Source organism: Neoarius graeffei, chromosome 18, assembly GCF_027579695.1.
Source record: "Neoarius graeffei isolate fNeoGra1 chromosome 18, fNeoGra1.pri, whole genome shotgun sequence".
Classification (NCBI taxonomy): domain Eukaryota; kingdom Metazoa; phylum Chordata; class Actinopteri; order Siluriformes; family Ariidae; genus Neoarius; species Neoarius graeffei.
In genome coordinates, this window is record NC_083586.1 from 60,876,321 (window position 1) to 61,020,499 (window position 144,179).

A 144,179-nucleotide genomic window follows, 5' to 3' on the forward strand; every position below is an offset into this window, starting at 1 on the left:
TGGCAGAGTGAAGTTGCTCTAGGGCAGACGGAACAAGAGGAAGAGGATAGGGATACCTGACAGTGACCTGGTTAAGTCCTCTATAATCTATGCAAGGTCGAAGACTGCCACTTCATTTTTCCACAAAGAAGAAGCCCACTGAGGCTGGTGATTTGGAGGGACAAATGTATCCTTGGTTGAGGGTTGAGATGTTATTACACAGGCACTTAGCAGCATTGACCTGAAAATATTACAGAGATTACAGCCCAGCCAACCTTAAATGCTGGAGATTTACAGTGTTGATAGTTTTGACAGTTCTGTAGCAAAACCATTTTGTGTTCTTCTTGTTCAGCCTAAAGATCAATGAGATTACTGCAATTAGAAAGCATGAAAATGGCTTACAACAGCAATTACGATGAACAGTTTTGCACTCAAGTCTCCATCATTGAACAGTTGATAATGTCAACAAAATAGACTTCACATTAAAACTGTAATGAGTTCAGAAATAACTCTGATGCTCATATTTATAAGTTGTTCATAAGGTCATACAGTCGTGTGGAAAAATAAGTGCATTCCATAGAAATTGTAAACTTTTCTCAACATATTTAAACAAGCAAATATTCTACTTTCTTGATACATCACTGACAGATAAAGATAATATACTTGAACAAAACAACACCAACCATTTATTCAACAAAAATATCAACAAGGGCGGCATAGTGGTATAGTGACTAGCACTGTCGCTTCACAGCCAAAAGGTTCTAGGTCCTGTGGCCAGCGGGGGCCTTTCTGTGTGGAGTTTGCATGTTCTCTCCATGTCTGCATGGGTTTCCTCCAGGTGCTCCAGTTTCCTCCACAGTCCAAAGACATGAAGGTTGGGTTAATTGGTGGCTCTAAATTGACTGTAGGTGTGAATGTGAGTGTGAATGGTTGTTTGTCTCTATGTCTCATCCCCGTGATGACCTGGCAACTTGTCCAGGGTGTACCTTTGTCTGGTTCCTCTTGAGGTTTCTTCCTCGTGTCATCTGAGGGAGTTTTTCCTTGCCACCGTCACCACAGGCATGCTCAGTGGGGATAGATTAGGGATAAAATTAGCTCATATTTTAAGTCGTTCAAATTCTGTAAAGCTGCTTTGCGACAATGTTTATTGTTAAAAGAGCTATACAAATAAACTTGACTTTACTTGACTTGACCCCGCCTTTCGCCCATAGTCAGCTGAGATAGGCTCCAGCTTGCCTGCGACCCTGCACAGGATTAGTGGTTACGGATAATGGCTGGATGAAAAATATCAATAGATGTAATATTTTTCTGTGGAGAAAGTAAGTACACCCTTGGGTTAAGAAACTAGTGCTGTATTGCCCCCTTCATCACAGTCAGAAATAACTTCTGAACAAGAAATAACTTCTTGTTCATGTTTTGCGTAATTGTCCATCAGTCTCTGATATCAACTTGCTGAAATGTTTGACCACTCTTCCATGCAAAATTCCTTCAGTTGCAAGATGTTTGAGGGTTTTCTTGCATGTTCTGCCCTTTTCAGATCTCCCCACAACATTTCAGTGGGGTTCACTTTTTTTCTGGGCTTTGACTCGGCCATTCCATAACCCTCCATTTCTTTTTCTCAGCTGTTCATTGGTGGATTTGCTCATGTGCTTCGGATCAATATCTTGTTGAAAGGTCCACCTCTGGTTCAACTTCAACTTTTGAATAGATGGCCTGACATTATCTTCAAGCACTCTTTGATATGATTCAGAATTCATAGTTGAATCAATGAATGCAAACGTCCCAGTCCCTGAGGCAGTGATGCAACCATAAACCATAACATTCCCACCACCATGCTTCACAGGAGGTATGAGGTCCTTCTTCTGCAAAGCCATCTTTGGTCTGCGCCACACACATGTTCTCTTACTGTGGCCAAACAACTCTACCTTTGATTTGTTTGTCCAGAGCACATTTTTTCAAAAGGCCTGGTCTTTGCCTATATGTTCAATGGCAAACTGTCGTTTTGCTTTTACGTTCCTTTTGGACAGCAAAGGCTTTTTCCTGACATGCCTCCCATGCAGGTCAAATTTGTCCAATCTCTTTCTGATCATAGATGTTTGCACTTTCACAACAACAGTGCAAGAGTTACCTGCAGATCCACTGATTAATCTTTGGGGTTCTGGGAGACTTCTTTTTTCTTCATACAGTCTGCTCTTGGGCTGAATTTGCTGCCAGTCCTGGACAAATTGGCAGCTCTTTGAAATCTACACCCTTTATGTCATCTGAGGGAGATTTTCCTTGCTACCATCACCACAGTCTTGCTCATTGGGGATAAATTAGGGATAAAATAAGCTCATGTTTAAAGTTTTTAATTTTCTATAAAGCTGCTTAGTGACATTGTCTATTGTAAAAAGTGCTATAAAAATGAATTTGACTTGATTTGGCCGCACTACCTCATCTTAACAGCTGCTAGTTTGTTTACACTGCTTATTTCATGTTTCACGTTTACCTGCTATACCTCAAGTGCCCTTGACTGTTTGGTTATTTGAACCAATGTGTGTGTGTGTGTGTGTGTGTGTATGAGTGTTTAGTCTATGTCTAGTTCATATCTAGAGTGTTTATACTGTTTATATTGTCTGTTTGAGTGTTTAGTCTGTGTGTAGTTCTTATCTAGTGTTTACACTGTTTATATTGTCTGAGTGTTTAGTCTATGTCTTGTTCTTATCTAGTGTTTATACTGTTTATTTATACTGTTTATATTGTCTGTTTGAGTGTTTAGTCTGTGTGTAGTTCTTATCTAGTGTTTACACTGTTTATATTGTCTGAGTGTTTGGTCTATGTCTTGTTCTTATCTAGTGTTTATACTGTTTATTTATACTGTTTATATTGTTTGTGTTTAGTCTGTGTGTAGTTCTTATCTAGTGTTTACACTGGTTATATTGTCTGAGTGTTTAGTCTATGTTGTAGGTATCATGCCGCCATCTTGTGTCAGAACTACAATTCCCAGTCCACTTCCGTGTGACTTACGTCACGCGTGGGCGGGATCATCTACGTCATCATACAAGGAAACATAAAACAATGGGACAACGCTTCCATCTCATTTGAGTGGTTGTGATGTGTCCCTTTTGTGGGTTCCAGCCCACATAGGAATTAGTGGGAATGAGGTGGCTGATAAGCTGGCAAGGGAATATTTAAGTATTAACGATATTACGTTGGCAGTTGGTCCAGGAAGGACCGAACTGAGGAGCCAGCTTATGGGAAATATTTTCCAGACATGGCAAGCTGAATGGGACAAAGATTTAAAGGGGAGACACCTGTACTCTATTCAGCCTTCAGTAAACACACTCTGTACACTATCAGGGGGTAGGTCTCAGCAAGTGGTCCTGACTCGTCTCAGACTAGGGCATTGTGCCTTAAACTCTATGTTACATCTGATCCATAAACACAGTGACGGTCTATGTGAAGTATGCAGAGTCCCTGAGACAGTTCCCCATGTTTTATTAGAGTGTGTGCTATACTGTGAATTTAGGCGTATATTGGTCATTGAATTATCTCAGCTTGGTGTTACTACTGTATCCCTTAACTCTCTGCTTCAGCTAAAGGATTCGAAAGTCACTTCAAGTCTAGTTAGATTTCTAAAAGCATCTGGAGTATACACTAGAATCTAAGAGACTGAATGAACTTGCAACGACGTGTAATATCCTGTAGGCGGCGGTAATACACCGGATGGTGTCTAACCCGCCAGTATTTCCTGAAGAAGAAGAAGAAGAAGAACGCTTCCATCTTTGTCTCTCACGTCTGGCTTCCGATGAATCTGGACGTATAAAGAGGCGCTCTCCACCCCAAAAAGACGTCTTCTTTCTTGCAAGATCCATCACTCAGCGCGATTTTCTTTCTTACCCTTGGCAAAGGTAAACTCTAGAGTCGCGCGACCTTTAAACTCAACCTGAGTTACAACCGGTTTACTTGCATTAGAAGTGACGTCACGCCTGCAGCCCAGGCAGTTAAAAGTTAAGAAGCGATTGAATCCTTTTTAACTCAAAAGTGCTGTGCATCTCATTCTGATCAGAGACTTTTCCTCATGAACGCTGAGGTTCGGACCAAGAATCCTCTGCTTTCCACGGGAACCACCCAAGTGCTCCACTGGACCCGAAAGTTTCTACGCCTCCATCACGAGCAGCTCACGTGCTCCCACGGCGAGGCCCGAGACTACACCGGCGAATAGTTCTTCATATCTTGCTAAAGGCAGGATTAAGTAAGATTTTGGCATTTGGGCATAATTAGGATAGTCTTAGGAATTTGCTTTTATTGAAATAGTGTGAATTTAAACCCAGGTTTATTGTTACACTGTTGAACATGCAGCGTGTTGATTTATTTTGGATCTATGTTCTCTCAATTGTTTAATAGATAGGCTGGCATGCTTCTCTCTCTCTCTCTCTCTCTCTCTCTTATTCTGACTAACACTAATTTCTTTATCATACATTTTGACCTTATCAAGGTTTCAGTGAGTTTGGTAATGCTATGAGTGTGGAATCTTTTTGTTACTGAGAACACGTGCTCAACAGGCCTGATACACTTTAGATAGCTTCCCTTTTGTCTTTAGCCACACGTGCTCAGTAGGCCTCACCAGGCCTAACAAACACACTTTAGCTAGGCCATAGGGCCTTTAGCAAACTCACACTAGCAACACAAGGCTAAACACAGAGCTAATCCTTTGTTCTATTTAGATAACATTCTTTTGTTTTAGCTACCAACAAGCTAGGCCTCCACCACGTGTAGTTAGCTACACGAGGCTAAACACATGGTCAAGTCCTTCACACACACACCTCACTGCTTGTATATATTGATTTCTTTTATCTTTTTATCTTTGTATAATAAAGTCATTTATTAAACAAACTGTTTATTTGTGAACAACAATATCTGAAGTCCCCAATCTTCTCAAAGAATTCAAAAAGGGTGCATATGTTATGTAATATGGTAAGTGATTGTAATAATTTGGAAATATACCATAATTTAGCTGTTTGGTAATTTATTATTAAGCACCAGGATTAATGGTATGATTCACTAAATGATTCATTGAACGATTCACCAAATGATTCACTAAATGATTCATTGAACGATTCACTAAATGATTCACTAAACGATTCACTGAATGACTCACTTCAAATGAGACTGATTCTATGGTATGATTCAATTCAAACGAGTCAAATTAAACGATTCAATGGGATTGATTCATTTTAATTATTGACCTTCAAAATTTAATGAGACTGATTTAATGAGTGATCACTTAATATCAATAATTAACTGATTGCACCCACAGTTAAATTGGTGCCCCGTGTGAGGCAGATTGGTTTGTTGACTTCTTGAAATATTGTTCAACAACAAATAAACTCAGTTGATTCAGCAATTACTAAGGTATATCCCCAGGTGTGTTAAAACGGTTAACGGTAGCGTGATAACCATATCACAATACTCATAACCTATTCGACTTAGGATAAGAGAGCCTTTCCAAACAAACCTTATTAATTACATAGTTAATTAATAATGATGAAATTAATAATTAACTTGATTAATTATCTAGTATCCAGCCTAAGTAAACTGGCATCCCCTCGTGTCTCAAAAATGGAAGACAACGCTCAAGACGTGTCTCTCCTTGAGGTCATCGCAGACCTCCTTCACTGCTCTGCCTCCGGAAAGGCAAACATTAAGCGCACGAGTGAGAGTGAATGCCGAAACAACATAGACAATTCAAACAAACATATGAGAGATCCAAAAAGAACAACTATTAGTGTCCAAGCGGCACTAGGTAAGCTATTCCTATCATACTTCCAAAATGCTGATTCAGAAATCAAATGCCTTCACGGAGAGGTTGAAAGGCTGACCACCAGCAACGCCAAGCTGACAGCCGATAATAATGATTTACATAGGGAGTGTGAGCTCTTGAAGACCTCCCTTGATGATTGCACCAAACGGCTAGAGAAAGCCGAAATGGTTGCTAAGAGGGCTGCCCAGGAGCAGACCCCCCAAGAGCAGCGCGAGGGGCGTGAAAGACCCCCAACAATGCGCCAAAGCTCAGAGCGGGAAGAGGCGTCCGAACCGGACACCGTAAATGATCTGGTCGAGAACCAGATATCCCACCAAACTCCATCAACTCGCTACTCGACTCCGTCGTCTAGCCAGGATGGAGCCGCCCTGCGCTCATCCCGAGCCCAGGCCTGTAGCACACCTAGGTCAGTGCGGTTCAGTTTCCCTGATCCATCTCCAGATGAATCAGACCACGCATCTCGTGCGAAGCGGGAGCGATTCCAGAGTAGCTCAGACAGTGAGTACTCAGGAGAGCAAAAGGAGTCGCGTAAGGACGCGCACCAAGCCCTCCGCCTACGGCAAATTGACCTACTTGCCCAAGATATCGAACAATTCGATCCCGACAATCAAAGAACTAACATAAATGATTATTTACGAGGAATTGACCGATGCCTGATGGACCTGCCGAACGCCACAACACGTGAAAAACTTAGACTAATCTGGAAGACCTCCAGTAGTAGCGTTCGTGCCTTTTTAGAGACACTACCCCCAAACATTCGCGATAGTTATTCGAAACTTCGCAATTACATGAGGGAAGAATATGCACCATACACGGACGAAACCTCCGCGATATTGTGTGCATTACAAATCAAACAAAAACGGTCTGAGGCGCCTCGTGAATATTACAGATGGCTACGTACTGCCTATTTCCAAGGTAGTAGCGCACCAGGGTTGGAAGAAGATAGAGGTTTCATATCTCTCTTCTTACATAACCTCCACCCAAGCGTGCGGACCCATGTCACACTGACGTGTCGACAAGGTCGCTATTCGATGAGCGAAATTAGGCGACTAGCCCAAATGACCTGGGAGACCATCGTCAAAACCGCAAACGGAAATGATGATGACCCCAGAGTCCTTAGGCTCCAGGATGCAAATGGGCCCCCGCTAACCTTAGAAGGAGGTGAAGCTCCAAAAGGGGGACCCACCTGGAAAAATTCCGGTCCAGCCCGATCCTTGCTGAGCCATCACAAGGGTGAGTGGAAAAATCGACAAGGTAAGGCCAGGAGGGACCGAGGGCGAGTCCACAGTGACTATGGCAATTGCCCATCACATGAAAAGGGTCGTAGGGAACAAAACGGTTGGCAGCAAAACCGTCATCCCCGCTCTGACCAGAAACGGCAGAAGCGTTCCGACCGTAGCTCTAAACGCAAGGGTAGAGACGACCAACACAGTGACTCAGACCAACCTGGTGAGTTCCACTCAGAGCTGGACTCTTTAAAAGCCCAGTTGGCTGAGATTAAAGAACTGTTACACACTGAAAAAAATGGCTCTTTGGATTTAATTAATTTCCTTATGTCAACAGGTCGCACAAACTCCAATCATCTAAATCCAGAAATATTTTTCCAGTAAAGTATGATTATATTTATTAAATTGAATTTACTTATATTTTTTATGTAATTGCAGGCAATTTTTTTCAACAACATTTACCCAAGTTTTTAAATAAAATTTACTTATATTGATTTGCATGGCTTTAATTAAATTTCTTATTTATTCTATACAAATCAAAAGCATTTGTGTATATTTAATTTTTTTTAATAGAATTTACTTATATGGCTTTAATTACATTTATTTATTGTATACCACATGCAATTGTGTATATTCCAAACAATACAATGGTTTAACGCCCAATTCAGTTTGGAAAGGAAGACCGCAACACTGCGTCTTTACCATTTAACCACTTTATTCTGACTTGCTGAGTCCGTAAGCCAAAATAAAGTGATGAAATGGTAAAGAAGCAGTGTAACACTTATTCTGCAAAATGAAAGCGATGGATTGAAAAGCTCCCCCTGCCAATTAATTATGTTTAAGGTGTGCGAGCCCTGCCAATATCCATATGCAGTTGGAAGCAATACAATAATGAAAAGTAAAAGCCACGATAATATTGCAAAGGGATGTTTGAATTGTTAGGAACTACCTTTAAAACATTCCTGCGATTAACCTTCAATAAATGTAATCTGCGATTAACCTTTAATAAATGTAACCAACAAAACAAACCAAGTACTGGCAATGTTAACTTTATTTTCTCTTGGGGGGGAAAAACACATCAAGAACATCCAATCTTTCTCTAAAACAATCACTTTGTTTCCAAGATATTTCACTTTTGTGACAAAAACCTCCATATTAAAAAACAAAACACTGGAGCATGATTGACATCTTGATCTATGACAACTTGACATCAACTTTAAGTGCTGAACTGTGCTCCTCTTTTTTCCTTTGACTCGTTTGCCCCGTCTTCCATTCTGAACATCCCCTCACAGCTCTCCTGACTCTCTCTCCCTACTTACTTTCTCCCACTTCCCATCGCTCTCACTCCCTACTTACTTACACTTTCTCCCTCACACTCTGCCACTCACTCACTCACTCACTCCATCTCTCCCTACTTACTTTATCCCTCTCTTCCTCTCTCTCTACCGTCTCTCTCTCTCTTCCCTGTATGTCTACACTCTCCTACACAGCTGTGCAGCAATCTGGGGGAAATGGGACTGTACTGTATTTTTACCCCGTTTTCTTCAGTGCGGGTCAGGCCTGTGTTGGGATGAACCAGGCAGGGTCAGCAAGGCTTGTGTGTACATTGTAGTCCCAGTGGAGAGGGCACTCTGAACTGAAATGTTCCCCATAGTAATAATAATAAAAAATAAATAAATAAAAAAGTCCCTCAAAGTATCTCTAAACTTGAACTGAAACTCTGCAATTGAAATCCCCCCCCCCCCAAAAAAAAAAAAAAAAACCTTACAGTGCAGCATCCAATTTGTTTTTTAGTCCATAAACTCTTGGGGAGACTCGCTCCCGATCCATCTCCATGAGCACTTTCTGGACAAACTCATAAAAGTACCTGAGCTCACGTGGATATGCCATGTTCATGACATATATTATTGCAAACATGAAAACACAGGCCTGTGCTTCACTGGCAATGTTGTCGAGGACAATAGTGCCCTCCACATGGATCCCAATATCTTCGTGGTCTCCAGCATCTCCCCCGTCTTTGCAGATAAGGTAGATGCCCATGGGTTGCTTGCGGAATTCCCTCTCGATATCAAGTCCTTGGATGTCCTGGGGGGGGGATAAAGTCGAGACACTGCAGGTGAATAGGCTAAACTTGCAGATATCGCCATGAAACTTTACCAGTTGATTACACACACACACACACACACAAAAATGTATTGCAATGTATTGTTAGACATTGAACCCAGGACAACGATTTTAATCGTATTTAGCCCTAAAATAGTGGTATACCCCTTTAAGACGGCATGTGATGGCAATGAATAAAGTGGCTTACCATATACTCCCGGATGAGATCTTCATCTTTCTCGCCCAAGTAGATGCATAACGACTTCAAGGCAGCTGACCTCTTCTGACTAATGGGACTGGTAGTCTGTGTAGAAGGATGAAAATTAGTAAACCAAATCAAATTTTACAGAACAAATACATAAATGAAAAAAAAAAAAAACACACACCTTGCAATGTAATATTTACAACCTGTGATAACCTTGAAGGGGCTAGTATACACACAACATGGTACTCCGAAAACACATACATATATTCAGTAATACAATGCTCAAAAAAGGAAACAGACTGGACATGGTTTATATCCCACAAAGAACCCTAGAAAGCAGCACATCTCCCTCAAATTAGGTTATCAGATCATGAAACAGTCCTGCTACTGCCCGCGTGAATCCACCCACAACGAAAAACATTAAGGAGAAGACACAGACACCACAACTTAGCATGAAGTGCATTCATGAGGTAAGGCACACAAAATTACTCGGGACAACTAGAAGCTATGACTATCAGGGGATGTCCACAGGCTGCTGACGTGCACGACGATTATGGTAGGGCATCTAACCTATTACTGAATACAAGCCTGTGCCATGATGAAGCTGCAAACCCCCTCTGCTGAGCGATCTGAAGGTTTTTTTTGCATATTACAAGGAAAACTTCTTAAGACGCGCATTCCAGATGAAGCACAAACGTAGAGTGAAATAAAACAAGATGTCCATTTATTGTTCAGTCCGGTTGACTTTCCATTTTTTCCAACAAAAGAAACAAAACTAAACAGAGCACAAAACTATGCTGTCAAAAAAACTCTTACCCACACTTTGTCTGCCATGCACCTGCGAGTGTACCCATTAATTGCAATCTGTGAGTCGTACTACCAATGTGCATGGAGGGAGGAGTTCACAGTACCATTCAAATCGCTTGACAAGTAGGATGGCAAGACAGGGAGACTTAGGTCTAGATATATAAGGTAAGTATATAAACAAGGTAAGTATATAAAACAGAAGAGGGGAGTATTTCAACAAGGTAAGTGTATAAACAAAAGAGGTAAGTATATAAAGATGATAAACAAAACATGACAGGTAACCGAATCCATCGGGTAAGTATCTATATCCAACATAAAAGCTTTTCTTTACAGGTTCCAGCAACTAAATCAAAATTTTTACAAAACACAAAAATGGCTCCTACACATTCACTGACAGCTTTAACGCAGCACACTGGATCAAGCCATCGTCCCCTCCAGTTTCAACGATTACCTTCCTGTTCACGAACAGGGCCTGACACTTCACATAGGATGCTCTGTTCTGCTGTTCACCCTGCACTCACTCAGCTGGAGGAAAACCACTCAATGCTGTTCATCGCCTAAAGTTCAGCATTGACCACCATAATACCAACAGTGTCTGCAGTGGACAAGCATGGCCTCAACACCTTCCTCTGCCACTGGCTACTAGACTTCCTCAGCAAGAGACCATAAGCAGTATTTGCCAGCAACAACCCCCAGAGCACCGTCACGCTAAGTACAGGAGCACCACTAGCCCTCTGCTCTTCACCCTGCTGACACACCAAAGCAACACAAAGCAACCTACAGTACCAACCACCTGGTAAAATTCATCACATTGATGGTGATGCTGTGGAGACAGCAGCACAATGAGTACAGTGAGCAGATTCTCTCCTGGACCACAAACACATTACTGGGCATGAAAGCCCAGCAGTGCCTCCCATTCCTACGCACCCTGTAGCACGCCAGTGCCCCACCACCCATAACCCCCGACAGGGGGACCTTTGAGAGCATCTTGTCCAGCTGAATCACTGAACGGAGCGGGAGCTGCACTGACAACAGCAGAGCCTTGCAGCATATTGCGAACACAGCTTGGAAGATCATAAATGCTCCCCTCCCCTCCTTGCAAGACATACATCACCCACAAACTTGCCACAATTGTGAGATGCAACTTTCCCAAGAGACAACCTTTACAATCTGCTGCTTTGTAGAAAGATGTACAGGATCGAGAGACGTGGTAAAGAGAAATATACAGAAGGGGGTAGGCACCACGTAATGCTACTAGATTAATGATAAATATAGAACAGTACACATAAATTTACTTCCGTCAAGACTGTCACATGTTTGGCTAGTTTCTGGCCAGGAATGCCTCCCTTTTTGTGGAGTACAGAAGTCAGCTGAGGTAGACAGCTGTCCAGCTTTGCCATGAAAGTAGACATGAGTGGCAATGTTGTGATGCGTTGGAACTCTGCCTGCAACTGTTGTACACAAAAAAGATCAAGAAGACAAGGACCATGCTAAGTCATTGATACAATAAGATTAATAAAATGGCGAAAAAGGTGAAAGCCAAGATTATATACCAACAAATACAATGGCGATAAAAAATAAAATTTAAAAAAGCATGTGCCTACCTCACCAGCACAGAAAAGTGCAGGCCACCTGGCTTTGAACTCAGCAGCAGATGGAGTTCCGTGTACCACCTCCTTTCTTCTGAAAGCGAAGGTTCTGGACATCTTCTCTTTCACCAGCTGTGTACGGTCCCTTTGCTCAACATCATTGAGCAGTTCAACTCGGAGCTTTTCTAGGCTTTCATCAGTTTCACCAGCAGGGTTTGAGGGACAGTAGTTTACTTCAGCCTTCCTGGCCTTCTTCACGTTTTTGGCTGGGAGACAGTCATCCTTAGACTTGTTTTTGAGAGAATTTATTGTCACTTCTGGACAGCCAATCGCTCTCATTTTTGTTCTGTGATTTGCCATCTTATATTTGAGGCTAATCATCCAGGCGTAGTATCCACAAGCAGAATGATCTTTCAAACAGGGGAATTTTTTTACGAGTGCTGCTGCTACATCGTCAAATTGGTTATTTCTTGGGTATGCAGTGTAACTAAAAATCTCCTCAGCTAGCTTCTCCATGATGTCAGTCTTGAGGCCTGGAGTAATATTCAGCAGAGATCCAGTTTCTCTGAAGCACTCATTTCCGCGTTGAAGCTGTAACTCCACATTGTAAGGAAACCGCGGAATAGGGAATTCACGTGGCCATGGACATTCTCTCAGTTCTGAGTCTGAATGAGATAGGATTACCGTGTCATCTGTGTCTGATGACTGTGAGGACACACTAGCAGCGCTTTGGCTACTGCTTCGTTCTACTGGAGACCATGACGTAGAGGGCACATTGTGTGTTGAGGGACCTGGAGACCATGAGGCAGTGGACACATCACCAATATAGACCAACTTAATTGTACTTCTGTCCTGTAGGTCCATTATTGAAGTAATGTTCATATATTCATCATTGAACACTGGGTCCTTGAATTGAATACGAAAATCTCTAGATATCCCAAATGCTTGTCGAATTGTGTCATACAGCTTGGTCAGATTTGTTGGCACTGGGTCTAGTTCAAGCCTACGGTAGTCTCCCTCATCAACAACAACCCTCAACATCATTGGCATCTGCATATTTTAATCTGAAAAAAGGACAAAAAAAAGGTAATTAATATCATGCAAGAATCTTACTTAAAGTTGCAGTGTATAAGAGTGTGGCCATTGTAGGTATTGCAACTACTGTTAATTTAAAATGTGATGCCCATGGGGAAGTCACACCCTTCTACTTCCGGTCTATGGGGCCTTAACTCAAAAATGTTTTGAATCGAAGTGAATGGAGCGAGTCAAGCTAAATTCTGATTCCGTTTCACATCTGGGCCGGATTTCACATATGATGGCAGCGAAATAAACATATGTGGATTGGCATAGGAAGACCACATTTTTAGCTGGCAAGAAACGTTATTTTAGTTTTTGTGCGAGAAATGTAATGACAACATGCGCCTCAGGTCATTGACATGAACCGAGGCTAAAGACGTGCAGCCAGAACAAGTCCATCATTTTTGACATGAAGCCCTGTTTTTAGGTAGTCTGGGATGAAATAAGGTGGTTCTAATCAAAATTTGAACGATGGCTGCTGAGCTGAGCATTTTAGGTTTCTGTGGTACTGTTCTGGGGTGGGGGAGTACCACAGATACCTAAAATGCTCGGTTCAGCAGCAAATGCCCAAATTTTGATCAGAACCACCTTATTTCATCCCAGACTACCTAAAAACAGGGCCTTATGTCAAAAATAGTGAACTTACATGGCTGCATGTAAGTGGCTGCACATCAGACATACACCTTCTCTTGTGTAGTACAAATAATTATGTAGCTTTGCGCACACACAGCTCAAAAAAAAAAACTTGACAGGTAAAGTGGACAATCACACCATTGGTCATCATTAATTCTGAGGTACAGCATGTGTGATCAAGGTGGGAAAGCAGTGTGGATTGGAAAATAAGTTTGGTCAGCCCGGTCAAATTTTAACTTCCTCGGCCCCATGAGCCGTCCAGAACGGGTGGAGACTTAGGCTCCCCACTGCCACATTTGGTCTTTTTGCGAATATTTAGTAAATAAACTAATTTTTAGTAGAATGACCAAAATACAGTATGTTTTCCAGCTAAAATGCCAATTTCTAAAAATTCGTAATGGTGGACAATGGAGAACATCCCCATTCATCATGTATGAAAAGTGCAATTTTTACAGCTATAATGACTACATAGAATTTGGTGGTGGTGGTAAACATTTGTTAAAGGGCAGCATGAATTCTGGAAATGAACTAGTAAAAACGCACACTGCACCTTTAAAGAATATGCAATACTTTTGGCAGTTTACTTCAGAATGTATACTGCTTAATCACATGTTTTCATTAGTATTTTCCACCCAGATCAATTTGTAAGTGTCTATGGCTATTGTGACTGAGAAAATTGCAGATCTTCTCCATGTCATCATTTTGAAGACATTTTATGCTGCAAAATTACTGTGTTTTGGCCAGAGCAGTAAATATTAGTTTAATTACTTCACAAATATTCATGAAGAGAGCAGCAGAGTTGCAATGCCAACTGTAGACACAATCCTACATACTCTAAGGATGTCTGTTTCTATGAACTGTGAAACAGGAACAATTTATTTGTTAATGGTTTTCCATTGCCCTTTCATGCAGATGGCTTTGCTGGCAATTCAACCAATTTGCTGGAAAAAGTTCAATTTCATAATTATATTGCCATGACATCAAAGCGTCAGAAAGGTGAAGACTTTGTCATCATCACTTTGGTAATAAATTTATAATGGAGGCTCTGAATGAAGGGGCTGTGAAACATATTACAAATGGTAGCACGAGGTTTTCTGCTGTATATTTGAAAGCAAAATAATAAGTAAAAACATTAAAAAGCCTCTTGTTACCATTTGAAGTGTATGAGTATTATTTCATGGAACACGAACAGAACAATTTACAGAACAATCTGACCTTGTATAGATATGAATCTTTTCAATGTCACCATTCGCCTGCCTGCAACCCTGTAATCTGCCAAGGGGTACTGGTCTAACATGTCACAAAGTGGAATGAGGAAGATTTCAGATGTAGGACACAACTCAAACGCCCTAAAATGCTCCCAATACCAAGCACCAAACTCCTTAACAATAAAGCTTAAGCTTTTCTCCAAAACAACCATCTGCACCACCTCTGCAAACTTTGGCAACCCATCAACAGAGCCATGAACCATAATCATACCTTGCCTGTAATTCACCCCATTAACAGACGCATTCTTTGTGAGCTGAATGTGAGTGATATCAGGATATTTTAGCTGCAATGCTTTCTGTACATCCTGATGCAAAATCTCAATAGGGACAGTGGACACACTTGAAACAGTTAAATTAGACCTTTCAATTGAATCCAAGTGATACGAAATCATAAACTGATGCTTCACTGCCAGGGAAAGGAGAATGTTTTTGAAGCAACGTGTGTGACGAACCACCTGCTTAAAAAAGCTATGCTTCGCTTCAAACCTCAACGTCCACATCCCAACGAGTGGACCAAAACATTTTATCATCTGTGGATAATGCTCCACAAAATGATGCTTTGGCAGCAGCCTTACATCCGGAAACACCTCTCGTAATCTATTTCTATGTTCACAAATCTTGGCCTCAAGGAAAGCAATGGATTGTGTTGTGTGCACTGATGCAACAATTAGTTCGACAATGTCTTTAAGATCCAAAATGACCTGCCAGGCTGGCTCATCTGATGGCACCAAATGTCCAACCACAAATGGGAGAAACCTCAAAAGACTCCAATTTTCATGGGCATTTCCACCAATGCTTTTCTTCAGTGTGAAGGTCCTTGGGATACCATGGGGACGGCTACTCTTGTCTGTCCACTTGTAGGGAAAATTCAGAATCAACTCATTAAGCTTGTCAAGAGTGAAATATTTCTTTGAAATGAACAGGCTGAGACAGTGTGCCAACTCAACTGGTACTATGCCTTCAAAGACATCATGAGCAAGATCTGGAGGGTACCCAGTACAGACATCAAAATGAGAAAGATGTGCAGAGAAAACACAGCCCCTTTTAACACCGTAACATGGATTTCCACTGTCCTGTGCGGACTTCACATGCGTCTCATGTGTTACTTTGCTTCGAAGAGTAAATGCACCTGAACTCACTTCTTTCTCCTGAATTTCTGACTTGTGTGCCACACAAAACCGGCAAATGTATTCACCTGCAAAACTCTCAATAAATCCAGCAATACTGTGTGCTCCCAAATTGTCGGCTATGACACACTGAATTGTACCCTTCACAAACTCTCCAAGATTTGCAATAAAAATACCCTGGCTTTCCAAAATCACAAGATCCCTTAACAAGGGCTGTAGGACCCTTTCATAGCCATATTCCTTCACATCATCTGATCTGCAGAGTAGGGCCAAATAAATTGAAGTCAACGAGGAATGGCTACCTGGAGGTAAATTACTGAGATTCCAATAAACAGCACAGATCTTGTGCTTTTTGCGCGACGTGCCAAGCGGATTACAGATTTCATAATCATCTACATATAAATTCAATAACACTCGCAACTCACCTCCTGACAAAAAATGATTATGCTTATAAAAAGCACCATCACGAAAAGACTTGAATACCCCTTCTCCGCTACCTGATAAGAGATGGCTATCTAATGCTTGGTTAAGAATGTGACAGTCAGTGAACAGCTGCTGTAAAAAGTTCAATATTGGAACATACTGCAGTGTTCTTTTACCCTTAGCGTCCAAGGTATATTCAATTGGTTCCACAACTTTAAAATTGTCTTTGTAGTATTGTTTGCGCTTGAAGGATGTTGACAAAGGACAACCTTCACCAATTGACTTGTATACAGGATTAGATGAACAAAGAGCAGATGCAAGTTCATAAATGATTGACTGGTCAACTTGCAGCTTGTAACGGTTCAGTGTTTCATGCAACACATTTCTTGTATTATGTAAAGATGCTTTGTTCAACAAATATTGAAATTCTTCCAGTAATTCATCAACTGCAGCACTTGGTACTTGAAAAATATTTTCAAGCTTTAATAACACTCTTGCAACTCTTTGTTCTATTATCTCCGAATTATCCTTTGATGAGTCTGAATGAACATCAGTCTGACCGTCAAAACACAACTCTTCCCTGTTTGAAACACCTGGCTCTCTAGTTTCAGCTTCAACGATTCCTTTTACAATGCCATCTTTATAATCTACAAAAGAATGTGGATTGTGCTTGCGAAATCTGTGAGACTTAAATGTGCAGTATACATTGGTTTTGTATTCACACCCTTTAAACATACAAGTAACCGTTTCATTGTTTCTCAGATGTTGGCCAATATGCAAAAAATAATCACGTTCTGTTCCAAGTTCACCAGAGCCACATAAATTACAGGAAAATGTAATAGGCCTAACTACGTTTGATTCCCCTACTGTGGTGTGAATTCTCGACAAGTGTGTACGAAGTGCATTCCAGGTCTTTAAAAGTGCACGGGCAATCAGAATAAACACACTTAAAACAATGACCTCGCCCCAAATGGCCGTGTGAGATTCTGTAATGTTTAAGAATTTCTGATTTCCGAGACACTTCAATGCCACAGTCTTTACACTGCCACATGAACTAGACAAACAGAGAGGAAAGGGGGGAAAAAGAAAACATTACTTAGACTTTCAAACTTTTAAGGGATAAGTACATCCATTTCAACTTCACTTTCATAAAGCCCTACAGTGAACAACTCGAATAAGCACTGCCATAATGGTCCTATAAAGAGATTAACCCCCAAATGACGAACAACCTTGGTTACTCCTAAATAATGACAGATGACACTGTACAGCTGACACGTGCATAGCATAACGTAAAAAGTTTGTCTGTTGAATAGACATACCGAAGCAAGTCTCTCCCGATGATGATAATTTACGTTCACCAGTCAGATGAGGATGTCCTGAAGGAAAAAGACAAACAAAAAAATTAAATTATTATATGCTGCAAGTGTGACGTCCCTGATAAGTGATTACAAGTCACTCCAGACTTTGATCTGCAGGCAAAATTGTTCATATTAAAAGTTAGTGTGCCATTTTCTTAGTAGTAATATATGGTGCCCACTCACAAATGCTAACCTTTGTATGAGTAATTCCCACGATTGTTCCTAAGTATTCATGATGACTTTCATACACTATATTGCCAAAGTATTTGCTAACCTGCCTTGACTCACACATGAACTTAAGTGCCATCCCATTCCAAACCCCATAGGGTTCAATATGATGCCATAGCTTTTGCAGCTATTACAATTTCAACTCCTCTGTGAAGGCTGTCCACAAGTTTGGGAAGTGTCTATAGAAATTTTGACCAGGCAGGTAAGCTAATATTTTTTGGTAATATGGTGTACATAAAAAGGTGAAGCACTCATGTTAAGTGCAGGTGCCCTGTTGACAAAGCTTAGGTAGAAACCATACTTACAGCCAGACAGGAATATGGACAGACTATGACAGGCCAGACTGCCAAACCAAACTGTATGGGATACACAAGCAAATAAATCAGTCAGGAATAGTGAAGTTCTACCCCATACCCGAAAAGTAATAAAACCGTAAATTCACTTTAAAACATTTCACAAAAGAGACAGGTAGTCTGTCATGTACATGCTGTCCTCAAACATCTAATGTATGTATTAATTGTGTGACTGGAGTAGGCGTCTCCACATAGTCCTTCAAATTAATTACACCAAAGCTACATACATGATGGGAACATATAGTGGGTGACATCTGACTCCAAGGCATTTTTGTGATCCTCAACAAGTGAAAGCGAGCATGACAAGTCTTGTAGGTGCACCATGTAGGATTGTGGTCAGAGTAGGTATTGCAGCTGTGCTGCTCATTGCAACTGTGCTGCCCATTCCCAAATTAGATCTTCTCATGAACATGAAGTAATAAACTAATTTACTAGTATGACCAAAATACAAGATGTTTTGCAGCTAAAAATGTATATTACTGGAAAAGCAAAATGGCAGACATGAAGAGCCAGCTTTTCATGTATGAAAAGTGTCATTTTCCCAGTCATAATACTTAGAATTTGATGGTGGTGGTAAGTACTCATTTGTGAATGAGCAGCACGAATTCTGAAAATAAACCAGTAAATATGTTACATAGTCTACCTTTAAAACACATGGGCAACAAGAATATGCACTTAAGATGGCCTTGCCCAAACTTACCATGTTTGCCTGTAATGCTAAAGAATTTCAGAATTTCTTAAATGTCTCAGTTTAACCCTGGCAAATAAACTAGATAGAGAAAAAAAAAAGAGAGTTTGAAGAGACGTTAGGCTGGCGATGCCTTTGTTAATAATGACCAAATGAATAATAATTCTTAAATGTAGAGCATCCAAATAAAAGCCAATCCTCTCAATGCATGCATAAGTCCTTACTCGCGCCTGCTCTTGCACTGTTTTTTTGCATGCATCGTGCCTCCTTACTCGCGCCAGATCTTGCATTGTGTCTTTGCAATTTGCATGCATGCATCCTTACTCGCGCGTGCTCTTGCATTTCACACAAGTAAAACGAGTAACACGTTTACGAGTAACACGAGTAAAACGCATTTTAAAAGAAATGCAAGAGCAGACACGAGTAAAATGCAACAGCAGGCCGCATGCATGCAAAGAAAAGCTTGATTTGCACATTATACACTTCAGGATTCTTCAGTTAATTGCCAGAGTGGCCGATTAGACGGTGATCCGCCTTGTTGAATATTGTTATTAACAAAGCTATCGCTACTGGAACTCGGCCTCGTAGGCCTACGAAACGTTTTCATCGATTTATAAAACCTAATTTACTTTCGAAACAGGAGAGTTACGAACATTGACGCACAAGAAACTTTTCGTTAGCAGGCTAGCTCTTTCATGTTACTGGCTTAGCCAACAGGTTAAGAAGTTTTTCGCCTCGCTGTTCTCACATCTCCTTTAGCCAAAGGATGTTAAACACACATCTTATCTAATTCAAGCAAAATGTAAAACACATGAATTGTTTCCTTACCAAAAACGTGAAGAAATCCAACCGACGAATTCGAAGTTAAGTCAGAAGGCACAGCTACATTTAGAAGGATCTATCAAACTCTTCTCACGCGGTCCGCAGGTGGATGAGAAAATGCACATGCGCACTGCATTTCTACTGGAGTTGAGCACGCGCCTTTGACGTTAACACGCATGCACGAATCTGTTACCCAATAAACACAAGTGGGATTCAATAGATAAAAACATGTGACATTTACAAGGGGTCAGAATCAGTTGAGTCTTAATAGCTGTTACCTAAAAAATATATGTGGATTCAATTATACATCAAAATAAATTAAATTAAACCTGACAAAAACATGTGATATTTACAAGGGGTCAGAATCATTTTTTTCAGTGCAGGAGACGTCAGACCCCTCAACAGAGAAAACAAAAGAGCCCAAGAAAAATGGCAAAAAGCTATTTGCTGGCATGACTAGGCCAGGAACCACGGGTATATCTCGTGAAAGGGGGAGGAGATCCCTCTGAAACAGCAGGCGAGGGTCAGGATGTAGGGCCCCCCTGGTGGCGAAGGCAAACACACAAGACGCACCTCCCATGTGCGCTAAAGTCTTCACCACCATCTCTCAGACACACGGCTCTCACAAGGCGACCCAATCCCAACCAAGCCCTTTGACATAAACTTGGTCAACTTCACACAAAACAAAACCCCACAGTCGTTGGATCCCACAAAACATGCACAAACTAGTTGCGATGGGATTAGTGCGAACACTGATCAACCAAGCGCCACGCGAGATCAAATTTCGTATGAACCTCAGTTCATGTCTTTGCACACCGAGTTCGATGTCGAAACACCCGACATTGCGACTCCCCCTAGTGGCAAAAATCTCCCTCTATCCATCGACTCAGACACAGACACCCATTTCACTGCTGGTGTAATGGCTGCGCTGTGGAACATGTTAGGCGTCGAGGTGAAATTCAATATCGCGTACCACCCTCAATTCTCTGGTCAGGCTGAACGAGCCATTCAAGCCATTGTGAGCATGCTGCGAGAGTATATCACAAACCATGGTAAAATTTGGGACGTGAAACTTCCCTTGGTGCTAAGGGCCATTCGGTCCACCCCTCATTGCGCCATTGAAGTCACACCCTTTGGGATGATGACTGGGCGAGAGTCGGTTCTTCCCCCGCATCTCCTATACAAACCAGAGGCCATGAGCGTCGCGATTGCATACACCGCACATTAACATGTCGCTGACCTACGACGCCACCTACAGTCAACCTTTACAGGTGCCCAAAAGAATCCCGATTCGAGAGTAGGACACAAAGCCTACTACGCCCGAATCTCAGAGAAGTTCCTACCACCCTGGTCGAGACCTTTCGATTGTGGGAAAACCGTTCCCCGTCGCGTATCACATTAGGACATCTAGGCCTAATCAAACGCTTTCATATCGATATAATCGAACCCAACCTTTTGAACAGTCCTCACTCCAAAAGGGGGTGGACGACAGCTAGGCCCATCATGTCCACCTAGCTTGTACACATCACTCAACCATAAGCGTACACTAACATTCCCGGTCAGACTTCACCAACCCAATGAAGTAACCCTTCAGTATAACATGGTAGATAAAATACTAAAATCCGCTATTATTACTAGTGTGTATTCATCGCAAATACACCTGGCATATAGTCTTGGCAGTGCTATCCTCACTTTTGTGAATCCACAAAACTTAGAGATGTGCACCTTCACGAAAGACATCCACTGGGTCTGCCCAGGCAACCCATACATAACACTACACACCTAGCTAGATAAGATGGCCTGTGTCCCCGACAGCTAGCCGCAGTAGCGCACGCTTTCTAGCCAGACCCCCCACTGCTATCACCTTCCCAGAAGATTAGGTTTGCCAACCCAAACACTAATACTTCTTTCCTTCCTTCATTTCTTCTCTTTTTTTTATGCATAAGAAATTGAACACTACATGTTTCATGTTCCATGTTTAATTTTTTTGATGTGGTTTTGATCTAGTTAGTTAGATAATGATTATATGCCCAAAATGCCCATAGTGATATGCCCAAAATGCCTCTGTCTCCAACTGTCTTACTGGAACTCAAGTTTACACAGTCTTCGCAGGACACCATGAACTGCACAGGACAAGTCTACCTCAAGGACTATGGACACGGCGATGATACGATACGGTGCTCTCAGTGCTACGACTCCGTCATACCCCTGAGACCAAAAGGGGGACTGTAGGTATCATGCCGCCATCTTGTGTCAGAACTACAATTCCCAGTCCACTTCCGTGTGACTTACGTCACGCGTGGGCGGGATCATCTACGTCATCATACAAGGAAACATAAAACAATGGGACAACGCTTCCATCTTTGTCTCTCACGTCTGGCTTCCGATGAATCTGGACGTATAAAGAGGCGCTCTCCACCCCAAAAAGACGTCTTCTTTCTTGCAAGATCCATCACTCAGCGCGATTTTCTTTCTTACCCTTGGCAAAGGTAAACTCTAGAGTCGCGCGATCTTTAAACTCAACCCGAGTTACAACCGGTTTACTTGCATTAGAAGTGACGTCACGACTGCAGCCCAGGCAGTTAAAAGTTAAGAAGCGATTGAATCCTTTTTAACTCAAAAGCGCTGTGCATCTCATTCTGATCAGAGACTTTTCCTCACGAACGCTGAGGTTCGGACCAAGAATCCTCTGCTTTCCACGGGAACCACCCAAGTGCTCCACTGGACCCGAAAGTTTCTACGCCATTTTGGCATTTGGGCATAATTAGGATAGTCTTAGGAATTTGCTTTTATTGAAATAGTGTGAATTTAAACCCAGGTTTATTGTTACACTGTTGAACACGCAGCGTGTTGATTTATTTTGGATCTATGTTCTCTCAATTGTTTAATAGATAGGCTGGCATGCTTCTCTCTCTCTCTCTCTTATTCTGACTAACACTAATTTCTTTATCATACATTTTGACCTTATCAAGGTTTCAGTGAGTTTGGTAATGCTATGAGTGTGGAATCTTTTTGTTACTGAGAACACGTGCTCAACAGGCCTGACCAGGCCTGATACACTTTAGATAGCTTCCCTTTTGTCTTTAGCCACACGTGCTCAGTAGGCCTCACCAGGCCTAACAAACACACTTTAGCTAGGCCATAGGGCCTTTAGCAAACTCACACTAGCAACACAAGGCTAAACACAGAGCTAATCCTTTGTTCTATTTAGATAACATTCTTTTGTTTTAGCTACCAACAAGCTAGGCCTCCACCACGTGTAGTTAGCTACACGAGGCTAAACACATGGTCAAGTCCTTCACACACACACACCTCACTGCTTGTATATATTGATTTCTTTTATCTTTTTATCTTCATATAATAAAGTCATTTATTAAACAAACTGTTTATTTGTGAACAACAATATCTGAAGTCCCCAATCTTCTCAAAGAATTCAAAAAGGGTGCATATGTTATGTAATATGGTAAGTGATTGTAATAATTTGGAAATATACCATAATTTAGCTGTTTGGTAATTTATTATTAAGCACCAGGATTAATGGTATGATTCACTAAATGATTCATTGAACGATTCACCAAATGATTCACTAAATGATTCATTGAACGATTCACTAAATGATTCACTAAACGATTCACTGAATGACTCACTTCAAATGAGACTGATTCTATGGTATGATTCAATTCAAACGAGTCAAATTAAACGATTCAATGGGATTGATTCATTTTAATTATTGACCTTCAAAATTTAATGAGACTGATTTAATGAGTGATCACTTAATATCAATAATTAACTGATTGCACCCACAATGTCTTGTTCTTATCTAGTGTTTATACTGTTTATTTATACTGTTTATATTGTTTGAGTGTTTAGTCTATGTCTAGTTCCTATCTAGAGTGCTTATACTGTTTATATTGTTTGGTTTTTTTCAATTATTCTATTTTTATTTATTGCATTGCCTGTTTGCACCATGGGTCAGAGAGGACTGATAATTCATCTGTGCTGTATGTCGAGCATGTATAGCATATTTGACAATAAACTTGACTTGACTTGACTTGTAGATGATTTTCCTTCCAATGGGATGATTTATTTCTAATAACTTCGAGATCTTTTTAAATCCCTTGCCAGATTCATAGGCATCAACAACATTTTTTCTGAGGTCCTTAGAGAGCTCTTTAGATCTTGACATGATGACACCACACACTTCAGTAGCAAAGAGAACACCAGACCCTAGATGTCATGTTTAAATAAGACAGGTTCCACCTGCAGAGGACTTCTCTGATTGGATGGCTGAGAGGGTCACCATCCCATGTGACCTCAGCGACTCTCCTTAGGGTTGCTTTTGGTCCACTAGAGGATAAACACCTGGAACTCCCCACTAGTCAGACAGAATTGAAAAAGCCTTTTGGATGAGACATGAAACATCTTCAAGGATTTTGAGCAAGCACAGATAGTTTTCAATCTTGACACAGGTTTACTTTCATTTGGCCTCGACCCCCATAAGACTTCGTCTTGAATTGATCTCAGCTCGACCTGGTCTTGGACTTGACAACAGTGGACTTGATTACATTACATTAATAGCATTTAGCAGACATCTTATCCAGAACAACATACAACATACCCAGAGCAGCCTTGGGAGCAGTTGGAGGTTAGGTGCCTTGCTCAAAGGCACTTCAGCCATTCCTGCTGGTGCAGGGAATCAAACTGGTGGCCTTTTGGTCCCAAAGCTACATCATATAATGCAACAACCGCTGGTCTTAATAAATGCCAAAGGGTATTTTAAGTTATAAATGCAACATTCTTTATATATAAGCATTTGGTCAACCTTTTCCTGAAGATCTTTGCAGATATTACAATATTTGACTCATTTCTTCTGATTAATCATCTGATTATTGCAAAGTTTACAAAGAAATTTGCTTTAAAATATGAACACTTTTCACAAATGAGAACACGTAAAGTGCAATGATTTCAGTGCAAAAATGTCTTTGAATACTATTTTTAATGATACAGCTAATTACATTACATATTCTTAATTACATAGTGTATTCAGGAAAAAGCCAGATTATTAATTCTTTTACAGCCTTCATTTGTGTTTATGATGTTCTCCAGGTGAAACGTCTTACATCCGTTTGTAGATATGGATGATGTTTCTACAGTTAGGGCAGATGTGTCTGACATCTTTCCAGGACTTCACGCAGAAAGGAATCAAGCAGAATGGCCATATGCTGCAGAGAGACGGCTGAGGAAGTGTAAAACGGTGTGTGTTTGTGTGTCAGCTGTGTGTGAGAGAGAGTTTAATGCAAGATCTCTTACCAGAAGATGAAGAGCAAACCGAAAATCAACCAAATAAGGGTTCCGTTGATGGGTTCAGTTATTGTGACAACTTGTGTCTGGCAGAAACCACACTTCGTTGCTGCTGGTAAAGACTTCATAGGAGCCTGAATTACTGGAATCATTCACACACACACACACACACACACATTTATTTTTCAACAATATTACAGCAAGTGATTTTCAACACAGACCCGCCCTTTCTATTTCCATTTTGAGTTAATGTTAATATGTTCTGAATTTGTGGTCTTACTGTCCTGTTTTTGTTTTGCTGTCATCTTTTTGATTTTCCTATCTTCACTGTTTCTTTGCATTGTGTTTTGTGATTGTTAGATTTAAAGCCATGATTTAAGTTAGTTTTATAGCTACACGTGATTTAGGATTGTTAGACTTTATGATTTTAATATTTTAGAGCTTTTAAGATTCTTTATTATTTTAGACTAACCTGACCTTCCTCTTTGCTAGACATAAACATGGTGTCTTGTTTAAAATTGTTGTGAAAATATCTCGCACGCTTTGACATGCATAAATGCTGAAATTGCTGAATCGCTGATATGAATATTATTTTGCTTATGATTGAAGGTTTCATTCACACACACATATTGTAAGGTTTTATTCCTTTGTAAGGATAATTGTAAATATTTATTCTTGACCAAGAAGGCAGTAATTCTTAATACTTATTCTTAATATTGTGTTCTGTTCTATTTTATTATTTCAGTTAGAAGGTATTGAATTCTGTGTAACTTGTAAGTTACTGTGTGACCTTCTGTCTAAGCTAGACACATTGCTCGAGACGTGTTTTGGAACATTCTATCAGAACATAAGGTAAATGTTGATATCTGTTAGAACATCTGAAATGTATACAGGATATATTTTCACTTACACACATACATATTGATGGAATTAAGATGTGATTTGCTGACCTAGCCATATTCACACACATGCATTCACAGACACACCCACACACACCCACAGATCCACACAGACACACACACACACAGACAGATATCAAACAGTGATGTCATTTCATCCACACAGATAACACCCACATATAATAACCCTCTGTATTCTTGTCTAATTGGGGGGACTTGCAAATAAAGATGTGAACTACTTTGGGGTTCCTGTCTTTCTTTCACGACTCACCCCCCCAGACGTCTGGGTGACACGGGGGGGACTGATCTCGAGATGGTGAGGGCCCGAGAGGTAAAAGAAAAAATCTTACAGTAATGTTTTCGAATTTTCAGTTTGCCAGTGTGTTTACAGTGGTGCTTGAAAGTTTGTGAACCCTTTAGAATTTTCTATATTTCTGCATAAATATGATCAAAAACATCATCAGATTTTCACACAAGTCCTAAAAGTAGATAAAGAGAACCCAGTTAAACAAATGAGACAAAAATATTATACTTGGTCATTTATTTATTAAGAAAAATGATCCAATATTACATATCTGTGAGTGGCAAAAGTATGTGAACCTTTGCTTTCAGTGTCTGATGTGACCCTCTTGTGCAGCAATAACTGCAACTCAACATTTGCAGTAACTGTCGATCAGTCCTGTACACCGGCTTGGAGGAATTTTAGCCCATTCCTCCGTACAGAACAGCTTCAACTCTGGGATGTTGGTGGGTTTCCTCACATGAACTGCTCGCTTCAGGTCCTTCCACAACATTTCAATTGGATTAAGGTCAGGACTTTGACTTGGCCATTCCAAAACATTAACTTTATTCTTCTTTAATCATTCTTTGGTAGAATGACTTGTGTGCTTAGGGTCATTGTCTTGCTGCATGACTCATCTTCTCTTGAGATTCAGTTCATGGACAGATGTCCTGACATTTTCCTTTAGAATTCGCTGGTATAATTCAGAATTTATTGTTCCATCAATGATGGCAAGCCGTCCTGGCCCAGATGCAGCAAAACAGGCCCAAACCATGATACTACCACCACCATGTTTCACAGATGGGATAAGGTTCTTATGCTGGAATGCAGTGTTTTCCTTTCTCCAAATATAATGCTTCTCATTTAAACCAAAAATTTCTATTTTGATCTCATCCATCCACAAAACATTTTTCTAATAGCCTTCTGGCTTGTCCACATGATCTTTAGCAAACTGCAGATGAGCAGCAATGTTCTTTTGGAGAGCAGTGGCTTTCTCCTTGCAACCCTGCCATGCACACCATTGTTGTTCAGTGTTCTCCTGATGATGGACTCATGAACATTAACCTTAGTCAATGTGGGAGAGGCCTTCAGTTGCTTAGAAGTTACCCTGGGGTCCTTTGTGACCTCGCCGACTATTACACACCTTGTTCTTGGAGTGATCTTTGTTGGTTGACCACTCCTGGGGAGGGTAACAGTGGTCTTTAATCTCCTCCATTTGTACACAATCTGTCTGACTGTGGATTGGTGGAGTCCAAACTCTTTAGAGATGGTTTTGTAACCTTTTCCAGCCTGATGAGCATCAACAACGCTTTTTCTGAGGTCCTCAGAAATCTCCTTTGTTCATGCCATGATACACTTCCACAAACATGTGTTGTGAAGATCAGACTTTGATAGATCCCTGTTCTTTAAATAAAACAGGGTGCCCACTCACACCTGATTGTCATCCCATTGATTGAAAACACCGGACTCTAATTTCACCTTCAAATTAACTGCTAATCCTAGAGGTTCACATACTTTTGCCACTCACAGATATGTAATATTGGATCCTTTTCCTCAATAAATAAATGACCAAGTATAATATTTTTGTCTCATTTGTTTAACTGGGTTCTCTTTATCTACTTTTAGGACTTGTGTGAAAATCTGATGATGTTTTGGGTCATATTTATGCAGAAATATAGAAAATTCTAAAGGGTTCACAAACTTTCAAGCACCACTGTATGTGTTGCTCTTACAGGCCACAGTAAATTACAACAGTCTGGAGGAGAAATCTTACCCACAGGAACGTTCGTCATGACTGTTGGTTGAAGTGCAGGCTGGTATACTGCAGTAGGTGGTTCAAGCACTACAGTTGGTTGAGGTGCAGGCTGGTATACTGCAGTAGGTGGTTCAAGCACTACAGTTGGTTGAGGTGCAGGCTGGTATACTGTAGTAGGTGCTTCAAGCACTACAGTTGGTTAAGGTTCAGGCTGGTATACTGTAGTAGGTGCTTCAAGCACTACAGTTGGTTGAGGTTCAGGCTGGTATACTGTAGTAGGTGCTTCAAGCACTACAGTTGGTTGAGGTTCAGGCTGGTATACTGTAGTAGGTGCTTCAAGCACTACAATTGGTTGAGGTTCAGGCTGGTATACTGTAGTAGGTGCTTCAAGCACTACAGTTGGTTGAGGTTCAGGCTGGTATACTGTAGTAGGTGCTTCAAGCACTACAGTTGGTTGAGGTTCAGGCTCATATACTGCAGAAGGTGCTTCAAATATTACAGTTGGTTGAGGTTCAGGCTGGATTATTACAGGAGGTGGAGGTGGTTGAATGAATCCCACTGCAGGTGCAGGTTGGTATGCTACAGAAGGTGCAAATGGATCGATAATCATCAGTGGAGGTCCAGGCTGATTGATTTCATAGGCCATGATGTATGGAAGTGGAGGCTGTCAGTAACGTGGACTTATTCTGATGCGCCTGTGGAAAAACCTGGGGAAAAAAGAAACACTGGAATGTAAACTCAGGTGTGACCTGGTCCTGAATGGTTACATACTCAGATAAGTTCTTCACTAAATTTATAGAACAATTACACTTCCGTCAATGTGTGAGAGAGTCAGTTCTAGGGCAGGAATGTAAACCTGCAGGTTGTGAACCCAAAGCGGAGTCAGTGTGTATCACCTGCTTACATTACAAAGAAATCATCTGCTCAGATAACAAATGTGACCTGTGTGACTACAGCGCACACACTTGTCACAATTAATCTGATATCCTGTGCATTTTTCTGTTCCTGTTTTGTCCTTTGGTTTCTTCTAATGGTGCTTCTAAAGAGAAATTATTTAACTATTATAACAATGTTTTGTATAATTCTTACATCTACACCTACTTGCACTCAAGGCTTTACTTCCCACAATTCACAGCAGCCTCCAAATATGGCTGCCACAGATGACAGCACCCATCCTGTACCTGACCACTCATGGTCTCCAAAGTTCTAACCAGTTCACTGCAAAGTAAACACATAGTTCCTTGTGTCTAACATTACCAAGCCTTTTGGTTTTACTCTGTTGATTCTAATTTTGACTTTGGACTTTTCCTTTTTAATATTTCCTGAAATTCTGTTTGTATCTTGCCTGCATGCACTCAAGACTCCACTTCCCAGAATTCACAGTGGCCTCCATATATCGCTACCATGGATGACAACACCCATCCTGCACCTCACCACTCACAGTCTCCAGAGTTCTAATCATCTGCATTTGTTCACAGTCACCAGAGCGCTCACAGTTCACTGTGAAATAAATGCTCAGTTCCTTGTTTCTAAAATTACCAAGCCTTTTGGTATTGCTCTGCTGATTCTGGTTTTGACCTTCTTTGGACTTTGGACTTTTCCTTTTTGTGGCTACTGCCTCATAGAGGCAAAGCTACTATAGGTGAAACCACTATGTCATCGTGTTGTAAGAATGTAAGAATGAGTGTAACAATAGCGCACTGCGCATACGCATACACAGAAGCATTACAAATCACCAGAACGGCGACTCGTGATCTCACAATACAAACAGTTTATCTTGTGTTATCAAAGGTACACAAGAACGAGTATAAGAATGTAAGAATGAGTGTAACAATAGTGAAACTTCATAACCAATCAGCACTTATCCTGATCGAGTTCGATTACCCATTCTACTTCTTGATAAAATTTGGAACCAACCAGAACCAGAAATGAAATGAGAGAAACTTCGTTATAACTTCATAGTATCGGAAGATAATCAGAAGATAAAAAGAAAAATGAAATTCACCTTGTGGTTCGCCAAGGCTACTGATTTGATATCAAGTAAGTGGTGTTTATTTTAAGAAAATGTACCTTTTGATTATCACAGCTTTTGTTTGGTCCTTCTGAAAGGTCAAATGAACGGTTTTGTAAGTTTTTTGAGCTTTTTGGCAGATATTTACGGCAAGAATTCCAGCCATTCAAGAAAAACTCGAGAAGACAGCGAAGACAACGTTGGAATCTTTTGAGCGATCCACTCGGTTTGCAATCACAAAAGTCCCATGTGGGAATAAATCAGCTCCATCAGGGGATAATTGAGCCCTTTCAAGGGATCATTTAGTTTAAAGTCTTTACACTACATTTGTGAAACAAAATGTGCTCATTAGTACTAAATAATGCTTCTAAGACCAGAGGTGGACAGTACCGAAGTACACTTACTTGAATACTGTACTTAAGTACTCTTTTTGAGTATCTGTACTTTACTTGAGTATTCATTTTTTTTGGCAACTTATGACTTTAACTTCGCTACATTTGAAAGACAAATATCGTACTTTTTACTCCACTACATTTCTATCAAGGTCCTCGTTACTCGTTACTATGATGTGGCTTTGAAAGTGGATGTGTTTTTCTTTTCTAAAATGTGATTGGTTTTTCACAGGTGACACTGAGACAGCTGATCAGTAATCACTAGGGTCATGTCACATCCACAGACTGGATAAAATCAAGTTCAGTGATTTCTATGCAGCATTATTTAAAACGATCAGTTTATGGCAGAATGGAAATAGGCGGTTCTGGGGAATGCACACACTCGTGTCTATAGCTAGAACCCATGTTTCTGTTTTCTGAAAGGAATAAAGAGTCATTTCATTTGAAATGTTTGCTTTGTTTGCCTAAAGCGGAGCACATTACAGCCTTCAGAAACTTGCCACCTGACCTGTGGAAGCATATTGAGGTATATAAAAGTTTTATTCCAAGAGAAAGCTTGCAATGAAGTTGTCTGTGCTTTTAGAGCTAGCGATAACATTGCAATACCTATGCAGTCTGGTTAGTCAAATTACTTTCTATGGATTTTCCCACCAAGTTGCCATCGCCTTGTCCACGGCTAACATTAACACATAGCTAGTTAACTTGGACACTGTTAGTTAGCATGTAAACATGGAGTTACGCTAACATGAATAATAGGGTGCATCAGTTGCCCCCTAAAAATGAAAAGTTCCTCCGATCATGATGCATTTTTGCTTTTATGTTCCTTTTGGTAAGAAAACACACTGGGTGAAATATTTTGACAAAATTAAAGTTTAATGGTGGCACCAGGAGCTCAACATTATGGAAAAAGCTGCTATTTTATGACTTTTATGACAAAATTTCGATCACTTTTCATGAAACATTATGGCACCTTATAGAGTATACCAAATATCTTAGATACACATATTTAGTACATATTCTAAATATATTATCAAGCACAGTTTGAGTTTTAGCTGTTCATTGAATCATTGTTCAACTACTTTTAAACAATACAAATGTATTATGAACAGGGCTTTGAACCAGAATTTTTTTCCTATTGGTTCGTTCCGAACAGAAACGGAATTTTAACGTTTCCGGTTTTGGGTTCCACCATTAAATAGACGTTCCCGAACCGGTTAGAACAAAAAAATTTCGTTCCCGGAACGGTTAATTACGTTCCCTGTCAGCGGTTTAACAAATGGCTATAAAGTTATGTCTCTGTCTCATCCAGCTTAAGCCAAATGTAGGTTAATTCTATTACAGCCTTCATTAAATAAGACAAGAAATAATTCAAAACAATTATTATTTCAAATGTTGGCGATTTGGATTCTCAGTATGTCTTCCCATCTACACAAACAGAAAAAGTGCCAAAAATGAAAGATAATTCGTTTAGTGTGTTACCAAAGGCTATTCAGGCCCTATAGAGGGCTACCGCATGACGTCACCGCGCCGCGAGATTTTGTTAGGCGCCATATTGGAAGACCAAGTACACATCTATGCAAGTACATACATACATAAAACAAACTACACCTGAAATGTAGCCAGGGCCGGTTCTGCCCTAATCTGGACCCGGGTGCAACATCGTGCAACATCGCGCAACCCCCCCCCCCCCCCCCCCCCCCCCAAAAAAAAAAAAACACCAGTCTAAATCAGGACAACCATCACATAACTATAACTATAAACATTTTATATCAACTATTTTAACTAAATGGGCTATAATAAATAAGCCTGCAGGCAGCCACGGCGGGCTGCCTCAGAAAAGTAACCATTCAATGACGCAACTGAAAGCCTGCAGCCACGGCGGGCTGCCTTAAAAAGTAACCATTTGTCCTACCTTAAAACTCGTTTTGCATTTTCTGCCTCCTTTTTTGTATTTTCAACCCTCCGTTTATTTTCTTTCCTTTTCTGAAAACCCAATTTGTGTCCAGACATTTTGTTCTGCTACCAATGAACTAACTCATCAGGTCTCGTCTCTCGAGCCCGCGATGATTCCCGTGGGAAGGGCAACAACTGATACATTTTTACAAACAGCCAATAGGGAGCTTGCAACGTTCAGGCTCTTCTTTGCTCAGACACTCAGTAATGGAGACGTGATAGTAGTCCACCCTCCCGTGCTCTCCATTCAGTCAGCGAACGTCACACAGGAAGTGAACCCCAGCGGGTCATAGAAACTTGCGCAGGAGAAGAATGGCTTTTTTATTTGTAGGCTACGGAAACTTTGAGGAACGAAATAAAAACCGGTATTAACCGGTTACCATTATTTTTAATAAGCATTTCTGTTCCGGAACATAAAAAATAATAAAGTTTCTGGTTTCGTTTCTGTTCCATGTGAAATAGAAAAAGTTCCCGGTTTTCGTTTTCGTTCCTTGAACCGGTTCAAAGCCCTGATTATGAATCACATTAATGCTTCTCAATCCCTTGCAAAAGTTCTTAATATGATCTCTGGGTCACAAGAAATCAATAAATGGAGTCCAACATTGTGATTCAAACCTTACGCGAAAACATAAAATAAGCGGTTTTTTGGCAAAAAATGAACCTCATGGTGCCACCATTAGACTTTTGAATATGGTCAAAAAATTTTTACAGGATGTCTTTATTGGTGAAAAGGAACACCCAAACAAAAATGCATCATATTTTATGAAAGTGAGGGCAACTGATGCACCCTAATGAATAACCTTAACTTATCTAAAGTACTTTCAGACAGAGGTGGAAAGTAACGAATTACATTACTCGCGTTACTGTACTTGAGTAGCTTTTTTGTGTACTTATACTTTTTCAAGTAATTTTTAAAGAGTGTACTTTTACTTTTACTTAAGTATGTTTTCTTTTAAGTAGTGTACTTCGGTACATTTTACATCACAATCGTTACTGAGTAAAAAAAATAAAATAAATAAAAAATTAAAAAAGGCTAAAACGGAGAAGGGGAAATGCGTTCTGGAAATGAATCACGGGAAGGACAGTTGTCGCGCGCGCGAGTCTCACACAGACGATGGCGGACATGCACCGGCGCTTTAAGAGGGGGGCTTCGGGGGGCTCAAGCCCCTGGGCCACAGCCAATCAGGGGCCTTGTAATATTAATAAAATAATAAACTGTCGGAATCGTGGGCCTACATTAATGTACGGATAGAAATAAGGTTAGAAATAAATGAGCGCACAGTAGCCTGCTGTAAGAGACATGGTGGATGTGGTTCGCAAAACGAACACCCACAACTGTACCAGAATAAAATGTAACAAAATGTAACGTCACGCACGAAAGCGCGCCAAAGACTGCAGACTACTGAGACACAAATTTAGAGGCTTTGAAAGATGAAGCGTTCACATGTTAGCGGGGCGCATAAAAGGAAAAAAAAAAGAGATGCAGGTAATGATAGAATCGTTGCCTAAAGTCACAGACTTTTTTAAGGTAAGGATCACCAATCTGTTCAGAATATCAGCTACTTATCAGTTATCAGCCTACCAGCAGCTAGGCTATGTGCAGCTAGGCTAGATATGCTATGATCTGTCCAACAGTAAAATAAATCAGTTGTGATTTGAATACGTGTCGTGTGATTTGAGTTATAATCCTGTTAGTATAATAGCATATTTCGATGGGGATAATAAAATGTCTAAAACGGCATCTACTGAAGAAATTGATGAAAAGATTGTCGGCTGTAATGTTCACAGTTCGGGCAGCAGACAGAGTAAGCATACTGAGGGGAATAGCAATACAAAGCTAGCGCAGATCCACATTTCTCGCTAGCTGTGTTGGGTGTGTTGTTAACCCGTGTGGATTTAAGTGAAATACTTGAGAAGTTCTGTGGTCAAGACAGCGTTTTAAGGTAAGGACGCTTGATTATTAATGTTTGCCCGCCGTGGCTTGTTGTTGACGAAAGGCCCACGTGATTTTGCCTTATGCAGCTACTGCTAGCGTCATGCTTTGAACTAGGTTAAGCTCATTTGCGCTAAAGGATGGGTTTATTGAAGGACTTTGATGTAGCTAGTTTCTTTTTTAAAAAATCGTATTCTCAAAACAGTATGCCCGTGTTCATCATGTTTAACTTTTTTCTTGATGGAGTGCGTGAAATAGGGCTGTGCGATGTCCCCCTTAATTGGCATCGACGATGTTTACAGTGCAAACATCGTGATGGACGATCATATCGTGGGGGGGATTTTAATACCACATTATTAAATATATTATTATTATTATTATTATTATTATTAAAAGTATTAGATACTCATCCGAGGCTTTGGCACATTAAGAAAAAAAAGCGCTAGGTGATGTGGAATATTTGGCCTTGATAACGGATATGTGGTCCAGCTGCAACATGATGCCCTATATGTCAGCTACCGTACATTATGTGGACCGAGAGTGGGCAACGCAGTCCAAATGCCTGCAGACGAGTTTCATGCCAGAGACACATCTCATCTCATTATCTCAAGCTGCTTTATCCTGTTCTACAGGGTCGCAGGCAAGCTGGAGCCTATCCCAGCTGACTACGGGCGAAAGGCGGGGTACACTCTGGACAAGTCGCCAGGTCATCACAGGGCTGACACATAGACACAGACAACCATTCACACTCACATTCACACCTACGGTCAATTTAGAGTCACCAGTTAACCTAACCTGCATGTCTTTGGACTGTGGGGGAAACCGGAGCACCCGGAGGAAACCCACGCGGACACGGGGAGAACATGCAAACTCCACACAGAAAGGCCCTCGCCGGCCCCAGGGCTCGAACCCAGGACCTTCTTGCTGTGAGGCGACAGCGCTAACCACTACACCACCGTGCTGCCCCGCCAGAGACACATTCAGCGGACAATTTAGAAGACGCATTGCGAGAGACACTTGCCGAATGGAAAATAGAGGAGAAAAAGATCGCCTGTATAACAACGGACAACAGGGTGAATATTGTCGCAGCCATCAGGCAATTGAAATGGCCGTGGTTAAGTTGTTTTGGGCACAATTTGGACCTGGCCATAACCAACTCGCTTGCTCAGCAGAGGGCCAGTACAGACCGAGCGTTTGGAGTTTGCCGAGCAGTCAACACTACGTTTGCGCACAGCTGGCTTCGGAGAAATGAGCTGTGCAAAGCGCAGGTGGAAATGAACCTCCCCGAGCACTCACTGATCACGGCAAGATATTAATCAGCTCTAACAATGAAAGACTAGTATTCAAACTATGAGAAGAAACTACACTTAAGCTATTACTCATTGTTTATTTACACCATATCAATTGAAGATGCGTTTCGGCCTTTAGTGCGCACTTGAACGCGCTATTTTTTCCAATTTATTAGTGTTTGAATTATTGCACCAGCTTTTAAAATCATGATTTAATATTGGGGTTTTTTTAACTGTCTTTACATTTGTCAGAATCACCTTCATTCTTCCATTTGGTTTGACATTATGGCTTAGAGTGGACCATTCTGTGTCTGAAAGTAGGCCTATTTACCAGATTAAAGTTATTTGACTTCTGCCGAAGTCTGCGCTTCACTGCCATTTGATAAGGTGAAATATTTCCCGACTGTTAATAGTGGCTATTTGTTTGAACAACATGACAAATTTTACATTAAAAGTATAGTGTAGGCTAAAAAATGAAGTCAAAATTTATTATTAGTAGCATACTGTATTTGTGTAACCACATGTTATGTTCACTAGCACGTCCCTGCATCATAGCCTACATGAACAAGCGGTAACAGGATATTACTTTATAATGATTTATATAATTATGTATTTATAATATGTTATATATTTATATATTAAACAAAACTAACTAACTAACTAAACTAACAAAAAACTAACTTTTTAGGTTAAATAGGCCCAGATGATACCGTATATGCATGATTATGACAGGAGGGGGCGTGGTATTACGATGGTGGCCCTCCATCGTGATGGATGACCACCATCGTCGATGGACGATGGCATCATCTATTGGCACAGCCCTAGCGTGAAATATTGCTGCAAGTGGTATTTTGATGCAGTCATGTCAAAAAGGCAGTTGAATGCACGGTCTCATTCAAGGAGAAGGAAGACTTGCATGATGCTTGAACATAGATCGGTAAAATAGACCCTAGTAGGACTTGGTTTCATGTATTTCGGTCTGTAGAGTTATGAGTTTGGCCGCTGTCCATGGTGTTTACGTTTCATGTGGCCGCCGAGCCAAGTACCTTGACTTGCAGTGAATGTTTGTTTTCATGCCGCCGAGCTATTTTTATGTATTTTATTTTTTAAAAGGACTTGTCTGTAGGTGTGTGTGTTTTATGTTTACAACACATAGGTCTACATTATAGCACACGCAGGCTTGTGTGGTTATCTCTGGCCATGCCCCTGCGTGAAAGTTACGCAGTATCACTGTCCTGTCCGTGGTAATAATTAGAACCGGCTCTGTAATGATAATGCGTGCGTTCTTCTCTCCCTCTGTGGTCGGATGTGTTGAGCGATGTGAGCGTGGGCCTTGCGCAGCTACGCTGAGCCAAACGTAACCTATCGTAGGCTTCTAGGCTAATTACGCACTTACACTGTAAATGCTTGACACGTATTGCAAATAAAATAAGAGTGTTTTCCTGGCCAACGGTAAGGGTAGGGTTGACAGGTAGCCTATGAGGGGCCTAGCCCCTGGGCCACGGGTGTTGATAAAGCGCCCCTGCGGACATGGAGGAGACCAAGGAACCTGTGGTGGACGACCCTGCAGAAAACGCAGTTTCTTCCAGTAATGAAGTGCACCCCTGGCCCTACATACGTGATCACTTCAGCTTCGTAGAGAAAAGGGGTGACAGTTTCATTATGCAATGCAGATTATGTGTGCCCAAGAAGACAACCATTGCGGCATACAAAAATTCGACGTCTAATCTGCGCAAGCATGTTGAGGTAAGTATTGTCATTGGCATCATAATCACGGGCGCAGATAGAGGGTGGGACGGGTGGGATTCGTCCCACCCAGATTTAAATTCACCTCGTTCGGTCCCCCCACTTATAGGGAGGAAAAAAACGTCTATGCTGTCTTTCTTTGCATAAGGCAAACCTCACGGAAAAATCAAAAGATTAATTACCATTCGAGGCGGCACGGTGGTGTAGTGGTTAGCGCTGTCGCCTCACAGCAAGAAGGTCCTGGGTTCGAGCCCCGGGGCCGGCGAGGGCCTTTCTGTGTGGAGTTTGCATGTTCTCCCCGTGTCCGCGTGGGTTTCCTCCGGGTGCTCCGGTTTCCCCCACAGTCCAAAGACATGCAGGTTAGGTTAACTGGTGACTCTAAATTGACCGTAGGTGTGAATGTGAGTGTGAATGGTTGTCTGTGTCTATGTGTCAGCCCTGTGATGACCTGGCGACTTGTCCAGGGTGTACCCCGCCTTTCGCCCGTAGTCAGCTGGGATAGGCTCCAGCTTGCCTGCGACCCTGTAGAAGGATAAAGCGGCTAGAGATAATGTGATGTGTGTGTGTGATGTAATTACCATTCGGTTTATTGAGGTGCACAGCAGTGTATACATAGTTGCAACAACTCACATAAAACAAAACAAAGACTGATATTCGGTTGGTTGAGCTGTGCAGACTGCACAGGTTGTGAGCTCGAGCTTGGTTGCTATGGTTACCCACAACAAGTTTGACAGGCATATCGGGGTTGGGGTTGGTTTGCTGGCAGCTTTGTCCCCCCCAGTTTTTTGTCCCCCCCAGTTTTTTGTCCCCCCAGTTCAAAAAACGTATCTGCGCCCCTGATCATAATGTTTCCTTTCCATAGTAAAACCGACAATAGGCTGGTTATATTCCAAAAATAGTGGATGGCATTGCTAATGTTGAAGTAGCAACCTGTTGGTACTGTAACATAACGGTAACTAGTCTGTTATTTGGTTGGCTAATCATGCAAGCAAGTTAGCTCGCCAACCTGACGTGATCAGTCCTCCTAACATTCTACATCCAACAGGCCAGAAAGGAATACTAAGCAAAACAAATAATGTTTGAATTGAATTGTTCAATAACACACAGTGCACACAGGCAAGCTACGAGATTTCGGTGCAACATTTCACTTTCATATTTCGTGTACAATGCTTTGTGTGTGGTCAGGGCGATGTAAACGACATGACTGTGTGTATTGACCTTTTTTGTTTGTCTCAGTTTTAATGCAGCATTATCCTAAGCATTCAATTTGATACACTTGCTTTAAATAAAACATCTGGGTTGAGATGTACATATATCCTTGTTTCCTCTTCTTTTTCATTTTTGCACAACACAATGGAGGCAGAAAACACCCATTGTTAAAAGTAACGTTTTACTTTTACTCAAAGTACATTTTAAATGATCTACTTTTTACTTTTACTTGAGTAGATTTTTTTGTCTGGTAACTTTACTTGTACTTAAGTAAAATTTCATCAGAGTAACAGTACTTGAACTTGAGTATAATATTTTAGTACTCTTTCCACCTCTGCTTTCAGAAATGTTTTAGCATAATCTTGCCAAATAAACAAAATGTAGAAATCTTTCTTTTCTAGTAACGTTAGCTACCCAATATGATTTTGAGTTTGAAAAGATTTTGCTAGCATGTCAGGTGGAGCATCACTGACTAGCTAGCTTAACGTTAAACCACCATGATTCCACAGGCGCCCTGTGATGACCTGGCGACTTGTCCAGGGTGTACCCCGCCTTTCGCCCGTAGTCAGCTGGGATAGGCTCCAGCTTGCCTGCGACCCTGTAGAACAGGATAAAGCGGTTAGAGATAATGAGATGAGATGAGATGAGATGAGATTCCACAGGCAGATTCATATGTGCATGAATACATACACTTGCATGCACACGAGACCTGTGAGATGGACAGTATTGTACTAGTCAGTCACAACAAATTGTTGGAATTTTTTGTTTTGATGTCAGATGATGGTCTTGCATTTTTTTGTCTTGCTTAAAGTAGTGTTGCTGTTGGGCAGTTATTAAGCTAGAGGCATGGACCTGGGTTTTAAGCAGGTTGGATTGTCATTTTTATTTTCTGAGCAAGCTGCATTTACAGCTATTCCACTGTCTTCCTGATTAACATACACATACATGTGTGCACACACTGCCAGAGCTGGGTCAGAACATGACCATGCTGCTTTGTGGGGTGGGGAGGAGTGTTACATCTCATCTCATCTCATTATCTGTAGCCGCTTTATCCTGTTCTACAGGGTCGCAGGCAAGCTGGAGCCTATCCCAGCTGACTATGGGCGAAAAGCATGGTACACCCTGGACAAGTCGCCAGGTCATCACAGGGCTGGAACATAGACACAGACAACTATTCACACTCACATTCACACCTACGGTCAATTTAGAGTCACCAGTTAACCTAACCTGCATGTCTTTGGACTGTGGGGGAAACCGGAGCACCCGGAGGAAACCCATGCGGACACGGGGAGAACATGCAAACTCCGCACAGAAAGGCCCTCGCCGGCCACGGGGCTCAAACCCGGACCTTCTTGCTCTGAGGTGACAGTGCTAACCACTACACCACCGTGCCGCCCCCGGAGTGTTACAATTAAAAAAAGAAAAGAAAGAAAGAAAATGACAGTGGTTCTTTTTCAGTTCAGTTATGTTTCATTTTGTAACATTCTACCAGGTGTTTATTCTACAGGTTTCACAAGTTGGTCAGTAAATCCAGTCGGTTGCTTCAGAGGCATTAGGTTTTGTAAGTGTTGTGGCAATAATACAACAATGCATTAACAGCAAATGTACTTTTAATACTTAAGTATTTTTAAAAGCAAGTACTTCAATACTTTAACTTAAGTAAAAATTTGACTGGACAACTTTCACTTGTATCGGAGTAACATTTGACCAGTGGGATCTGTACTTTGACTTAAGTAATGAAGTTGGGTACTTTGTCCACCTCTGTCTAAGACAATTCATGAACAAGTGCTTTCTTTCTTACTATTTTGAAAATAGATATAGTTCACAGCACTGTATTTTGAACAAAACACAGTAAACAAAATTGGTAACCAAAATACTACAAGCCCTGATGTAGCCTTTTAATTCCATCTCTCGCCTGCATCTCTGACGATAATCAGATTGCTAATGGTTTAATAATTGATAAAGTCTTAATATTTGTTTATTTATTTATTTTTATTTGAATAAATAAAGTAATTTCTACTCACTACAATACTATACTCTAGGTGCCACTTGCCTGCAGATCTGCAAATGATATTTTCTTGGATTCGTTCAGAAAATACAGTATTTCAAATAAAAATGGCGCACATCATCTCTTTGTACAATGTCATGAATTACTTTTACCTCCAGCAGAATTAACTAACGTCAGTACTTTCTTTATAGTTTTTACTGTATGTTTTAAACATAAAAAATAATAATTTGTTTGCATTTTTGCATGTAATATGTTGCCTTCTTCAAAACTACACACACACACACACACACACACACACACACACTTACCTTTGTGCTCTGTGTCGATTCTTTCTGAGTGATACGGTCTGACTAAATCAGATTACAGACAACAGAATCTTATTACAAAGCAGAAAGAGAAAGAAGAACTAAATGGAGACATGGTGAAAGTAATGCCACTCCCTTTGCAGTGACCAGAGCCTCTCGGAGCAACTCTGTTTACTGAAATATGATTTTTTTTTTAGATGAGACAGTCACAACGTATTTAATGAGCTGCATAAGTAATTACAGAGCTTTACCCAGTTCCCAGCTCGTACTGTACTCAGATTTCCATGTTAATCATTATTTTCAAAATTAATCCTTTTCTTCTTATTCTTCTCCAGTAAAACTGATCATGCAGACCGAACTGTAGGTGGTACAAAGATTAAGCTTGGTGAGTTAGCACTACTCCCTCCTGCTACTAATGGAACCTGATACCATTAGTTTAATTGAGTTTAAGTTAAAAAAGTTAAAGTCCTTCCTGCGCCTACAGTACCTGATATTCCTAGGCAGTCTCCCACTCAAGTACTAAACAGGCCCAACTCTGATGGTGGCGCATCGGGCAGCGCCGATCTCCGTTTCCGTAGCCCTCGGCCTCTCGCCTATTACATAGCTAGGGTTACAGTGGGGGGCTAGTCCTCTGGTAACCACGAGAGTTTAACTCCCCATGCACATCTGTATTGCAGCGTGCCTTGCCAGATGATAGTAGGTACCATTTTTATAATGGTCTTTGGTATGACCCGACCGTGAATAGAACTCACGATCTCCCGGCGGACACACTACCACTAGGCCACTAGTCGATTCCTTAATTGAGTTTGGACAAACCTAATTACCTTTTGATGAGGCACACCTGTTAAAAGCTTTTCAGGTACTGTACTGTACTGTCACACAAACTGCTGAAAAAGTTAATGCTGGTTAAAACCAAGGTGTCCGCATTAACTTTTTCAGCAGTTTGTGCTACAGTAGCTCTTCTGTTCTTTTGGATTGGACCAGATGGGCTAGCCTTCATGCTCCATGCGAATCAATGAGCCTTTGACACCCATGACCCTGTCACCGGTTCGCCGGTTGTCCTTTGGATCCTTGGACCACTTTTGTTCGGTACTAACCACTGCATACCGGGAACACCCCACAAGATGTGTGATTTTGGAGATGCTCAGACCCAGTCATCTCACCATCACAATTTGTCAAAGTAACTCAGATCCTTACATTTGCCCATTTTTCCTGCTTCCATCACATCAACTTTGAGAACCGACTGTTCTCTTGCTGCCTAATATATCCCACCCCTTGACAGGTGCCACTGTAACGAGATAATCGATGTTATTCACTTGTTCACTTGTCAGTGGTGTACATTTCAGATGTTATTTCATAGTTTTGATATCTTCAGTGTAGAAAATAGTCAAAATACAGTATAGAAAAACCTTTAAATGAGTAGAGTAGGGGTGTACAAACTTTTGACTGGTACTGCATTTTGTTGAGAAGCTGCTTTGTGACAATGTCCACTGTTAAAAGCAGTATACAAATAAAATTGACTTGAATTGAATTGAATTCTGCTGTAAACTGTTCAGGCCGCCATCAGGGAATTCTTAGCATTTTTTTTCCTGGTATGTTCTTACAAAACCTGAAAGGCTCATTCAAGAATTCAGGGTGTACCCCGCCTTTCGCCCATAGTCAGCTGGGATAGGCTCCAGCTTGCCTGCGACCCTGTAGAACAGGATAAAGCGGCTAGAGATAATGGATGGATGGAAATCCCACCTGCAGGGTGGCATGGTGGTGTAGTGGTTAGCACTGTCATCTCACAGTAAGAAGGTTCTGGGTTTGAGCCCGGTGACCAACGAGGGCCTTTCTGTGTAGAGTTTGCATGTTCTCCCCATGTCTGTGTGGATTTCCTCCAGGTGTTCCGGTTTCCCCCACAGTCCAAAGACATGCAGGTTAGGCTAATTGGAGTGCTCTAAGTTGACCATAGGTGTGAATGTGAGTGTGAATGGTTGTGTGTCTCTGTGTCAGCCCTGTGATAACCTGGTGACTTGTCCAGGGTGTACCCCGCCTCTCACCCATAATCAGCTAGGATAGGCTCCAGCTTGCCCGCATCCCTGCACAGGATAATAGGTTACGGGTAATGGATGGATGGACAATTTCAGCCCAATCCCACCCTCACCAAATGCCTGAGCAAATATATTTTTTAAGATCTCTGCCTCTTTGTCATTTTCCTACAACAATATCACTGAGGTCACCCTGTTACAGACCTCGTCTGATTAGATTTAAAACTATCAGCTCAAGACTAATTTTATTTTCTACCTAGCAGATTTGAAATTGTAGCCAGACATGGAAGTATTCCTCAGTTCAATGTTCCTATTCAGCAAGTCTTATCATTTATAAAACCATGTCTGGATTCCAGAGTGAAATTGTCATTTGGCTGGGGGTGCATAAATTTTGCATACAACTGTATATAGTTCATCAGTCCTTCATCAGCTGTGAAGGAGGTCAAATGGATTTCGGATATCAATTGGTTTCAGTCTCAGAAGCACTTTGTCTGCATAACTGAGGAAGAACATTTGTCTTTACATAAGTATTCACCCCCCATCCCACCTGAACTTTCCAGAATTTTGTAGTGTACAGAAAACTTAATGAAATAAATGATTGAAATTATGAAATTAGTTCTTTTGGAAAGAGATATGCAGATACGCAGTGTTATTATTATTTTTGTTTTTTAGCTTACTAGTAAAGAATTAGGGTGGCACGGTGGTGTAGTGGTTAGCGCTGTCGCCTCACAGCAAGAAGGTCCTGGGTTTGAGCCCAGTGGCTGGCGAGGGCCTTTCTGTGTGGAGTTTGCATGTTCTCCCCGTGTCCGCGTGGATTTCCTCCGGGTGCTCCGGTTTCCCCCAGTCCAAAGACATGCAGGTTAGGTTAACTGGTGACTCTAAATTGACCGTAGGTGTGAATGTGAGTGTGAATGGTTGTCTGTGTCTATGTGTCAGCCCTGTGATGACCTGGCGACTTGTCCAGGGTGTACCCCGCCTTTCGCCCGTAGTCAGCTGGGATAGGTTCCAGCTTGCCTGCGACCCTGTAGGACAGGATAAGCGGCTACAGATAATGGATGGATGGATGAAAAAGACTTGAGTGAATGAGCCTTCTCATCTCATCTCATTATCTCTAGCCACTTTATCCTTCTACAGGGTCGCAGGCAAGCTGGAGCCTATCCCAGCTGACTACGGGCGAAAGGCGGGGTACACCCTGGACAAGTCGCCAGGTCATCACAGGGCTGACACATAGACACAGACAACCATTCACACTCACACCTACGGTCAATTTAGAGTCACCAGTTAACCTAACCTGCATGTCTTTGGACTGTGGGGGAAACCGGAGCACCCGGAGGAAACCCACGCGGACACGGGGAGAACATGCAAACTCCACACAGAAAGGCCCTCGCCGGCCCCGGGGCTCGAACCCAGGACCTTCTTGCTGTGAGGCGACAGCGCTAACCACTACACCACCGTGCCGCCCTGAATGAGCCTTTGTAAATGAATATGCATGAGGAAAATGCTGGCAGTAAGAAGGGGGTGGGGTGAGCAGTAGCTCATTATCATTTAAAGGAACAGCCTATAGATAGTTTTCACTGACGTCACGGCATTCCGGGGAATGGCCTCCAGCTGCCATCCTGTGGGGCAAACAAAACGGACCATCGCCATTACCAGCTACGTTATCTCGGACGAATTTATAAAGTTATATAGTCAGTTTTCTAAAATAAAGATCAATGTCGGCAAAATCAAGCAAACGGAAGTATATGGATACATTGGATGACATCTCACGACCACGGTATGCAGCCAAACTGGCCTTGATTGGGGGAATTGACCCCTACGAAGTGGACAAAGATGCATTTTCAAGAGACTATGCAGGGCTGCCATCCATATCGTACCCTGATATTGTGAACTATTTCGTGAATAGTAAAAGTGCCTACACACTTGACGACCTCAAAGCATACAAGTCGCTGGAGTCATACAATTATTTTGTCTGTGGCTGGGTCCGTGAAGTCCACCATATAAAGACAAGTGACAGTCGTGTCCTAATTAAAGCCAAGGTATGTAAACATTGGAATTTTAGAGCTCTCAACACTGCATATAAATATATGTGTGTGTATAATATCGAGTTGATATAAATCGGAATTGATTTAAATTGGAAAGCTGCGCACATTTGCGCGAAGCTGCGCAAATGTGCGCAGCCCTCTGATTCACTGTTTTTTTTCTCATCCTTATACTTCCTATTTAAACAACTTACCACTTATAAAATGATCGGAGCAGACTTTGCTGTGTTTGGAAGGCTGATAATCCTTGCGGTTGATTCTCGCAAGCCATAGATTTCTCCTTTGTATGCTGAGTTTCTTTGTTTGCTCACCTTCGTGCTCCCGTACAGTGGGAATTCCATAAAAGCTCCGCTTGACATCATCATCTGACCTATTACGACAGCCGTGAATACAACAGGTGTGCACCATTGCTAGCTTTAAATAGCCTGCTTGGGTTCTTTTGAAGACTTTGTAGGACTTTCTTTGCTTAGACAGGGTGAGAGGGGAGCTGTGGGTCTTTATCCTTGTAGTATTTTGACCAAAGCATGTCACAGATATTTCATTAAGACCTCAGGGAACTGTGTTAACTTATAGGAAAGGAGTATAATATGTCAACTTTAAAGTCCAAATGATGACTGTGGGGCGGCACGGTGGTGTAGTAGTTAGCGCTGTCGCCTCACAGCAAGAAGGTCCTGGGTTCGAGCCCCGGGGCCGGCGAGGGCCTTTCTGTGCGGAGTTTGCATGTTCTCCCCGTGTCCGCGTGGGTTTCCTCCGGGTGCTCCGGTTTCCCCCACAGTCCAAAGACATGCAGGTTAGGTTAACTGGTGACTCTAAATTGAGCGTAGGTGTGAATGTGAGTGTGAATGGTTGTCTGTGTCTATGTGTCAGCCCTGTGATGACCTGGCGACTTGTCCAGGGTGTACCCCGCCTTTCGCCCGTAGTCAGCTGGGATAGGCTCCAGCTTGCCTGCGACCCTGTAGAAGGATAAAGCGGCTAGAGATAATGAGATGAGATGAGATGATGACTGTGACATTATTAGAACACAGATTAGTACGTGATGTTTGACATCACTGGTGTAATGTGTATTATTAAATAAACAATGAGGTTAAAGTCACTACCTGAAACTATTACACATGAATTTAAAGGTACATATGAATTTCATAGGCATTTAAGAACACACTGATGAAAGCATGTGTCACAATGGTAAGTCAAATACTACTAAAGTTCTAGGCCGGGAAGGGTCAGGGAAGGGTAATACCCAGGTATGGCCACGAGATGGCAGCGTTGTCAAAACTTTGAGCTGCTTGTTGCACAAACTTAGAAACCAGTTGTGGGCCAAACATGTACCCAGCCTTCGCCTCCATTTTACCAGGGTTTAGTGCAAAATCCCAGTTTTGTCCCAAGTCCAGACCTGTGCTACACATTCCAGCACACACATCCAACACTTTCTTACAAAACCTCATCTGGTCTCTGACTAGCTGTAAAATTTCTTTTCTAACTCGAGGCTTTGAAATTATAGCCACACCACATCCTAATTAAATTATCATTCTTCAGTATTGTGTTCCATTTCTGACCCACAGCTACAGCTACGTATCCTCTTCCTCCAGGTTATGGCATCTCCTGCCTCTGTTTAGGTCTAGTATTACAGACACAGCTCGAAATTCAATTGTAGGTTTAAATGTAATAAATGCTCAATGCGAACTGAACAACAAAAGGAAAAGTCTGATGGAGGAACTGATCCAGAGGATGTGGCTTTATCAGTATTCCAGATTCCAAGCAATACTGGCCGGTTGCATCGTTTCCCCCATCACGCCATCTCCGGTCCAGATGTGCGCCACATCCTCTGGATTTAAAACTACAATTTAGGTTTATTTACAAATCATTCTGAATGTGATGAATGTTATAGATCGTAGCTACAGGAGCGGCGCTAAACCAGCAGCGACACATGATGACATGAGAAATTAAATCCAGGACAGATTTTAATACCTAACCCAGTCAAGAGCTAGGTCTGGAACATATGGGTTTCCTTCAGGTTCTCGGGTTTCCTCCAACCTTCCAAAAGCATCCCAGTAGGTGGATTGGCTCATCAGTGGACTGGACTCACACAGGGACGGATCCAGACTGATGCAACCGATGCATGTGCATCAGTCAGAAATATATGTGCATCAGTCATGGGGCGTTTGTTTACTTTACCACTAGCCGACTACATGGGCTATAGCCACGCTCAACCAACAGACCGATGTTTCAGGATCCGACCACCTGTGATAAGCGGTAATGCTTACCTAACCTAATTACCTGTAGTCTCACAATGATTTGTATAGCAAAGAATCTAGGTCAAACCAATAAAATGCTCCACGAAGAGATCAAAATTCGCTGCGAATAACGGGCCTAGCCGCGGTCATAGCAGGCCGAGCCTGGCTGTTTCGTAAGGTCTTGTGGAGAGGGAGGTGCCTGTAAAGTTTGGCGGGGCTGGAACTTTTGGTGGCCGAGTTATGAAGTTTTAAATCCCAGCATGCGTACGCGGCTCATATTAAAGTTTTCGGCGAGCCACACTCATGCTGGGCTTCAGGGGCGAATAGCGGGCTGAGCCACGGTCATAGCGGGCCGTGGTTGCCCTCTTCAGAAAGGGCTCGGTGTGCTCTACGCCCCTGTGAAAATCCATAACGATCTGGTAAAATTAGTGAAAATATTTCTGCAAATGTGCATCCGTCAGATTCTTGTGCTGGATCTGTCCCTGACTCACATGCAGTCTGTATTCCCACCTCACACCCAGTGCTCCCAGACTGAGCTCTGGATCCAGCGCTGCTAGAACTGGGATACATTTCATTTGCGTTCTCATAACGCTGAAGAATCGATCCATAGCAAAACACTGGAACTAAAAATGAGAGATGTTTCCAGTGTGACTGCAGCTTTAAGTTCTTCGGTGAACATGAACTTTACTCAGCAACTGGAAATAATCTGATTAAGACCAGGCTGCTTAATCTGATCAGGCTAATCGCTGTTTGTTTGTTTGTTTGTTGTTGTTGTTATTGTTTTTTAACAGCTGACCATCACAGCTGGCCCGACCTCAGATAACCTGCTACTTTAAACATGCACATGGACTGTACATACTATAAAGAGGAAATATGTGTTAGAAATATTCACAATCTGTTATGTTTAATGTTCGGTCTCATTCCATTCTGCAGTCAGGGGACAAGCAGGTGTCCAGTCTGGAGTAAATATAAATACACAACACTACACAAATGTACACAAGCTAAAGTAATGCAATGAAAGATGAGTGCAATGTGAGGCCTTGTTTTATTTAGAAAGAAAGAAAGAAAGAAAGAAAGAAAGAAAGAAAGAAAGAAAGAAAGAAAGAAAGAAAGAAAGAAAGAAAGAAAGAAAGAAAGAAAGTGAGATACGAGGATTATTTCTGACTACTTAACAGGACAAAAACACACACACACACATACACACACAAGTAGCCAACTCTATTACATAATCCACTTTAGGGCGTCTCACGTGGGATACACACTTGGGTGTGTGTGTGTGTGTGTGTGAGAGAGAGAGAGAGAGAGAGAGAGAGAGAGAGAGAGAGAGAGAGAATTTTGGCCCGAAGGATCCCTTGCACGAGGGAGAGAGAGGAAGAGAGAGCTTACATTAAGCTCAAGTGCATCGGCTACACACAGGGAAACGGACAACACACACACACTCTCTCTCTCTCTTTCTCTCACACACACACACCTCACTGACGGTTGAGAGAGAGGTGACATCGCGGTTTAACCCTTTTCTGAGCGGAATATCGAGTGTCGATGGGAAAAGGAAGGACGTCGAGCTCACCACATTGGAAACACACCAATTTTTCCCCCAGGATTTTATGATTGATTTTATTTTTATGATTTATTTTCTCTCTCAGTGTATAAACAGGCTCTATACAGGATCATGCCATCACTCCGACACATTTAGCCACTGTGAGGAGATTCAGCAGCAGTCCACAGCCCTGAGCTCCGGGTGCGCCTCACTGTCTTGTGACTGTCCTGTGATTGTCCTGTGATTGTCCTGCCTGAGATCTGATGGAGACGCGGCGCTCGGTGAGAGGCGCAGATGAATAATGCCTGGATAAAACCAGTGCGCAAACACAGCGCGCTTCAAACCGCATAAGAGGAACATTTCAGTGTCTTCACGGATCATTTCGTCCTCACAGAGGTGAGAGTTTCTCTAACATCCACCGGATCACATTAATGCTGAATGTGTATGCAGATATTTTAGAAAAATGTGCAAGAGAGAGGAGAGAGAGGGGAGGGATGGGGGGAGAAGAGGGGGAGAAAAGGGGGGAGAGAGAGAGGGAGAGAGGAGGGAATAAAGAGAGAGAGGAGAGAAGAGAAAAGGGGGAGGGAGAGGGGGATAAAGCGAGAGAGAGGGGAGAAGAGAGGGGGGAGAGAATAGAGGGAGAGAGGAGAGAGAGAGGGAGAGGAAGAAGACATAGAGGGGGAGGAGAAAGAGAGAGAAGTGGGGAGAGGGAAAGAGAGAGAGGAAGAGAGAGAGAAGAGGAAGGAGAGAGAGAGGGGAAGAGGGGTGAGAGAGGAAGTGGGAGAAGAGATCGAGAGGGAGAGGGAAAGAGAGAGCGAGAGAGAGAGAGAAGAGGGGGAGAAGACTGGGAAGAGGGAAAGAGAGAAAGAGAAGCGATAGAGGGGAGAAGGGGGAGAGGGAAAGAGAGAGAGCAAGAGAGAAGAGGGGAGAGGGAAAGGGGAGAGAGGGGGAGAAGAGAGGGGGAGAGAGGACAGAGAGAGGGAGAAGACATAGAGGGGGAGGAGAAAGAGAGAGAGAAGTGGGAAGAGGGAAAGAGAGAGAGCAAGAGAGAGAGAAGAGGAAGGAGAGAAAGAGAGAGAAGAGGGGGAAGATGGGAGAGAGGAAGTGGGAGAAGAGATAGAGGGGGAGAAGAGGGGGAGAGGGAAAGAGAGAGCAAGAGAGAGAGAAGAGGGGGAGAAGACGGGGAAGAGGGAAAGAGAGAAAGAGAAGAGAGGGGAGAAGGGGGAGAGGGAAAGGGGGGAGAGAGAGAGGGGAAGAAAGGGGGAGAGGGAAAGAGAGAGAGAGAGAGGTCTTAAACCATCAGCTTATTACAAAAGCATTTGTACTGCAAGGCCTCCTCTGGGTGTGTGTGTGTGTGTGTGTGTGTGTGTGTCACGGTCATCACTAATCCTTATATAAACTCGACTCACTTCCGTGTCGGGCATCCCACGCATGTCTCCAGTTGTCATAGAAACCCATTTGGCCTAGCGTGACCGGGAGGCCTCTTAGAGCGCGAGACAAAACAAAAGAGTGACATCATCTGTCCTGGTCCCAGAGAACAGGAGAAGAGGAGAGGAAGAGAAGAAGAGAGGAAGAGAGGAGGAGAATATAAACAAGGCAAAATGTTAATTCACAGTCAAGTAAACCGTGTACAGGGCTTTTGTTAGTTTCATTCGAGAAGTGGAGCACTGGACATCTCTCAGACCTGAGGATACAAAGAGGAAGAAAAACATTGCTTTTATTTCAGTGAGGGACGCATCGATACATTAGTGGTATCAGGTATCGGGTGCTAATGCCAATATAATCCACCGATACCAACATCTGATACCATGTGATATTATGTGAACTCTGAAGTGATATTATGTGAACTCTTCCTTTCCCCACTGTCGCTCTACTGTAGCCAAGATTACTGATGTAGCTAATGCACTTCATCTCAAATCATCTCACTAACGTTATAGCGAATAAGCCGAGGAGCATAAGAGCATGAATACACACAAGAGACTTATTGAGAGGAACCACCTACTGGGGATCTCCTCCGAGAACCGAGAACTACAAACCTTCAAGGGATTTTTCCTGTTTGCATTCGCACCACCAGTAGGAACGCTGAAGTTACATAAACCAGCTTGCTATCATGGCATTAGCAGAAAATGCTAATGCTAATATAAAGATTTTTATATTTTGCTTCAATGCGTCAAAATCACATTGTATTTCCTCTGTTGGATATACGCTCAATATATCCTGGACTTCACGGTCGGTCCATTTGTCCATTTTTTTTCTATTTTTAAATGTTAAGAGCTGTTGTTTACACAGCTAACATTTCACACTGGTTTTTAAAAATGGTGGTTGCCAGTGCTACATTGGCTCGTGTTCGACTAATCAATGTAGACTTACATCACTCATGGTTCCTCTTGTGCTGGGACCCTCCGAACCCTGAAGTAGGAGCTAAAAAAATTTCCCTGAAAATGGCGATCTTAGAGCTACAATCATTTTCAGTTCCGGCAGTGCAGATACATAAAAAGGAGGAACTTCCACCAACAGTTCTAAGAACTATGAAGAAGTTCCTCTGGTCCACAAGCACCTACTGTATGTCTGAAAAAAAAAACTTGGCATTGATGCATCACTAAATTTCTCCAGTTTGGTCACTTGCCAGTTCACTCTCCCCTGTGACAGGCAGCTCGAACACTCAGAGGAAAGTGCTATCTACCCTCTTCCAGATACACAAACTCACACAGTAACAGAGTATTGCAGAAATGCCATACCTCACACCACCAACTTTATTCTCAAGGACTCATCATTGAGATTCAAACTTGCAATGTGAGATACTCTCATAGGACACTTGTCTGTTGTGCCACAGAATCTGCTAGAACAGAACTCTCGTGCAAGTCAAGGAGACTCCAATGTCAGATTGGATCGCTTCCTCAAACCAACATTTCCACCAATGCCAATGGTTGATAGGCTTGAGTTTCAGAGACTCTGCTTGCCACAAATGACATGGGAGATCTGGAACCTTCTACATGTCTTGTGACCTGGTGTATTATTATGTTGGAAGTGTCTTGCGGTTCAGCAGGGGCATGAGTACTTATTTTAGGCCCCTTGACAAGTCATAGCCATCCATCCTCCACCCCTGAGACTTTATTCCGAGGAGATGACATTGGGCACTCTATCCCAGTGTCAAATGTGTGCCAGGAAAACATTTTCCACACAGTCACACAGTCACCAGCTTGTATTCTTGGCACCAGTCAGGACAGCTCCATGGACACTGGTTGCTTGCGCCAACTTGAACTAGAAAGATTCTGATACATCTAATCAAGCTTTTTCCTTTTTACTTTTCAGAGGTCCGGTTTTGAATTCACTTGAAGCTTTTTGTTGCTTGTTGGTGTGTGTCAGGGTCATGTGACATGGTCTTGTAGCATTGCAGCCTTTTCTAAGTGGCATGTTCTGGCATGGCATTCTGCCCAACAAGGATAAACTTGGATGGAATTTGACAGATTGTGGCCCTTCTGTTTGCTTGAACAAATCTCATAGTCCTCAAGTTGTTTATGCTTTGATAAATTGCAGTGCTGTCTTACAAACTGTAATGTAACCAAACATTTCAGTTACATACAGTATCTTGAAAAGAATCTGTATACTAACGGTTCTCTTTTTCTCTCCCCTGCAGCCATGGCGATAATTCCTACCCTCACCGTCCTCCTCTCTGTACTTGTCTGGGGTGCAGGTGCATCTCCTGTAGAATCTCCACCCCCTCCCAAAGGGTGTGGTTCAGGTATCCATCCATCTTACCGGCTCCTGTGTGACCTCGAGTCTGTATGGGGGGTTGTTTTAGAGGCCGTGGCATGTGGTGGCGCCATTTCGGCTCTCGTTCTTTTTGCGGTTCTTCTCTCAAAGCTGAAAATGGTGACTGAGCCAGAGCGACGTAGCGGTGTAGGACCTCTCCTGCTACTGCTGCTGAGTACAGTGGGTCTGTTCTGCCTGTCTCTGGCATTCATGGTGGGACGTGGCGAGACAGTGTGTGTGTTGCGTCGTGGGCTGTGGAGCTCACTCTTTGCTCTGTGTTTCTCATGCCTGTTGGTGCAGGCACTACGGCTAAGGAAGCTTGCGACGGGGAAACGCAGTCCATCAGGTGGCTCACTCTCGGTGCTCGCATTCGGCATTGCGCTCGTGCAGGGGGTCATCAGTGGAGAGTGGCTGTTGCTCACGGTGGCACGCGAGGGCCACAGCGCCTGTGATTACCCACCACTGGACTTTGCACTAGTCTGCGGCTACACATTAGCACTGCTGCTCACGTCAACAACAATCTCACTTGGAGTCCTTCTGTGTGGTGCGAGGCACGGAGATGATGCAGCCAGGAAGAAGAGACGTCAATGGAGTTGTAATGGTGTCTGGCTTTTCCTCTCCTGTCTGGCTTCCCTCCTTGTTTGGGCTGCATGGCTCGGGTTTTACCTCTACGGTAACGCTGCAGGAAAGAGCACCATGACCAGTGAGACTGATGGCGAAGAACCTGCTCTGGCCATAGCCTTAGTAATGGAGGGATGGGCACTGCTGCTCTTCCACGCCATCCCAGAAGCCCACCTGTGTCTGCGAACGACCAATCAGAGGGGCAATGAAGGGGGTCAGGATTACTACGATGCACGGCAACCACAGTCCTCGCACAGTTACCGCGATGACGATGAGCTGCCAGCCAATCACAGAGCAGCCTACACAGAAAGACAAACGTTTTCCATAGAGGAGCACAGCGCAGGTAAAGTTGTGTGTTTGTGCACTTGACATTATTTAACCATGAGCATATAAATGTATTAGCAATAAATGTATTCACCATCATGTTATTCCTTGTGATTACAAAAAAAGCCAGTTTACTTGGATACCTGGTGCTCCTTCACTACAGTTGTTAGTTTGTTTATTAATCTGTAAGTCATGAAAGTGATAACCTTTAATGCAAAGATGAGCTTTAATCAGAAGTCAAAGGTTAGCCCACAGCAGTCAGGGTTTAATAATCACAGCATTAATGTTAATGAAAGGAAAGGAGTTTTCAGAGTTTTTCCATCATCACATGTCAGGAATACACAGGCCTGGACAGGCCATAAGTGGCAGGGATGTTGTACATAGGTTCCATACTGACTGATATTGTGTGTCATAACAGAAAAAAAATACATATGTCATAAGATGAACATGTAAAGATGTAAAAGAATAGGACCGAGGACTAAACTCTGAGAGACACCTCAAGTTGTAGTAATGGTGGCAGGTTTTTGTTTGTCCATGACAGCAAAATATGTTTGTAAGATAGAATCTGAGCTAGGCTAGAGCTAAGTCTGTAATGTAGAAAGTTCTTAAATCTGATTGGCTGCTTACTTTTGAAGCCATTTTATACAACACAGGTATTTCCACTAATCTGATTGGATAAGCAACGTTCCAAGAGTGCTGATATTTCCGATAACCATATAAAACTCCAATTCCAGCAGTCCAGCTCTTACTGCAGTTGATTTAGCGACATTGTCAGCAAGATACATTTTTCTGACTTAAAATATGAAAGCTCATTAGATGAAAATGAAATGGAAGAAGGGAAGTCGGTTTCACCTGAAGCACCCTTAACATAAATGTACAAATCTATGTGATCTAGCTGACAGGCTATAACAGAGATATCCACAAGCGCTGGCGACCAGCAGTTTTCTCCGCTTACACAGACGGTCTGTGCCGGCTACTCGATCACAGAACATAAAAACTTGCCTTTCGATGTCCAAGTGATTTATATAGTCTCCGCTGCTCATAATTCGCTGCAAATCCAATTATTTCGCCACGAAATTGTTTTCAATTTGTGTCATGACTGGAAGCGACGCCATATTTGTTGATTGATTCTCACACTCTGATTGGCTAAGCCGGACCACGTGACCATGCCGTAGCGTATGTAGTTATGTTGCAGAGCCAGGCAGTGTACTACAGAGGGTAACTGAGAAAGCCAAGCGCACACACATTTGGAGGGAAATTTCATTCATATTTTGAAAGTATTTTACAGGGAAATGGTTAGTAATTTATTCGCTGAGAATGCGCCAGAAGACACCAGAAGGCATGTCAATTTCAAAATTTTCTGTGGGAGCATGTGCCCAGACACCCCCCACCCCCCAGCATTAGCATGCCTTTGGCACACCGTGGTGGCTTTGCCAGCGCAAATTGCAGAGCCCCCTACTACTTTTTTTTAGCCGGCTACTTCAGATTTTCTGGAGAACCCTACTGTAAAGTGAATGTAGCTTCTTTGGGATTTACGAGATGCAATCAAAAGTTCCAGGACTGTTCCTGTTGCAAATGAACGGATTCACGGTAAGGTCATGAGCATGGACCAGGAGCAAGTAGTGAGTCTCGTGAGTCACATGACTTTGCATTGTTGACATCGGGACTTGCGTTGCACATGTTTTTACGACAATGTCCACATGAAAATGTGCAATTTTACTATGAATGAGAGCGCAAACATCAAATTCTGGGTTAAACTGAGAATCAGCAACAGAGACCCTTGAACTTCTCCAGCAGTGAGCTGGACGAGGTGTTTTGAGGGGCATTTGTGTGTCAAGACGGACAGAAATTTGAATGATGTCCTGCCTGTCTTGAATCTGTTGCTCACATCAGGAACAGTCCCGGAACTTTTTGATCGCACCTCACACCTGATTTGTTTCTTGTGCAGAGCACAAGAAACAAATCACTTGTGTCACCAAATGTCACTTACTGAATTGTTTATAAAACTGTCAAATGAAAATAATCTCGCACCCGCGATCATGCGGTTAAACTGAATATCAGAATGGCAATCATGCCGACGCCCAAATCACAGCTGTGATGATATTCAGTAATATTACACAGACACGAGTGTTTTACTGGGAAATACAGCACTTGTATTTTTCATCCGAGCTCCATCCGGGACGTGGAGAACCAAAACCGTGATATATCTGTATCTGTCACTCATGAGGAAATCCATGAGTGAATTGTTTTAATAAATTTGGGGACTTATTGTTTGTGAATGTGTCGATATAATAAAAAGAAAATCACACGTTGGCTTGAAGATATGAAGTTTATCTTCTCGTGTTGAAAAATTTGCATTTTTCATCCGAAATACATCACGGATCTGAGTGACATATTTAAATAATATTGGCTGGCATTGAGTGGTATATCAGATATATTCCATTCAGCTAGCATGATATTGAATGAGTCGAAGATGTGTAGCTGAATAGAATATATCTGATGGACCATGAAAAAAAGCCAGCCAATATTATTATTATTATTATTATTATTGTACATACACATTTCTTTCGGGTGTTAAACGCGTCTTTCTCTTTCAAAATTCTCTCAAAATCTTCCAGATTTAACGAAGCAAACCTGGCAGCCATGTTTGTTTACAAATTGTCCCAGTCGCTTGCTAGCACGGAAGTTTTACATCTCCAATGCATGTTGTCTTGACAACCATGCAATATCGTAAATCATATTCAACGCTCATTCTCCATTGGGTAGAGTGACATAATACACATAGGATAAGCAATACGCTAACAATATTGCATGCTATCAAACCAAATGAATGAAACCTGCTAGAAGGGAACAGAACACGTTTTTATTCCATTGAAAACGTGTCCTGAATGTATAATATTTCCTGATATTTCACGCCGATGACGTCACTCCTAGTGTTTTCCCGATGCATTGTCAAAATGATGAGCCAGTTCAAAATAAAAATTATTTTCATTAACTTGGATTTTTTTTGTTGTTATTTTTGTTTTTTGTGGATGTGTCCATATAATATAAAGAGCATTACACAGTGGTGCGAAGATATGAAGTTTATCTTCTCGTTTTGAAAATATTTTCACTCGTTTGCTTTCACCAGTCGAAGATAAACTTCATTTCTTCGCACCACTGTGTAATATCCTCTATGTATCACTCTCTCACTCATGAAATATTGCTTAAGTAAAATCCTTGATGTTCAGACCCCTGTATGTATTAATGTGGCAGGTTTATACCAGAAAACATTCAGTGTTGCACTTAAACCATTGTTCTGTTTATAGAATACCCTGATTGTTGTCTGCCATGTTGCTTAGCAGCCAAGGTTTACCGTTGACAGACTGCACTGCACTGTGTGAGAATTGTTTATAGCGAATAGCGTTAATAAGAAATTCAGTTAGTTGCTAAACACTGGATTTTTATCACATTGCTTTTGTTGTCGTGTTTTTTTTTAACTGGTCCTCTATATTTTTTAAACTGGTCCTCTATATTTTTTAAACTGGTCCTCTATATTTTTTAAACTGGTCCTCTATATTTTTTAACTGGTCCTCTATATTTTTTAAACTGGTCCTCTATATTTTTTAACTGGTCCTCTATATATTTTAAACTGGTCCTCTATATGTTTTAAACTGGTCCTCTATATTTTTTAAACTGGTCCTCTATATGTTTTAAACTGGTCCTCTATATTTTTTAACTGGTCCTCTATATGTTTTAAACTGGTCCTCTATATTTTTTAACTGGTCCTCTGTATGTTTTAAACTGGTCCTCTATATTTTTTAAACTGGTCCTCTATTTTTTAACTGGTCCTCTATATGTTTTAAACTGGTCCTCTATATTTTTTAACTGGTCCTCTATATATTTTAAACTGGTCCTCTATATTTTTTAAACTGGTCCTCTGTATGTTTTAAACTGGTCCTCTATATTTTTTAAACTGGTCCCCTATATTTTTTAACTGGTCCTCTATATGTTTTAAACTGGTCCTCTATATGTTTTAAACTGGTCCTCTATATTTTTTAACTGGTCCTCTATATGTTTTAAACTGGTCCTCTATATTTTTTAAACTGGTCCTCTGTATTTTTTAACTGGTCCTCTATATGTTTTAAACTGGTCATCTATATTTTTTAAACTGGTCCTCTATATGTTTATCTGGTCCTCTATATTTTTTAACTGGTCCTCTATATGTTTTAAACTGGTCCTCTATATTTTTAAAACTGGTCCTCTATATGTTTTAAACTGGTCCTCTATATGTTTTAAACTGGTCCTCTATATGTTTTAAACTGGTCCTCTATATTTTTTAACTGGTCCTCTATATGTTTTAAACTGGTCCTCTATATTTTTTAAACTGGTCCTCTGTATTTTTTAACTGGTCCTCTATATGTTTTAAACTGGTCCTCTATATTTTTTAACTGGTCCTCTATATGTTTTAAACTGGTCCTCTATATTTTTTAAACTGGTCCTCTATATGTTTATCTGGTCCTCTATATTTTTTAACTGGTCCTCTATATTTTTTAACTGGTCCTCTATATTTTTTAAACTGGTCCTCTATATTTTTTAACTGGTCCTCTATATGTTTTAAACTGGTCCTCTATATGTTTTAAACTGGTCCTCTATATTTTTTAACTGGTCCTCTATATGTTTTAAACTGGTCCTCTATATGTTTTAAACTGGTCCTCTGTATTTTTTAACTGGTCCTCTATATGTTTTAAACTGGTCCTCTATATTTTTTAAACTGGTCCTCTATATGTTTTAAACTGGTCCTCTATATTTTTTAACTGGTCCTCTATATGTTTTAAACTGGTCCTCTATATTTTTTAAACTGGTCCTCTGTATTTTTTAACTGGTCCTCTATATGTTTTAAACTGGTCCTCTATATTTTTTAACTGGACCTCTATATGTTTTAAACTGGTCCTCTATATTTTTTAAACTGGTCCTCTGTATTTTTTAACTGGTCCTCTATATGTTTTAAACTGGTCCTCTATATTTTTTAACTGGTCCTCTATGTGTTTTAAACTGGTCCTCTATATTTTTTAAACTGGTCCTCTATATGTTTATCTGGTCCTCTATATTTTTTAACTGGTCCTCTATATGTTTTAAACTGGTCCTCCATATGTTTTAAACTGGTCCTCTATATTTTTTAAACTGGTTCTCTATATTTTTAAACTGGTCCTCTATATGTTCATCTGGTCCTCTATATTTTTTAACTGGTCCTCTATATTTTTTAACTGGTCCTCTATATGTTTTAAACTGGTCCTCTATATTTTTTAAACTGGTCCTCTATATGTTTATCTGGTCCTCTATATTTTTTAACTGGTCCTCTATATGTTTTAAACTGGTCCTCTATATTTTTTAACTGGTCCTCTATATGTTTTAAACTGGTCCTCTATATTTTTTAACTGGTCCTCCATATGTTTTAAACTGGTCCTCTATATTTTTTAAACTGGTTCTCTATATTTTTAAACTGGTCCTCTATATGTTTATCTGGTCCTCTATATTTTTTAACTGGTCCTCTATATTTTTTAACTGGTCCTCTATATATTTATCTGGTCCTCTATATTTTTTAACTGGTCCTCTATATGTTTTAAACTGGTCCTCTATATTTTTTAACTGGTCCTCTATATTTTTTAACTGGTCCTCTATATGTTTTAAACTGGTCCTCTATATTTTTTTAACTGGTCCTCTATATGTTTTAAACTGGTCCTCTATATTTTTTTAACTGGTCCTCTATATGTTTTAAACTGGTCCTCCATATTTTTTAAACTGGTTCTCTATATTTTTAAACTGGTCCTCTATATGTTTATCTGGTCCTCTATATTTTTTAACTGGTCCTCTATATTTTTTAAACTGGTTCTCTATATTTTTAATCTGGTCCTCTATATGTTTATCTGGTTCTCTATATTTTTTAAACTGGTCCTCTCTATTTTTTAACTGGTTCTCTATATTTTTTTTAACTGGTCCTCTATATTTTTTTAACTGATCTTCTGTAACCAGTTCAGTGCCAGTCCTTTAAAATGTGTTCAGACATGACACTGGTGTGTGTGTGTGTGTGTGTGTGTGTGTGTGTGTGTGTGTGTGTGTGTGTGTGTGTGAGACAGGCATGCAAGCTGGAGGTTACCACACTACAGTGATACGGCCCACACCTCAATTCCGAAGCCACGTGTACCAGCCCACTGAGATGGCCTTGCTCATGAACGGAGGAACGGTGAATATGTGACGCAAAGTTTACTCACACACACTCACACACTTTTACAGAACTCATTATACCTTTTGCTTTCCTGTCTCTCAGATTCCCACAGCTCCCCCGAACTACACGGGACGGCATCTGTGGTGAACCCCATAAACACCCGGATCAGACACACCCTGTGTGATGTCACAGGGTCAAAGGGCATATGGTGTAGAGAGAGAGAGAGAGGGTAAACCAATAGTTTTACTTAAGCTGTGCTTTCATATGACATAATAATCTCTATAAATTAACCTGAACCTGAGCGATGGTTTCTGTGTGGGCAGGGCCATCATGTTGCACTGGATGGTGACAAAATACAGCTGCTTTCACACCCGGCGTTTTTTGTATTTTTATTTTTTTATTATTATTATTCTTTCTTTCTTTTTATTTATTTTTTTACTTCCTAGTACTTAAGCAACTCCTACAATATGGCCACGATAACTGTAACAGTGCTTGTGTTAGTCAGTCCTCATTACTAGACGCTAACTAGCTAATATTATCATTATTAATAATAATGGTGGAAATAGTTGTGGAAATCACAACTCGAATCACGACTATCAAAGATATTGTGTTTATTATTGAGTTTGTTTAGTTATTAGCAACTTTACTCTTCATTACTGGGTTTAATCCAAACTTCAATAACTCTAATTGGGAAAAATGTATGAAAGATTTAGCAATTAAAGTTCCAGCTCCAAAATTTTCCCAATCTTTCCCAGTCTTGACCACAAATATTTTCATGAGAGGATCTCACAAAATTTACAGATTAATATTATGGTTATTTCTTTGTCATATATAATCACGAATAAGGAATTTATGTGCTAGTTATTTCCGCCAACTTTGCTGGAAGAGGTTATATTTTCATCTCCAGTTGTTTGTTTGTTTGTTTGTTCCCAACGTAACTCAAAAAGTAGTGAACGGATTTGAATGAAATTTGGTGGAAAGGTGAACCATGGGCCAAGGAACAACTGAATAGATTTTGATGCAAATCTGGATATGTATGTGGCTTGACGGCAGTGTTGTAGTCGAGTCACTAAACCTCGAGTCCAAGTCCAGTCTCGAGTCCCCAGTGTTCAAGTCCAAGTCAAGTCCAAGTCATTAAAGAAAATTTCAAGGCAAGTCCACTATTGATCCGAGTCGAGTCTGAGAACAAGACTCCATCTGCACCATGTGACGGTGACTGTTGCTGCCTTTATGTGGAAGAGTCTCTGTTACTCTGTTGGACTAACGTTACTGTTCGACTGCCCCATTTTAGTTAATAGGCTACAGATAAAGTTTGTTCATCGCTCAGCAAGCCCCGCCCACTATCAACAGAGCAATGAACAGAGCATGTCACTTTCTTCTCTGGGTGGAGTCTCAACAAATGACGGTTGAAGTTCAAGGTTGTCCCTGTCGTCCCCTCGATAGTTCTTCTACATATGGAACACATAGCAGTGCATTTTTTCCCCACTGCATGAGAAATCTGTATAAGCAAAGCGGACAATCCTGGGCGTGTTCTCTCCAGGCATTTTAGCACCGTTAATGTTAGTTTGTTCCTGAACATGATGTATGAACAGGTGAATGTGCATTCTCTTGCACAAAATTAGTATAAAAATTAATATAGATATCTTATGCCAAATTATTATGGCATGTTACAAAAAATAAAGAAAAAATCTGAGTCCTCGTCTCCAATTTACAAGTCCAAATGCAGTTAATGCACAAGTCTGAGTCCAAGTCCGAGTCATTAGTGCTCAAGTTCAAGTCAAGTCACGAGTCATTAAAATTAGGGCACGAGTCGGACTCAAGTCTGAATCCTGGACTCGAGTACTACAAGCCTGCTTGCCGGCGGTATGAACTCTACCGAGTTCCCTTCCAGTACAGTATTTTGAAATGTTCCTTTGACCAAACCGCCACATTTAACTGAAGCCTACATGCTAATATAAGTTTGTTTCTGCTGTGTTTGCTGTGTACGATACACTAGCATAAGACTACAGCATTAAAAATGGACTAACTTCTCTCATCCGTTTCTATCTACTTCCACTAGTTTTTCAGCGAAGTTGACAAAAACAAACACTCTTGCTGCTGGAAAATATTGAAGAGAACCTGATAAATAATACTGAAATACTACTTATAAATCTATACTGAGGGAGTGTGTGAGCAGATTGATATCTCCTGATTTACAGTGCTGTGTGCACAAATTAGCAGAAATGGAACTTCAGAAGCCAATAAACATCCCAGCAGGAACAATTTATTATCTTTAATTGCATTCAAACATGAAAGCCAAACAAAACCCAAAAATAAACTTCTTTACTAACAGAAAATATCCAGACAAGACATGGTCGAGTGTTCACTTGTTCATATTTGTCCCTGTATACTGTGTACAGATTATATTTTAAAAGAAAAACAAAGTGTCCCTGGGTGCTGAACATCTCACTGTCTCTGAGGTTTAAATATCGCACTCTGAGTACAAATTACGCAAGAATCCAAGATGATGGCGTGATTTACACGCTACACGACTTTCCGAGGCTGAGATTGAGAGGACACATCGCTTCTGCATTGTTTTAAACAACCCTGAAGATGCCGAATGTCAAGCGTTTGGGTGTAAAAACAAATCTGAAAGTCGCACAGGGAACTCTTTTTTTTTGCTATTCCCAGTCCTATAAAGGATATTACTGTGAAAGAGCAAACGGCAAAATGGCTGCATTTCATCACTTCCTGTATCGCTGGAGTCACCATTTGTTTCTTCCTCCCTGAGCTCATATTCTTGTTTAAACATGTACAGTTGAATCGCTTTGTGTTCAGGAACATTTTCCAAGTTTGCACAGCAAAACTACAAAAAAAACCCCCAGAAAATTTCCAAGTCGATGGCTGTGTGTTACTAAGGGAAACGGTGTACTAGTGTGCTGGTTACATCACCAGCAGATATCCAGTTTCAGTGCAAGTGGCCACGCCCAAGGAACTTTTAAAATGGATAAATTGCTGTTATAAAGTTTTATGTTTAATTAAAACATGCGGGTCCATATCAGGGCACCTCCCATGATCAACAAACAGAGTTTATTTTTTAGTTTTGTTTGGCTTCAAAATATTGACACTGAAACATTCTCCTGTGGAACATGCTGTAACGCTCCTCATATTCACTCTATAACAAGATGGATTTATACCTATTTATTTCTCCCTCCACTCCACTGTCCTCCATGTCTGATTTTCTTGCTTGTCATCCGATTTGCAATCCAATCAGCTGGGAGATAAAAAGAGTGTGATGTCACTCAGCATTCACCTAAAAATAATTTGACACTCAATTGTGAATAAACCCCACAAATGAGCCAACAGCAAAATTGTGAGAAAGCAGAAGAAGAGACGGCATCTTTTTGTCCAGTGTCTCAAATTTTTCAGTTCAACTTTTTTCTTTTATTTTTTGCTTTTTTCTAAAAATTTTCAGTTCGGCTCTTTTTTTCGAATTTTTCTCAAAATTTTTTGGTTCAACTTTTTTTTCTTTTTTGACTTTTTCTTAACATTTTCTGTTCAATTTTTTTTAACTTTTTCTCAAAATTTTAAGTTCACTGGGGTTTTTTCTTTTTTCGACTTTTCCTCAAAATTTTCAGTCTGACATTTGTTTCTTTTTTGTACATTTTCTCAAAATTTTCAGTTCGACTTTTTTAAACTTTTTCTCAAATTTTTCAGTTCAACCTTTTTTCATTTTTTCAACTTTTTCCTCAAAATTTTCAGTTCGACTTTTTTCTTTTTTCTTTTTTCTCAAAAATTTCAGTTTGACTTTCTTTTTTTTACTTTTCCTCAAAATTTTCAGTCTGACTTTTTTTTTCCGTTTTCTTTGCAGGTGACTCAGAGAGCTTTAATATTCTGTAATCTTCTCAAATTAAGATTCAGGTCTTCAGTACATCGGGAATATTAATGTGGAAATATTTTACATATGCAGTTCTGAGCAAAAGTCTTTTTTTATAAAAATTTTTGTCTTAGATTTTCATTTGCATTACTGCGGCAATTAAAAAAAAAAGCAATTTTTAGATTTATGAATATTTTTGCCAAGAAATGGAATTAAATTTTACAGAAAAACATTTGTGTGTCAGTAAAGAAAGTAACGTGTTCCATAACAGACTACTGAGCGTCTCAATCATCTCGAATCATCCTGAGACCGCTGATGCATTTTAAAAGCAGAGTGTTTTCATGCCTCGTGTTTTAAAATGACTTTTTATTTCATTCGTTACTCTTTGCTGCTCTTTATAGTCGATTTCATATGGAGAAAACATTCAGCTGAATTATTTCTAAAACTATCTTTGCATCTGTTTCTTTAGATTTTCGCAGCACAGAGCTGTGAGTGTAAATTTCTCACCATGTTCTTTTTCTAATCAATTTGGTCCTGAATTAGCACCTTAATGAAAATAACAAGAAGAAAAACATTCTAAACATTTAAAACATTCTAAACATTTACCATAGTGTTATTACGAATGCTATGGAGTTGTTTATCTTGTGTGTAGATTTTTGTGTGTTCGTGTTCCTCTTGCTGTGTTTCCTGCTGTTAGTAGTGTGTCCTCTTTATGTAAACGGATCCGTGTTTAAAATGCGTGAGTGGGAGGCAGGATGCGAGCAGCGTGTTGTTTCACAGAACGAATCCAGTAATCATTGGTGGGGGTGAGATCCTCAATAGCTCAGAGGACAGACAGACAGACAGACAGACAGACAAGCAAACCTGTCAGTCTAACTGTCATAGAAATGGAAAATTAGTTTAAGAAAAAAAAAACCACAAGTCACTCCGAACCTCAGAGAAGAGTCTCTACACTTTTACTGCTGTCGTTGTTTTGGTAAGATAGTCTCCATCTCCAGATTGTTCCTTCATCATAGTGTTCCTCTGGTTCTGCTCCATTCAGCAGAAATGTTTGTCGCGTCTCGAAGCCATTTAGCCGCCGCACGCTCCTTAGCGTCACTGCTTTGGAGGGAAACAGGTTACTGACCCCAGTGTTGCTGCCATGACACTCTGCAATGCGCCAGGATTTTACAAAACAAACTTTTTTTCGATATGCTTTGGGTGTCCAAAGAAAAAACATAAGATTTGCATTCAAGGCCATGAATCTGCAACAAAGGGAAAAAAAAAGCAAACTGTGAGATGTGATGGTGTAGGAGAGCACAAACACACAAACACATGCACACATTAGGTAACAGACCAATGACAGGAAAGGGGCGGAATCAGAACCAGAATCAAAAACAAAGGTAAAAAGAAAGCGTTTGTGTGCTCTGAACCACACCACGTGATGAAAATAAACAAATATTAATTAATCAATTAGTTAATGGTTTGATTGATTGATTGGTTGGTTGGATAGTTGATTGATTGATTGATTGATTGATTGATTGATTGATTGATTGATTGATTGATTGATTGATTGATTGACATCTGGCAGCGCGGTGACCCTGATTCAATCGTGAGCTCAGTTTACTCTCTGTCTGGAGTTCCTCATGTCCATATGGGTTTCATCCATGTTCTCCAGTTTCTTCCAAACTCCTAAAAACATGCCAGTAGGCAGATTGACGAGGATAAGTTACCCCTACCTGTGTGTGTGTGTCCTGTCCCAGGCCAGTTGTCCCATCCAGGGTGTGTCCCCACCTCACAGCCCGAGGACCTTGACCAGCATAAAGCACTTCCCCAAAGTGTCACATTGGTTGGAATAAATATCGATGATGTTTTTACATTTTCGGATGGAAAATCATGCTGTGAAAAAAGAAACAAAACACCAGCAGCTCCACCATTTAAAACCCATCAACATTCCTCCTCCTTAACTTCTGTCGGATTTGCGGGGGGAAATAAACCATACCGCTGGGTGTGAAAGCAGCTCATATCATCCTGCCATGATGTTCGTACTGTATTAGTGTGAATATTAATATTAACTTGCCAGTTTCTGCCTGTTGTGTTTCCTACAAAACACTATCTGGGAAATGTTTACCAAGAACACTTCAGTCAATAATAATAATAATAACATAGATTCATTTATACTGACAGAAAGAAGGCAGTTGTTTTTATATTTTCTAACGTCTCATGGGTAGAAATCTGCTAAATTCCTAACACAGGGTTGAAATCAGACAATCAGACAATGTGAACTTTCTTTACTAGAGTTAACCATAATGTTTTGTCACCACTGGTGTGTGTGTGTGTTTTTTTATTTAGTCCTCAGACAGACTATTAAAGGATTTTGTAAAAGTAAAAGGCCATAGTTTTGATAAGAACGGCTGACCTGTGTGTGTGTGTGTGTGTGTGTGTGTGTGTGTGTGTGTGTGTGTGTGTGTGTGTGTGTGTGTGTGTGTGTGTGTTTTTATTTGGCTCTTCAGGGACGTGTTTCTGTGCACTTTAAGACATGATGCTGTACTAATGTGTATCTCGTTCAGTTCCACCCTTGATGTTGAATAGTTTTTTTTTCTTTCTCTCTCTCTTCAAAACAAAAAAAGTGAATTTTCTAACTTGTCGTTTGGGAAAAAAAAGCGGTTTTTTTGTAACTATTTTGTGAGCAGTGTGTTGAGATTTAGGCTTATTTTACAGTAAGAGTAATTGAATATGAGTAGCACTTTAACTAGACGAAGGATCGTAAACATTAACGTAACGTCCGTGATTTTGTTAACAAACACGTTTGTTTAATGGAGGTGAGTGTGTGATAGTGGTGTAAATTTTTGCACGCTTTTGGTATAAAGCTTCTTAAGAGTTGTCCTGGACCTTGGAGCATTTTTAATTCGTCCGCCGAAGGATCACAAGATCATCCCCAGCTTCACCTACTTTACCTCGAGGACTGCCTTCCTCGGGTTTGGACACGGTGCAGATCTGTTTGGACTCCTGAAATGGAACAGATGGGCGTGGAGGGTCCAGTGGGCGGGCTTTTTGATGTGCACACGCATTTACGTTTATACAGTACAGTCATGCTAAACCCATGGTGCAGTTGATTTGATTTCAGTGTCTCCTCTTTGACAATAAAGCTAACCACGGCACACAAACCGACTCTCTCTTTCGTTATTTTTCCTTAAGCAATAAGCTGATACGGTAAACCCTCACCGGCCACTTTATTAGGAACATCCATCCACCCACCTGCTGTTTGATGCAGTTCTCTAATCAGCCAATCAAGAGCTTCAGTTAATGTTCACAATGTTCAAACATGAGAACGGGAAAAATTGTGATCTCACAGTGAAGTGTGACTTTCATTTCACTGTGGCATGGGTGTTGGTTTGAGCCAGATGGAGCATGAAGGTTTGAGTATTTCAGAAACTGCTCCTGATCTCCTCCTGGGGTTTTCACACACAACAAATAATCTCTAGAGTTTACATAGAATGGTGCGAAAAACAAAAAACAAATATCGAGTGAGTGAGTGAGTGAGTGAGTGAGTGAGTGAGTGAGTGAGTGAGTGAGTGAGTGAGAGTTATATGGGTGGAAACAAACATCTTGTTGATAAGAGAGGGTCAGAGGAAAAGGGACAGATTCATGGTTTGAGGTTTTTTTGCCAGGAAGGATATAGTAACTCATATAATCACTCTGTACAACACGGGTGATTGCTCTAAGACAACGAGGGAGGCTCAGCCTCCTCTAAAAATGACGAACATCGTGTAGGATGAATTGCGCTAGGCTTATGTTATAGCCGACCTTATAACATTGCTATTTCAGATCCAGAATCATAGAAATATATGTGCTCAACCCAACTACAGTGCGAAATCATTCCGTTATAACTTTCCCCAGTTCGCCTAATGTGTGTGTGAGTTTTTCCCCCTCGTGACAGCGCGATGCAGCCCAGCCTCAGTGGACTTCAATGGCATTTGGGAGCTCTGCGCTTTTCAATATCAAAATGCAAGACGATTATTGGACAAATACTGCGAAAACGCCTGCCCACAGACTCCCAGCCTCAGTGGACTTCAATGGCATTTGGGAGCTATATGCTTTTCAATCTCAAAATGCAAGATGGTTATTGGACAAATACTGCGAAAATGCCCGCCCACGGACTCCCAGCCTCACAGTGGGAGGGACATGGCAGTTTCCGCGAGGAGACTGGTGATTGGTGAAAGCGGCCGGATATTTTCTTTGAATGACAGCTCGTTTAAAATATAGACAGGCAGCGGTGAATTTCAGTTCAGTCCCATGCGGATTCGCAAGTGCTGTGGTGTATTGTAAGAGATCAGCTTACATTTCGATTTCATTCATTACATACGGTTTCTACCAGCTTTTTTAGTTTGTATATATTTTCATTGTAAATAAAGTGTAAATATAGTGTTGTCAAGTTTGCTATCTTAGTTCCAGAAATTTCGTTTATTTGAGTGACTGAACTTGAACTTGAGGGGGCTAGTCAGCTAGCAAGAAAGCTGCGCACGGATGCCAAGCATTGTTGATTTAATTTTGGCGAAGCCATTTGCCAGTCTTCCTTTCGAGGAAAAAATTAAAATTAAAGAGCAGGGTAGACCAACGCCTCAAATTGACTTGGTGAAAAAGGTAGGGAATAATACTCGTTCCTTTCAGCTCTCCTGGTACGAGAAAGTGAATTGGCTAACAGCAAGTGACCCACATCAACAACAGTAAATAGGCTACTTTAGTAATATGTCATGGATGGACCAAAAATATAGAATCTATTTAAAATGTTTATGCTGAGTATATTATATTGGAATATATATTTTTCTGGATATGAATTAAACACAGCTACAATTTGGAAAACATTTTTAAACAAAACACAGCCGAGAACATTTCACACTACAGACCTGGATTAAAAGTGAAGGGTTATCAAAATTGTCAATAAAACATTTCTCAGTCAAAATAAGTAAAATATAGGGAAAGTGTCATTGAATGAAATGTGTGGCACCCAGCTCTATGTTTGGCTCCCCAAGGTCAGTGCTTGTGCCTATTCCAGAACACTCTGCTGTTACTGCTGAGGTTCCTGACAAAGAGCTGCTTTCAATAATGATCAATTTTTAAACAACATGCCACAATTTTAAAATATAAAATATTAAAATATACCCCCCCAACACCACCATCATGTATATTGGACAGTAGGCTAATGGGCCAAAAGAACCTGTTATTTCACAGTTTGTGACCCTGCCAACAATCAGCCAGATCAGAGGCAAGAGTATGGGCAAAATTGATGTGTTTTTTCTTTTTTCTTTTAAAATCTGGAAATATCGTAACCGACCAGACTCCCCTGTTTGAAAGACTACCAGCCGCCACTGCTGTACAACCGTGGTGAGCAGAAAAGCATCTCATCATGCAACGGCAGAAAGAAGAATACATTGTGTTCCACTTCTGCAGCCAAGAACAGGGATCTTAGAATCAACAATAAGTTCCATTTAAAGTGGCCGCTGACACCTATGTATTGTGGAGGTCTATGGGTATTCTGTATTTTATTTTACATCAAAAAATAATTTGTCTTTCAAAGTAACATGGTGTTGAATATTGGCTTCATATTTTAATTATGGTCTTCAAATTGATGCGAATATTCACTAAAGACACAGTTAAAATAAATATCAGAGCTTTTTCCACAAAATTATATCCACTTGTCCTCCATATTAATGTTGGTTTGCTGCATAATAAGCATCCCTACTGTATAATGTCACAAATGATCTTGTGTTCTATCATCAAGAGTTTCCTGTAATAAAAAAGCTGTAACAGTAAAAGAGACAGTAAAAGAGATCTGTAAAATGATTACAGCTGTGAATAATGAGAGTGAGCTCTAATATTCCATTCCTGTAGCATTACACAGTTATTATAAAAGTATTTCCCCAAAGCTGACAGTTTCATGTAGTTTCTTGTAAATTATGATTTTTGGAGCTCAGGACTTATGGAGTAAGCATTTAACCTGAATATGTTTCATTCATCAAAGTAATAAAGTATGGAAAAGAAAGTGAAAGACTTTATTATTATATGTTAAAAGTTCATGAGGCTTTTCTGAAAGATGTTATATTTTGTAATGGAGTAGAAAATCAGAGGCACAATTAACTCTGTTTTATATGGAGCCCATAAAGCCCCGGAAGGTGATTTATTTTTATCTGGTGCACACAAGATTAAAACTTATGCATGTGAGATAATAATATGTTCTCACAAGATAATTTGTGCAAGAGATAATAATTTGTTCCCACAAGAGAATAACTTGTGCACAAGATAATAATTTGTTCCGACAAGGTAATAAACTATGTGCAAATGTTAATGACTTGTTCCCACAAGGATAATAACTTGTGCACATGAGATAATAATTTGTTCCCACAAGAGAATAACTTGTGCATGAGATAATAATTTGGTCCCACAATATAATAACTTCTGCATGAGATAATAACTTGTTCCCACGAGATAATAACTTGTGTATGAGATAATAATTTGTTCCCACAAGATAATAACTTGTGTGCATGAGATAATAACTTGTTCCCACAAGATAATAACTTGTGCAAGAGATAATAATTTGTTCCCACAAGGTAATAAACTATGTGCAAAAGTTAATAACTTGTTCTGACAAGGATAATAACTTGTGTATGAGATAATTTGTTCCCACAATTTAATAACTTCTGCATGAGATAATAACTTGGTCCCACAAGGTAATAAATTGGGCACAAGATAATAATTTGTTCCTACAAGGTAATAACTTGTGCACAAGATAATAATTTGTACCCACAATATAATAAACTATGTGCAAATGTTAATGACTTGTTCCCACAAGGATAATAACTTGTGCACATGAGATAATAATTTGTGCAAGAGATAATAATTTGTTCCCACAAGATAATAAACTATGTGCAAAAGTTAATAACTTGTTCTGACAAGGATAATAACTTGTGTATGAGATAATAATTTGTTCCCACAATTTAATAACTTCTGCATGAGATAATAACTTGGTCCCACAAGGTAATAAATTGGGCACAAGATAATAATTTGTTCCTACAAGGTAATAACTTGTGCACAAGATAATAATTTGTACCCACAATATAATAAACTATGTGCAAATGTTAACGACTTGTTCCCACAAGGATAATAACTTGTGCACATGAGATAATAATTTGTTCCCACAAGAGAATAACTTGTGCAAGAGATAATTTGTTCCCACAATATAATAACTTCGGCATGAGATAATAATTTGTTCCCACAAGATAGTAACTTGTGCACAAGATAACAACTCTTTCCTACAATGTAATAACTTGGGCACAAGATAATAATTTGTTCCCACAAGAGAATAACTTGTGCATGAGATTATTTTTCCCCCAATATAATAAAATCGGTATGAGATAAAAACTTGTTCCCACAAGATAATAATGATAATAATGCACTAAATAATAAATTGTTCCCACAAGATAATAACTTGTGCATGAGATAATAATTTGTTCCCACAAGATATTAACTTCTGCGTGAGATAATAATTTGTTCCCAGAAGATAATAACTTGTGTGCATGAGATAATAACTTGCTCCCACAAGATAATAACTTGTGCAAGAGATAATAATTTGTTCCCACAAGATAATAACTTGTGCAAGAGATAATAATTTGTTTCCACAATATAATAACTTTGGCATGAGATAATAATTTGCTCCCACAAGTTAGTAACTTGTTCCCACAAGATAATAACTTGTGCATGAGATAATAATTTGTTCCCACAAGATAATAACTTGTGTGCATGAGATAATAACTTGTTCCCACAAGATAATAAATTGTGCACAAGATAACAACTTGTTCCTACAAGATAGTAACTTGTGCAAGAGATAATAATTTGTTCCCACAAGATAATAACTTGTGTGCATGAGATAATAATTTGTTCCCACAAGATAATAACTTGTGCATGAGATAATAATTTGTTCCCACAAGATAATAACTTGTGCACAAGATAACAACTTGTTCCTACAAGGTAATAACTTGGGCACAAGATAATAATTTGTTCCCACTAGATAGCAATTTGTTCCCACAAGATAATACCTTGTGCATGAGATAAGAACTTGTTCTCACAAGATAATAACTTGTGCAAAAGATAATAACTTGTTCCCACAAGATAATAACTTGTAAGCATGAGATAATAACTAACCTACCAAAAAAAAAATCACCTTTGGGATTTCGCGGCTCCATAACTTTACACAAAATCTCTCACTGTGTTATAATAATGTTTGAACTTGATCATGGCATTAAATCACTAAATCTCACATTTATACAAATCACGAGATTTTGCTGATGTCCTAGTTCATTTTGCTTCCTGAGACTGGAACGGAAGACAGAAGGTACAGAAATAAAAATCTGAAATGAAGATGTGTTTATGAACATGTTAAAGACGCGTTAAGCAGGAGACTGGGGCTGATGTGTCTTATTTCAGTAAGGTCCATTTTGGTGGAGGAAAAGTGGTGTGAAACCCTGTACACTCACATCCTGTCACTGTGGCAAGGAGTAAACAATAAACAGGGATAATCAGAGAACTGGTGTGTTTTGTTTTTAATATATATCCAGACTAAATGTAGAAATAATTAAAAGAACATTATAGTTTCTCCACGGGGCCGGCACGGTGGTGTAGTGGTTAGCGCTGTCGCCTCACAGCAAGAAGGTCCGGGTTCGAGCCCCGTGGCCGGCGAGGGCCTTTCTGTGTGGAGTTTGCATGGTGTCCGCGTGGGTTTCCTCCGGGTGCTCCGGTTTCCCCCACAGTCCAAAGACATGCAGGTTAGGTTAACTGGTGACTCTAAATTGAGCGTAGGTGTGAATGTGAGTGTGAATGGTTGTCTGTGTCTATGTGTCAGCCCTGTGATGACCTGGCGACTTGTCCAGGGTGTACCCCGCCTTTCGCCCGTAGTCAGCTGGGATAGGCTCCAGCTTGCCTGCGACCCTGTAGAACAGGATAAAGCAGCTACAGATAATGAGATGAGATGAGATGAGATGAGATGAGTTTCTCCACGGGCTCAGAAAACACTGTGAGGAATGAGTTATTAAACTCTTTAAAAAGCACTGATTACAGAACTTAGATCTAAATGAAGTGTAATTATAATAATTATAATAATTACATATTTCAGCATCACTGATTCATTGTTATATATATATATATATATATATATATATATATATATATATATATATATATATATATATATATATAATTTTTTCCCCTCATTTCTCAGTGCTTGTTGCCAGGGACATGCGCACTGCTGCTACGAAGGAAGCGTGCTGAAGCACTTCCGGGTTACTTCCGCATTGTGCCGCACCCGAGGATTTTCCCCACGTGTAGTGTTTTGAGTAAGTTAAATTGTGCATTTCTTTTATCATTAAAATTGTGTGTGTGTTTGTGTTGATATATTTCACATATTTCTGATCTTGTTTGTTTGTAAATAACGCGAACGCTGCGGTAATGGATCTCATTCGAATGTGTGACATCTAACCTACTCTAATCTTTCTCTAGAACAGGAGCAGGCTGTATATTTATGACACCAGAGTTTGTTTGTTCGACTAAAAAAGGGGCAAAAGTGGGGAAGGTGTCTGCAGTTTTGCTCCATGCAGACTAAACAGTGTGTGGGATGTTGTGGCTGGGATCAGATGTAAACAAGGTGACACACAGTCTGCAGTTTGCTGTCTGTTTCAGTAACTCAGCTCTGTTCTGATCCTACTGAAATATAAAACTTCAACACTTGTAAGAAAGTGTAATTTATTAGTAACTACCTTTCCTGCTGACAGTCTTGTCTCTGATTGGACACTTTTTTCAATAAAAATGCCAATAATTGTAAGACTCCTAACGCCCAGGTCAGACGGCAGGCTGCAACTAGTTTTCAACTACTTGCGTCTGCCTGTGATGACAAAATCACAAGACTGGTCTTGCGTTGACGCAAGTGGATCACGATCTGTTTGCATTTCAGCTGCGATTCACTTCCAGTTGACGCATGTAGAGGCAGGCGGTCGTGCAACGCTTGAGCGACCAATCGCAGGGTGAACCAGGTAGTGGCAGCTAGACGCAGGGGAAGTCTTTAGAGATGGCCGCGATGCATCGCAGATAGACGCAGACTGCACCTGCAAATAGTTTACAACAACCTGTGAGCAGTCTTATGGCCTTATATTTTTTAAAGGTTTTCTGTGCACTGCGTCTAGCTGCATCTGCTTCCGACTGGTTGATTCAGCTTAAAAACTCAGCGTCTTGCAATACGTCTGACCGCAACGAAGGATTTGACGCAAAACGCCTGCGATCGGCTGCCACCCGACCAATCGCAGGTCTCAGCATGCGTCTTTCTGCTGTCTGACCGAAAGGTTACAGAAGCAGCTTTGGGATTAAAAGTTCGCTGGTTCGATATCCTGGACCAGCAGGAATGGCTGAAGCAAGCTTGATCAAGGCACCTAACCCCCAACTGCTCTCCAGGCTGCTCTGAGTGCATTCTACATCACTCTGATCTTCCCAGGTAGTCTCCTGTCCCAGTACTAACCAGGCCGAACTCTATTTCCATAGCTCAATTAAATATCTAAGATTTTTCATATCTAGGGTTCTCACTGATTGCATTTAATAGTATTCCACAAAATTGAATCGTACATGACAGGCTTTCGTCTAAACCAGGGAACAGGGGCGCTGCGCCCGCTTACTCTCGGCATGCGCCCCCTTACCGAAATGCCGATTGAACCCCAAGTCACACTTAGGCCATGCACTTATATGCTACTGCACAACATGCAGCTTTCTCAAAACGATCTTTTCTCCGTGAAAACATCCCAGCAACACCACGTGACAATGTGTCTGATCATCAAATACGTTATAATTACTCCAAAAATATTCCAGTCATAGTAGATACACCGCCAGACGGTGCAAAAACAATCCGAATTGGCGTTTTCCAGACTGAGGCGCCATGTTGTTTACTTGTCGCGGCTGCTCTTGCGAGATTTGACATAGGTTACATACAAGGTCAGCTGACTTGTAGAGCGAGATTTCTCGAGACTGAATGACCTTTCACCCACCGGCGCGGGAGCTTTTGACAGAAGTAGTTCGCGAGTTGTTTTTGTTGACACTTGGGCATTTAAAGATGTCATCCCGCGGCACGAAACAGAAGAAAGCCAAAGACTGTCCGGGGCAGAAGAAGATTACTTCTTTCTTTTTCAATGTTGACAAACAATTTGTTACAATTTCCCTCTCAGATAGCCTCAGATGTCCCATTGTAGCCTCAATTTTTCAAAGGCTTCGCACGGCGGAGGGGGGGATGGACAAGCCCCCGGTCGCTTTGCTCCCTCGCCATGGTGAGCGCCCTCATAATAAATTTTTCTAGAAAAACCCCTGCATGAGCTGGTAGTGCCGAATTGACTGTAAGCCATGTACAGTGGTACTTGAAAGTTTGTGAACCCTTTAGAATTTTCTATATTTCTGCATAAATATGACCTAAAATATCAGATTTTCACACAAGTCCTAAAAGTAGATAAAGAGAACCCAGTTAAACAAATGAGACAAAAATATTATACTTGGTCATTTATTTATTGAGGAAAATGGTCCAATATTACATATCTGTGAGTGGCAAAAGTACAGTGAGAGTAAAAAGTATTTGATCCTTTGCTGATTTTGTTGGTTTGCCCACTAATAAAGACATGATCATTCTATACTTTTAACGGTAGATGTATTCTAATATGGAGAGACAGAATATCAAAACGAAAATCCAGAAAATAACTTTAAAGAATATATTTTAATTGATTTGTATTTCATTGAGGGAAATAAGTATTTGATCCCTTTAGCCAAAAGCACTTAATACTTGGTTGCAAAGTCTTTGTTTGCAAGCACAGCGGACAGACGTTTGTTGTAGTTAACCACAAGGTTAGCACACGTATCAGGGGGAATTTTGGCCCACTCTTCTTTGCAGATCCTCTCTAAATCATTAAGGTTGGTGGGCTGTCGCTTGGCAACTTGGACCTTCAGCTCCCTCCATAGATTTTCGATTGGATTGAGGTCCGGAGACTGGCTGGGCCACTCCATGACCTTAATGTGGTTCTTCTCGAGCCACTCCTTTGTTGCCTTTGCTGTATGCTTCGGGTCGTTGTCATGTTGGAAGACCCAACCACGGCCCATTTTCAACTTCCTGGCAGAGGGGAGGAGGTTGTCCCTCAGGACTGCACGGTACATGGCTCCATCCATCTTCCCACTGATGCGGCGAAGTAGCCTTGTGCCCTTGGCAGAGAAACACCCCCAAAACATAATGCTTCCACCTCCATGCTTGACAGTGGGCACAGTGTTCCTGGGGTCATAGGCAGCATTTTTCTTCCTCCACACATGACGAGTAGAGTTTAGGCCAAATAGTTCAATTTTGGTCTCGTCTGACCACAGAACCTTCTCCCAATCACTTTGTGCATCTTTGAGGTGATCATTGGCATACTTTAGGTGGGCCTCCACATGTGCCTTCTTAAGCAGGGGTACCTTTCGGGCACTGCAGGATTTTAATCCATTGTGGCGCAAAGTGTTGCCAATTGTTTTCCTGGTGACTGTGGTTCCAGCTTCCTTGAGGTCATTCACTAACTCCTGCTGTGTGGTTGCAGGCCGATTTCTCACAGTTCTCATGATCATTGCCACCCCACGAGGTGAAATCTTCTGTGGAGCACCAGACCGAGGTCTATCGATGGTCATGTTATACTTCTTAAATTTTCTCACAATTGCACCAATGGTTGTTACTTTAATACCCAGCATCTTGCTAATGTTTTTGTAGCCCATTCCAGATTTGTGCAGGTCAACAATCCTGTCTCTGAGGTCCTGAGAGAGTTCTTTGGTCTTACCCATGTTGGAGAGTTTGGAATCTGTCTGATTGTCTGATTCTGTGAACAGGTGTCTTTCATACAGGTGATTAGTTAGAACAGGTGTCTTCAATTCAGGTAACAAGTTGATTGGGAGCGTCTAACTGGTCTGTGAAAGCCAGAACTCCTAATGCATACTAGGGGATCAAATACTTATTTCCCTTAATGAAATACAAATCAATTAATATATATTCTTTAAAGTTATTTTCTGGATTTTCATTTTGATATTCTGTCTCTCCATGTTAGAATACATCTACCATTAAAAGTATAGAATGATCATGTCTTTATTAGTGGGCAAACCAACAAAATCAGCAAGGGATCAAATACTTTTTACTCTCACTGTATGTGAGCCTCTGGGATTAGCAGTTAATTTGAAGGTGAAATTAGAGTCAGGTGTTTTCAATCAATGGGATGACAATCAGGTGTGAGTGGGCACCCTGTTTTATTTAAAGAACAGGGATCTATCAAAGTCTGATCTTCACAACACATGTTTGTGGAAGTGGATCATGGCACGAACAAAGGAGATTTCTGAGGACCTCAAGAAAAAGCGTTGTTGATGCTCATCAGGCTGGAAAAGGTTACAAAACCATCTCTAAAGAGTTTGGACTCCACCAATCCACAGTCAGACAGATTGTGTACAAACGGAGGAAATTCAAGACCATCGTTACCCTCCCCAGGAGTGGTCGACCAACAAAGATCACTCCAAGAGCAAGGTGTGTAATAGTCGGCGAGGTCACAAAGGACCCCAGGGTAACTTCTAAGCAACTGACGGCCTTACGCGTTATATGTCGGTAGTACGTATATTGTAATTTCGTTAAATTCGGTCGCATTTTACCAGAGTTACAGCCCTTGATTAACAACTTTGTACTTTCACAATTTCACGAAGGTGTGTTTTCTTTCTGACATCAACTCCTCTCACAATTTTTGGCTGAATTTCTCGAAGCTTGGCAAAAGGCCTTGTTATACGACGGTTCAAGTACTTTATTGTAATTGTTAAGGCACAATGAAATTTCTTTTGTGCTGGTCTCAAAGGTGCAAAATATTAAGACAAAAAAAACCCAAAAACCTGAGAGCTAAAAAAAGGTGATAAATATAATATATACAAAATGAACATAAATACACTTAATATAAACGATATGGAAATCAAGCAATATGTACAGGTTGTGGATTGAATATAAAAACAATGTATTGCCCATGTCATATCTCAGACTATGGAGATATCAGAGTTCAATAAGTTTATTGCAGCTGAAAAGGAACTGTTTTTAAGTCCGTTGGTACGTGTGCGTATAGATCTGAAGCGCCTGCCTGATGGGAGGAGCTTCAACAAGTGATGTGCGGGGTGAGTGACATCCTTTTATAATGTTTTTGGTTCTTTTCACACAGTGAGTGTTGTGTAGCAGATCCAGAGATGGCAACTCGGTGCCAACGATGTCCTGTGCTGTTTTCACAACACGCTGTAGGGCTTTTCTGTTAGCTTTGGTGCAGCTGCTGTACCTGACGATCATACAGTTTGTTAATATGCTTTCTATGGTGCACCTATAGAAATTGACCAGCAGCTTCTGGGGGAGGTTGACTCTCTCCTTAATCTTCTCAGGTGGTGTTTACATTAGACCGTATCCGTCTCGTTTTCGTCGCGGATGCACTGTCCGTTCACATTAAAACGCCGGGAAACGACTCCACAGGCGGAACAACTTGAATCCGCCAGGGCCCACGTATTCAACCCAGTTCGTATCTGATCCGGTGCTGTGTAAACATTGAGATACGAGGAAACGCAGTGCTGAGCTCTAGCTGACGTCTTCATTGGACAACGTCACTGTGACATCCACCTTCCTGATTCGCTGGCATTGTTCATGCCACGTTGGTCATGTGACGCGACTGCTGAAAAACGCCGCGGACTTCACTTCCTGCTATTGTTTCCGCCTTGTATCACCTTTTTGTTTTTCATTAAAGAGTATAAAAGTATGAATATAATGCTTTGCTTTGTCATTCTTAATGTTGTTCATGGTAAGATGCAAATACTGCCCATTGTGTAGTTATGATTGTCTTTAGGCTTGCCATCCTTCCACTTGCAAGTGGTGAGTAACTTGCGCATGCCCGATATGCACTGGGATCTCTCACACAGCGGCTCAGTCCCGAATCACTGCTCGTGCGCTTCACTCACGTGCTCTGTGAGCTGCGCAGGGCCGGAGTGCGCACCCTCCAGAGAGCACTCGCTGTTCAGGGCGGAGTGATTTGGAGCGCAGCCGCTGAGGAGGAAGCGCTGAGCCACACTGACACATTTCAACTTACGTGCCGAATTAGTCATGTGATTAGCGTATCCGCGTATTGGCGTTGCTGTGTGCACGCGAATCGTGTATTGGCGTTGCTGTGTGCACGCGAATCGTTTTAAAAACGTTAATCTGATGATCCGCTGATACGGTCTAATGTAAACACCACCTTAGAGAGTAGAGTCGTTGTTGTGCTTTGCCTACTATCACTGAGGTGTTATCAGTCCAGGAGAGGTCCTCGGTGATGGTCACGCCCAGAAACTTGAAGCTGGAGACTCTCTCCACAGCCTCTGCTCTGATGGTTACTGGGCTGTGTGCTGTCTTTTTGGAGGTCCTGAAGTCCACAATGGTTTCTTTGGTGTTCAAGATCAGGTTGTTGCTGTTGCACCACGCTGCCAGGTTCTGAGCCTCCTCTCTGTATGCAGCTTCATTGTTATTAGATATGAGCCCAATGCAGTGTTTCCCACAGACCAGGTAGGAGTTTGTGGTGCTCCACTGTGCCGATGAGGGAATCGTGCATGGTGGTGTCGTGGCGTCGGTCATTGGGGTGTATGCAAAGTGTTTACAGCGGGCGGTGTTCAAACACACAGTATTTTTCTTCAGAGTCACCTGCTGGGACTATTTTAAAGCTACAAGAAGCATTTGAGATTATTCAGTTCAATCTAAATTCTTTTAAGTTCTTTAAGAGAAGACAGCTAAAAAGTTTTTCCCAGAACCCTGCCTGGTTTCATTCCTCGACCCAACTTTACATTACAGGGCAGGCCATTAGTTTTCTGGGCTTGATGTTGGTGGAAAACCTGTCTTTTAAATTTATGAAAATTACTCACCAAAATTGAAGTTAAAGTTTAGTTTTTACTAGAGCTGCATCGATTGCAATTTTTTTGGGCTGATTCCGATTTTCCATGGAGTGTGACCTGCTGATACCGATTTTGGCCGATTCCGATTTCATTTTTTCAAACCACTTAACAGCACACACAAAGACTATTTTCTTTTTATCTTTTCTTTAATAGAACATTCTGCCAGATTTTCAGTAATAAATTTAACACCTCAAAGGTTGAAAACAAACAAAAAGACATTGTTCTTTGTAAAATCTTTCATGTTTGGTATTAACATATTAATTCCTGAAATAGGAAATTCACACAAACATTTTTTTTCTTTTCCCATCCAATATCTGGCACAAAAACAACTTCCCCCTCATATATTATTTGCCTACTGCTATGGAACACACTTTCATAAGCCTGTTTAGATCTGAAAACTTCTGCCTTATAGAACAACCAATTTCTTCATTCAGTATCAAAATACAAAAATAATTTCCAGTCATACTTGTACCATAGCCATTCTATCATCTTTGTCAAATGTGTATTTGTAGAGTAATTTCCAATGGAATCAAGTGCAACCAAGGTTGTAAAACAAACAAAGAAATTTTTTTTCTCTCTCTCTTTGTACAAATCTAACTAGACGTTTGGTAATAGGCTAACGTATTAATTCCTGTAATGGGAAATTCACACAACCACAAACGTTTTCTTCTTTTCACATCCAATATCTGGCGCAAAAAAAAAATTCACTATATTTGGATATCCAAATATAGTGAATTTATTTTTTTTGTTAACAGCGCACGCCGGAGCTCGTTAGGCGCGCAGGACTGACGCTGTTCTGTGCAAGCGCAACACAATCGCACTAGAAAGCATGTTCAAGCTGCCAGTGTAGCTGCAGTCTTTTTAGTTGCGAATTACGAGTATTTCCACTTTCATCTCTATGTGATACACAAGTTTTGATCGGCAGAAAATCGGCATATTTTAATTTTGACCGGCCGGTCGCCGGTTATGGCCAATCACATGAAAATCAGCCGATTACGATCGGCAGCCGGTCAATCGGTGCATCTCTGGTTTTGACCTTAGTTTTTTGCCTTTTTGGTGGCAATCTTTCAATCATTCTTTAGTTGTCATTCAAGGAATAAATTGCAAAAAACAAGCTGGAGGTTTTTATTTTAGATATTGAACTCAACACTTACCTCAACCAATACTAAAATGAAATAAATTAGTATAGTGTAACAACAAAATAAAATATCATAATTAGATGTAAGAAACCACTTAAGGTAACACCAAGGCAACTAACAATAATGAAAAAGCATTACCCTAATTGGTGCAAAGCCTGCATGCCCTATCAGAACATTTAATTCTGCGTGGCTTCCTGAAAAAAACCTCAAGTGCCCTATCGTAAGGGAAGTGATTGCTGAAGCGGGATAAACGGGATAATGCAATAAGGCCGGTTCCTCGCGTCAAGCTGCTACTGTCTGTCTGCATCAAAATTGGTTTCTAGCCTGATTCAGGGATGTCCGTTTCCTGTAAGCCAAGAAGGCTATGATAAAGCTCATCACGAGCACGACGTAGGCTACCTTTTAAAATAAGGGGTCGGAAGGCGAATCGGGAAGGCTGTGTTATTTTTAATTAGCCTAACAGGCCTACTTGCAGTCCGGGTATATGCGCAACGGCAGGCCTGTGTACACGCCTCTCCGTCTCTCTCTCTCTTTGTGTGTGGGGGTGTGTGCGTGAACGAGAAGAGCACTATGAATGAACGGAACGATACGCAACGGAATTTTTTTTTTTTTCAAAATCGCGAGTCTGATTGTGTGGCGATAGGAATCCATTGTGTGGCGCTACGCAACACAATGGTCTATGTATGGGAAACCCTGCAATGACCATCGTATCATCTGCAAACTTAATAACATTTGATTTGTGGGTGGGTTGACAGTCGTGGGTGAAAAGCGCATAGAGGAGGGGGCTCAGCACATAGCCTTGCGGCACGCCGGTACTCAGGATGAGGATGGAAGATGTATGTCTGCCAAGCCTGACGGACTGGGGGCGATTGGTCAGGAAGTCCAGTAATCATTTGCATATGTGAGGAGTTAGTCCTAGTGCGAACGGTTTGTTGATCAGCTCGGCACGATGGTGTTAAACACTGAGCTGTAGTCAACAAACAGCATCCTAATGTAGGTGTTGGGCTTCTCCAGGTGTGAAAGGGCTGCATGAAGAGCCACACAGAAGTCGATCTGTTTGCCCGGTAGGCAAACTGGCGTTGGTCGAGATCAGCTGGGATAGAGTCTTTGACGTGGGTGATTATCAGCCGCTCAAAGCACTTAGCAGTGACAGGGGTAAGACCCACTGGACAATAATCATTGAGGCAGGTTAGGCCCTGTCCACACGGCAACGGATTCAGGTGAATCTGATAAAATTGTTTATCGTTTCGGCCTGGCATCCACACGGCACCGGCGTTTTGGGTGCCCCAAAACGAAATCTTTTGAGAACGGGTTCCAGAGTGGAAAAATCTGGCAACGGCGCCGTTGCGAAGTCGTCTGGATGAGTAGAACGGATTTGTTTACGATGACGTCACAACCACATGACTGTCAGTGCTTCACGCCGGGTAGAAGTGTAACGAACTCGATGCAAGTTGTCAACAAATCCTATAACTTGGTTCATGAAACGCGCTTACAAAATATTTTCACTGTGAATATTTGTGTAATGGTGCAAAGTGAGAGAGAGAGAGAGAGAGAGAGTGAGAGAATAGCCCTTAGGGCAGAGTCTTTAGTCCAAACACTGCGGAAGTACTGAGTATAACCAAACCGCGCACCGCCCGTGCGCTTTCCAAAAACAAAAACAATCCCGCCAGCAAAAATAGGAAAAAAAAGGAGCGATCTCACCTCTTCAGATGTTGGTTTAAGTCCGACAATACATTCCTCAAAAAGGGCGTAGAAGAACAAAGTAATCCATCAATGTGTAGCATTCAATTTATTCCAGACCATTAAAGAATTCTGGAGGATATCAGAATGTTGGCGTACCGGCTTCCATCTACCCCCATTCATTCCTCTTTCCGCGTCTTTCGTTTTACGCTACTGATTAATAATCAAAACTTTATGTGGCTGATGCTACAGAAGAAGGGGTTTATGCGCATGCGTCTACTTCTTCTATTGTTCTGGTGTCTCCGATGGGACCGTCTTACAGCGCACGTAGTGGTGTGGCATGTGTATTGCATCATTTTCAGCAAGCGTTGCATTGCCATATGGACCTGAAATTTTACTGATCCGTTGCCCATGTGGACGCGATATTTAAAAAAAAAAAAATCTCGTTGTTGTGTGGATGTAGCCTTATTGTGTGTGGTTTGGGAACAATGGTTGCTGATTTCATGCATGTGGGGACTGTGGATAAGGAGAGAGAGAGGTTGAATATGTATGGTGAGTAGATTGCGATTTAATTTTGTTTGTGAAAATTTTCCCAGAGTTTTGACCCTTGATTAAATAACTTTGACAATTTCATGAGGGTGTACGTTCTTCTGAAATCAACTCCTCTCGCAATTTGTGGAGGAATTTCACCAAACTTGGCAGAAGGCTTCGTTATATGATGGCTATACGCAGATTGAAATTTCGTTTAATTTGGGCAAATTTGACTAGAGTTACGCCCTTGATTATTAACAAACTTGTACTTTGGCAATTTCATCAAGGTGTGCTTGCTTTCTGAAATCAACTTCCCTCACAATTTTTATCCCCCGCTGGCCGAAAGGTCCGAAGGGGGATTATGTCATGGCGATGTCCGTCCATCCCGGGAAGGGTACTCACCTTCTGAACTCAACTCCTCTCACAATTTTTGGAGGAATTTCACCAAACTTGGCAGGATTCTTTGTTATATGTTGGTAATACATTTCATTCAATTCAGTTGCATTTTACCAGAGTTATGGCCAAGTTACCAGCGGGGGAGATCGTGCTCTCAGAGTGCTCTTGTTAACAAAAACCTTTGCATTGGGAGACTGTTTTCCCCCGAAGTGCTCCGGTAAGAAAGCCTGTGAAATAATGAGTTTAATTATTTATTCATTGATTTTACAGGAGGCTGTGGTCTGAGAGAGAGTGATGAAGGACGGTGTAGAAACTAGAGATGTTGGAGTTCCAGAAAAGGAAAAAAAGAAAAAGAAGCTGAAAAAGGTAAAAGACGAGGAGACGGAAGAGAACATCGACGAAGGCGCCGTGAGCAGCGGGAACGTTCCGGAAAAGGAGCAAAAGAAAAAGAAGGTGAAGAAAGTAAAAGGAGAAGCGAGTGAGGAGGCGATAGAAACAAGGGATGTTGGCGTTCCGGATGGAAAGAAAAAGATAAAGAAAGAAGTAAAGGAGGAAGAGATGGTGGAGGAGGAGGAGGATGCTGAGGAAACGAGGGACGGGAGCGTTCCAGGTGTTCCGAGTGTTTCTGTAAAACAGAAGAAGAAGAAAAACAAGAAGTCAGAGGAGGAAGATGGAGGTGCGAGTAATGGAGAAGGAGAAAAAAAGAAGAAGCAGGAAGTAACGGAGGATAACAAAGAGACAGAGGGTGGAGCGAAGTCACAAAAAGGCTTAAAGAGGAAAAAAGCAAAAAGAGACGTTTGTGGAGAAAGCGAGAGGACGGACATCTGTGGAGGTGAAGAGTCACAAAAATCAGCGAAGAAGAAAAGGAAGGAAAAGAGCGAAGGTGGAGAAGAAGAAGACGGGGAGACTGCAGACCTGGAGGTGGAGAGAAAGAAGAAGAAGAAAAAGAAGAAAGCCGCAGAAGGAGAAAGAGAAGAGCAGCAGAGAGAAACTGAAGAGGAGGAACTGACGACGATGAAGAAAAAGAAGAAGAAAAAGAAGGAATGTGGAGAGGGTGAAGAACACAAGAAAAGGAAGATGACAGAGGAGAACTCTGGATCTGCACAAGAGCAGGAGAAGGAAGGAGAAAAGACAACGATGAGGAAGAAGGAGGGAAAAAGCACAGACAGACTCGTGGAGGAAGAAACGCAGAAGAAACAGAAGAAGACAACGGGAGATGCTGAAGATGACGGGAATCAACCTGGGCAGAAAAAAAAGCAGAAAAAGCAAAAGGATGAAGAAACGGCAGAGAGGAAGGTGAAGGAGGAGGAGAGAGAGCTGGGGGAGGGCAGGGCAAAGGATAACAACGCGGTGAGTAAACCACACCCACAAAACAGAACGACAAGGAAAAACATCTCGACTTGAGTGAAGCGTTTCCTGTTAAAAGGTTGCAATAAACCAAATGTATGATTATTAAAGGAGAACTGAAGTCATTTTTGAACTTGCTTTATTTCTTAATTAACGTGTTATTCAGTTACGTTTTCGGTTTTAGTAACCTTATATCGTGACTCGTATTGGCAACTAATTGCAATTAAATATTACACTTATCGGCCTGTTCGGTTTTTAGCCGTGTTGAACTTAGTTCGTTTGGTCCACGGCAGTTGGATTGAGGTCTGGGCTTTGATTGATTAGGTCATTCCAAGACATTTTAAATGTTTTTCCCTTTAAGCCACTCCAGTGTAGCTTTAGCAGTATGTTTAGGGTCATTGTCCTGCTGGAACGTGAACCTTCGTCCCAGTCTCAAACCTCTGGCCGACTCAAACAGGTTTTCCTCCAGAATTGCCCTGTATTTAGTGCCATCCATCTTTCCTGTCTCTGCAGATGAAAAATATCCCCACAGCATGATGCTGCCACCACCATGCTTCACTGTAGGAATGGTGTTCTCAGGGTGTTGGGTTTGCGCCACACATGGCGTTTCCCGTGATGGACAAAAAGTTTAGTTTTAGTCTCATTTGACCAGAGAATCTTCTTCCATGTGTTTGGGGAGTCTGCCACATGCTGTTGGGCAAACTCCAAACGTGTTTTCTTGAAGTAACGTCTTTTTTCTGGCCACTTTTCCATAAAGCCCCGCCCACTCTGTGGAGTGTACGGCTTAAAGTGGTCTTATGGACAGATACTCCCATCTCCGCTGTGGATCTTTGCAGCTCCTTCAGTGTTATCTTTGGTGTCTTTGTTGCATCTCTGATTAATGCCCTCCTTGCCCGGTCTGTGAGTTTTGCTGGGCGGGGCCTTCTCTTGTCAGGTTTGTAGTGGTGCCATATTCTTTCCATTCTGCTATACAGTAAGCCCTCAGTATTCGCGGGGGTTAGGGACCGAACATGGCCGCAAATAAGCCAAAATCGCGAATACTTGTAACCCCCCCCCAAAACTGCTCACAAATGCTTATTTTGATGTCTAAAACACTCCCTATACCCTAGGCTATGATCCCAAACACTTTAGATACACTTCTGACCAATTTGTAGACAGTTTTCGAAAATATGTATGACAGTATACGACACCCTAGTCCGTATCGTAGGCTTAACTTTAGGCTAATATAGTACCGACAACTGCCTCCGTGTCGTAGGTAAACTATGAATGTAAATACCCGGTACTTGTATTTAAAACATTTCACACTCTAATACGATACTAATAATGCAATAGAACTTCCATTACCTTAAATAAAATTCTATTAATCCAAGTGAAAACATCATAACAAATGTACAGTAAATAACTATGCGAACTAACAACACATCCTACCTTCTTCTGGCGCTTAGGTTCCTTGGCAGGAGCCTTAGAAGATGCAGAGCGTTTAGGAGCCATTGTAGGGCGTAAAAATTATTCAAAAATACCAAGAACGCACAACACGTGAACAAGTCTGAACTACGGGAACCGCGAGACTGTACTGTACAATGCGCTCATTCGTATTAGCCAATGAGCAGCAGCCCGCCATTCAAACTTCAGCCAATAGCAAGCGAGCATTCGGCTCCGAGAATGTAGCAGTGCGTAAACGTTCGCAGTGCGTAAACGTTCGATATGTTCGCCACAAATGACCGCGAATCGCTGAGATTTCCGCGAATGTATACGAGATATGTTCTATATAAAATCCCACGAATATGTGAATTCGCGAATACTGAACCGCGAATAGGCGGGGGTCTACTGTAATGGATTTAATGGAGCTCTGTGGGATATTCAAAGTGTGGGATATTTTTTATAACCCAACCCTGATCTATACTTCTCCACAACTTTGTCTCTGACCTGTTTGGAGGCTCCTTGGTTTTCATGTTGCTTGCTTAGTAGTGTTGCAGAGTCAGGGTCCTTCCAGAACACGTTGATTTATACAGACATCATGTGACACTTTAATTGCACACAAGTGGATCTTAATCAACTAATTATGTGACTTATGAAGTGAACTGGTTGGACCAGCTCTTATTTTGAGGTTTTATATGAAAGGGGGTGAATACTTATGCACACTCCAGATTTCTGGGGGGGGTGTTTCATCATGGTTCTTGTTTGTGTCACAATAAAACAACAACGTGCACCTTTAAAGGAACAGTCCACCGTACTTCCATAATGAAATATGCTCTTATCTGAATTGAGACGAGCTGCTCCGTACCTCTCCGAGCTTTGCGTGACCTCCCAGTCAGTCAGACGCAGTCAGACGCGCTGTCACTCCTGTTAGCAATGTAGCTAGGCTCAGCATGGCCAATGGTATTTTTTGGAGCTGTAGTTAGATGCGACCAAACTCTTCCACGTTTTTCCTGTTTACATAGGTTTATATGACCAGTGATATGAAACAAGTTCAGTTACACAAATTGAAACGTAGCGATTTTCTATGCTATGGAAAGTGCGCACTATAATGACCGGCGTACTAACACCTTCTGTGTGCTTCGACAGCGCATTGATATCTGAGCTCCGTATCAATGCACTGCTGAAGCGCGCAGAAGGTGTTAGTACGCCTGTCATTATAGTGCGCACTTTCCATAGCATAGAAAATCGCTACGTTTCAATTTGTCTAACTGAACTTGTTTCATATCACTGGTCATATAAACCTATGTAAACAGGAAAAACGCGGAAGAGTTTGGTCGCATCTAACTACAGCCCCAAAAAATACCATTGGCCATGCTGAGCCTAGCTACATTGTTAACAGGAGTGACAGCGCGTCTGACTGACTGGGAGGTCGCGCAAAGCTCGGAGAGGTACGGAGCAGCTCGTCTCAATTCAGATAAGAGCATGTTTCATTATGGAAATACGGTGGACTGTTCCTTTAAAATGGTAGATACGTTATGTAAATCAAATGGTGCTAAACCTCCAAAAATCCATTTTAATTCCAGCTTGTAATGCGACAAAACAGGACAAACACCCAGGGGGATGAATACTTTTGCAAGGCACTGTATTACGTCACTCTACCCAGTGGAGAATGAGCGTTGAATATGGTTTACGATATTGCACGGTTGTCAAGACAATATGACGTCACACGTCAGAGATGTAAAACTTCCGCGATTGCGAGTGAGCGACTGGAACAGTTTGTAAATAAACATGGCCGCCAGGTTTGCTTTGTTAAATACGGAAGATTTTGAGAGGATTTTGAAAGAGAAAGATGTGTTGAACACCAGAAAGGAATGTGTACCGTATTTTCCGGACTATACGTCGCTCCGGAGTTTAAGTCGCATCAGCCAAAAAATGCATTATGAAGACGAAAAAAACATATATACGTCGCACCGGACTATAAGTCGCACTTTTTTGAAGGGTTATTCTATCCATAGAATCTGTGATTGTATCTGATAAGCGGCGCGTGGTTACTGCGCGACTGCATTGTTTATTTAATAAACGAACAGCTGAGCAGTGATAACGCGCCCTTTGCCCTGTAAGTAGCCTAGTCTGATTATTTTAAATATCTACTACTATCTTTAATACTATCACTATCGTTATTACTAATAGCCTATATTATTATTATAACTAATATTAGTAGCCTATTACTGATGCATTAATCAGTTTGCTTTTAGAATATTTTTGCCGGTAGGGCTTATTATCGCCCCATGGCTCTTTCATCTGTGTTATTAAAGCTGTAGTCATCATCGAGGAGTGTCATTCTTCATTTTTGTCGAATTTTATTTCATCAAATCAGAGGTCAAGTAGGCTATAGGTATATCATCTCCAAAGACAGGTACGGTAGTAAAAACAACCGTCTAGTGAAAAAAAAAAAAACAACCGCTTTTAAATCCCCTACTTAAATCCTTAAAATGAGTCATTTAACTCATGTCTTGTGTGATCTGATCTCCAATGGTGAAATAAACCGGTTGTGATGAGTACAGTCTGTTATTTTAGAAGATAAATGTAATATATAATTTAATATATAGACTAATAAAAATTAATATTTTATAATATAATATCATGACATATTACTGTCTGTAACTGTTTGTCACTAAAGCATTTTCTAAGATAATGTCTGATATTATTATTATTATTTTACACACACAATAAGCGCATGTGCGTAAAGTTATAGTAAACCATCCCCCGCCTTTTTTTTTTTTTTTTTTTTGAGTCGCCGGACCCACCCACCTCCTGCGTTCTGGGACCTCCCACTTCACAAATTAAGCACTGCCTAAAATCACTACATAACTTATTTAAATAACTATAGGCCTATCATTAATAATAAAACACAGGTCAATCAAGTTTATCAAGCTGATGATTTCACTCCAAATCAGCAAATCCATTGAATTCCTCATCCTCGGTGTCGCTTCTGAACAACTCTGCCAACTCCAGCGGCAGACGAAGCGCCGTTTCCTCTTCTTCTGCGTGCCTGTCGTCAGACTCAGCATCAGCTCCAGTTATTCCGCGGTGAAAAAAAAAAAAACATATATACGTCGCACCGGAGTATAAGTCGCATGGCCAGCCGAACCATGAAAAAAAGTGCGACTTATAGTCCGAAAAATACGGTATGTATTATAATAATAATAATAATAATATTGTCTGGCTTTTTTTTTGTGGTCTATCAGATATATTCCATTCAGCTACTCGTCTTTGACTCGTTCAGTATCATGCTCGCTGAATGGACCACGAAAAAAATCCAGCCAATATTATTTAAATACGTCACTCAGATCCGTGATGTATTTCGGATGAAAAATGCGAGTTTTTCAACACGAGAAGATAAACTTCATATCTTCAAACCAACGTGTGATTTTTCTTTTTATTATATCGACATGTTCACAAACAAAAAGTCCCCGAATTTATCAAAACAACTCACTCATCGATTTCCTCACGAGTGACAGATAGAGATTTATGTCCCGGTTTTGCTCCACATCCCGGATGAAAAATACGAGTGTTGGATTTCCCAGTAAAACACTCGTGTCTGTGTAATATATAAAATGTGTGTGTAAATGACATTACTTTTAATTGTTAAATATTTATTTATTAATCAAAAGTTATTTTCTCATGATAAGTAAAAAAAAAAAATTGTAGATATTAAGTATCTCGAACAGTTTTATTTAATGCAACACGACTCTTCAGCTCAGTGTCTTCCCAGACGTTGTGTATATCTCGTGCTGCAGTGTTTTTGCCACATCACTCTTCCCTGTAGTAATAAGTGCACAGCTGATGTTTAACACGTTAAAGGGGAACTGAAGTCATTTTTAAACTTGTTTTATTTCTTAATTAACGTGTTATTCTCTGGTGACGGTGGCAGAGAAGTAGCCTGGGAAATCCCATGCTGCTTTGCACAATCGTTCCGATCTGAAAAGACAGCATGGAAACTATGGTCTAAAGGCTCGCCTGAGTTTGGGAGCCAATCAGAGAGTGGGGAGGGGTGGAAAGACGGTAACGCGTACTACTCGACAAACGGAAGCTTGTAGTTTATTTGGGACTGTTTACGGATCACATTTAACATGGCGGCGAGCGATACGAACCAAACTTTCGATCAAGCTTTGTCTTGCACAAACGGCAGTAATCGTTCGGTGCCATTGTTTTCCTATTTTTGTTTTGCTTTCTCTTTCCTTCGTCGCTCTAACTACGTCACCGGGTACAACTGCCATGATTGGCCATGGGCTATGTATACGCCAAATGATAGACATTGGCAACGTCCAATAAACGGCCATTGACAATCGTAAACCACACCTCCCCTACGAGAAATTCAATAGGCGGATTCCAAACCATATTTCACTTGTGATATGGTCTGGTGTTAACCGGACTAGCAGAGAAGAGGTCTATGGACAAACTATTGAACATCATGGACGATGCCAGTCGCCCTCTGCACACCGTCATCAGCAACCAGAGGAGGCTGTTCAGTGACAGAATGCTCCTTCCCAAGTGCAGGACGAACAGACTCAAAAACTCCTTTGTCCCTCACGCCATCAGACTGTACAACTCCTCTCTGGGGGGGAGGGAGGGAGGAGGGGTAACAGGAGGACAGAGGACGGGAAGGAGCAGCAGTAGCCTAGCCTGACAATAAGCAATACCGGACAATGTGCAATATAAAGTGCAATATCTCTCCTGCTGCCCCCCTCCTCCTCTCTCTCCCCCCTTCCTCTCTTCCCCATATCTTATTCTTTTTATATTTGTATACTGTATGTAAGTAATTTATTTTAATTTATCTAGAAGTTTTCTCTATTTTTATCTGTAATGATGCTGCTGGAATCTTAATTTCCCTGAGGGAACCCTCCTAAAGGGATCAATAAAGTTTTATCTAATCTAACCTTATTCAATTACATTTTTGGTTTTAGTAACCTTATATCATGACTCGTATTGGCAACTAATTGCAGTTAAATATTATACTTATCGGCCTATTCAATTTTTAGCCGTGTTGAATTTAGTTCGTTTGGTCCACGGCAGGCGTCGCTTATCCGCGCGATCTTCACGAGACTTGTGCGAGACTTCGAAACGTGAAGCATCAGCCAGGTGTCAGTGCCGCCATTTTGAAAACTGTTTTCCAAACAAAGTATTGCACAAAAACGAGTTTAAAGGACGATTACTGCCGACTTTTTTCAAACTTTCCTGATCGCTATCAAAACAAACAACTTCCGGCTTGATTACGTCAGCATTCGAAAGAGGGTGTACGCGTCTTTTGACAAACCCTGTGTCTGAAATCGCTCCCTACTCACTAGATAGCGAGGACACTATTTTGTAGTGCTGTCCGAAACCTTAGTGAGGATTATTTACACCCTATATAGTGCACTCAAAGTATCCCACAATGCATCACGAAAAGTAGTTTACAACGATGGTCACTAACCAAAGCAATATATCCCATCATGCATTGCGGTCGCGCTGAAAGAAATCAAATTAAAAGTCTCAAATGTGATTTAATAAAAGGCAGCGGCAAAGAAGAAAGTATTCAGGCTTGATTTAAAAGAAGTGAAAGCTGCAGGCGCTTTGTATTGATTAATGTGGGAAATGCGCTCAGTATAATATGGATTTATCACAAAAACACGCATGGATTTATTATTTTGAACGAAAACCCACCAGCCGACTGATCCGGCACGTTTTAATTGTGCGACAGTAATGGTGTAAATACCAGCGTGACGGAGTAGTGTCCGAAAGAGTTTTTACATTTTAACAATGAGCTCACTGTATAGTCCTCTATACAGTAATTCCCTATACAGGGAGTAGTGAACGAGTGAGTAATTTCGCTGTACGTTTTACTTCCGTCCTACGATGTCTCACACAGGTCTCAACGAATCTCGTTCACAGCCATTGCTTTGACATACGGACTGATGTATTACAGAGCATATTTCAAACACTCAACTTGCTATAGCAGCGACAAAATAGCGATCAAAAATGCATTCCGATATTTAATAAAGTGAGAAATAGAATTTTGATTTAAAAAATTGCCTTCAGTTCCCCTTTAATGAAGTGCACTAAAAATAAACAAGTGGATTTTTTTTTCTCTCCCCATCTACAGACCAGCAGCGTGCAGTTCATTTCTGCGAGGCTGGGAAACCAAGACGAGGTTTCTATCGACCTGGTAAAGCATCACTCAACACATTTCTCTCACACACACTGAAAATAAACACACTGATGTGGGATTGTGTGGGTTTTTTCCCCCCCAGGAGCGGAGGTTTGCTTTGCAAAAGGACGTCGATAAAGAATCCCAACCCAAATCGGTACATATTTACTCTCTCTCTCTCACACGTTCACACAGTTCTTAGGTCCGGGATTAAACACTCCAAGTGCTGGAAATTAATCAACGATGGGATGATGTGTTTCCTGTAACAGCACATCCTGAAATGTTTTATTCCTCTGACGCCTCACTGATTCACTAACGATGACATGACGTATTAAAGAACACGCCATACACTCACCGGCCACGTCTAGGTTTTAATCCATTTATACTTTTGTTTTACAAAACACGTTAGTTCCTGTTCTCACTTGTGTTATGGGAGGTGTAAACAGTCGTTCCTTCAGCAACCTGGTTTCTCATAAGACGATAAACGCAGCTTGTGTTCCTGAGAAACGGCCGAGTCTAAACGACTCCATCAGTGTGTGATTCGCTGCTGTGTTAGAAAACTAATCAACACCTTCTGACCAATCAGAACTCAGTGGTACAGAGAATCATGCCTTTTTTGTGTGTGTGCACGCAGAATTTCGGTCAGTGGGACACGGCGCAGTTCAACAGCTCAGAACGACAGCTGAAGTTCCTCCGACTGATGGGCGGGTTAAAGAAGGGCAACCAGCCAAGCGGACAGGGCCCCGCCCGCTTCAACATGGCTCTGGGAAAGGAGGGCCAGCAGACGCTCGAGCAAGGCCTTCTGGGACAGTTCGAGCGAGCACAGAACCGACGAATGGACTTCCAGAACAGAGGGGCGGGGCTTGGTTTCTCCGCGCCGCCTGATAAGTTTCATATCGACGCTGAAGCTCAGAGTCAGAACTCAACACAGTTCGATGACTGATGTGGTAAAGGATACGAGTGGAATGGAATCTGCTGTGTTGCCGCCCTGCTGGAGAAAAACTGAACTGCTCCAAGGTTGTGACGACAAATGTGTCCAGCATTTTTTCTACCATCGTGGTTCCTTCGAGTAATTTATGCAACCGAAAGATCAAAGCCCCAAACCTGTACCGAGTCGCGGCTGGGATTTTATGCTCTGTTTAATTAATTGTTGATAAAAATATGTGTCTCTAACTCAAGTTTAAAGAATGACAGAAAACTTGTTTTTATTCACTTTTCAGACTGCTGTAAATACACGACCTCTGTATGGACAGAAATGAAACCATTTAGGGAAGAAAAACAAAAAAAAGTAGGAAGACTTCTTCAGAATAAAAGTCATGGCTGAAAATTAAAGAAAAATGAAGTCATCTCTGAGCATTTCGTTAGCGGTCCGCGTACATTACAGAGGCTTGAACACTTTCAAAGAGGGAGGACGGGTTACGTCAGACGTTCCCGTGGGAGAGGATGGGCAGCTAGCTGGTGTCGTTTCTCCAGTTTGTTCCTCTGAGGTTCCTGTTGGATCACTGTTTACGCTAACATGAACAGGTCAGAGCTCTGCTTTCTAATGAAATGGAATAAAATCTGCAGTGGCGTGAGCTGGAGATGGCAGCTAGTCTCGAGGTGTGTGTGTGTGTGTGTATGAAGCTGTGTGTTCCGGGGTAAAGGTCGGTGCTGGACGTCGTTGACATTCACGTTCACGCCTGCAGGTACTCGGGCTGCACTCGCGCCACCTTGCGAAATTCTTTATTGTGCGTGCGAGGACACTGCATCTCACACCAGCTGATGGGAACCATCTGTACTCCTGGAAAAAAAAAAAAAACACAAACACACACAGGGCAAGTTTCAACAGACAAGCCACGCCCTCAAGCCTGGTCATATAAAAACAAAGCCGATTTATTCGCTCATAAACCTCCAGTGTCTTTCCCTCGGGATTTGCCTTCATTCTCTTGCTCCTTTCCTCCTTATAAAGACCTCAAAATAAGCAACTCTTCCTATTCCAGCAGTTGTTCCTGTAAACCCAAACTCCTACACCCGGTACTCATAAAAGTAACTCGATCGAGACTAGGACTAAACTCGCAGTAATTTGCGCTCGCTGACCTCTGCCAATTGAAGGTTAAGGACAAATTGTGCCCTGAACCCAAAAAAAAATTCTGTTTTTCATGGATCAGTGATCCAGACCAGCACCAAAAGTCACAGCAATGTAATTCAGTCCAGAGGTATTCTTTTTAGTGACTGGTTAAAAACTGAGGGAGAAATAACATCCTTTAAAAAAAAAAAAGTTAGGAGGATAAGAAGGAGGATCCTGAGTGAGAGGAACAATTTGCATTAATCCTGCTCGTGCAAATTAATAATGTGACATTTATATAGCGGGCGGCACAGTGGTTAGCGCTGTCGCCTCACAGCAAGAAGGTCCGGGTTCAAGCCCCGTGGCCAGTGAGGGCCTTTCTGTGTGGAGTCTGCATGTTCTCCCTGTGTCCGCGTGGGTTTCCTCCGGTTTCCCCCACAGTCCAAAGACATGCAGGTTAGGTTAACTGGTGACTAAATTGAGCGTAGGTGTGAATGTGAGTGTGAATGGTTGTCTGTGTCTATGTGTCAGCCCTGTGATGACGTGGCGACTTGTCCAGGGTGTACCCCGCCTTTCGCCCGTAGTCAGCTGGGATAGGCTCCAGCTTGCCTGCGACCCTGTAGAACAGGATAAAGCGGCTAGAGATGATGAGATTTATATAGCGTTATGTACAGGGAGGACGAGTTGGCCTGGTTGAAAAGAGCAGCAGTCACGGAGAAATTGAACACGAGTTCCAGAGTTTGTGGGCTGTGGCACTGAAGGACCTGCCCTTCCCCTGCCCTGGGGTGGGAAGTCTGGGACAGTAAGGGGTCAGGTGGTCACTCAGATACACAAACTCTTCTGCTTTATACTGCTGGCAGGAAATATATATATATATATATTTTTTTTATATTAAACAGCACCACCTACAGGACTGGAGGACTTGTACGCCTGCTAAACCAAACCTGAAAGCCAAGTTTCAACATTACGCGTTCTGAGACATTTATCAGACATCAGGAAGCACAAGGGAGGATGAGTTCTAATCAATGAAATCGTGTTTTAGTACAAAAGTGCATCATTAACTCATTCTTGAGCTTAACTCAAGAATGAGTTAATGATTTATGAATTAACTCAAGTCGCACAGCGTCTCTCGGTTTAATTTCTGTCGTCTTTTCTTAGTGGTTTCAATTCTACTTTAAAGAACACTGAACGGTTTTCACTCATGCCCCTTTTCCACCAAATCAGTTCCAGGACTGGTTCGGGGCCAGTGCTTAGTTTGGAACCGGGTTTTCTGTTTCCACTGACAAAGAACTGGCTCTGGGGCCAGAAAAACCGGTTCCAGGCTAGCACCAACTCTCTGCTGGGCCAGAGGAAAGAACCGCTTATGTCAGCGGGGGGGCGGAGTTGTTAAGACCAACAACAATAACAAGACCGCGAAAGATCGCCATTTTTAAGCGACGAGAAGCAGCAGCTGTACAAACGCAAAGTCATCCATTATTATTATTGTTGCTGCTGCTTCTTCCACGTTGTTTTTGCTTCGATATTCGCACCAAGGTTTATGCAAACGTAGCGACGTAACTGACGTATACAGCGATGTAAGGACGTGGCACCGCGAGCGATGGAAAAGCAAACTGGTTCTCAGCTGGCTCGCAAGTTGAACGAGTTGTGAACCAGCACTGGCCCCGAACCAGCCCTGGAACTGATTTGGTGGAAAAGGGGTATCAGGTATGAACCTGGCTTTAGTGAATGCTGCACGTTTACAAACGCCAGGGGGAAGAGAGCTTTAACTCCAGGGAATCATTCACAAAACATAAATGCGTGCAAGTTTGATCTTGGTCCTGGTTTAACTGTGAAAGATCTTTGGAGACGGTGTGATTAAAGCGAGACAGCGCAGGTTAAAGGGTGTTAAAGCCACAAAGTGAGCTCATTACTCAGATTACTCAATACACACCAAACCCTTTTCTGCAGTTCATTTGGGCTGCGTTAATAATCACAAACTTCAGCCCTTTATATTTTCTGACATGTTCATCTCCGTATGAATAAATGTTGACGCTTCAGTGGAATGGAACAATGTACACACACCTGTAGCCTGTTAAACAAGCTCTACAAGTCCAGGAATTCACAAATGCAAATTAATTACATCACATAGCTTTAAAAATATTGCTGTCGAAACATCAGCACCTGAATCAAGTCTCTAATGGAACGGTTCGTTAATCCCTACAGCAGCCTGAAGTTCGTTACTTTCCTTTCACAGCGTTCTATTCCTCGTACACGACAATAAGAACCATCACAACGTCCTCCAGCAGCTATAACCACTCGCTCCTCCACCTGTCTCTCAAAGAACTGCACAGCGTAAACCTTCTTAGATTTTAAATAAAGGTCTCCATAGAAAGGTTCCTCGTATAGCGCCCCGTTACTACAGAAACTATGACGGATCAGAGCTTTAAATATTTGCTACACATCAGTTTGACTGACAGAGATCCTGTCTGGAGGGGGCGTGTCCACTCACCTGCCTCACTGTGGGCCACGACCACGCCCAGTTCATTCTCCGCTGTGGTGAGCAGGTAGTTGGACTGAACGTCCCCCAGTGAGATCTGACCAAAGGGGGTCAAGGGTCAGTAACAAAACGGCAGACATGACGTACAACACAGCGAACTGAGAACTGATCACATGATTAAAGGATACCACTTTGGCGAGGACGATGTCACCGGGTCGGAAACTTTTATACGTCTCCACCTGCAGGGGACAAAATTATCACTGTTATTATTATTATTATATAATCTGAATTCAATCATTGATTTTTTTTTTTATAAAAACTTAAGTTACACACTGTACCTTGTACTATATTTTATTTTGTATTTCTAATTATGAATTAACTGCCTGCTCTTTTTTAGAGATCTGTAACTTGAGAATTTCACTTGTCTTATTTTTATCCTGTGTAAACGGATGAGACGACAAAGTTAAAATAAATCAAATAGATTTTAAAATGTCATGGTCAACAAAAGAAACATAACTTTGTAACGTCACAGCTCACTAAAGATCAGAAAATAAACCAGATTCTGAAATGAAGAGATAGAAAAACACTCACCTTATCCTTCTCTGTCGCTCTCACATCTTCCTTCCTGCAGAGAGACACGGATGGACGGGAGGGAGGGAGGGAGAGCGAGATGGAAATAGAGAGAGAATGAGAGCGAGATGGACGGAGGGAGAGAGAGGAAGACGGATACACACAGGCAGGAGGAGAGGGAGAGATACAGGGAGAGTGTGTGTGAGTTCACACTCCTGAAAGTGCCTCAGGGAGGATCAGTAAATGTGTTTTTTCCCCCTGAACACCACTGCTGTGCATCTGCTGTGTGTGTGATATAAACTCAGATACGAGTCACATGACCTCCGTGTTTTTTAAAAAAATCATCTGCACACTCGCTCTATACTTCATTCACTCACTCCTGGACTTTCATGAACAGCCTGTGGGTTTTTTCTTACACATTTCCCTAAAGGTCACATGTTCAAGCTTTAATGTTTGTGTGACCTTTCACCCCAAATCATAGGAGTCCCTGAGCCAGGGTTCCATCCTTTATACACCTTTAAACCATGAATCTCAGTAGAAGGACCGACTTCACCTGCTGCTGCTCCGAAACACTGAGTGCTGCGTCACCGAGCCCATGTTCCTTCAGTCTTTATTTTTTTTTAAAGATATTTTTTTGGGCTTTTTGCACCTTTATTGGATAGGACAGTGTAGAGACAGGAAATGAGCGGGGGAGAGAGAGACGGGGAGGGATCGGGAAACGACCTCGGGCCGGAATCGAACCCAGGTCCCTGGATTTTACAGTATGGCGCCTTATCCACCTGAGCCATGATGCCCTTCCTCGGGTCTTCATTACCGAGCCCGTGTTCCTCGGGTCTTCATTACCGAGCCCGTGTTCCTCGGGTCTTCATTACCGAGCCCGTGTTCCTCGGGTCTTCATTACCGAGCCCGTGTTCCTCGGGTCTTCATTACCGAGCCCGTGTTCCTCGGGTCTTCATTACCGAGCCCGTGTTCCTCGGGTCTTCATTACCGAGCCCGTGTTCCTCGGGTCTTCATTACCGAGCCCGTGTTCCTCGGGTCTTCATTACCGAGCCCGTGTTCCTCGGGTCTTCATTACCGAGCCCGTGTTCCTCGGGTCTTCATTACCGAGCCCGTGTTCCTCGGGTCTTCATTACCGAGCCCGTGTTCCTCGGGTCTTCATTACCGAGCCCGTGTTCCTCGGGTCTTCATTACCGAGCCCGTGTTCCTCGGGTCTTCATTACCGAGCCCGTGTTCCTCGGATCAGACAGACGGCACAGCCTTCCGCTGGACGCATCTCATTACGATTGCGTTGACAGTAGCGTGACATCGGCACACCGTGGAACTAAACGGAGGAGTGAATAAGCTGGCTAAGAGAAGAGTCACAAGTTCGTTATACCAAACTAATTTATTTGGTTATAAAAGTAAGATTTTTACTTATCGGTAACTTTTCACAAAAAAAATTTTTTTTTTTAAATCACTTTTCTGAATTTCAGCTCGCTATGAATTGAAGGAGCTGCTGCACAGACTTATGGGTAATATGGAGCAGGGAGGATACGGCCATGTCTCCTTCACCTGGGACAGACTGAAGGCGTCGTATCGAACAGGAAACGAGCGTTCAGGAGCATTTTCACTGTTTCGAAAGCACCTGATCTCTCCACTAAACACGACTAGTGTATAATTAAACAATTAGATTTTTATTTAAATGAACTCTTATTTAAGTTAATTTCTTAATAAATAATTGATTTCAATTATAAATTAATTGATCATTTATAATTAATAAATAAATTATTGCATTTCAATTTCGTTGTATTTATTCACAAAGATATTCTATATAATAAATAATTTGACTAAATGTACATTTAAAATTATTGCTAAATGATTAATTTACCAATAAGTTAATTAAAAATAAACTAAATTACTTTATAATTGATTAACATTTGATTTTAGTTATTTCATTGGTAATTATTTAATAATTCATGTATTTAATTAGTTAACATGCCATTTTAATGCTGTTCACAAGAATAACTGAACAGGAAGCGGCGCAGAAGTTTACTTTAGCGCTTAAAAAAAATAAAATAAAAAACCTCTGCTTCCAGACGACTATTATTATTATTATTATTATTATTATTATTAATAGAAGATATCACGATGCCTGTAATATCTGAGGAAAGCCCATTGTGATAAAGTGAGACTGATATCTGATCCAGCTCGAGTCTGGAGCAGTCACTGATATTACGATAAAAAAAAAAAAAAAAAAGTGTTTGAACGTTAGAGACATAATTTCAGGGTGTGCGTGTGGATATATATGTACCTGATGGTGCCTCTGAACCGGTCTTTGAGAGGAGTAGACCCCACATAGAGGATGTGCACCTTAGCAAACCGTGGGTTGATGCTCATCACCTGGGGACACGGACACACACACACCATTCATACACAAGGGACAAAGAAGGAACTGGGGGGGGCAGTCACAGTGCCAGAGCTGAAGCGTTGTCTCGCGCTGTTCTGGTTACATAACCTAAAAGGAGCCTGTGTTCAGATTCCGTGTTTCCATGACAACCTCTCAAGTCATGTACACTGCTGCTATTAAGAACACGTGATGAGCGGTGCCAGGGGGGAGGGGCAGGGGTTCAGGATGATTCATGAAAAAGCCTGGTACTGACATGCTCAACTAAAGCACCGACAGGAACTGATGGGGTTCAGGGGGGCGAGGCTAGCAGCACAGACACACACACACCAATTGGCTAGAACAAAAAAAAAAAAAAAAACACCAAACAAAAAGACCTCTTTTCTTTGGTCTGGTGTTTGATATTATCGTCAATATTATTTTATTTCTCAACCTGCATGAAAAAGATATTTAAAAATGAATAAATAAAACATGATTCCAGGAGGATTTAGATCAGGTGCGTCATGCCCTCATGAAGGGTCTGAAGTGCACCGATGAAAACACACTATGCTGTTCTTTTTCTGTCAAAATTTTCCTCCGGCTAATCAGAGACTTTATAAAACAAACTTTTTTTTTACATTACTGCATAAAACGATGGTTCTGTTTCGCTGTTGTCGATCTATTTATTAGATTAAAATGAAGGAAGTCTTGTTGAGAAAGAAAGGAATGAAAAAGTGTTTTGAAAGAAAGAAGAAAATACACAAGAAAATGAAAGTCAGGCGATTAAAGAGAGAAAAATAGTGAAAGGAAAGACTGAAAGAGAAACAAAAGCATGTACCAGTCGTCTCTTGTTTTGAAGAACAATAAATTAGAAAGAAAGAAAGAAGACGAGGAGAGGGAAAAAAAAATCAAAAGTGGAATGGAGGAAAAGTGAAAAAGACAACAAGGGAAAGAAACAGTCAAAAGCTTGGACACACCCTTCAATTCAGTGTATTTTCTTTATTTCAAAGTGCCATCAAGGTAAACACTGGATACACTAAAGAACCTAAAATAAAACAATTCTGCAGATATTATTTCACAGTTCTGGTGTCTTCAGTGTTGAAAATAGTCACAATACAGAACACCTATGAATGAGTATAGTACTGTAGGGGTGTACAAACTTTTGACTGCTCCTGTGATTGTTCCAGTCGTCTCTTAATTTGTTGCAAAAGTTCTGTTGGTTCCAGTTTGGACGAGTTTTCAGGTCAAACAGTTCAAAAGTGTATTCAAGGATTTTCTAGCTCTCAGCACTGGGAAAGGTCTCTCTCCCTTCACACACACACCCCTACCTTACAGGTGACGATGGCTCCGACGTCAGGTAAAAGCTGCGCTTCTGTCTCTTTAACTACGGAGATCACCGGCAGCTACGACGATAACGAGAGAAAACCAAAAACACACAGACTGAGATCAGGGTTTAATCCTTTCACACTGAAACAGTCAGAAAGAGAAACCAGAGAATTTCCCCTGAAGAGACATGATCACTACGTTCACACTGCGAGGCTTAATGCTCAATTCCGATTTTTTTGTGAAATCCGATTTTTTTGTGAGGTCGTTCACATTAACAAATATATGCGACTTGTATGTGATCCTCAGTATGAACGAAAAGCGACCTAAAAGTGTTCCGCATGCGCATTGCAGGATACGACGCCGTCACACGCAGTGAGCATGGCCAGTGTTTACGGAAGTAACCTAAAGTTTCCTGTGTATGACAGTAGCCAGCATGGAGTACCTGGCAATGATGCAGTTGTTGTTGCGACGGAGCCAGAACATGCACAATAGCCTGATGTTAAGGAGGAGGTTGAGAAGGAAGAGGGCAAGGGTTTTGGCTCAGGCGTTCTGCGGGGTAGTGACTGCAACCTCCGTTCAAAGGAACATCAAAGCCATGTTGTTGTAACTTTTTTTGAGAGACCCGCCGCCTACTTCAGCGCAGAATAGTGACGTTTGTGGCTTGTTGATGACGTGTAAGTCGGATGAATGCGACCTGGCGGTTCAGACTGAAGCCGCATATGAAAAGATTGGATAGGAATCGGAATTAGGACCACATATCCAAACGGCCTGGGTCGGATTTGAAAAAAATCAGATCTGTGTCGTTCATATTGTCAATAAAAGATCGGATACAGGTCACATATGGGCGAAAAGATCGGATTTGAGTCACTTCAGCCTGCAGTGTGAACGTAGTGTAAGAGTGATAAAGTGGGCGCGTCTCCTCAAACCTGCAAGGCACAGGCTTGTGCAATCTCACCACACACAGTCATGTGTCTCTCTCTCTCTCACACACACACACCCCCTCACCTCCTCGCCCTCGTTCCTCCGGAGCACGTATCCGGCCAGTGAGGCGAAGATGGAGCCGTGCCTCAGATATGTCCCTGCGCCGGGGGTGCAGTCCTCCACGCTGCAAAGCCTTTCACCTGAAATGCGTTCAGTAAACTTCGTTTTCCACATTTTTCATGAAACAATGAACAACAGGAGAAATTTGACTCTGATATGGACAGGACTAAACAAGGCAGAGGGGATGCGCAGGTGGAGCTCTATACAAGCATCCCATATCTCATGCGTGTAGTAGACACAGGACCCCGTCCCCCCCAAACGTCCGTCCCCCCCGAACGTCCGTCCACCCCGAACGTCCGTCCACCCCGAACGTCCGTCCACCCCGAACGTCCGTCCACCCCGAACGTCCCGGACCCCCCGTCCCCGCACGTTCACCCTGACCCTGTCCTGGACCCCATCCAGTGTTGCCAGATTGGGCGGTTTTAAGTGCATTTTGGCGGATTTGAACACATTTTGGGCTGGAAAACGTCAGCAGTATCTGGCAACACTGACCCCATCCCTGCATGTCCCCCTGATCCCACCCCCATGTGTAAAACCCTGCCCTGTCTGTGCCGACTCTGAGTTAGCTGAGCTCAGGACGTGTTTAGACGCATCTTGGTTAGATGTTTACAATTCGGGAGCTGCACGTGACCGCTTACCTGGAAGTCGATCAAAACATTGTGAATGGAATGTCTGGCTCGAGCGCAGTTATGAGCCCCAGGCGGTGGGCGTGGCTCATTCACCGCGGAAAAGCAAAAGTTTTAACAAGTCCACAGCGGCACCCGCCCTGACACACCCCGCTGCCCGAACCGCACCCGCCCCGAACCACCCCGCTGCCCCGAAACGCACCCGCCCCGAAACACCCCGCTGCCCGAACCGCACCCGCCCCGAAACACCCCGCTGCCCCGAACCGCACCCGCCCCGAACCACCCCGCTGCCCCGAACCACCCCGCCCCCCGAACCACCCCCTCAGCCCCTGGAGTCGCTCTACAAACTCAGCTTTTTAAAACCATGTAAACACCTGAGCTGAAAAAGCGCCTCTCTGTAGCGCGGCGGCTGCTGCTAGCAGCGCTAATGCTAATGATTCAGTCAAAAACTCCGGACGGCTTCACTTTAAACATTCAGAACCAAAACACACACAGCCGCGCTACTAAACATCCGCCCGGGCTGATCTCAGCGCTCAAACCGCTCGATTAAACACCGAACCGGGTAAAGGTACTGTTTAAAGCAGGCACGTACCTGGAACACACAGCTTCATGGGCGACATGTTTTCAAGAAGAACCCACGGAGCGTTGATTGGCTGGGAGTAAGAGCGCGAGGCTGGTTTCTGATTGGTCGAGAGGACGAACACGGGACACTCTGGACGCCATCTTTGTTGTGGAGAGGAAAAAAACAGCCAGTGACCTTCTTGTTACAGCAGATCTGCCACAGTTGAAGTGATTGAACGGGTTAAAAATGCACATACAAACAAGCAACAAACACATAAACAACACTAGGATATTCCTGCTGATCCAGGGAATCGACCCAGCAACCTTTTGGTATCAAAGCTGCTTCTCAAACCTTTAGGCTGTATACAGAAATTACAGATAAATAACTGAATACAGGAAACAATAGATACATTAATAAATAAATTAAGGCAGAAAAATAAATGGACAAATACATTAAGGCTTTAGACAAAAAGCAATGATGCATACATATATGATTGTATTATACATTATACAACCCCGATTCCAAAAAAGTTGGGACAAAGTACAAATTGTAAATAAAAACTGAAGGCAATAATTTACAAATCTCAAAAACTGATATTGTATTCACAATAGAACATAGACAACATATCAAATGTCGAAAGTGAGACATTTTGAAATTTCATGCCAAATATTGGCTCATTTGAAATTTCATGACAGCAACACATCTCAAAAAAGTTGGGACAGGGGCAATAAGAGGCTGGAAAAGTTAAAGGTACAAAAAAGGAACAGCTGGAGGACCAAATTGCAACTCATCTCATCTCATCTCATTATCTCTAGCCGCTTTATCCTTCTACAGGGTCGCAGGCAAGCTGGAGCCTATCCCAGCTGACTACGGGCGAAAGGCGGGGTACACCCTGGACAAGTCGCCAGGTCATCACAGGGCTGACACATAGACACAGACAACCATTCACACTCACATTCACACCTACGCTCAATTTAGAGTCACCAGTTAACCTAACCTGCATGTCTTTGGACTGTGGGGGAAACCGGAGCACCCGGAGGAAACCCACGCGGACACGGGGAGAACATGCAAACTCCACACAGAAAGGCCCTCGCCGGCCCCGGGGCTCGAACCCAGGACCTTCTTGCTGTGAGGCGACAGCGCTAACCACTACACCACCGTGCCGCCCAAATTGCAACTCATTAGGTCAATTGGCAATACATAGTTTTCACTGACGTCACGGCATTCCAGGGAACGCCCTCCAGCCACCATCTTGTGGGTCAAACAAAACGGACCATCGCCATTACCGGCTACGTTATCTCGGACGAATTTATGAAGTTATATAGTCAGTTTTCTAAAATAAAGATCAATGTCGGCAAAATCAAGCAAACAGAAGTATATAGATACATTAGACGACATCTCACAACAACGGTGTGCAGCCAAACTGGCCTTGATTGGGGGAATTGACCCCTACGAAGTGGACAAAGATGCATTTTCAAGTGACTATGCAGGGCTGCCATCCATATCGTACCCTGATATTGTGAACTATTTCGTGAATAGTAAAAGCGCCTACACACTTGACGACCTCAAAGCATACAAGTCGCTGGAGTCATACAATTATTTTGTCTGTGGCTGGGTCCGTGAAGTCCACCATATAAAAACAAGTGACAGTCGTGTCCTAATTACAGCCAAGGTATGTAAACATTGGAAATAGAAATAGAAAACGTGACAAACGAGCGATATTAAGTGTACATTACAATGTAAACGTATACTCAGCGGTTCCAGTTAGGCATTCTCCAGAGATTGTTTGCACAATGTTTTGGTTTCCAAAAACAAACTTAAACACAATTGATTGTTTATTTAAACAACTTACCACTTATAAAATTATCGGAGCAGACTTTGCTGTGTTTGGAAGGCTGATAATCCTTGTGGTTGATTCTCGCAAGCCATAGATTTCTCCTTTGTATGCTGAGTTTCTTTGTTTGCTCGCCTTCGTGCTCCCGTACAGTGGGAATTCCATAAAAGCTCCGCTTGACGTCATCATCTGACCTATTACGACAGCCGTGAATACAACAGGTGTGCACCATTGCTAGCTTTTAATAGCCTGCTTGGGTTCTTTTGAAGACTGTACTCGCGCGTTACAATGTGTGCTCAGTGACCCGTAAGCTTGACCTACAAGATGGCCACCACTAGGGAATCCCCGACTCTGTGATGTCATGTGCAAACTATGTATAGGTCATTAACATGACTGGGTATAAAAAGAGCATCTTGGAGTGGCAGCGGCTCTCAGAAGTAAAGATGGGAAGAGGATCACCAATCCCCCTAATTCTGTGCCGACAAATAGTGGAGCAATATCAGAAAGGAGTTCGACAGTGTAAAATTGCCAAGAGTTTGAACATATCATCATCTACAGTGCATAATATCATCAAAAGATTCAGAGAATCTGGAAGAATCTCTGTGCGTAAGGGTCAAGGCCGGAAAACCATACTGGGTGCCCGTGATCTTCGGGCCCTTAGATGGCACTGCATCACATACAGGCATGCTTCTGTATTGGAAATCACAAAATGGGCTCAGGAATATTTCCAGAGAACATTATCTGTGAACACAATTCACCGTGCCATCCGCCGTTGCCAGCTAAAACTCTATAGTTCAAAGAAGAAGCCGTATCTAAACATGATCCAGAAGCGCAGACGTCTTCTCTGGGCCAAGGCTCATTTAAAATGGACTGTGGCAAAGTGGAAAACTGTTCTGTGGTCAGACGAATCAAAATTTGAAGTTCTTTATGGAAATCAGGGACGCTGTGTCATTCGGACTAAAGAGGAGAAGGATGACCCAAGTTGTTATCAGCGCTCAGTTCAGAAGCCTGCATCTCTGATGGTATGGGGTTGCATTAGTGCGTGTGGCATGGGCAGCTTACACATCTGGAAAAACACCATCAATGCTGAAAGGTATATCCAGGTTCTAGAGCAACATGTGCTCCCATCCAGACGGCGTCTCTTTCAGGGAAGACCTTGCATTTTCCAACATGAGAATGTCAAACCACATACTGCATCAATTACAGCATCATGGCTGCGTAGAAGAAGGGTCCGGGTACTGAACTGGCCAGCCTGCAGTCCAGATCTTTCACCCATAGAAAACATTTGGCGCATCATAAAACAGAAGATATGACAAAAAAGACCTAAGACAGTTGAGCAACTAGAATCCTACATTAGACAAGAATGGGTTAACATTCCTATCCCTAAACTTGAGCAACTTGTCTCCTCAGTCCCCAGACGTTTACAGACTGTTGTAAAGAGAAAAGGGGATGTCTCACAGTGGGAAACATGGCTTTGTCCCAACTTTTTTGAGATGTGTTGTTGTCATGAAATTTAAAATCACCTAATTTTTCTCTTTAAATGATACATTTTCTCAGTTTAAACATTTGATATGTCATCTATGTTCTATTCTGAATAAACTATGGAATTTTGAAACTTCCACATCATTGCATTCCGTTTTTATTTACAATTTGTACTTTGTCCCAACTTTTTTGGAATCGGGGTTGTACATACTGCGTCCTGGTGCCATCTCTTCCCCAGGTAAGTGACTCACACACACACGACCGTCTACATGATGTAAAAGAAAACGTCATTAATCAGACCAGGTCACCTTCTTCCATTGCTCCATGGTCCAGTTCTGATGCTCACATGCCCATTGTAGGTCTTTCGGTGGTGTGCCAGAGTCAGCATGGGGACTCTGACCAATCTGGAGCTACACAGCTCCATACGCAGTAAACTGTGATGCACTGCGTGTTCTGACGCCTTTCTGTCATGGCCAGCATGAACTTTTTCAACAATTTGTGCTACAGTAGAGTAGCTCTTCTGTAGGATTGGACCCAACAGGCTAGCCTTCACCTTCACTCCCCCCACACATCAACAAGCCTTGGGTGCACATGACCATTTCACTAGTTCACCGGTTGTCTTTCATTGGATCACTTTTGATAGATACTAACCACTGCATATCAGGAACACCCCATCACGTCAAAGTCACTCAGATCCTTACGCTTGCCCATTTTTCCTGCCTTCAACAAATCAACTTCAAGAACGGACTGTTCTCTTGCTGTCTTTATAAGTATCCCCTGGGAATCAAACTGGCACCTTTCTGGTCCCAAAGATACTTCTGTAACCCTTAGACTATAGCTTCCTATATAGATATTAATAATGTACAGTGCCTTGCAAAAGTATTCATACCCCTTGAGCTTTTTCACATTTTTCCACTTTACAACCACGAACTTAAAAGTTTTTTATTGAGATTTTATGTGATAGAACAACACAGAGTAGCACATAATTGTGAAGTGAAACGAAAATGATAAATGGTCTTCAAAATTTTAAACAAATAAAAATCTTAAAAATGTGATGTGCATTAGAATTCAGCCCCCCTGCGCCAATACTTTGCAGAGCCACCTTTTGCTGCAATTACAGCTGCAAGTCTTTTGTCGTATGTCTCTACCAGCTTTGCACATCTAGACACTGAAATTTTTGCCCATTCTTCTTTGCAAAATAGCTCAAGCTCAGCCAGATTGGATGGAGAGCGTCTGTGAACAGCAATTTTCAAGTCTTGCCACAGATGCTCAATGGGATTTAGGTCTGGACTTTGACTGGGCCATTCTAACACATGAATATTCTTTGATCTAAACCATTCCATTGTAGCTCTGGCTGCATGTTTAGGGTCATTGTCTTGCTGGAAGGTGAATCTCCTTCCCAGTCTCAAGTCTTTTGCAGCCTCCAACAGGTTTTCTTCCAGGATTGCCCTGTATTTAGCTCCATCCATCTTCCCATCAACTCTGACCAGCTTCCCTGTCCCTGCTGAAGAAAAGCATCCCCATAGCATGATGCTGCCACCACCATGTTTCACAGTGGGGATGGTGTGTGCAGGGTGATGAGCAGTGTTTAGTTTTCTGCCACACATAGCGCTTTGCATTTAGGCCAAAAAGTTCAACTTTGGTCTCATCTGACTAAAGCACCTTCTTCCACATGTTTGCTGTGTCCCCTACATGGCTTCTTATGCCTGTCTTTCTTCTTACCACTCTTCCAAAAAGGCCAGATTTGTGGAGTGTACGACTTATAGTTGTCCTGTGCACAGATTCTCCCACCTGAGCTGTGGATTTCTGCAGCTCCTCCAGAGTGATCATGGGCCTCTTGGCTGCGTCTCTGACCAGTGCTCTCCTTGCTCGCTCTGTCAGTTTAGGTGGACGGCCATGTCTTGGTAGGTTTGCAGTTGTGCCATACTTTTTCCATTTTTGAATGATGGATTGAACAGTGCTTCTTGAGATGTTCAGAGCTTGGGATATTTTTTTATAACCTAACCCTGCTTTAAACTTCTCCAGAACTTTATCCCTGACCTGTCTGGTGAGTTCTTTGGTCTTCATGATGCTGTTTGTTCTTCAGTGTTCTCTAACAAACCACTGAGGCCTTCATAGAACAACTGTATGTATGCTGAGAGTAAATTACACACAGTAGGACTCTATTAACTAATTAGATGACTTCTGAAGGCAATCGATTGCACTGGATTGTATTTAGAGGTATCAGAGTACAGGGGGCTGAATACTAATGCACACCACATTTTTCAGATTTTTATTTGCTTAAAATTTTGAAGACCATTTATCATTTTACTTCACAATTATGTGCTACTCTGTGTTGGTCTATCACATAAAATCTCAATAAAAAACTTTTAAGTTTGTGGTTGTAAGGTGGAAAAATGTGAAAAAGTTCAAGGGGTATGAATACTTTTGCAAGGCACTGTACACTAATCATATAGCAGTAATAGTCCAGGGAATTAAACCAGAAACCTAACCTTCTGGTCCCAAAACTGCTTCTCTAACCCTTAGGCTATGGCTTCCTCATATATTTAGATAGATACAGGTTTTATTCTTCACTTGTACGTGTTTATTTGTACTCAGGCTACTTTACACACTATTATAAAATGTTATTCAGAACTGCAATTAATTTGTTCTATTAAATAAAAACCACATTTCCACAATTTCTTTTCAAACGACTTTTATTAAAGCGTTAACACAAGCTCCAGTGTAGGCTCACATCAGACAGACAGTCAAACAAAAATAAATCAAGGCATCGTACTACAGACACCTACGCTCAGGGATGTCGCATTTATATGGAATATTTCAGGATGATGACGACGACGACATTTAAATACAGTCAGATTTACACACCATGTAACACACGTAAGCACCCTTCAAAATATTAAAAGTTAGGAATGATAACTTTTGGTCCTCAGACTTAACTCCAAGGGGGAATCTGAAACGATGGACACTGTGTGTGTGTGTGTGTGTGTGTGTGTGTGTGTGTGTTTTAAGTGGCATGCTGTAGGCGTGCAATGTTTGGTGTGAGTCACGGTGCGATTTGGAACACAGCGCATTCAGCTTCTTTTCTACAAAAGAGGCACACAAACACACGCGCGCACACACGATTTACCCGCTGCCCCATCGTCCGTTAAGTGCCGTTGCCTGGATACCGTTGCCGTAGCGCTTCCACTACCGAGCAAAGCCGAGTGTGTTCTATTGAAGCCACAGAAAACGCAGTGCTTTAAATGCACAAGGACGTCTCGGGTCACCAGGGGGTTCAACCGTTTAATACTGCCGAGGAAGAGTTTCTGAAATTTGCTCCCAATTCTGAATAAATTATTTCTCACAAGCGAGTTACTGAGCCATGTGTGGAACCCAGTACCATCCTTATAGAATGTGATGTGTATAAACATGTGTTTGATAAATATATCTCTCTCTCTCTCTCTCCCACCACTTCCTCCCACACTTCCCCTCTCTATTTCTTGGCCTTGCCCTGAGCAGCCACAGCCTCCATGGCCTTGCGGACCGTCTCCTCATCCCCGAGGAACTGCATGGGCTTCACAGGCTTCAGCGTCTGGTCCAGCTCGTACAGGATGGGGATTCCTGTGGGCAGGTTCAGCTCCATGATGGCCTCCTCGGACATACCTGAACACACACAATGATACGGAGGAGTCGGATTTTACAGAGCATAGTCACGTGGTCATGGATCTACAGACACGAACTCCCTAAAGGACGAATAATTACCAACATACCCTGGTGGTGTAATACCACAGTGAACAGTAGGGGGCGGTGTGGGAAGTGAAGAGTGCGTTACAGTGAATGAGGCTCCTTTATCAAACTGCACACAAAATTATATGGGGTTCAGCAGTGACGGAGCACACAAGAGAGATAATGTTCAGGAAAATCCAGTTGTTTGTATGGTTTGTGTAAATTTACACAAAAGGAGTCACTGATGCTGCAGACCTGGCAGTGAGCTTAATTTATTATTATTATTATTATTTATTCCCCCCCAGTTTGGTCACATACCAATCCATTTCATAAGGCAGTTAGAGTCATACACACTTCCTCTGAGTCACGTCTCATACGAGCTCACAAACACCCACCACTGGCTAGTGCCCCTCCTATCCAGACAACATGCCCAGTTTTGTTCTCTTGGACTCCATCTGGCCACAGATGGACGTAGCTTCTCTACACTACAGGGTGAATTGTTTTTCTGCCACTTGAGAACAATCAGTTACATGAAAAACTCAAACTAGAAATAAAAGAAATAGATAAATAATTCTGTAGCTCTGTAGAAACACTGAAGAATTATCAGAAGCCCATCGGAGCTAAAAATAACTCAAGAACAAGTGGTACTAATCTAACTATCCTTCTGGCCATCTAACCATGCACCTACGCATCTAAAAAAAAAAAAAAAATCTAACTACCCACCCAATCGATCTAACTAGCCATCCAACTCTAACTACCCATCAAACTGGAACTACTCTTCTACACATTTAAGACCTAACCACCCATCTAACTATTTAATTACCCACCTAACCATCAAACGATAACCACTCTTCTACCCATTTAACCACCTAGCCATCCATCATCTAACTACCCATTTAAAATCTAACTACCCATCTTAGCCAGAGAGGATCGTTCATTTTTGTCAACCTGGAACGACCATCACTGAACAGAGGTGGGTGTCTATGACATCTATCAGCCTACAATGCAGCCATCAGCATTCTGATTCTATGATGATCCATGAGAGGATAAATACTTGATACTCCCTATTAGACAGACAGAACTGAGGAAGCGTTTCGGACGAGAGGCGAAACGTCTTCAAGACTTTTCAAGCAAGTCCAGTTGCTCTCTTCTACCAACCACAGATTATTATGTACCTGGATGACTGAGTATCTTCACAGATATGAAACTACCCATCAAACGATAACTAAACTATCCATCTAACCATCTCGCCATCTAACGACTCTTCTACCCATCTACCTACCTACCTAGCCATCTAAAAAACCTAACCAACTACCCAGCGAACTATAACTACCCTTTTACCCATCCAACCACCCACGACTAAAATATTAAACTGTTTTCTTTCTCTCTCTCCCCAACACAATCCTCACTCTGTTCCTCCACTTTCTGCTGTATCCGCCCCTCTGGAGTCGCGGGGTGAAGGCTGAAACACTTGCTGTAAGGGCACACGGTGCAATGTGGGACGACTCCTCACCCTCCAGGTGCTTGACGATGCCGCGGAGACTGTTGCCATGGGCGGCGATGAGCACCCTTTTGCCCTCTTTGATCTGCGGGACGATCTCGTCATTCCAGAAGGGCAGAGCGCGGGCGATTGTGTCCTTCAGGCTCTCGCACGATGGCAGCTGGTCCTCCGTCAGGTCGGCATAGCGACGGTCCTGCAGGAAAGCGATGGGCAGTGCTGTAAAAACCAGACCTCGGGGCGGGTTTCCAGCTCAGATTTTATTCAATAAAACCATACAACTGTTGTGAAATAGATAAAATCACATGAATAAGATCAGGATGTAGATATAATTTTTTTTTTAAATGCTTGCATTTATACGTGATTATGTTTCCTTGTTTTAAACGTAATCGAATACATTTCTTGACTGACAGGTGACAAAAGTGGAACGAAAGCAGGTGAGGCATAAACCCAATAAAGATCCTTTTATCAGAAAATAACACTGTACAAACCATCAGTGTGAGACAGAGTCATGTTTACTCCTCCAATCATGCGAGGAATTGAGAATGAAGGGTTGTGCAGGAAAGGGGCAGGGCATTATGTGAGTGAATAAATACACTCCCACTTTGCATATTTATAGAAGGTAAATGCGTACTCCGGAGCCGCGTATTCTGCCTCAGGATATTTCTGTGGAACTGCTTTACCATGATTCGTGTTATTCAGTAAAACGGTCTGCTGAAGGCTGCTGTATGATGTTCACCTGGCTGATGCTGGAGTAGAAGTTGTGCTCAGGCTCCATGGGAGGAGGTGGGATGTCGTATGAGCGTCTCCAGATCTTCACCTGCGCCTCTCCGTGCTTGGCCGCCGTCTCGGCCTTGTTTAACCCCGTCAGGCCGCCGTAGTGCCGCTCGTTCAGACGCCAGGTGCGATGCACAGGAAGCCACATCTGATCGATGCCCTCCAGCACTAACCACAATGTCCTGATGGCCCGCTTCAGCACAGACGTGTAGCACACATCAAACTCATAACCTGCTTCTGTAGGGCCGAGAGAGAGGAAAATAAATAAATAAACAAACATTTATTTCTACACACTACTGAAACACAAGCATGGGTTTGTGATTTTCCTGACCTCACGAGTCACATGAGAGAAAAATTCAAATGTGAAATTTCAGAAATATTTTTAAAATGTCCGTCACTAGGGTGGCACGGTGGTGTAGTGGTTAGCGCTGTCGCCTCACAGCAAGAAGGTCTGGGTTCGAGCCCCGTGGCCGGCGAGGGCCTTTCTGTGCGGAGTTTGCATGTTCTCCCCGTGTCCGCGTGGGTTTCCTCCGGGTGCTCCGGTTTCCCCCACAGTCCAAAGACATGCAGGTTAGGTTAACTAGTGACTCTAAATTGATCGTAGGTGTCAATGTGAATGGTTGTCTGTGTCTATTGGCCCTTTTCCACTACCCTTTTTCAGCTCGCTTCAGCTCACTTCAGCCCAACACGGCTCGCGTTTCGACTACCAAAAACCAGCACGACTCAGCTCGTTTCAGCCCTGCTTAGCCCCTAAAACTCGCACCGTTTTGGAGTGGGGCTGAAGCGAGCCAAGCCGTGCCGAGTGAGGTTGGGGGCGTGAGCAGACACTCCCCTGTGCACTGATTGGTGAGGAGGCGTGTCCTCACATGCCCACACACGCCCCGCGAGCGCGCTGGGATCTGTAAACACCGCAAACCCGGAAGAAGAATAATTACGAGAATTTCTGAAGCCTTATGCGCCTCGCCTCATCTATACGCTCTTGCCAGTATCTGTTGGCGTTGTCGGTGACAACAAGCCACAGCACCAAGACCAGCAACACTAACGACTCCATGTCCTCCATGTTTATTGTTTACTATTCGGGTCGTGAGACTACCGCTTAAAAGCTCACTGAATCAGTGACATACAGAGCATCGTGGACGAGTTCGCGGAGCGCAAGGCTCGTCGTATGCCCTTCAAATAATGCGCGCAGTAGGCTATTGATGTTTTATTATGAGCCATGTACAGTATGTCGCCTAATGTTTTTTTGTTTCTGAGTTACATGTTCGTTTGAAGGACTAAATGTACAAAATAACATAGTTGCACCCCGTAGTGTTGAAATTGGTAAACACAGTGCATTCAGTGAGGTTTGCACCGCCCTCCTTTTATTTCTGACTCTTCCTGTCACCGTTGCAACCTCTGAGCGCTCATTCGTATGCCCTTCAAATAATGTGCGCAGTAGGCTATTGATGTTTTATTATGAGCCATGTACAGTATCCTAATGTTTTTTATTTCTGAGTTACATGTTCGTTTGAAGGACTTGATGTACTAAATAACATAGTTGCACCCGGTAGTGTTGAAATTGGTAAACACCGCAGTTGCGGACATTTTGTAGCCTAAAATGATGTTATGATAAGCTTTAATAAAGGGCCCGGTCATTTGCCCCGCTCCCGGCCCGGCTCTGACTTGTTCCGCCACTGTCACTGATGTCACTGTTTGCGCTGCTTAACGACATCACGTGACGTCCACCCACTTTCGCTAACTCCACCCAATGTGTCCACCCACTTCCAGCCAGCACAGTTCAGCGCGGTTGTAGTCGAAATGCAACTCCAACAGCCCCGCTCAGCTCGACTCAGCTCGACTCGGCACGGCACGGCTCAGCCGCGTTTGTAGTGGAAAAGCGGCATATGTGTCAGCCCTGTGATGACCTGGCGACTTGTCCAGGGTGTACCCCGCCTTTCACTCGTAGTCAGCTGGGATAGGCTCCAGCTCGCCTGCGACCCTGTAGAACAGGATAAAGCGGCTACAGATAATGAGATGAAAACTAATTTTCCAAAAAGTACAACGTTCATCAGCTTGAACATATATTTTTAACATACATAACGTATATTTATTCAATACATTTTGCATATTCATTCATTCATTCATTCACTCACTCTTGTTGGCTTGTTTGTCTATTTTTTAAATTCTGAGTATTTCTGTATGTATGGAGTTAATTTCTTATAATTTATTTTTAAATACATTCTGGATTTATGTACATCTTCCTTAACTCATTGTTTTGAATTTATTCATTTCTGCATGTGTATGCTATTTTTAAAAGTTAATTTGTCTCTTATTTTAAATATATATTCCTGTATTTATATACATCTTCCTTAAGTAATTGTGTTTTAATAAATATAAATACACACACACAAAGTTAATAAATAAAATATTAAAAACAGGTATATAATTCATGGGACTTATTCTGCCCTGTTTATAATTTTTATTTATAAATCTAAGAATTTCTGTACATGTATGCTTTTTTTAATTAATACATTTAAAATTAATTTCTCATTTAAAATCTATATTTCTGTATTTATGTCTTGAATTGAATTTTGAATTTTTTGAATTTATTTTTTTATTTTCGAACATGTATAAAAAAAAATGTATATGTAACTATTTGTACATACAAAAGAAAGAAAAAGAGAAAGTGAAAAAAAAAGAATAAATAAAATAAACAAAGAGCTAAGACATTACAAAACACCGCGCATTGTTCGAAATAGAAGTGGGAAGAAGTACAATACTTTAATTTCCCACCCCTTTTTAACTACCCCGAAATCCAAACTACATTAATACACCTATAAAAATATACTCCATATATACACTTCATGAATATCTATATAAATATATAATTACAAAAATATATACTACATTCATACACTTCATAAATCTCTATATATTTATATAATTACAAAAATAAATAAATAATAATAATAAATATATATATATATATATATATATATATATATATATATATATATATATATATATATATAAAAACACACACACACAATACCATATATACACACACTTCATAAATATCTATATAAATATATAATTACAAAAATAAATATCTACTACATACCTATCCCTGTAAATATGAAGATATAAACTATCCCCATAAATAAATATATACCATATACTCAGTTCTAATATAACAATCAACCCTATTCTATTTATCCCTCATCATCCTCCGTTAACATACTTCCTCTTCTATATACTTGTTTAAAAATATTTTTGTACCTGTTTTTAAACAGATTTATATTTACACTTTGTTTTATTTCTGTCTCCAGTCTGTTCCATAAAGTCATCCCACAGCTCGATATGCACATGCTTTTCATATTCTTCTTGACGTCATCAATTTTGTTTCCTTTGTCTTTTCTGTATTTATTTGTAAATATGATATGGGGGCGTGTCTTACAAATACAAGGGGTGTGTCTGTTGTATGTAAGGAAAATTTTTTCAAAATGTATTTTTAAAACAATTTTTAAATTACTTACTGAGGTGTTTATTTATTCTCTTGTTTATAACTATTTTAATTTACTATTAAAGTTGAGATTATCACTGTTCCTCAAACACAGCGCGCATGCGCGCACAAAATGCCGCAGTATCCTAGCAACCAGTGAGCTCCATGCGTAAATAGCGTAGCTCGGACACGCCCCTAACGCACTCTGGCCCAAACTAAACTCCATGATTAAGAGGGACACGCGGCGGTTTCAGGGTCACACGGTTTCACCGCCGCTCACCTTTCAGCGCCTGGGCGCCTCTCTTGGCCTCCTGGATGCCGGTGTCGCTCAGGTCGGCGTCGAACCAGCCGCAGAAGCGGTTCTCCTGGTTCCAGCAGCTCTCTCCGTGCCGGATCAACACCAGCTTGTAGGCGGCCATGGTGCAGTCTGCTCGGTGTAGTCGCGCGGTACTTCCGGCAAAACAAGAGCCTTGCTGAGGAAGCGTGGACTGGCGGAGACGGAGGATGAACGCGTTCCTGGTGCTGATAACCGGAGCTTCCTCCTGAAGGTCGCGGCTCTGAGGTCGGACAGACTGAGGAAGTGAAGAACGAAAACACTTCCTGCTTCCTCTTCTTCTGCTGCTTCTTTCCACCAATCAGATCGAGATCGCTGCGCTGTGATTGGTCCGTGGTTGCTATAGTAACTCCTCACCCTACGTGACCAGATGTCAGTCTCAAATGGCTCGGTTGTGTTATTTTACATCCATTAAAATGAACAGTTTGTTTATTTATTTTTTCTTTCAAAAATAATATTCAATAAACTGATTGTTTTATAAAAATTGCACATGAACTTTACTACTATTACTGCTACACAACTACACTTTTGTCATTGGGAAAGAAAAGGGTTCATGAATATGCATGACTATGCAGATTAGACAGCCATAACTAGCTAGCCAGCTAACTATGTGCGAGAAAATTAGCAATTCATACATGTCAACCTATACAGAATGTCCGTATTTTATATGGATTTGATTCAATAAACGTAGTATACGGGCGTATAAATAAAGTTATACGGATTCTTTTAAAAAAACTTCAATATTTATTTAGAGCTATAATCAATTCCCACGATGATAAACGTACTGTACACCACAGACAGCCAGTAAAGAGTCTTATGAAATCGCGCGTTATCTTGTGGTAGCGAGACTTCGTTCCACTTTTGATCATGCGCACACCGCATTGCGAGAATCCCGCCAACCGGGAAGTCATAGACATATAAACATAGACGCCGCCTTCTGCGTAGAATCATACGTCATCCTCGCCGCCATATTGGATGTGGCAAAGTGGAGATTCTTCAGCCGTCTCTGGTATAGCGTCTAGACAGTAGCCGAGAATAAAGATGCCTCATTCATGTGCTGCGTTTAACTGTACCAACAGGTTTACCATCCAAACGAGATCACATGGGATTACCTTTCACAGGTGAGACTGGAAAAATACGTTGTATTCATTCTGAAGGTTTATTGTTATTAATATTGAATAAAAAGTAACTGGGATATATATTGCTAATTATCATTCAAATTTTAGGTAAATTATTTTAATTTGCATCTTATACGGATTTTATAAGGGAAATAAGGATTTTGGAGGTTGGTTATACAGGTTTGATTGACCAAAGGTTGACATGTATGCAATTTCTCACAAGTTCAAACGTGAGGGATTTCAGTTTGTGCGTCTCAGTTTGTATCACCAATTCCTATTGTTCCCATAACAACCGCGAGTTTATCGTAAATATTAGACAGTTAGCTAGCTGTCGCAGCAGGCCCTTTTTGTTTTGTGGGTAAAGTTTACAGTACCATGTCAGATGTGAGGTTCAAGTGACCTTACACACTGATCTCATCTGCGTAACGCTTCCCAAAGTAATTTTACACAGAAATACTGAGAAAGTTTTACATCTAGGCCACATGTGGGTACTTTTTAAAACAAGAGTTTTCCTGCTTCGAACTTAAAGCAGATACGCAGAGCCATGGCCTCGCTTTTTGTTTATAAATGCCTTGAGACCTCAAGAATGGCACAGGAATAGTTTTAAGCATTAATAATAAATCTAATATAGTAATTTCTATGATTAAAATGATTCATATAGGTAGCGGTCTGAGTGAATGACCTTGACGTCCGTAACGTCACAGCAGGAAGTCTATGGGTCTCATCGCCATTTCCGCGATACTAAAACACAGAGCTGACTGCAACTCCGATCCTCCATTTTGAGCTAATTTATCGCCATGCCATGTAGATGTGTTGCTGGTGGGTGCAGCAACATGACAGAAGGTGGATTTACGTTGCATTCATGGCCCAAGAATGTTCAAACTGCAAAGATTTGGACGCGTTTTGTGAGAAGTTCACGGGCACATTGGGCTCCTACGAAGTGGTCTCTCCTCTGCTCTTCACATTTTACTGAAGACTCGTACGAGACCTCTGATCTGTTGAGGAGCGTTGGCTATAAGCCCGTATGGAAAGAGGGTGCAGTACCAACAATTAAAGAAAACTACAAGAAAAACGGAAATTATTTATTTATAAATAAAAGGAAAGTGAGTTCAGTTGCACCAGTTCGAGCAGAGTGAGCTGAGGGTTGTTGGTAAAACCCGGAACAGGACGGGACATATCACTCGGGCAATGACCTCCCCGCAGTTGTTGCTAAAACCGGTGACGTCCCGTTCCGTCCCAGGTTTTAGTAATTGCCTGAGCCGAGCAGTAATGGCGGAGTACTCAGTATGGACAGAATGAGTGGAGCAGCCGTCTGATTTCTAAACTGGATATCGCTGCCATCTCGCCCTTACGTGGAAGAAGTGAATGAACGGAGAACTGAACGAACAACTGAAAGTCAGATTGTTTCAAAACAGTCAGCCACAAGATTGGCCTTCAAGAAGCGAGAACACAGACGGGTAAGCTCCGACTCTCATTTGGATACAAAACCCAACAAAAACAACACGTTTACCTGCATTTAGATGAATACATGTAACTTGTATTGTGTGTTTAAGTTAGCGGTATAAGATTATTTAATTTGCTTCAGAATGTGATTGTCTCAGTTCATCTGATTATTTAATGAGCCTTTTACGTTTTATCAGTGAAAATGCATGCATGTACATGTACGTTGCATAAGTTATAACACCCATCCTGTTTTAATAAGAGTCAACCTACAATCAGTGAAGTCAAATCAGTCTTAGTTGAGCAAGTCGGTAACGGTATTTCTTAATTTCACAATAAAATTTTATTTATATGACTTTGGTCTATAGCTGTAAAAGGCCTCGGCCTTAAAACCGGTTCCCGCTGTGACGTCACACACTCAGGACTGGCTGGCTCAGCTCCAATGCCAACTTTGTGGTCGAATTTAACTCTCAAATATATATATTGTTTTTAATTCCCATTTATGCAGCATACAAGAGTCAAGGATGGAGATACTATCCACTCAGAAATTTATTTAAACATAAAGGTTCTGTGCATCTCCTTTAAAAAATGTCCATCCACATGAAAACGTACAAAAAAAAAGTATCTGTGGAAAAAATATTTGTGGCAGCGGGGGCGTGGTCAAGCGTCGGTCTGTGACCGGAGGGCGGAGTCAGGGAAGTAACTGGCAGAATCACTGCACCTGATGTGAGTTAACGTGTGTGTGTGTCTTCCCTAGTGACCGCACCCCATATAAGGAGAGAGAGAGCAGAGGAGAGAGCTCTCTCCCCAACCAGACGACCTGTGTGTGCGCGCGCATGTGTGTGTGGCTGGGAGAGGTTAAAGATCACTGAAAAGTGCCAATAAAGAGGTTTTTTTGAACTCAGTTCTGGCCTGCCATCCTTCTGTGCTCCACCCACCCGTCCGAATTGCCACAGTGGTGCTGAAACCCGGTATCGGAACACAGAAGAACAGCCCCATGGAGTCCTCCCCCTTCGTGGACCTGGTCCACGCCCTCACCACGGCCCAGCAGAGCCAGCACCAGGCGCTAGTCGCCCTCCGGAAGGAGCAGGAGCAAAGGTTCGAGGCCCTGGTGCTGGCGCAGCATGAAGATCGCCAGGCGTTCCGGCACCTCCTCGCGTCAGCGGGGTCCAGCACCTCCACCGCCGCGGGCCCTCCCCACCTCACCCTAACGAAGATGGGCCCGCACGACAACCCCGAGGCCTTCCTTGCGCTCTTTGAACAAGCAGCAGAGGCCTCGGGCTGGCCGGTGGATCAGCACGCGGAGTACCTCCTCCCCCTGCTAACGGGCAAGGCACAGCTGGCCGCGCTACAGCTCCCTGCCGACAGCTGGCTGGTCTACGCAGACCTCTGCCGGGCCGTCTTCCAGCGTGTGGGGCGCAGCCCAGAACAACATCGACAGTGCTTCCGCGCTCTACGCCTGGAGGAGGTCGGCTGGCCATTTGTGTTTGGCCAGCAACTCCGGGACGCCTGCTGGCGGTGGCCGAGGGCTGACAACCGCGACGCCGAGGGAATCGTCGATCTGGTGGTACTGGAACAGTTCATCGCCCGACTACCCGAAGGGACCACAGAGTGGGTCCAGTGCCATCGCCCGGCATCGCTGGATCAGGCCATCGAGCTGGTGGAGGACCATTTGGCGGCTGTTCCGATGGCAGGACAGCAGATCTCCTTTTCTCCCCTCTCCTCTCTCTCTCTCTCCCCCTCCCCTTCTGTGTCTCGTCCTCGCCCCGTTCCCCCACCGCGGAGGCGGGGGCCGGTTCCACCCCAGCCAGCCCACTGCACCCGCGGTGCCCTCCCGTTTCCCACTTCCATGTCTGTCTCTTCCCCCCCTCAGGTGAGTGAGCCCCAGAGTGCCAGTGCAGAGAGAAAGCCCGGGCCGGTTTGCTGGCACTGCGGGGAGCTGGGGCACCTCCAGCAGCAGTGCTCGGCAATGGAGATGGGCGCGGTGGTCCGGATCCCCGACGCGCCAGGAGCCGCCCTCGATTGGGCCGGAGCGTATCGCATACCGGTGAGTGTCCAGGGGAATATGTATCAGGCTTTGGTGGACTCTGGCTGTAATCAGACCTCAATCCACCAAAGCCTGGTGCAAGACGAGGCATTCGGGGGATTGGTGAAGGTGTTGTGTGTGCACGGGGATGTTCACAACTACCCTTTAGTGTCGGTCCACATTCTTTTTCAAGGGGAAAAATTTAGTGTAAAGGCGGCGGTTAATCCTTGCCTTACCCACTCGCTAATTTTGGGGACGGATTGGCCGGGATTTCAGGAATTAATGACTCATTTAGTGAAGAGTGGGTCCTGCCGTAGTTCAGCAGGGGGAGGTCCCGATGTGGCATTGGCGGGAGCAGCTGTCACAGAGCCGTCTATGTCATCACCTCGTCAGAGCGAGGAGCCGCAGGCTCCTCCTCCTTCTCTCGGGGAATCCCTTGCGGATTTCCCATTAGAACAGTCGTGGGATGAGACTCTGCAGCATGCGTTTGATCAAGTGAGAGTAATCAATGGTCAAATGCTCCAGCCAAACGCCACCCCGTCCTTCCCCTATTTCTCCATTATGAGGGATAGGTTATACCGAGTGATGCAGAACACTCAGACTAAGGAGACGATTACACAACTTTTGATTCCAAAGAGCCACCGGGAATTGGTATTCCAGGCGGCTCACTTTAATCCCATGTCTGGACACTTGGGGCAGGATAAGACACTAGCCCGAATAATGGCCCGGTTCTATTGGCCAGGGATTCACGGCGATGTCTGTAGGTGGTGTACGGCATGCCGCGAATGCCAGTTAGTAAATTCAGTGGCCATTCCAAAAGCGCCTTTGTGCCCTCTACCATTAATCGAGACCCCGTTCGAAAGAATTGGGATGGATCTCGTCGGGCCATTAGATCGGTCAACACGAGGGTATCACTTTATTTTAGTTCTGGTGGACTATGCAATGCGATACCCGGAAGCAGTGCCTCTTCACAATATCTCAGCACGCAGTATTGCGGAAGTGCTCTTCCGCGTCATCTCCCGAGTCGGAATCCCCAAAGTGATTCTGACTGATCAAGGCACCTCATTTATGTTACGCACACTGAGTGAACTGTATGGGTTATTGGGAATTAAGCCGATCCGCACCAGCGTTTATCACCCACAAACGGACAGTTTAGTTGAACGGTTCAATCGCACACTCAAGAACATAATTAAAAAGTTTGTTCGCGAGGACGCACGCAATTGGGATAAATGGCTCGAACCCCTGTTATTCGCAGTGCAAGAGGTCCCACAAGCCTCCACGGGGTTCTCCCCGGTCAAATTATTATATGGGCATAAGCCGCGCGGCATCCTAGATGTACTGCGAGAAAATTGGGAGGAGGGACCTTCCCGAGCAAAAATGAAATTCAATACGTTATTGACCTGCGCGCAAAACTCCACACACTCACACGCCTAACCCAGGAGAATTTGTGGCAGGCCCAAGACCGGCAAACCCGCCTCTACGACAGGGGTATGCATCTTAGGGAGTTCGCACCGGGAGATAAAGTACTCGTACTGTTGCCCACGTCGAGCTCCAAATTGGTCGCCAAGTGGCAAGGACCCTTTGAGGTCACACGGCGAGTCGGGGACGTTGACTATGAGGTGAGGCGAATGGACAAGGGTGGGGCGCTACAGATTTACCACCTCAATCTGCTCAAACTCTAGAACGAGGAGGTCCCCATGGCGTTGGTGTCATTGGTTCCGGAGAAGGCGAAGCTGGGGCCGGAGGTTCAAAAAGGGACATTGACATCGCTTACCTCTTACCCCTGTGGAGACCACCTCTCCCCGACCCAACTCACGGAGGTTGCCCAGTTGCAGACCGAATTTTCGGATGTGTTCTCGCCCCTGCCTGGCCACACCTGCTTCATAGAACACCACATTGAGACGCCCCCGGGGGTGGTAGTGCGCAGCCGCCCTTACAGGCTACCCGAACACAAGAAAAGTGGTTCGGGAAGAACTCGAGGCCATGCTCGAAATAGGCATCGTCGAGGAGTCCCACAGTGACTGGAGCAGCCCGGTGGTCTTGATTCCCAAGGCCGACGGGTCGGTCCGGTCCGGTTCTGTGTGGACTATAGAAAAGTCAGCGCGGTGTCTAAATTCGATGCGTACCCAATGCCTCGTATTGATGAGTTGCTGGATCGACTAGGCATGGCTCGTTTTTATTCGACACTGGATTTAACAAAGGAATATTGGCAGATCCCCTTGACTCCACTATCCCGAGAAAAAACGGCCTTTTCCACACCGTTTGGCTTACACCAATTTGTCACACTTCCTTTTGGGTTGTTTGGGGCGCCCGCTACGTTCCAGCTGCTTATGGACAGGGTCCTCCGCCCCCACACCACCTATGCGGCCGCATACTTAGATGATATTATAATCTATAGTAGTGACTGGCCGCGGCATCTACAACACCTGAGGGCCGTCCTTGGGTCGCTGAGGCGAGCGGGTCTCACGGTCAACCCGAAGAAGTGTGCGACTGGGCGGGTGGAAGTACGGTATCTGGGCTTCCACTTGGGCAATGGGCAGGTGCGTCCCCAAATTAATAAGACAGCAGCGATTGCGGCCTGCCCGAGGCCCAAGACCAAAAAGGGGGTGAGACAGTTCCTGGGGCTGGCTGGCTACTATCGTAGGTTTATACCTAATTATTCGGACGTCACCAGCCCGCTGACTAATCTCACTAAAAAGGGGGCACCAGATCTGGTCCAGTGGACGGAGCAATGCCAGCGGGCTTTCTCTGAGATGAAGGCTGCACTGTGTGGGGGGCCACTGTTACACTCCCCTGACTTTTCTCTCCCCTTTATGTTGCAGACGGACGCGTCAGACAGAGGGCTGGGGGCTTTTCTGTCCCAGGAGGTGGAGGGGGAGGATCGCCCTGTGCTGTACATCAGCAGAAAGCTGTTAGTGCGTGAGGGGCGCTACAGCACAATAGAAAAAGAGTGCTAAGCCATCAAGTGGGCGGTCCTCACCCTCCGCTACTACCTGCTGGGATGCCCTTTCACCCTCTGTTCAGACCACACGCCCCTTCCAGTGGCTCCACCGCATGAAGGATGCTAACGCACGGATCACCCGTTGGTATCTGGCACTCCAGCCCTTTAATTTCAAGGTGATCCACAGGCCAGGGGCGCAGATGGTCGTGGGTGACTTCCTCTCCCGTCGGGGGGGGGGAGTTGGCTGCAGGTCGGACGGCTGCCCGGCCTGAGTCGGGCAATGGGGGTATGTGGCAGCGGGGGCGTGGTCAAGCATCGGTCTGTGACCGGAGGGTGGAGTCAGGGAAGGTAAGTGGCAGAATCACTGCACCTGATGTGAGTTAACGTGTGTGTGTGTGTCTTCCCTAGTGACTGCGCCCTATATAAGGAGAGAGAGAGAGCAGAGGAGAGAGCTCTCTCCCCAACCAGACGACCTGTGTGTGTGTGTGTATGTGTGTGCGTGCATGTGTGGCTGGGAGAGGTTAAAGGTCACTGAAAAGTGCCAATAAAGAGGTTTTTTTGAACTCAGTTCTGGCCTGCCGTCCTTCTGTGCTCCACCCACCCATCCGAATTGCCACAATATTATTTCAAAAATACTTTCCTTTAAGGCTGAAAAAATAGAAATGAATTATTTAACATGTGAAACATGAGGAAATACAGTACAGAGAACATCTAATCAGCTCACTGTGACTGAGAGCATCAGTGCAGTCTGCTGATGTTATTAAAAACACGAACCACACCTGGGGGGAAAAAAATCACCGTATAAATCACGATGTCTATATTTTAGCATCATATTGCCCCGCCCTAACTGTCAGTCAGTCGTTCCCAGCGTTCGCTCATGGTTTGTGTTCTGTTCTTTACAGATAGAGCCTGGTCAGAGTTAAAAGCTCAATGTCCTCTGCTGCGATCTGATTGGACTTCTGCGACGATGCTGGCGTGTCTTCCTGCTGAAACGCTGAAACTGTTCTCTGAAGTCGCTGTGACGCATGGGGACGTAACCATGCGGCTCACACAGCTCCTGAGAGAGAGAGAGAAAGAGAGAGAGAGACAGTCAGCGAGTGAGCAAGAGTCAGCAAGCGAGTGAGAGAGACAGAAAGAGAGACAGTCAGCGAGAGAGAGTCAGCGAGTGAGTGAGAGAGAGAAAGAGAGAGAGAGACACACACACACACAGACAGAGTCAGCAAGTGAGTGAGAGAGACAGTCAGTGAGAGAGACAGTCAGTGAGTGAGTGAATGAAAGAGACAGAGAGAGAGACAGTCAGCCAGTGAGTGAGAGAGACAGAGACAGTCAGTGAGTGAGTGAATGAAAGAGACAGAGAGAGAGAGAGACAGTCAGCAAGTGAGTGAGAGAAACAGAGACAGTCAGTGAGAGACAGAGACTGTCAGTGAGTGAATAAATGAAAGAGACAGAGAGAGAGAGACAGTCAGCAAGTGGGTGAGAAAGACAGACAGTCAGCGAGTGGGTGAAAGAGACACAGGGAGAGACGAAGAGAGACAGTCAGTGAGTATGAGAGAGAGAGTCACCAAGTGAGTGAGTGAGTGAGTGAGTGAGTCAGAGAGAGACAAAGAGAGACAGTGAGTGAGAGAGAGAGACAGCGAGTGAGTCAGAGAGAGACAAAGAGAGACAGTCAGTGAGTGAGAGAGTTACCGAGTGAGTGAGTCAGAGAGAGACAAAGAGACAGTCAGTGAGTAAGAGAGAGAGAGAGAGAGAGAGAGAGAGAGTGAGTCACAGAGAGACAAAGAGAGACAGTCAGTGAGAGTGAGTGAGAGAGAGAATCACTAAGTGAGTGAGACAGAGAGAGTCAGTGAGTGAGAGAGTCAGTGAGTGAGTGAGTGAGTGAGTGAGTGAGTGAGTGAGTGAGTGAGAGAGAGAGTCACTAAGTGAGACAGAAAGAGAGAGACAGTCAGTGAGTGAGAGAGAGAGAGAGAGAGAGAAACAGTCAGTGAGTGAGTGAGAGAGAGAGAGAGAGACAATCAGTGAGTGAGAGAGAGAGAGAGAGAGAGAGAGAGAGAGAGACAGTCAGTGAGTGAGTGAGAGAGACAGTCAGTGAGTGAGTGAGAGAGACAGTCAGTGAGTGAGTGTTTCTCTGTCTCTCACTCTCTCTCACTCACTCTCTGTCTCTCACTCACTCACTGACTGTCTCTCTCTCTCACTCACTCTCTGTCTCTCACTCACTCTCTGTCTCTCACTCACTCACTGACTGTCTCTCTCTCACTCACTCTCTCTCTCTCACTCTCTGTCTCTCACTCACTCACTGACTGTCTCTCTCTGTCTCACTTAGTGACTCTCTCACTCACTCACTGACTGTCTCTCTCTCTCACTCACTGACTGTTTCTCTCTCTCTCTCAGTCAGTGAGTGAGTGAGAGAGAGAGAGAGAGAGAGAGAGAGAGAGAAACAGTCAGTGAGTGAGTGAGAGAGACAATCAGTGAGGGAGTGAGAGAGTCAGTGAGTGAGTGTTTCTCTCTGTCTCTCACTCACTCACTCTCACTCACTCACTGACTGTCTCTCTCTCACTCACTGATTGTCTCTCTCTCTCTCTCTCTCTCTCGCTCACTGACTGTTTCTCTCTCTCTCTCAGTCAGTGAGTGAGTGAGAGACAGAGAGTGAGTGAGAGACAGAGTGAGTGAGTGAGAGAGAGAGAGTCAGCGAGTGAGTGAGAGACAGAGTCAGCAAAAGAGACAGAAAGAGACAGTCAGTAAGTCAGACAGTCAGTCAGACAGTCAGCAAAAGAGACAGAGTCAGCAAAAGACAGACAGAGAGAGAGAAAGAAAGATCTATTTTCAGGATGTTTTTTGGGATGTGTGATGGTGTGTTGAAGAGTGAGTCAGTGTGTGTGTGTGTGTGTGTATGTGTGAGTGTCATGGCGGCGGAGCGGAGTGCACGCCAGTCTGACCCCTGATCAAGTTCCACACTAAGGTCACATCACCCATCGTAACTGCCGTCGTTAAAGTAGAGAATTTTCCGACATGATTCTGGGCATAATATTTCTAGTTATGTGTTTAACAACATCTATCAAGATCGCCTTTAAAGACGCGATACAAAGCGGTAAAATTTACAAACAACGCCAGCAAATTCTGGACTCTACCCCGCACCAGCGATCATCAGCCTGCAACATTCAGGAATTAACAAACTTCGAACGAGTATTGTCGGATTCCGAATGGATTGATTTCCAACACCAGGAAAGACTTTTTAGGCAAGCCCTGGATACAAAGAGACTGCAGGATAAACAAAACTTTGTCCTTGCTGGAGATCTTCGGAAATGGTCGAGGCTGTTTAAAATCCTACATGGAGTCTTTTTTAAAAATGGACTTTAAACCACAAAACGCAGAGATGGACGAGAGCTGGGAATACCGCTGCTTAAATATGTGATAAGGATTTTAAGAACTTTGCCACTGGATAATAATGCACGAAACATTATTGTTGAAAACCCTGCTGAATGGATTGAGCGTCAATTGCGCTTTCTGCGAGATGTATTACAGCCATCGATTGCCGCGGCTATCAAAGGACATCCGAAAGAGGCCCAAAAGGTAAGCAAAAACAAGCTGACTTACCTGTGGCAACACCGTAGAAAGAAGGCAATTGATGTTATTCTTAACAACTGTATATTCCCGATGCCTCCGCCTGAGTCGGGTAATCCTGAGCAGGTGTATAATTATTATCGCCAAAAATGCCAGCATAGTCCATCGGCACGGTTGCTTGAGCTGCCCCCGTGGAGTAATGACGTAAACAGCACATCCACTGAGCCCCCGCCAGTAACATCGGCCTTCTCAGTCGAGGAGATTGAGAGAGTTATACTTAACTTACCTAACAACAAAGCAAGTGGTGCAGATGGTGTCACCTATGAAACCCTTAAGGCCACTAGGCTAATGTCGTGTCCCACACTGAGAAGCATATTTAACACCTGTTTGCTTAATGGTAAAGTCCCCTGTTCATGGAAAGGAGCGCTCATTTATAGAATACCTAAGAAAGACAATGTGCCTGAAGACCCCTCCACATGGAGGGATGTCTCTCTGTTACTAACTGTGTACAAAGTCTTTATGAAGTGCCTTCTCTCCAGAATATTATCATGGCTAGTTGACACAGGAACTTTATCTAGCAAACAAAAAGCCTACATTGAACGTCAAGGCATGAATGAACATGTTTTTTGTTTAAAGACGGCTACTGATGACTTCAAACATGACTCTGCCAAATTGTATGTAGTATTTTTGGACTTTAGGGATGGCTTTGGTACTTTGTCTCATGAGGTGATGCTGAATTCACTGGAGGAAATACACCTGCCAAAGATGTACATTGACATAATAAAGGATGTATATAGGAATTCTTACCTACAAGTCATTTGTGGACAACAACTCACACAGCCTGTAAATCTCGAAGTGGGGATTAAAACAGGTTGCCCATGGAGTGCAGTAAATTTCATCATTGCAATTAACCAGTGGCTAAAATGGCTGTGTACACATGCTCCTCCCAAAGTACTATCACCAAATCCAGTCCAGGGTTATGCTGACGATGTGGTCATTGCGTCTGTCATGGTCCTACCTGTGGGCTTCTCTCTTCAGGTAACATCTCCACTCAGCATTACCGGCCACGCCCACACTCACTTCCTCTTATTATCTTTCAGTGACTGTCATTGGCTGTTGCCGATCACCTGCTTTCCCCCTGTGTGTATTTAAGCTGCAGTCCTCCCAAGCTTCTGTGTCAGATCGTCTGCAACTCTCAGCCTGATAACCTGCTCTGTGTTCCTACTACTCTGACTCCTGAAATTGTTCTGTTCTGTTTGACTCTGTCTGCTCTCCAGCCCCGGTACCCTGATCTGCCTTCTGTCCCCTATCTTGCTACCTGATTTGTGACTCTGTGTTCCAGTTTGCTCTCTAACTCCTGCCTGCTGAGGGACTGCTCGCTTGGAGATTGCCTGAAACCCATGTTCTGTCAGCCTACAGCCACAGCTCTCTGACTATGCCAGATCCTGTCAGATCTCAGCTGCTAAGCAGGGTCGAGCCCAGTCAGTACTTGGATGGGAGACCTCAGACGTCACTACCAGCCATCCCTGCCTCTCAGTTCTCCTGCCTCTGGACTTCACCCACACACATTCTCCCTTTTCCCCTATTATTAATAAACTGTGGTTTGAGCGCATTTGATCTCCTGTCTGTTTCGTGACAGTGTCCCGTGATGAGGGAGTAATTAAAAACATACTGGCCTGCACCAACAGCTTTCTCACCTGGTCTGGTCTACAGGTAAAGTAAATGTGCAGTCTTTTGGGAGAGGAGGAGTGGAGGCAATCACTGGTATAGAGCCAAGACCGACCAGCCTCCTTCTTTCACCATCCTGGACCAGCCACTCAGAGTGTATGCCAGACATGAAACTTACAACTATCTGGGGCATAAAATTAACATCACAGGGGATTGGAGTGAACAAGTGATTGATATGGTTCAGCAGTTTATAAGCAGGCTGGATCTAATCGATTCTTCACCTCTTCCAGTAACTCTGAAGGTCCAGGCAATTAGAGACATAGCCTTTGCTAAAATACAACATCTATTTGCAAATGTCCATATCCCACAAAAAAATCTGCGTAGAATGGAGGATAAAACTGTGCAAGTGGTGAGGAAATGGCTGTCTCTCAACACACACTCTACAAGATGCTTCATTTTTCAGAAAAAACAGGATGGGGGGCTTGGCGTTCCAAACTGCATGTGGGAATACACAGCTACAAGGCAGTCACACCTCATTAACATGTTGAACTGTGATGATACCAGTGTGAGACAATTAGCAAGAACATCACTACTGCTGGACTTCAAAAAATGGAAAGTAACCCATGCAGGCAGTGGGGAGGACAACTTCCTGGGCTTTAGAAGGAAGAGCAGTGGTAAGCTGGATACCAGGGCACAGGGATTTGGCGTGTCATCAGACTGGCCTGACTTAAATGATTTGTGCTGGAGAACAGGCACTGAATTAAAATGGACCTCCCACCTTCAACCTGTAGAGGTCACCGATGCACTGGTGGATGACCCATCAATCACGGTTCAAGCCAGGCTGCATTATAACAACATTACCTATCTCCTATTATCGCCTAAAACATCAAGGCAAACCCTTTTGTCCATTCAAAGGGAGCGCAACATGGAGTATTGGTCCAGCCTGAAGCTCCAGGGAAAGCTGGCTAAACTCACCTGTGCAGACCACTCTGTATCACATGCCATATACAACAATAACTCTATCAGCGACGAGATCATCACCTTCTGTGCGAAGGCTTGCTTACAGGTTCTCCCCACCAAATATAATCTCTTTCTGTGGTTTCCTTCTATTCATTCCCCTTTCTGTATATTACACGACCATCCACAACATCTGGAGTCAGTAGCTCACATTATGAACAGTTGTCCATTATATAAAGGACTGTATACTGCCAGACATGACAGACTGGTGGACCTCATTGCTGCCCAGATTTCCCGTACTCCACAGGAACAGATCTACAAACACACTTCTGTAAAGCCACATTGGTTCAATTCATCCACAAACCCTTTCTCAGGAATAGCAAACACACCGGCTATCATTTGCTTGTCACATGACAATAAAACAGTTAGACTCTTTGAAGGGCGGCACGGTGGTGTAGTGGTTAGCGCTGTCGCCTCACAGCAAGAAGGTCCTGGGTTCGAGCCCCAGGGCCGGCGAGGGCCTTTCTGTGTGGAGTTTGCATGTTCTCCCCGTGTCCGCGTGGGTTTCCTCCGGGTGCTCCGGTTTCCCCCACAGTCCAAAGACATGCAGGTTAGGTTAACTGGTGACTCTAAATTGACTGTAGGTGTGAATGTGAGTGTGAATGGTTGTCTGTGTCTATGTGTCAGCCCTGCGATGACCTGGCGACTTGTCCAGGGTGTACCCCGCCTTTCACCCGTAGTCAGCTGGGATAGGCTCCAGCTTGCCTGCGACCCTGTAGAAGGATAAAGCGGCTAGAGATAATGAGATGAGATGAGACTCTTTGAAGTAGCTTGTGCTTTTGACCTGTTCATGGAGGAATCCTATTGTACAAAAAAATGTAAATACCAACCTCTAGTATCTGTTATTGAGAGCTATGGTTACAAATGCTTGCTCATTGTGCTTGTCTTTGGGAGTCTAGGCCATGTACATAGGCTGGTGGTCAGTGGACTTAACATCAGTGGATTAAGTAAAAGAAGTGCCAGACAGCTAGCTAAATACTGCTCTATATCAATAGTTATAGGGAGCATGTTCATCTGGAAGAGAAGATGCTTCCTGTATCCCTGAGACTGCATTGCCATAACAGGATGTTTTTGGTCCTGATAGTGTTTGGATTATTCACTATATTTGGTTCCTATTGATATTAACTTGTAATGTGGAATCAAATAAAGTATATAAAATGTGTGTGTTACCGGACAGCAGGAGTAAAAGTGCTTGTACCCCCCCTGCAGTAGGTAGAGCTCGGGGTAGAGGAGATGAGGGTACGTCTGAGCATTCACTGCACGATCCAGCTCTCTCAGATACTGACAACTACAACACACACACACACACACAGATATGTTATACAGTTAACACAAGATCTCCGTTTAAAACCTGGAATTTAAAAAATCCTTTAAGATGTATTTCCTGGATGTGAAGAGAACCATTAAATTAATTAATCAAATATTAAATTAACAAAAAAATTATTAAACGAACTGAATCTGGGGCTAAAAGGTTTGTACTTTAAGGGACGAGAACAAAGTGGATAATATTCAATAAGGTCCAAAAATAGACCTCCATATGTCAGGTCAGTTGGAGCTCACTGAGGTCCAGTACTGTTTTTGAAACACCCCGATTACTGGGACAGGCCCTGTGTGTGTGTGTGTGTGTGTGTGTGTGTGTGTGTGTGTGTGTGTGTGTGTGTGTGTGTGTGTGTTCTCTCACAGTCGTGGTCCTCTCTCTGATGAAAACTCGCAGTGAAACACGATGAGTTTTCTGGGTGAAGATGCTCCCTCATTAACTGCTCCTGCTGCAGGACCTCCTGATGCCGTTGTTGCCCCACTGCTGCCCCATGTGTCCAGAACAGACGCCCCTGCTGGGGCACGACGGACAGCCGGAGACTCCTGCGGGGTGGATGAGGCCTGGAGGAAAGCCTGGAGGATCTGAGACTCAGTGTACAGGTTCACTGCTCCCTGAGGGAAAAGGCAGATCAGTGAGGTGAAAGAGTCATCATCACCATCATCATCATCACCATCACCATCATCACCATCACTATCATCACCATCATCATCATCACCATCACCATCATCACTATCATCACCATCATCATCATCACCATCATCACCATCATCATCATCATCATCATCATCATCATCACCATCATCATCATCACCACCATGACCATCACTCTATAAAGAAAGCAACTGTAATCTGTTCAGAATGTAAAATTGATCAAATTGAAAACACACACGACCTTGATGTGACCTCCCTGATACTCATATGGATAACGGCAGTCGATGATGAGGAAGTCTTCCACTACAGTACTGAACTGACCTCTGATCAAAGATGCCACCTGCAGGACAACATGGGAAGTACACATTTATACACAGGAAATGCACCAGCAGGATGTAAACTTCTGTCTCTCAGTCACAGTGTAGGAGGCGTGGCCTCAGTGTGTGTCAGTCTCAGTAAAGGAGGCGTGGCCTCAGTGTGTGTCAGTCTCAGTAAAGGAGGCATGGCCTCTGTGTGTCAGTCTCAGTAAAGGAGGTGTGGCCTCTGTGTGTGTCAGTCTCAGTAAAGGAGGTGTGGCCTCTGTGTGTGTCAGTCTCAGTAAAGGAGGCATGGCCTCAGTGTCTCAGTCTCAGTAAAGGAGGTGTGGCCTCTGTGTGTGTCAGTCTCAGTAAAGGAGGTGTGGCCTCTGTGTGTGTCAGTCTCAGTAAAGGAGGTCTGGCCTCAGGGTGTCAGTCTCAGTAAAGGAGGTGTGGCCTCTGTGTGTGTCAGTCTCAGTAAAGGAGGTGTGGCCTCAGTGTGTATCAGTCACAGTGAAGGAGGTGTGGGCTCTGTGTGTGTCAGTTACAGTGAAGGAGACATGGCCTCTATGTGTGTCAGTTACAGTGAAGGAGGCGTGGCCTGTGTGTGTTAGTCTCAGTAAAGGAGGTGTGGCCTCTGTGTGTGCGTCTCAGTAAAGGAGGTGTGGCCTCTGTGTGTGTCAGTTACAGTGAAGGAGGCGTGGCCTCTGTCTGTGTCAGTCACAGTGAAGGAGGTGTGGCCTCTGTGTGTATCAGTCACAGTGAAGGAGGTGTGGCCTCTGTCTGTCAGTTACAGTGAAGGAGGCGTGGCCTCTGTGTGTGTAAGTCATAGTTGAGGAGGTGTGGCCTCTGTGTCAGTCACAGTGAAGAAGGTGTGGCCTCTGTATGTCCGTCACAGTGAAGGAGGCGTGGCCTCAGTGTGTGTCAGTCTCAGTAATGGAGGCATGGCCTCTGTATGTGTCAGTCACAGTGAAAGAGGTGTGGCCTCGCTGTCAGTCTCAGTGAAGCAGGCATGGGCTTTGCCTGTTAGTCATGGTGAAGGAGGTGTGGCCTCTGTGTTTTAGAAACTGTGCAGGAGGTGTGGCCTCTGTGCCAGTCACAGTGAAGGAGGCGTGGCTTAAAAGGTGTGCATTTGTTTAAAAATCTCTGCTACTGTTATGTTTCTGTTCTTTGGTTTTCTATCCAGTGTTCCCAGATTGGGCGGTTTTACATGCATTTTGGCGGGTTTTGAACATATTTTGGGCTGGAAAATGTCAGCAGTATCTGGCAACACTGTTTCTATCCTGAAACAGTTGTGAGTTATTGCTCCATGTGAGTTATTGCTCCTTGTGAGTTATTGCTCCATGTGAGTTATTGCTCCTTGCGAGTTATTGCTCCATGTGAGTTATTGCTCCTTGTGAGTTATTGCTCCATGTGAGTTATTGCTCCTTGTGAGTTATTGCTCCTTGTGAGCTATTGCTCCATGTGAGTTATTGCTCCTTGTGAGTTATTGCTCCATGTGAGTTATTGCTCCTTGTGAGTTATTGCTCCATGTGAGTTATTGCTCCTTGTGAGTTATTGCTCCATGGTCCTGTTTAAAACCTCAATTTGTCTCCATTGTTAAAATAAAAAGTGAATATTATTCAGAATCACCAGTTCTGTTCATCATCAGCTGTGTTAAAGGGAAATGATGTGATACAGGATTAAAAACAGTTATACACAGTCATAAGCAGGATACACTCCACCCCAGGCCCTGGTGTTATAGAAGCAGGAACCTACTCACAGTTTGAGCTGAAACACAGTGAAGGTCCTGATGGTTCACCTTCTCCACAGGAAGCACGTGATGCTGCGGAACAACAACAGCTCAGCCGCTCATCACGCTAAACACACGTACGCTTGTATTAAAGTACATCATCTATCACGTCTCATTGTCAGGATGTGTGGTGTTCGTGGTATTGTACTTTGCTGAAGTCTCCAATGAGGCAGTGATCAGTGATGGCGCTGTCGGGGATGAGTGTGTGTGCTGGATTTCTGCTGGATCTCAATCTCTGGAAGAGCATCAGTGACTGCACAGAGAGAGAGAGAGAGAGAGAGAGAGAGAGAGAGAGAGAGGAAGTTATTCCAGTGAGAAGCTACCAGTTTGGCCTCCTGTGAACTTCCTGCTTATTACAGTCGTGTGAGCAAAACCCTGAGACAGTCGTACCGCTGAGTCAGGCGTCTCTGGTTCCTCCTCTGTTGGTGAAGAGCAGGATTGTCTCTTACTTCTTCTCACAGACTTGCGCTGATCTTCAGGACTGGACGAGCTGAACAGTCTCACTCTCAATCTCTTCTGTAGCACAAAACACACAAAAATACATCACCCACAGCTCGTACTGTCGACATCTGCGACGGAAAAGACAACGAGAGAACCTTATGTCAAGTGTTGAAGAAGTTGTGAGTCATATCTCAACACTAGCAGCTTATTGTGCATCGTTAATACTGTACTGTACATCACACACCTCGACAGGATTAACATGTTTACCTTCATTCTCTAGAATGTTCAATACATTATCGTTTCTATAGTAACAGCTCCTGTAGAAAGGAGTGTATAAGGAGATGGAAGGAGTCTCCAGTGTCAGTGTTGGACATAAACCTGCAACTTTACGTTTTCTGACATCTTCAGGACAGAGGAGTTTACACTTCGTTGCAGTTTCTCGGTAACATGCGGAGAAAAAAAACACCGGCTGCTGAGGGAACGACCGTTTATAGCTGCTAGAATATAACTAAGAACTTGTTTTCCAGACGTTCCATAACTATAACTATAAATATAACTGCCTCATAGTTACAGAAGCAGCTTTGGGACTGAAAGGTCACCGGTTCAATTCCCTGGACCAGCAGGAATGGCTTAAGTGCCCTTGAGCAAGGAACCTAACCCCCAACTGCTCCCTAGGCTGCTCTGGGTATGTTGTATCTCGCTCTGGATAAGAGCGTCTGCTAAATGCCATTACTATTAATGTAATGTAACTATAAATGGATAAATAGTACACTATAGTGTGTGTGTGTTGTTCTTTCATAAATAAGAAAATGTAATTGCTGTATAAGAGGAATAAAATGTTTCCAGTAGTGCTGTCAAAAATGTCGCGTTATTAATGCTTTAACTTGACTCAATTTTAACGGCGATAAAGTTTTTATCGTGAGATTAACGCTCTGTGGCATGATGTAGGTTTTTCATAAGCTTTTGAAACTGCCAGGAACTTGGAACAGAGACTTTGGTTAGAAAACCGATAGCAGCTAGACTGTAATGCCACGCCCCGCACAGCCAGAGTCCTCTGCCCTCCCCCCCCAAGAACCAGCTCGGGCAGGGCGCGCTAGTAGAGATGGGATTTATGGCTCTTTGATGGGATCCGCATCTTTGTGATCCGTTCTTTGAAAAGAGCCGTTCAAAAGACTGGCTAATTTGGCTCTTTTTAAATATTTATTCAGTTTTAAGAAGACAGCGTCTAAAGAAGCCAGATCCCTCTGAACTGTAAACTCAATGCTATCCCAGAAATCCTTCCTGTAATATGCAAATTTGGCCGCCTCTGATTGGACAGCACGATGCATCAACAGGCAGAAAGTGTAAAAGTACAAAATGTGTTAAGTGAGCTGAAACAGTAAAGATCAGATTCAATGCAATATTTATCAACGAACAACTTAAACTTAATATAATAGTGTACTTTATATTATAATCAAGCATGTCAAGCCTACCGTCACTGTGTAACCTATCTCTCTTTAGTTGTAGACTAACTTAAACAGTAGATCATTTCACTCATGGTTCTCTTGCTAGCCCCGCGCCGGTGCTCAGCTTAGGTTTCACTTTGCAGTGGCTGTGTCAAGACGTGTTATGCTTTGCAATAAAAAAAAAAAACATTGGTGCAAAGCAAGCCCATTCACTTTTTTATGCTGATAAGAGAATTACAATGTTTTTTTATGTGACAAAAATGTGCGATTAAATTGCGATTAATCGCGAGTTAACTATGACAGTCGCGACATTAATCGCGATTAAATATTTTAATCGCTTGACAGCACTAGTTTCCAGACATGATGTTTGAAAAAAAAAAAAACGATAACAGGAACTCTGCTTCATCACATAATCCTGTCGTTGATTATTTTCCTCTAACAGAGTGACACACAGTGTGTTTTATTCCTTCCCCTGACTGACTGGAGCTGAGGGAGAGCTGGGTTCGAACACACCGTGTCCTGTCCAAGGTCATCAGAAATCTTAACTGAAGGAATCAAAGCCTGCGGCATCACAGCCTGAGCATGTTAGGACTGGGACTGTTTTGGCCTCTAGAGGCCGCTGTTATTTCCATCTTGTCATGTTTGTTTTGGCCTCTAGAGGCCACCACTGTGTTTTTGTGTTTGTCTTCATTGCCTGTTTCCTGCCCCGCCCTGTTCCTTAATTAGTGTGTGTATAAATACCCCTCTGTTTGTTCCCTTGTCACGGAGTCTTTTTCCTATGCTATGCCTGTTAGTGCCAGTTCCCTCTGTTCCATGTTCCTTGCCTGTGTCTTTGTGGTTTTTGTACTTTGCTTTCTTTTTGGACCTTTTTGAATTTTGTTTGTACCATTTTTGAGATCTTCTGAGCGTTTGCATTTTTGCCTTTTCTTTTCTTATTTTTGGACTTTGAACTTTTGGATATTTTTTATTTTCCCTTTATCTTCTGAGCTTTTGGATTACTTTTGTTTTTTGCCGTGGATTGTACATTTTGTAAATAAACTTTTTGATACTTTTCTACTTCCGCCTCATGCCTCTGCACTTGAGTCATCCCCCTGGTGGCCTAGTGGGGGTTTGCTGGATTATCACACCAGCGAACCAGGTTCGAATCCCAGCAAAACCCTAACAGAGGCTTCTTCATCTGTCTACCCGGCCAACCTTCAGGGAATGATGGCTGCGTTAACACGCCTCGGATCCACCATGGACACTCATGGACGGACTCTCACAAGCCAACGTGAGACCCTTGCTCGCCACGAGGTACTGCTTCAGCAGATTGGGAAAACCCTGGCACAGCTGACTTCTCTGCCCCATCTCCTCCGCCTGCTCCTGCTCCACCATCCGCTCCTGCTCCAGTGCCTCCTGCCATGCTGCCTTCTTCACCTCGCGAACCCAGCCTTCCTGCACCACAGAGGTATGACGGCAAGCACAGTGAGTGTCGAGAGTTCCTTACCCAGTGCCAACTCACCTTTGAGCTTCAGCCTACCACCTACACTACGGATCGCCGCAAGATTGCCTTTGTGATAACCTTGTTAGCTGGTAAGGCGCGGGCCTGGGCCACTGCTATCTGGCAGAGACAGGGACCCGAGTGCTCTGATTTCCAGCTGTTTACTGAGGAGATGCTTTGTGTCTTCGATCAAGCAGACATCAGTAAAGACGCAGCCAGAAAGCTCATGTCCATCCAGCAAGGGGGATGCATCGCAGACTACGCCATCTCGTTCCGGACGCTCACAGCAGTAAGTGGATGGAACGAGACTGCCCTGGTGTCAGCCTTCCACCATGGTCTGTCTGACCCCATCAAAGACGGTCTGGCTTCTGTCGGATGCCCTAGTGACCTCGAAACACTGATCTCACATTCTACTCGTCTGGACAACAGGATGAGAGAACGCCGCCAAGTCCTGAGCCTCCCTGGCCTCCCTGCCTCTACCTGGAGCCTGTCTACCTCCTCCAGTGACTGTCCAGAATCCATGCAAGTGGGTCGTACTCGCCTCTCCACATCTGAGAGGGAGCGCAGAAGGAGAGACAAGTGCTGCATCTACTGTGGCAAGCCTGGTCACTTCCGAGCATCATGTCCCGAACTCTTGGGAAAAGGACTGCCCTGTCCAGCCGAGGGAGGGTTGTGACGGGACCTACCCTCTCTCCTGAACTTCCTGGCCAAGGAGTTTACATCCCGGTCTCCATCTCCTGGGGTGAGTCCGTCCACTCTTGTCAAGCCTTGTTAGACTCCGGGACGGCTGGAAACTTTATGGATGTTCACTTTGCCCAAAGTATCAATGTCCTGACTGCACCTCTTGAAGTCCCACTGTCTGTGTCTGCCCTGGATGGCCAAGCCTTAGGTGACAGAAGAGTCACCCAAGTAACTTCTCCAGTCTTCCTCCAGTCTCAAGGTCACAAGGAAGAAATATCCCTGCACCTGATTCCTTCACCAGAGTTCCCAGTGATTCTAGGCCTTCCTTGGCTTACCCGCCACAACCCTCACATAGACTGGGTAACAAGCCAGGTTGTGGAATGGGGCCCTGCGTGCCATGCCTCTTGTCTGCTCTCTAGCTCTCCTGTGTCTCCTGCCGAGCCCCCTGATCTCACCGAGCTATCTCAAGTTCCCACAGAGTACTGGGATTTGAAGGAGGTATTCAGCAAAAGCAGGGCCGCCGTTCTTCCTCCGCACCGGGCCTACGACTGTGCCATCGACTTGCTCCCTGGGACTACCCCTCCTCGTGGCAGACTGTTTTCCCTCTCTCAGCCAGAACGCAAGGCCATGGAGGAATACCTCAAAGAAGCCCTGGTCTCTGGGTTCATTCGACCCTCCACCTCACCTGCTGGTGCCGGCTTCTTCTTTGTTGGCAAGAAGGATGGGGGGCTCCGACCATGTATTGACTACAGGGGCCTGAACAAGATCACTGTGTGCAACCGATATCCCCTTCCACTGATGTCCACAGCATTCCACCTGCTCCAAGGCGCCACTGTCTTCACCAAGTTGGACCTACGGAACGCATACCACCTCATCCGTATCCGACAGGGAGATGAGTGGAAGACTGCCTTTAACACCCCGTCTGGGCACTACGAATACCAGGTGATGCCCTTCGGACTCACCAATGCACCAGCTGTTTTTCAGGCCCTAATCAATGACATCTTGAGGGACATGATTAACCTGTACGTTTTTGTCTACCTCAACAACATCCTTATCTTTTCCAAGACCATGCAGGAGCACCGCCACCATGTCCGCCAGGTTCTCCAGAGGCTGCTACAGAACAATCTGTTCGCCAAGGCCCAGAAATGCGAATTTCATGTTCCCTAGGTCTCCTTTCTGGGTTTTATTGTACGGACAGGCCAACTCCAAATGGACCCAGCCAAGACCCTGGCCGTCCGGAACTGGCTCACTCCCAAGTCCGTCAAAGAGGTTCAGCGGTTCTTAGGATTTGCTAACTTCTACCGCAAGTTTATCAGGAACTTTAGTTCTGTAGCAGCACCCATGTCGGACCTCACCAAAGGGACAGGTGGATCTTATGTCTGGTCTCCTCAGGTGGAAAAGGCGTTCAAAGACCTCAAGCACCGCTTCTGCACGGCACCCATTCTGGTCCTCCCAGACACCTCCCAACCATTCATCGTGGAGGTGGACGCCTCGGACAGTGGTGTCGGCACAGTGCTCTCTCAACGTTCGGAAGGAAAGCTGCACCCCTGCACATACTTCTCCCACCGCCTGAGTCCTGCGGAGTCCCGGTACGATGTGGGGGATCGAGAACTGCTAGCGGTCAAACTGGCCCTTGAGGAGTGGAGGCACTGGCTGGAGGGAGCGCAACATCCATTCCTGGTTTGGACGGCCCACAAGAACCTGGAGTACCTCCAGCAAGCCAAGAAACTGAACCCATGACAGGCTAGGTGGGCCCTGTTTTTCAGTCGGTTTGACTTCACCCTATCGTACCGCCCCGGCTCCAAGAACACCAAACCTGACGCACTGTCCAGGCTGTTCTCTGCCACTAACAGGGAGAGTGAAGTCGGGCCTATTATCCCTGTGTCCCGGATTGTGGCCCCTGTCCGCTGGAGTATTGAGGAGGCCGTCCGACGAGCCCAATGCCAGGACCCCGGTCCTGGGACGGGGCCACCAGGCCTCTTGTATGTCCCACATCAAGCCCGGGCCAAGGTTCTCCAGTGGGGTCACTCGTCCCCTCTCACCGCCCACCCGGGAGCTCGAAGGACCCTGGACTTTTTGAGAAGGCGCTTCTGGTGGCCTAGCATGGAGAAGGAAGTGAGGTCATTCGTCCTTTCCTGCGAAGTGTGCACCAGAAGCAAGAACCCACGACAGCACCCCCAGGGTCTCCTGCATCCTCTGACCATTCCCCGGCGTCCCTGGTCCCACGTGGCAGTCGACTTCATCACGGGTCTCCCCGAGTCACAAGGTAACACTGTCATATTGGTCATTGTTGACAGATTCTCCAAGGCCTGCGGCTTTTTACCACTGTGCAGGCTCCCTTCTGCTCTTGAAACTGCTAAGCTATTATTCACTCATGTCTTCCGAGTCTTTGGTCTCCTGCAGGACATTGTCTCAGACTGAGGGCCCCAGTTCTCCTCCCGAGTGTGGCACGGGTTCTGCAAGGTCATCGGAGCCACTGCCAGCCTCTCCTCTGGGTTTCACCCACAGTCCAATGGCCAGACGGAGAGGCTCAACCAGGACCTGGAAACCACCCTGTGAGGCCTGGCTATGGATAACCCGACATCGTGGAGCACCTGGCTGCCATGGGCAGAGTACGCCCACAACACCCTGCAGTCATCGGCCACCAAGCTGTCGCCATTCCAGTGCCAATTCGGGTTCCAGCCACCTCTGTTCCCGGACCAGGAGGAGGATGTGGGGGTGCCCTCGGTCAACCAATATGTGAGACGGTGTCGCAAGACCTGGAGCAAGGTCAGGAAGACCCTCATACAGACCTCCAGAACCAACCAGACTCAGGCCAACCGCCATAGAAGACCTGCCCACGCTTTCCGCCCTGGGCAGCGGGTTTGGCTGTCCACTAAGGACCTTCCGCTGTGGGTGGAGAACCACAAGCTTGCTCCTCGCTACATTGGCCCCTTCAAGGTGGTGCGCAGGGTGAACCCTGTCGCCTACCGGCTCCAGTTGCCCCGGACTCTGAGGATCAACCCCACATTCCATGTTTCCCTGTTGTGGCCCGTACTGACGTCCACGTATGCCCCTGCCCCTAGGAACCCCCCACCCCCCCGCATCTTCCAGGGTCAGACTGTGTTCACCATGCATCGCCTGCTTGACTCCCGCCGGGTCCGCGGCGGGCTTCAATATCTAGTAGATTGGGAGGGCTATGGCCCTAAGGAACGCTGTTGGGTCCCGGCCTGGGACATTCTAGATAAAGGACTATGCCGGGACTTCCATTCGGCCCATCCGGATCGCCCTGGGAACGTCAGGAGACGCTCCTGGGGGGGGGTCCTGTTAGGACTGGGACTGTTTTGGCCTCTAGAGGCCGCTGTTATTTCCATCTTGTCATGTTTGTTTTGGCCTCTAGAGGCCGCCACTGTGTTTTTGTGTTTGTCTTCATTGCCTGTTTCCTGCCCCGCCCTGTTCCTTAATTAGTGTGTGTATAAATACCCCTCTGTTTGTTCCCTTGTCACGGAGTCTTTTTCCTATGCTATGCCTGTTAGTGCCAGTTCCCTCTGTTCCATGTTCTTTGCCTGTGTCTTTGTGGTTTTTGTACTTTGCTTTCTTTTTGGACCTTTTTGAATTTTGTTTGTACCATTTTTGAGATCTTCTGAGCGTTTGCATTTTTGCCTTTTCTTATTTTTGGACTTTGAACTTTTGGATATTTTTTATTTTCCCTTTATCTTCTGAGCTTTTGGATTACTTTTGTTTTTTGCCGTGGATTGTATATTTTGTAAAAAAACCTTTTTGATACTTTTCTACTTCCACCTCACGCCTCTGCACTTGAGTCATCCCCCTGGTGGCCTAGTGGGGGTTTGCTGGATTAGCGAACCAGGTTCGAATCCCAGCAAAACCCTAACAGAGCATGGTGTTGGTGCCAGATTGGTCTGGTTTGGACCGGAACCCGTATGCCAGTAGTTTTGGATAGGATGTAAAATTTAATTACATTTATACTAAGCATGTTAGGCCACGCCCACTTTCAGCAGTGCTCTGTCAGAGTTTGTTTTATTGAATTAATAACCCAGATACAGCAGGGTACTGACACGCACGCTGGAGTTCTCCTTATCATCTTCAGCACCTTCATCATCCTCAGGTCCTCCTCTCAGGCGGGGGGTCTGTGACACACACACACACACACACACACAAAATATAATAAGATTCTTATTATATAACACTGTCCCTGAGGACTCACTGACTGACTATCTATGTATTATATGTAATTTATTAAAATACATTTTAAAATATGACGATAAACAAATGTCTTTATTTAGTTTTAATCGTACTGGAGAATTTTAATCCCCATGGAATTGATTTTCAGTTTAAAATGTATGTTGTATTTTACGTACATTCTCTGAGATCCCTGTTTTAACTCACTGAAATCTGCTGTATTTCATTTATTCCAATTATCTTACATCATTTTTAATCATTTATAATCATTTATAATCATTTATAATCATTTACAATAATTTATTATCATTATCATTTACTATCATTTATTATCATTTCCTATCATTATTCTGTCTAATGATTAAAATTAAATCTCAGCTGATTTTCTTAAAACCTAAAAGATTTGAAAGGTAGAACGAGCATCACACTGATCTCTCTCTCTCTCTCTCTCTCTCTCTCTCTCTCTCCCTTTCTGTGTCTATCTCTCTTTCTGTATGTCTGGCTGTTTCTTTGTTTCTGTCCCTGTCTGTCTGTCTGTCTGTCTGTCTGTTTGTCTGTCTCTCTCTCTCTTTCTGTCCCCTTCTGTCTGTCTCTCTTTCTGTCTGTCTGTCTCTCTCTCTGTTTCTGTCCCTTTCTGTGTCTGTCTGTCTGTGTCTGCCTCTCCCTCTCTCTCTCTGTACTGAAAATCATCTGAATTTTGTTCTCTTTTTGGAAAACTAGATCCTGATTCTTATTCTTATTATTATTATTATTGTTGTTGTTGTTGTTTACCTTATTTTCTTATTATTTTTTATATCTGATGTTGAGACATGAGTCTCATTTCTCTGCTCATTATTAATAAATACTCACATGATTAAAGAATATAAAAATGATCTTAAGACAAAGCTGTAATGAAGTGTAATAATCTGTAATAAGCTGTAATGTTAATGGGGGAAGCCGTGGCCTCATGGTTAGAGAAGCAGCTTTGGGACCAAATGGTTGCTGGTTCAATTCCTTGGACCAGCTGGAATGGCCAAAGTGCCCTTGAACAGGGCACCGAACCCCCAACTGCTCGTTGTACATCGCGGTGGAGAAGAGCGTCTGTTAAATGTCTGTGATGTAATCAGCTCTAACAGAGAGTTCTTTGGGCTGTAACCTGCAACACAGCGCAGGAAGTCAATTCTTCTCGCCTTTTTTTAGCGCGTGGAGTATAAAACATGTCCGTATTACATCCTGTATTTACTACGTCAAGGAACAGCTGTCGAGTGTCAAGTCCATCTCCTGAAGTGCACTCTGTGTTCACAGGATCCTTTCAAGTCCACTTTCATTCTTCCAGTTTGACTTTACACCAGGCTCCACCAGAGGGCGCTGCAGCTCCTAGCTACAATAATATTACCAGTTTTACTGAAATCAGGTTTCGTACCGTGATCGAGGTGTGTCCAGGTGATGTCACTCTTCTGTAAAGGAGACATGAATATCAGTGTTTCAGAGTGTGATCAACACACCACGGACAGGTGAAATGAAGACGCGCTCACCTGTAGCTCCTCCTCCTGCCCGCTGCGAACACAAACATGACCTTTAACATGAGATAAACTCTACATAATCAGATCCACACAAGAAATGACAGCAAACAGCAATAATATGAGCGTTAAACTCCACCATGATACACGTTAAATATGTTTATAATAAAATATTTGCAACATCACGGAGGGACATCGTTATTCTTATCGTTATCATTATCATTAGCGCAGTTACAATGGGAGATAAAAATAACAATCTCATAAATAAGTGATGATAAAAGATCAGGTTTCGGACTTTGGAGCGTCATGTTAATGAGAAATCTAATGGAGACGTCAGAGCGGTGTCCGCGGTGTACAGGGTGAAGAGAAGAGGGGCCAGCACCGTACCCTGGGGTGCTCTGGTGCTGCTAATCACAGTGTCAGACGTGATGTCCTTCAGCCTGACATACTGC

At 42.9% G+C, this 144,179-nt stretch overlaps 6 protein-coding genes across 11 annotated transcripts in view; 2 read left to right on the forward strand and 4 right to left on the reverse strand.

Moving 5' to 3' along the window:
* Positions 1 to 8,741: 8,741 nt before the first annotated feature.
* On the reverse strand, positions 8,742 to 40,810 carry LOC132866383 (uncharacterized). Of its 4 annotated transcripts, none has more exons than XM_060899138.1 (10): positions 40,775 to 40,810; positions 27,944 to 28,632; positions 25,000 to 25,132; positions 19,696 to 19,875; positions 18,132 to 18,182; positions 17,560 to 17,616; positions 11,728 to 12,776; positions 11,419 to 11,574; positions 9,320 to 9,415; positions 8,742 to 9,093 (listed from the first exon to the last, which is right to left on the reverse strand). In XM_060899138.1, exons 7-10 carry the CDS (start codon positions 12,766 to 12,768, stop codon positions 8,773 to 8,775), a joined length of 1,614 nt encoding a protein of 537 aa, XP_060755121.1. In that variant the 5' UTR covers positions 12,769 to 12,776; positions 17,560 to 17,616; positions 18,132 to 18,182; positions 19,696 to 19,875; positions 25,000 to 25,132; positions 27,944 to 28,632; positions 40,775 to 40,810; the 3' UTR covers positions 8,742 to 8,772. The 4 variants fall into 4 exon arrangements, with proteins under 4 accessions (XP_060755121.1, XP_060755123.1, XP_060755120.1 ...); XM_060899140.1 differs by lacking the exon at positions 40,775 to 40,810 and adding an exon at positions 38,955 to 38,992 and having other exon boundaries at positions 27,948 to 28,632; XM_060899137.1 differs by lacking the exon at positions 40,775 to 40,810 and adding an exon at positions 38,955 to 38,992.
* A 7,588-nt stretch (positions 40,811 to 48,398) lies between these two features.
* On the forward strand, positions 48,399 to 66,513 carry gprc5bb (G protein-coupled receptor, class C, group 5, member Bb). Of its 2 annotated transcripts, XR_009650562.1 has the most exons (5): positions 48,399 to 49,004; positions 52,246 to 53,325; positions 59,423 to 59,529; positions 59,614 to 59,740; positions 65,860 to 66,513. XR_009650562.1 is itself a non-coding variant. In XM_060899161.1 (4 exons), the coding sequence occupies exons 2-4, from the start codon at positions 52,248 to 52,250 to the stop codon at positions 59,656 to 59,658; spliced, it is 1,230 nt and encodes a 409-aa protein (XP_060755144.1). In that variant the 5' UTR covers positions 48,399 to 49,004; positions 52,246 to 52,247; the 3' UTR covers positions 59,659 to 63,083. The 2 variants fall into 2 exon arrangements, 1 of the variants encoding a protein (XP_060755144.1); XM_060899161.1 differs by lacking the exon at positions 65,860 to 66,513 and having other exon boundaries at positions 59,614 to 63,083.
* Positions 66,514 to 72,653: 6,140 nt separating this feature from the next.
* On the forward strand, positions 72,654 to 93,394 carry knop1 (lysine-rich nucleolar protein 1). Of its 2 annotated transcripts, XM_060899144.1 has the most exons (5): positions 72,654 to 72,732; positions 83,374 to 84,453; positions 92,012 to 92,074; positions 92,160 to 92,213; positions 92,691 to 93,394. In XM_060899144.1, exons 2-5 carry the CDS (start codon positions 83,398 to 83,400, stop codon positions 92,997 to 92,999), a joined length of 1,482 nt encoding a protein of 493 aa, XP_060755127.1. In that variant the 5' UTR covers positions 72,654 to 72,732; positions 83,374 to 83,397; the 3' UTR covers positions 93,000 to 93,394. The 2 variants fall into 2 exon arrangements, with proteins under 2 accessions (XP_060755127.1, XP_060755128.1); XM_060899145.1 differs by lacking the exon at positions 92,160 to 92,213.
* On the reverse strand, positions 93,236 to 103,146 carry exosc1 (exosome component 1). The gene is made up of 8 exons (XM_060899146.1): positions 103,094 to 103,146; positions 101,840 to 101,955; positions 100,837 to 100,911; positions 99,437 to 99,525; positions 97,168 to 97,201; positions 96,765 to 96,815; positions 96,589 to 96,673; positions 93,236 to 93,836 (listed from the first exon to the last, which is right to left on the reverse strand). The coding sequence occupies exons 1-8, from the start codon at positions 103,119 to 103,121 to the stop codon at positions 93,730 to 93,732; spliced, it is 585 nt and encodes a 194-aa protein (XP_060755129.1). The 5' UTR covers positions 103,122 to 103,146; the 3' UTR covers positions 93,236 to 93,729.
* Positions 103,147 to 109,057: 5,911 nt separating this feature from the next.
* pgam1b (phosphoglycerate mutase 1b) lies at positions 109,058 to 116,458 on the reverse strand. The gene is made up of 4 exons (XM_060899147.1): positions 116,124 to 116,458; positions 112,325 to 112,599; positions 111,601 to 111,781; positions 109,058 to 110,024 (listed from the first exon to the last, which is right to left on the reverse strand). Exons 1-4 carry the CDS (start codon positions 116,260 to 116,262, stop codon positions 109,855 to 109,857), a joined length of 765 nt encoding a protein of 254 aa, XP_060755130.1. The 5' UTR covers positions 116,263 to 116,458; the 3' UTR covers positions 109,058 to 109,854.
* An 8,163-nt stretch (positions 116,459 to 124,621) lies between these two features.
* The window catches only part of cdc25d (cell division cycle 25 homolog d), a 25,820-nt gene continuing 6,262 nt past the window's right edge, over positions 124,622 to 144,179 (reverse strand). Inside the window, exons 3-12 of the mRNA XM_060898310.1 lie at positions 143,743 to 143,764; positions 142,105 to 142,176; positions 134,393 to 134,518; positions 134,151 to 134,255; positions 133,973 to 134,035; positions 132,156 to 132,254; positions 131,745 to 131,874; positions 131,627 to 131,702; positions 131,116 to 131,233; positions 124,622 to 124,759 (exon numbers count right to left, since the gene is read on the reverse strand). Coding sequence (XP_060754293.1) covers positions 124,622 to 124,759; positions 131,116 to 131,233; positions 131,627 to 131,702; positions 131,745 to 131,874; positions 132,156 to 132,254; positions 133,973 to 134,035; positions 134,151 to 134,255; positions 134,393 to 134,518; positions 142,105 to 142,176; positions 143,743 to 143,764 — 949 coding nt within the window. The remainder of the gene's footprint in view (positions 124,760 to 131,115; positions 131,234 to 131,626; positions 131,703 to 131,744; positions 131,875 to 132,155; positions 132,255 to 133,972; positions 134,036 to 134,150; positions 134,256 to 134,392; positions 134,519 to 142,104; positions 142,177 to 143,742; positions 143,765 to 144,179) is intronic.

Bases quoted from the DNA above. Each gene is read 5' to 3' on its own strand.
- exosc1 (XM_060899146.1), bottom strand. From the start codon at position 103,121: ATGTCGCCCATGAAGCTGTGTGTTCCAG. The intron at 97,202-99,436 runs GTACATATATAT...GTCTCTCTGCAG, and splicing joins CGGTTCAGAGGCACCATCAG to GAAGGAAGATGTGAGAGCGA. The intron at 96,816-97,167 runs GTGAGTGTTTTT...TGTCCCCTGCAG, and splicing joins GAGCGACAGAGAAGGATAAG to GTGGAGACGTATAAAAGTTT.
- LOC132866383 (XM_060899138.1), bottom strand. From the start codon at position 12,768: ATGCAGATGCCAATGATGTTGAGGGTTGTTGTTGATGAGGGAGACTAC. The intron at 11,575-11,727 runs GTAGGCACATGC...TGTGTACAACAG, and splicing joins CACTTTTCTGTGCTGGTGAG to TTGCAGGCAGAGTTCCAACG. The intron at 9,416-11,418 runs GTAAATTTATGT...CCTTCTACACAG, and splicing joins ATGTGACAGTCTTGACGGAA to ACTACCAGTCCCATTAGTCA.
- knop1 (XM_060899144.1), top strand. From the start codon at position 83,398: ATGAAGGACGGTGTAGAAACTAGAGATGTTGGAGTTCCAGAAAAGGAA. The intron at 84,454-92,011 runs GTGAGTAAACCA...CCCCATCTACAG, and splicing joins GGGCAAAGGATAACAACGCG to ACCAGCAGCGTGCAGTTCAT. The intron at 92,075-92,159 runs GTAAAGCATCAC...TTTCCCCCCCAG, and splicing joins ACGAGGTTTCTATCGACCTG to GAGCGGAGGTTTGCTTTGCA.
- pgam1b (XM_060899147.1), bottom strand. From the start codon at position 116,262: ATGGCCGCCTACAAGCTGGTGTTGATCCGGCACGGAGAGAGCTGCTGG. The intron at 111,782-112,324 runs GTGAACATCATA...GCTTTCCTGCAG, and splicing joins TCTACTCCAGCATCAGCCAG to GACCGTCGCTATGCCGACCT. The intron at 110,025-111,600 runs GTGAGGAGTCGT...GTGTGTGTTCAG, and splicing joins CATCGTCAAGCACCTGGAGG to GTATGTCCGAGGAGGCCATC.
- gprc5bb (XM_060899161.1), top strand. From the start codon at position 52,248: ATGGCGATAATTCCTACCCTCACCGTCCTCCTCTCTGTACTTGTCTGG. The intron at 53,326-59,422 runs GTAAAGTTGTGT...TGTGTGAGACAG, and splicing joins CATAGAGGAGCACAGCGCAG to GCATGCAAGCTGGAGGTTAC. The intron at 59,530-59,613 runs GTGAATATGTGA...CCTGTCTCTCAG, and splicing joins TGCTCATGAACGGAGGAACG to ATTCCCACAGCTCCCCCGAA.